At 44.8% G+C, this 144,179-nt stretch overlaps 1 protein-coding gene across 3 annotated transcripts; it reads left to right on the forward strand.

Moving 5' to 3' along the window:
- The first annotated feature begins 31,651 nt into the window (after positions 1-31,651).
- C1QTNF6 (C1q and TNF related 6) lies at positions 31,652-101,804 on the forward strand. 3 transcript variants are annotated; one of them, XM_029590061.1, is made up of 4 exons: positions 31,652-31,764; positions 76,587-76,630; positions 77,523-77,772; positions 99,818-101,804. In XM_029590061.1, the coding sequence occupies exons 3-4, from the start codon at positions 77,529-77,531 to the stop codon at positions 100,366-100,368; spliced, it is 795 nt and encodes a 264-aa protein (XP_029445921.1). In that variant the 5' UTR covers positions 31,652-31,764; positions 76,587-76,630; positions 77,523-77,528; the 3' UTR covers positions 100,369-101,804. The 3 variants fall into 3 exon arrangements, with proteins under 3 accessions (XP_029445921.1, XP_029445923.1, XP_029445922.1); XM_029590062.1 differs by having other exon boundaries at positions 31,673-31,795; XM_029590063.1 differs by lacking the exon at positions 76,587-76,630 and having other exon boundaries at positions 31,662-31,764.
- The last annotated feature ends 42,375 nt before the right edge of the window (positions 101,805-144,179 follow it).

The following is a 144,179-nucleotide window of genomic DNA, read 5'->3' on the forward strand; positions in this document are numbered from 1 at the left end:
TGAAAACCAGACGCTCAATTTTGCCAGCGGGCTCGAGAACCGATGCCGGCAAAATTGAGCATCGGCTGTCAACCCACTGACAGCCGCCGCTCCTGTCCAAAAAGAGGCACTAGGGACGCGCTAGTGTCCCTAGCGCCGCTTTTTACCGCCGGCCCTAATTTAAATATTTTAGTTTACTGAATCACGCGCACAGGGCACTGGCCTGTGCGCACGCCGGGAGAGCGGGTGAGCACCCGCTCTCCCGCGAACTTTACTGTATCGGCCTGTAAGTCTGAGCATGAGAAATTGAAGTTGGGAATTCAAGCAGCAGGGGTTTGTATCCTAATAGCTAAATCTCTGTTGTTTCATGTGTGGAGATCTTTTTCTGACCCGGACAGTAGATTTCTTATACTTGATTGCTCTCTCTCTATGATACTGTCTTTACCCAGGTCAATATTTATGGCCCTAATTTCAATCACAGGGTGTTCTTCAAAAAGTTTACTGATCAATTGGTTCAATTTGGATTTGTAAATTTTTGTATCAGGGGGAATGGAACATGTGCCCTGATCCTGGTTTAGACAAAGCTTCATGCCTCCGTAGGGAGGGTGGTGGTTTGGGAGAGATTCCAAATATCACTGAGGTGCTTATTCTGTTGGATATTTGGCGTAAGCATCACCTGGATGAGAGAGACTTCACTTTTTATTCTCCTCAACACAATATGTACAGCAGAATACATTATTTTATGTGCACACTCCATTTCTACTCGAGAGTCACGGATAGTAAAATCTTGCCCTGTACTTTATCTGATCACCATCTTGTCCAGATCTCGATAGACCTTGCCTTTCTTGGATCCCGTTTCTTCACTTGGTGTTTAAATACGTCCTTATTGGGGGATAAGCATTTCCCAGCTCTGATGAGAGATGCTAGATTAGAATTTAATGAATTTAATCCGGAGGCAGATTATTCACCTCTTTTGCGGTGGAAGGCTCTTAAGGCGTTCTTGAATGATAAAATTATTAGCTTGGCTAGTTTTATCTATCAGGAATGTAGAAAAGCAGCTGACAATCTGGAGAAGAGGATTCAGGAGTTGTAAAGACAGCATAAATGGGACGTCTCTATTCGGGTTTATAAATTGTTAGAATCAGCTCATCGGGAGATTAATAGTTTGGAGATTAGTTGGGTTTCTCGGGGTCTTAAGTATTTTTGTATGTAATTTTACGAGCATGGTGATAAACCTAGTACTTTCTTGACCAGGATGGTCAAACACTGAGCAGGTAAATCTCATTTCTTAGAGCTTAAGATGCCTATGGGTGGGAAGATCCTGCATGGATTGAAAGTCTCTTTGTCCATTTTTTTTTCTGAGCTTTATGTTTCCCCTCTGACTTTGGATGATTCTATGATTGATGATTTTTTGGGTGGTCTTGGGTTCCCAAAGTTGCAGCAGGCTCAAATGGAGAAGATGGGTTCACCCATCTGCATGTCAGAAATTCAAAGTGCCATTAAACAGCTTCCAGATGGAAACTTTTCTGGTCTGGATGGCTTCCCTGTAGAGGTCTATAAAATGTTTTTTTGAGGATCTGGGTTCTTTTTGGCTTCCTTTGTTCCAGAGGGCAGGTGAAGGAGCTACTGGTCTGGGTACCGTAGTTTGGCGGGCCCGATTATAACTCTCATTCCCAAAGAGGGCAAGAATGCTAGTAAATGTGGGACTTATAGACCCATTTCTCTGCTTACCTCTGTTCTAAAAATCTCGGACAAGGTTTTGCAGCTGTGGCTGGAGTCATTCTTGCTGGATCTCGTTCATCCTGATCAAACAGATTTTGTTAAGGGGCAAGTCTCCACTACCAATATGCGGAGATTGTTCAATCTTCTACATATGGTGAAAAAAGCAGGTAAACCAGCTTTAATACTAACTTTGGATGCCGAAAAGGCTTTTGATTGCCTCTACTGGAGCTTTCTCTTTTGGACTCTGCATTATGTGTTAATGCCAGATAAGTCAGAAACCTCAGCATTCCTTGAGGAAACTTGGATTCAGTGGGTATATGGGTTTTGGTTGGATTAGGTTGAAGAGGCTTTCATGTATCTAATGGTAAAACTAACTAATAACTTAGGTTCTCTCTAAGGGGCTAAATGTTCTTCCCTTGTTCAACTTCACTAGGACCAAATTTCATCAGTGACAACTTACTGTCAGGAGCTGATGGCCCAAGGATGTTGAAATGCCAAAGAATCCCTCTAGAGTATCAATCACCTGGAAGCCCAGGGGGTCCGGTTGGCATGCTTGCAATTCAGCCACAGGCTGCAAGATCAAGCAATCCAAGTGATGTCAGACAGTGCGATGATGGTGGCCTACATCAATCGCCAGGGAGGAACCAAGAGCCAGCAAGTGTTGCAGGAAATAGACCCTACTATGGAATGGGCGAAAAGCATCTACATATGATCTCGGCCTCTCACATTGCAGGAGAAGACAATGTAAAAACAGACTTTCTCAGCAGGGAGAGTCTGAACCCAGGAGAATGGGTGTTGTCAGCTGAGGTGTTTCAGCTAATTGTGGATCGCTAGGGGCTTCTGTTCCTAGACCTGCTGGCGACTTCTCACAATGTCTCCATGGTTTGCTATAGCATGAGGTACCCATCAGGGTTGCCCCTTATCCCCCCTGCTCTTTGATCTATTGAGCCCCTAGTGACAGCAGTTAGGCGAAGTGCTCATATTCATGGTCTTCATTTCGGTGGGAGAGAGCAGAAGATTTCTTTATATGCTGATGATGTCCTTATGTACCTAACTGCTCATTCTATCTCTATCTCTGTTATCCTTGATAGAAAGGTATGGGAGGCTGTTGGGTTATAAGATCAATTTTTCTAAATCCAAAATTTTTCCTCATGATCCTAAAATGCTTATTCCTGATTGTTTTCGAGAGTTCCACAAGGTATTAGCCAGCTTTACCTATTTAGGTATTTTTATCCCAAGAGACTTTTGTAACTTTTATTCTTCATATTACTTGGACATCTTGAGGAAAACAAAATGAAACTTTCATATGTGGGATGATCTTCCTATAATTTGAGCGGGTCACATTAATTTGATAAAAATGAACATTTTTCCTAAATTGTTATCTCTGTTTCTGCAGGTTCCCTGTGTAGTTCCGGTACAGGTTTTCATGGATTTACATAGCTTGATGGGTAAATTTATTTGCCATTCTCAGCTCGCTCATATAAATCTAAGTCAGTTGTGGCTTGATAAACAGCAACGTGACATGGCACTACCTAATCTGCAGGCTTATTATTGGGCTTCTAGGTTAGTTTGCTTGCAGATCTGGATTTGCGATACTCCTAGTTAATGGTTAGCCCTGGAGAAAGAACAGGCCAAAGTGGTAGATTTACTATTGCACAGTCATGGAGGGATGATGGTATGGATACTTATCAGACACTTGTCGAACACTTTGATCTCAACCCAGATGGACTTGCTACCTATTTGCAGGTGCATCAGGCTTTGTCTGAGCAGCTATGCATCTCTGGGCCATTACGGACACTGAATGAACTAGAAAGATTTATTAGTACTTCAGACATGCACAAGTGGGGGTCGGCTTTAGGTTCTGTTCAACATCTTCATGAGCGACATTGCAGAACGGTTAGAAGATAAATTTTGTCTATTTGCGGATGATACTAAGATCTACAACAGAGTGGACACACTGGAAGGAGTACAGAGAATGAGATGGGATTTAAGGAAGCTGGAAAAGTGGTCGAACATATGGCAGCTGGGATTCAATGCCAAGAAGTTCAGAATCATGCATCTGGGGCACGGTAATCCAAAAGAACTATATGCATTGAGGGGTGAAGGCTGATGTGCATGAGCAGGAGAGAGACCTTGGGGTGATAGTGTCTAATGACCTGAAGTTGACGAAGCAGTGTGACACCGCGATAGCCAAAGCCAGAAGAATGCTGGGCTGCATAGAGAAAGGAATATCTAGTAAGAAAAGGGAAGTGATAATCCCCTTGTACAGGTCCTTGGTGAGGCCTCACCTGGAGTACTGTGTTCAGTTCTGGAGACTGTATCTCAAAGGAGACAGAGACAGGATGGAGGCGGTTCAGAGAAGAGCAACCAAAATGGTGGGTGGTCTCCATCGAATGACTTATGAGGAGAGGTTGGAGAACCTGAATATGTATACCCTGGAGGAGAGGAGAAGCAGGGGTGATATGATACAGATCTTCAAATACTTGAAAGGTTTTAATGATCCATAATTGTCAACAAACCTTTTCCACTGGAAACAATTTAGTAGAACTTGGGGTCACAATTTGAAACTCCAGGGAAGAAGACTTAGAACCAATGTCAGGAAATATTTCTTCACTGAGAGGGTGGTGGATGCCTGGAATGTCCTTCCGGAGGAAGTGGTGAAGACTAAAACTGTGAAGGATTTCAAAGGGGCATGGGATAAACACTGTGGATGGGAATAAATATAAAAGCTAAACTGGCACTTAGCGGCAGTTACTACCCTTAAGAGAAACATGGGGTAATCTGCACAGAGTGGCAGTTACTACCTTGGGAAGCTTGCTGGGCAGACTAGATGAACCATTTTTGGTCTTTTTCTGCTGTCATTATGTTACAAGGGATTGCTTGCTAGTAAATATGGAAGTCAAACCTCACAGTCTCTTATTGATGCTTGGAATGGGGATCTAAATCTTCAATTAATGGTTAGGGACTGGAAATACATTTGGCGGGATGCATACCAGAATTCCATCTGTATCAAACAGGTAGCCTAAATGGTCAGACTTCTATAAAGAATGTTCAGAACCCTGGTGTTCTATGTCAGGATTTTTTCAGGGGTATATGTAATGATTGTTGGAGGGGTTGTGGTGAGATGGGGTCATATTTACATATGTGGTGGCACTGCCAAAGTGTACGTTATTTTTGGGATGAGGTTATGCAGGAGGTTGCTAACATCCTGGGATATGCGGTCTTTATCAGGCCTGCCTTGGGGTTACTGGGTAAATGATCGGGATAGGGTATTCCATTGAAAAATTGGAAATTAGTGGAACATCAATTAGTGGCTACCAGATTCACCATAGCTACTTTTTTGAAAACTAGTCCACTGTTGGGCTGTTGGAGGTAGCAAGTAAGAGACATTGCAGATATCAAACTGCTGAGACATGACTTGCAGAATACCTATTATAAATATTTAGCGGTGTAGAGACCCTTTCTAGATTACTATACGGCAAACTCTGTGTAATTCCAACTCTACGATGCATATGTCTTTTTTCTGTGCTTGCTTTCAATATGAATCATGTTCCTTCTGATGCTTATGCCTTTATTGGTTCCAATTGCTGTATGTTTGATTTAAAGTGTTAAATAAAGAATTAAAAAAAAAAACCCAGCTTCTCATTCCAATCACAAATCCCTTCACAGCTGCTAAACACAGTTCTTTTCACTCCAAAATAGATCATGTTCAATGGGGATTCCTCCCAGTTCAGCCCCCCCCCCAAAAAAAAAACAAAAAAACCCTCCCTGGGCCATGACTGGAAACACTGAAAGTTCCTCTCCTTCTGCCACTCTCATTCACATTCTCTGGGCTTCCCAAGATAAGCTAAATCAGGGAGAGTCAATGGTTAACCACACAATATTATCACCAAAAAAGAAGTGGAAACCAAAAATTACATATAGTATAGCCTAGAAGATGTCAGCAAGCCTGACACTGTGAAACTTATAAAGCAACCAACCAGTCTTCTAATCATCCACCTTCAAAAAAACCTTTAATGCAAAAATATATATTTTTTGGTGTATTTATAAATTTACTTAAAATGTCCTCTGTTGTCAAAACAATATACGGTGAAAACTCTATAAAGTTTTAATCCAACCAGCCCAACACGGCCAGTGTTTCGCTGTATAGCTTCTTCAGGGGCATGCAGTCATTTTATGTAAAAAGTCATAGAGATTCCACCTAGGAACAACATTATCAATATAAGTAAAACATTATTCCATTTTTTTTTTTTAATTGGAAAGGTACTTCCCAAGATAAGCCCACAATTTCCCTAGATGTCTGAGGGTTCCTCCGTCTACTTGGAAACCTTCCTTGGATTCTTCAGTTCATCAAGCTCTTAAATCCTCTCCACCCAGACACCCTCTGGGCACCAACTAGGACTGCACCCTGCGGCCACACCCTGCTGACTTCTGTCTTGAGAAAGCACCTTAAATTCACTCTAAAACCCTTATTCCCTTTGGGGGAAGGAATTCTCTTTTTTTCCTCGCTCTAAATACACTACCCAGAACCTCCCACTAACTGAAAAGTTCCCCATTATAACCATAGCCCTTAGTCTAGCAGCCTGAAGGTAACCATATAGGGTGAAACCTCATCTGGAGGCTGAACATCCAAAAGATTATAGACAGGGTAGAGACAGTCCAGAGAAGGGCTACCAAAGTGATACAGAGTTTGCACCATAAGCTCTATGAAATAAGTAAAGGACCTGCATTTGTATATGCTAGATGAAAGAGAACAAGAGCAAAGATAAAAGAGAGACATTTATGTTTTTAAAATATTTATTACTGTCTCTATCTAAAATCCTAGGTGAATTACAAACTTAAAATAAAGCAAAATGGTAACAGAATTCAAAAAAGGATGGGATAAAAATAGAACTTCCCTAGAGCAAGAAGATGGTAATAAAACACTGGAGAAACCTGCATGGACTGGCAGTGATAGGCTGCACTGTGCTTCCTAAAACGGTATTGGGGTAATCTACATGGTGTGGTGTTTACAACCCTAAACTGTGGTTACAATCTTAAACAACAATGGCATGATTACATCAAACCTCCAAGAAAGCATTGAGGTAAGGCAAACAGAAAGACAATTACAACCCTAAACAGGAGTGGTATGATTGCATCGGGGTTCCAAGAAAGCAAAGGGGTAGACCATCAGTGTAGTGTATTTTGGGTATGCTCGACAGAGAAATGGGAGAAAGGTTGAGAGGTAGGGTTGATGACATAGGTGAGAATGGAGATGGGAGGCAGTATGTGTTGTGTTGCATTTTGAAATGTGTATGCCCATCTACCAAAACTGAACAAATCTCAACTGAGAAGACTGGATGGACCATTTTGGTCTTTATCTGCCATTATTTACTGTATTACTATGTAAATAACTGAAATGTATAAATAATGCACAGGAAACAAATATTTTCCAATGGAAAAGAAGTCTAGAACAAGAACTCATGAGATAAGATTAACAGGAAATATTATTTCATTTCAGAATGGGTGGTGGATACAAGAACTAGCCTTTCCCATACAGGTGGTGGAAGACAGAATAGTAACTAAATTTAAGAGGTCATGGAAGAAGCACGGAGGTTCTTTGGATTTTAGGAAGTGAAGGGAAAGCTTTAGATTAGGTAGGATCTGCAGACTAGGTAAGTCCAGTGGTCTTTGGTCACCATAATTTTCTATGAGGACCATATTCAGCCACTGTGTGGCTCTGCTAGTTAGCCGGATAAACTTATCTGGCTAACTAGTATATTTTCAGCAGTGCAGCCGCAATTCTGAAAATACCCGGATATCCTAAACTTAGCCGGCTAATGTTAGGACAGGTGTACGGGCTGACCAGAGTTAGCTGGATAAATTATCTGGCTAACTCTGAATATCGGAGTTAGTTGGATGTTGGGAACGTGGACCCTTGAGCCGGCTCGAGGATGGAAGATCCACTGGAAGAAGGCCTCACAGTGGTACTCGAGGCCGGGAGACAGAACAGGACCAGGAGACCTGACAGGACCTTCACCTATACCAACCCTCGTTCCCCGCAGGTTGGGCCCTTGGGTGCTGGGGCTGGCAGGACTTAGGCGAAGGTCTCCTGGTGGAGGAGGTCTGAAGAGCAGTCCGGGTTGTGGCAGGCTGAAGACTAGAAGAGACGGACACGGATCCATGAGTCGAGGTGGGCAGCAGAGGTGCAAAACGAAGAAGCAGGCCAGAGGTCAGGGACTAGCGAAGTCGAGGAACAAGCCAAGGTCAGGACGGGCAGCAGACAGGAGAATCCAGGAACCAAGCCGAAGTCAAACCAAAGAATCAAGCAGAAGCTGGAGCGGAAGCAGGAGCGGAATCACAGGAACTCGGGAGCGGAGGCAGGAACACTGGAGCAGGATCAGGAATAAGCAGGAACACTGGAGCAGGAACAGGAAAAGCAGGATCAGGAACACACAGGAACAGCAACTAGTTTCTCACAAGCGACGACCTGTTGACAAGGCAAGGCAAAGGAGCAGGAAGTGGGCTTGAATAGCCCTAAGCTGTGATGTCATCGCTGGGGGCCGGGCCGAGGTTTCCCGCCGCTGCCCCTTTAAAGTGGAGCTAGGCCGTGCGTGCGCGCCTAGGGGGGCGGAGCCCAAGCGGCAGTCGGCAGCATCTCCCTCGTGGGGAGAATGCCGAGGTGGAGGCTCGGTGCGGCCTAGCCGCCAGGACTGCGGGAAGCGTCGGAGACCGGTGACTGCCGGGTAAGTGAGGGGGACCCGGCCGCGGCAGTCCGCAGCCGGGGTTTTCAACATTTGATAGCTTATCCGGCTAACTTAGCTCCTCCCTGGAACACCTCTGGACCACCCCTGACTTATCCAGACAAATTGTAGCTGGCTAAATAGTTATCCAGCTAGAATTTAGCTAGAGGAGTGGCCAAATTTTCATTTAGTCAGGTAATTTCTTAGTTATCCACCTAAATATATTTGAATATGGACCTCTATATTTGTATATGTTTCAGTGACTCTAGTAACAACATCAAGTCATTTTAAGCAGTCACCCTCCCTGCAGTTACTTGTTCTGGAACTATAAAAAGTTATAGTAACTTCACATGTATCAAACAGTATTTTTTTTTTTTTAATTTTAATTGGAAAGATTTATTAACCAGCTACCAAGTAATACTGATTCTTCACCAGTGCTATCCTTTTCCAAATAGTATTTGTTGCTATAACGGTATGTCTTAGTTAAAAGCTCAGCATTATTAGGAGCAAGATCCAGCTCAATATTTCTGCAGCAGGTTTCTCATAGCTGCGTTGGCCAGAACAAACATATGTACCATGTAATATTAATAAAGGATGCATATGACTTTGTGGTATGCTTCTTTATTTTCTTTATAATTTCTGTGCCATCTTCTGCAGTATATTAAGAATACTCATCAGCAAGTGTTTGTTTGGGCCTAGAGTTAATAGAGCTGATTTTGCAAATGGCACCCTCAGGACATGAAAATATGTTGCCTGCTTTATGTTTATTTGCCATCTCTCATTCATCAACTCACTTTGTTATTTATCATCAAATATAAAGAAATGCAAGCTGATCTATATTGGAAGGAAAGAGAATGGAAGTCATGAATCTCAGCAGTGAATCCAGTGGTTCCTTTGTGGCCATACTATTTACTGGATTCTTCCGTACTTTGGGTTCAGTTTCTGGATCCATTCTATGACTTCTTGTTAGGCCATATCACAGTAATATTTAGAGATATAGCCTAGAAAAATGGTTTTGCTATGTTTTTCCTTTAATTTTTTTATTTTATTGTTTAATTTTTTTTTTGTCTAGCCAAAACAAAATAAAACACAGAGAAAAGAAAGGAAAAACAATATCTGGTCCAGGGCCACCCATTGACAAAAAATAATTGTTTCTTCAGCTCCCCTAGACCCCTCCAACCTCCTTCTTACCCCAGCAGCAGACTTAATGGGGGCAGAAGTGATCCCCAGTCATTCCTGTCCTGTGGCTGCTATTTCTCAAAATAGCTCAGGCTGATCTGAGGCTGGCACCATTTTGTTGCACAGCAGATTCTGTCATACAACAAAATTATAGTGACCTAATGACGGCTGGTGATATTTTGAGAAACAGCACCTGTGGGACAGGAGCGACTGGGGATCTGTCCTGTCCACAATAAATCTGCTGATGGGGTACAAAGGGTTCAGGGGGTCCAGGAGAGGCCTATGAGGTGTACAGGAAAGTCCATGGAGAACCACGAGAGGCGTGGGGAATGAAAAACAAATGACATTTTATTTGTTTTTCTTTCCTTTTCTTTCATAAACAAAGCAAAATAGGAAATGTTGCAGGCATTTCCTATTTTGTTTCAAAAGAAAGCACCTCCCTTGCCTGGATACCCTGAGAGGGCTCCGCAGGGACTTAGAAAGCCACTGGCATGGGATTTAACACTTCCTAGCACAGGGCTGCCCTAGCATATAAAGCTAAGAATTTTCCTAAGAGTTATATTTCCCCCGGAGCCTCAGATTGGTGAGTGCAAGATTATTATTAGTAGTTTTTTTCTGCTCTTTCTTTGCTGGCAAGGTCTCCTGTAGACTATGTGGTAGTCACTGTACCCTCACAGAAGGAACTGATTAAAGCAAAGCTCCCGCTATAACTTTATTCTTGCCCAGTATGAGCACATGTCTGGCTCATCAGAGGTCTATTCAGCAATTGAGAGCCTATGTTCCTAGCTTGGAATTGTGGTCAAAATCTCTGAATCTAATAAGCTTCTATAAATATGCATTCTAACTTCAGCACTACTATGACGAGAGACAAAACATAACTCCAGCACAACTGCTGATGTGCATCAACTACACCAACACAATACAAAACACAACCCCTATGCAATTGCTCATGAGTGAAACACCCAACACATGAACAATGGAATGCCTACTCAACTATACCTCCAATATCACAGTGACACATTTAATACATATTACAATGAGTTTGTAGCACTAATTAAGGTTATGATATAGGTGAATAAATAAATACAGTTGGATTGTGATATGTTTAACTATGACAACATCAATTTCTCAAGCCTTTGCATAATCATTCTCAACACAGATACTCCTAAACAATATAACTACTTGCATTTTCACCCCACTCTATACTACAAAGCAGCCATCAGGACCTTGTCATATATTACCCCATAAGATGTGCTGATTGTTGTTGCGAGCGTGCAGGTGCAGTCGCTTGCTCAGAGAGATTGTGAGCCCTTGGGTATGGTGCGGCTCAGGGAAGAGCCCCAAGACACACACTGTGGGCGGTGAAAGTGTTCAGGCACGGGCTGGAGCTGGAACAAGGCTGGACCAGGATCAAGACTTGAAACATCAGGAACTGGAACAAGGCAGGCTCGTCTCTCCACTGGACGTACATGCACCGGTGAGACCCAGCAAAGCAATGCTGGTCTCAAGAGTAGCCATTCGGTAGCCCTTCCAGACCCGCCGCTTGAGAACAACGAGTGCATAAGGCCAGAAGGAGGCTGAGGGCAGGAACCAGATGAGACATAGAACTCAGAAACTCGGAAGACTCAGATGAGGATACATGAAACTTGGAAGACTCAGATGAGGTTTCAGGATACTTAGAAAACTTGGACAAGGACTCAAGGAATTTGGAAGACTCAGATGAGGCTTCAGGATACTTGGAAGACTCGGACAAGATTATGTGGAACTTGGAAGACTTTGACAAGGATCCAGGATACTTGGAAGACTCAGGCGAAGATTCAGGATTCAGGCCCTAGTACAGGGTGAGCACTGCACCGCAGAGTGCCCTACACAGCCACCCATGGCTGGTCGAGGACCACGCCAAAAGCTAAACAGACTCCAGGCAAGAAAGTGAAGACTTGGAACCAGAAACATGTTGAAGATTCAGGAGAGGCCTGCACCGAGGTGCACCCTACACAGCAGCCCGTGGCTGGTCGCAGACCATGCTGAAGCGGAGCAAGTTCTGGCTTGAGTCTTGAGCATAGATGGAAGCAGGCACAAGGTACTCTGAAGACTAGGAACAGGATTCAAGACTCAGGATTCAAGACTCAGGATTCAAAACTCGGATTCAGGATTCAGGAACAGACCTCAGCGTTAAAAGCAAGGGCCTTCCGGAGACTTGCGCTGAAGTCATGAAGACAGGCCTTGTGCCACTAAGCACCCTACACAGCCCCCATGGGCTGGTCACGGACCACCATGGTGGCACGCCAGGAAAGGTGGACAAGCAGGGAACCTGGAAGCAGGACGAAGAGCCGGAGACGAGGACATCAGGACCAGGACTGGAACACGGAACATCAGGAACTTCAGGACATGAAACATTGGAACATCAGGACATGGAATGTCAGGACGCCAAAGAGACAAGGAAGGAGCTCCAATGAAGAACAGGACCAGGAACAGGACCAGGAACATCAGGACAAAGGAGACTATGAACATCTAACAAAGCCATCAAGACAGAAGAAGACCACGGAGGGCCTTGACCGGAAGGAAGACCACAGACCACTGTGAAGTCCAATTTGAAGGCCCCGAGGAGTGAAAGCAGCCCTTTTATAGGGCTGGATGAGGAGCAGACTGATGATGTCATCATTGGGACTGTGGAACTTTTCCCACCACTGGCCCTTTAAATAGTGAGCTGAGGCATGCACGCCTTTGCAGGGCCCAGGGATGCAGGAGCAGGCAGCGGCGTCCCTGTTGCATAAAGGAGCAATGGAGCAGCACCAGGGCCGCATGAAGAGGCATCCCGGCGGCGGCACCAGGGCTGCAAAGAGGAGTGGCAGCAGTGATCCAGAGTGGCCTAGGCTGAGAAAAGGCAGCGGCGTGGGCCGAGGTGAGTAAGAGGCTGCTCGAGGGATGGGCTCAGCGAGCAGCATTGTAACAATTGTACTTGGAGAAATTTTAGCACATGATCACAGAATGCTGACAAATCAATCAGTTAGTCTCTATCAAATAAATGCAAGTCAAGGAAAAGTTCTATTTGCTGATAATCTCTACCATTAAAAGTCTGCCCGCCAGCCCATCCATCCTCCCTCCCTACCCCTCTACCAACCCACTACTGAGCTTGCTCTTCTAATATAATCTTGCTAGGATACATAAGTACAATAATTGATAACAAGGTACTTTGCAAATCTTTATTATCTTTAAGGTGTTCCATATTAGGACAAATTAACAAAACGAATTATCCTTGTGCTGGGAGACTCAGTCATTAGAGGCACTAATTTGGGGTCTCATTTTGAGGGGAACAAAATAATTAAATGCCTTCCAGGATACTCACAGTCAATGAAATTAAAGAAGAAAGAAGGACTCTAAAATCAATGCTATCATCCATCTGGAGACCAATGACCTTGCTAAAAGCAGCAGCCAAACAATACAGAGGGATTTTTTCCAGATTCTGGAGAAGCAGATTGGGCATACGGCAAAAACTACTGCCTTTTCAGAAGTGATACCTGTTCAAGGAAAGGGGAAGGAAAGGCTTAGCTTAAATTCATCTTCAATGCATGGCTCAAAACCTGGTATAAGGAAGAAAGTTTGGGATATATTGGGGACTGGGGCCATGTATGGAGAAGGAAAAGGCTTTATAATAAAGATGGCTTACATCTGTCCGTGGCAGGAGAAGAGATTCTAAGTGAGAAATTCAAATCATATGTCATAAGGAAAACTAAATTAGAGGACCGGGTTGCAGAAGGAAGTTGGAAAGTCACCTCAGACAAATACAAGAAGTGGGTGGAGAAATTAACAAAGATCAGCTCAACAGAGCAGAAAAAGTGTCCAGGAAGCACATCAGACTGAGTGAGAAAAGCTGGAAAGCTATGAGCACAAATGCTTGTAGTCTGGGCAATAAATTCCAGATCTGCAGGCCCTCATGGTGGAGGTGGATTTGGATATTGTTGTGTGGCCAGACCTTTGGTCAACCACTAATTGACCCTAGCTCCCAGCCTTAGGATGTATGTCAGTTTAAATGGAGACAGCGTTCCTGCGTGAGCCCTCCCCCAAAAGCTGCCTATGGATGATGATGTCCTAGACCACAAGAAGAGGTGAGCCCTTGGAGTAGGGGGCAGATGTAGTTTTACTTTCAGAAGGGAAGGTTGGGCTTCACATGTGCTTAGGCCCCCAGTCTGACCAAAAGGAGGAGAGTCACATGCCTTGCCAGTTCCTGTAATAGGGCTTGGAGGAAAAAGCACATTAGGAGAATTTTCCTGTTTTTCCTGATCTCCACCTTTTTGATCTGTTCTGTACCTGGCAGGCTGAATCCCCTGCCCAGGGTGGTCAGGAGGGACTAACATGAGGAGAGGTTGCGGTACCCAGAGTGGGAAGAGATCCTAATTTATATTTGTAAGTTGTATTTTTTCCATTCTTGGGGAAAGGGAGATTTTTCCTTCCCCTTCTTTTCCCCTGAGCTGGAGACTTTTAGTGACTGACTCCAGTGTAGGCCTTCCCTCATGGGAGCCAAGCTTGTCTTTTGAAGAAGAATCATCACAGGAGAAGCATCAGGAGACCCCATCCGGAGTTTGCACCCTGGGACACAGGACACTGCCAGGTGAAGTCAAGATTCCACGTGGACCTCGGGTACTGTGGAAAGGGATCCGGTCACTGTTAGGATTTCCCCAGCCTCCTTGGGATAATCATCTTTCCTTTCCATGGAGGATACCCCTGTTCCAAGCCCCTGCCTGGAGGGACATTTCCACAGACTCAGAGAGTACTCAAACAAACCCTGTCTCATGTAAATCTGGGACCACTGGAAGTAACTGGACACTTCATGTTTTGCATCCATTGATTCTATTACAAGGAATTACAGTAAACTATAATTTGAACACCCACCCAGTGAGTCCTGCCTGGTTTGTCAGTCTACCTGCCCCCAAAGAGCTATGATAACACACCCACACAGGGAAAACACTACTGCCTGGGAAAAGAAGGATAGCCTTCACCCCACAGACAAAATCCCCAGCCCCCCTCCTCGAGAAAGAAAAGTTGGGGACAAAACAGATGAGCTAGCCCACATAAAGAAATTATTTCTGGCCCTTCAGGATATGTGCCATCCATCACTAAAGAGTAACATTTGTTATTACAGAAACATGTATGCACGTCTCTTGCTTTGGAGCTGCCCAGTCTCATCCCCCTTCATCGGCCCCTTTGAAGCAAATAATATCTAAATTTAAGTAGCTCAGATGTTATGAAGCTTGTTTTCTTCTCTCGCAGCCGTGCTATGTCTGTCCACCAGAGCTGGGAAAAAGAAAAAGAAAAGGTACGGATTCGTGACCCCAAGTTGGCGACAGCTGACCTGATCACTGACTCGGCCCATTAGACCATGCAATGGTCCTTCAGCTTACAGCTGCGGTAGATCAGGCCTTTGACTCTAAATTTGATAAAATGTATAACAAACCAATGGAAGCAAAGTGTACTATGGATGGAGGTCTTTAATTGTCATATCACGGATTGTGAGCAGAGAGTATCGAGTATGCATGACAACCAATGGAGCAGTGGGGAAGCTTTATTTTTTTTTTATTTATTTATTTAACTTTTTTATATACCAACATTCAAGATGGTGGTCCCATCATGCTGGTTCACAAGAAACAGGGGTGTAATTATAATAAACTTTACCATTTAAACAATAGTGCAGAAAAGCACTTTAAATTTTTTTTTTTTAATTTGTTATTTTGCAGTTTCAGATATATTACAATCATATATCAAAGAATAGAGATCCTACAGGACATTTCTCCATAAGCATGAAAATAAACATATCTTCACATTTCAAACCAGATCTCTAATTACTTAAGGAAATAATGAAGCCAAGATGTATATATTAAAGTAAAATAAAGGAGCTCATTTTCAGACAATTCAAGTAAGAATCCACCATCACATAAGGTGCTCTTCCCCCTACACTTTCCTAGTATCACACTTCAACCCTTCCCATCCAAAACATCCCTTAGTTGTTCCGGCTCTAGAAACACATATTTTTCTTCTTGAACTTGTAATAGGCATTTACATGGATACCTTAGCACATACTAGCCCCATGATTTATCATTTCTGGTCTCATTAATAGGAACTTCTTCCTACGCTCTTGTGTAGAGCGAACTATGTCTGGATAAATCCAGATTTGTTGCCCATGGAATTGAACACATCCTACTTCTAAAAAAAAATTTAAACACAAGATTCCTATCATATTGAAATGCAAATGAGACTAGTAATGTTCCCCTTGTTTGAATTTCTGTTTGTATCGACATCTCCAGCATTTCAGAAATATTCATTGATTGTTGTTCCTGTGTTTCTCCTCCTGATGAAATCATAGATTTCCTAGTTATAAAGAATGCTTTAGTGACCACAGTTGTCATTTCCTTGGGAATTTTAAGACATTCCAACATATATATCTTAAATATATCCACCGGAGGCATTTTCTTCATTACAGGGAAATTAACAATCCAAAGATTCAGGTATCGGAGAGAGTTCTCAATATTCTCAAATTTTTTCTCCGCTATACTTTCTGATTTAATTAAATTAGTCTGAATATTTTCCATCTGGGAGCTTTAACTTCTCTGCAACCTACAATCCTGAAGTTAGAGGAGAAGATGGAGGATATAGAAAATAGATCACGGCAAAATAACTTCCGGATTGTGGGGCTGCCTGACTCTTTGCTTGACAGCAAACTCCGGTGCTTTATAGAGACCTGGATACCGCAGTAACTGAGCCTTGAAGGGGTTATTAATCGCTTCTGCACCGAGCACATGCACAGACTTGACCCATGGAGAGAGGCCACGGGAAGGCTGTGTGTGGTGGTCACCCGCATGCTGAATTTTGTTAAAAAAATCAATACTACATGTGGTTCGAGGAAGTAAGGAGCTGAAATATAATAACAAAACAGGGCTAGAATTGCAGGATTACTCTGCCAAATTGGAAGCTCAACATAGAGAATTTGTTCCTCTGTGCGCAATATTGAATGCTCTCAAGGTCTGTTGCAATCTATTTTACCCAGCAAAGTTAAGCACCACTTGGGATGGAGCAACACAGTGGTTTACCTCGGAGCCAGAAGCTGAGAAGTTCATGACTGCAATTGAAAAATCAGAGGTGAAAGCAGAGCATGCTTTGAGTTCTGACTGAACACACTCGTTTGCTCTTTTTCCTATAATTTTACAATACTGGCAGTTTCCGGAGTGCTCCCATTATTGGATCCCAACTAAGCTACCATGTTCTGGTTTTGGATATTTTATCTGATTATGTTTCATTGTTGAATTGGATGATCCTGCAAATCGTATGTTCGTGCTCCTTAAGCGATATATTGGAATCTTAACTGGACTTCTGTGATGTGCGGAGCACGCTGATATCATCTCAAAGTGGATGACATCTTTCAACAGAATGGCTTTGGTGACAGTCTGCAATGTTTGCTTTTTGAGATAACTCTTGAAAGGGGGCTAACAAACTTAATTTATGAATTGTTTGAGCCCCAGAGACAAAACTGCTTCTCTGAGTCATTGTTCTGTTATTTAACCTGCATGTTTTGTTTTCACAGAAAGCGAGATGGTCCCAGGTCATTTTCAGCTTGTTTTAGTAAGGCCCTTACACTGTGAGGGTGAGATCTAAATGACAAAAGTGGGGTCAGTGTCCACTTTGGGGGTGATGTGGAGGGAATTGGAGGGCTGGCACCCATGTGTATTGTTTGTGCCTCATTCCCTATATGAAGGGAAATAGATATAAGATAGGTGGTTGGCTAAGAGGGTGGGGGGAGGTGTAAGGGGAAATAGAAGGAGTTGTAGAGTTAATAGGGGGTGAGTGGTGGGGTTGGAGGGAGAGGGATTCTAGCGAGATGTAGTTTTATTACTATTCTTGATTACTGGGATTCTGGGTCACATACTATTTATGAATAGTGGGAGTCTAGGCTGGGGGGCTAGCACCAGGAACTGGTTTGAAATGAGTAGTATTTTTGTGCTGGTGAATACTTTTCTTGATGAAGTGGAGTGACACAAGCAAGTGTTAAGATAATCTCACAGAATATTGGAGGAATCAACTCTCCTATTAAAAAGCAAAAAATCTTAAGGAAGAGAAAGACAGGAATTCATTTTTGTAGGAAACTAACACTGAAGATATGGTGTTTGGGGGAGATCTGGTTTACCTTGGCATCCACGAAGAGAGCTGGTGTAGCCCTTCTCACACATAAGGCACTTCCATTGGAGGTGTCAAACGTGATCAGGGATCCCCTGGGTCGCTTTTTGCTTTTGGAAGCAAAAATACATGACCAGTCTATTATTTTGTGTAACATACTGTATTCCTAGAACATTGTAAATAATTGCTCTCTCTGTTAAATTCCTTTAGACTTTCCTCTTCCCAGTTTTGAACTCCCCTGTTTTAATGTAACTTCAGAATTTTCTCTTTTCACTTGTTACAGGTTTTTTAATTAATTAATTTATTTATATTTTACACCCCCTGTTAAATGTAAACCAGCATAATGTGATACTTATCTTGAATGCCGGTATAGAAAAGCGCTAAATAAATAAATAAATATGCTCTCAATATTTATGATCATTCTTTCTTTTTCAGTATCCTGAAAAAGTTAATATGATACGATCCCAATACTGTGTTTCTAGGGGGAGATTTCAGTTGTGTACACAGTCCAGCACTGGATAGATCATCTGGTCTTCAATCACAGAGATGCTTCCCGAAGAAGGGCATTTGTTTTTTATTGGACTCCCTTCAGTTGTTGGATGCTTGGAGGGTGTTGCATCCATTCAAAAAGGATTTTTCATATTTATCCTGAGCTCAATCCACTCTCTCCAGAATTGATAACCTTTTGGTACCCTCAGGATGTTTTTCTAGGATCATAGAGCAGAGGTAGAAAAGATCACAATCTCTGATCATGCCCTGATATGGATTATTGTTAATTGGGGTTGGAACCCACTACAACATATCTTCTGAGGGATAAGGGATTTTCAGAATTTCTCATGCAAAAGTGGGACCCTTTCTTGGACAATAAAAATGGCATCTTGGAGATCCTATTCTCTTCTTGAAGACAGCCAAAGTGGTCTTGAGAGGCAATATATTAACTTATTCTATTAGTAAGAGGGATTTAGATGCCACACTTCTAAGGCTGGAAAAATAGTTTGACAAGGGATAAGAGAAATCTAACACGGACAAGGTCCAAGTCTGCGTGAGAAGAATTTGTGGGTACTCAAGTAGCCATAAATTCTTTGATTTATCATATGGCTGACAAGAGCATGAGATATTTTCATTTCAAATTGTATCATTTTTGGGATAAGCCGGATAAAATGATGTCTAGTCTGATTAGGAATATTAGTGACCCTAAGCATATTGTTGCACTGAGGAACCATAAGGGATGCTTGTGCAATTTTAGTCTAGGCATGCTTCACATCTTGGAGAATATAAGGACGTTTATACTGCCCTAGGGGATGATCTGGAGTAGTGTACTTCTTTTATGACCCATGTACATTTTCCCAGATTTAGTTCTGAGAACTTGGCAAAGTTAAATGCCCCAATAACATGGAAGAAGGTTATGCTAGTGTGCTTCTCCCCCCCCCCCCCCCACTCACACACACCTTGGTTTAAACTATGAATTATCCATGCTTGGGTTGGGAAGTGCCATCTGATAAATTATAGTCACTAATATGATTTATCTTTTGAGTTAGTTGCCTGAGTGGGGGATGAGAAAGGGTTCCAGTCACCTCAAAACAATTCTGTGCCCTTCCCAAACAACCTCTCACTTTTGGTACCACAGATCAGATAAAATCATCACACCAGAATAAATAGTAATTAACCCTTTACTAGTATTGTAAGTATTGTAAATCCAACCAGAACGTTAAATGGGAAAAGTACAGTAGTAAAGTATAAAATAAACTTATAGTTTTCTTATTTTAAAACAAACAATGCAAAATTAATTCTGGGTATGGCCTGTTAGCCAGGGCAACCAACATACTCACATGGATAGTAAAAAAAACCCCTAAAAACAAAGAAGGAATACTAATAGAGAAAGGTTGGTGGGTGTGTGTGTGTGGGGGGGGGGGGGGGGAGGGGGGGAACAGTGAAGCACACAGCTTTCAAAAATTGTCTTTACCCCTGAGTACTCAAAAAATTGGGTGGGGGGAACAGATCCAACCCAATGTCACCAAACATAAAATTGTGTGGAAAAAAACAATAAAAAAAATTGTTGAAGTCCTTTTTGATGGTGGAGCTGGCTAGATGGCAAATCAAATAGTTGAGCAGTGCCATATTTGAAAGGCTTCTCTCATGGGGAGCTTCCCCAAATGGTTTACTTGATACTAAACAGAAAGCAGGCCAGATTTCAGTTTTTTTCAGAAATACCACAGTCCATCAGCTTCTCTTTTCCTCCCTATCTTGTATGGCTGAGCAAGGGTTTATGCTTGACTTCAACCAAAAGGTTGAAGTAGTTAAGATGAGATACTGAATTTGTGGCAAAAGGCAAGGAAATAAATATCCCTCCTCTGCTAAGATACTCTCTGTGCAAAGTTTAGATTACTTACCTCAGTCTCTTAGGAGGGTGATCCAGCCATGTGCTCTTGGGACTGGATATCTCTGGAAGAGAAGTATCTCAGACTCTCAGCTCTTGGCTCCTCTGTCCCTTATTCGGATTTTACATATAGCTTGAAATTTTCACCCGGTTTGAATAGTTTTCTGGTTATAAATTGAATATGGACACGTCAAAAACATCAGCATTCCTTGAGGAAACTTGGATTCAGTGGGTATATGGGTTTTGGTTGTATTGGGTTGAAGAGGATTTCATGTATCTAAAGGTAAAACTAACTAATAATATAGGGTCTCTCTAAGAGGCTAAATGTTCTTCCCTTATTCAACTTCGATAGGAACAAATTTCATCAGTGGCAACTCACTGTCAGGAGCTGATGGCCCAAGGATGTTGGAATGCCAAAGAGTCCCTCTGGAGCATCAATCACCTGGAAGCCCGGGGGATCCGGTTGGCATGCTTGAGGTTCAGTCATAGGCTACAGGATCAAGTGGTCCAAGTGATATCAGACAATGTGATGATGGTGACCTACATCAATCACCAGGGAGGAACCAAGAGCCAGCAAGTGTTGCAGGAAATAGACCTACATATGGAATGGGCGGAAGGACATCTACAGATGATCTCGGCTTCTTACATTGCAGAAGAAGACAATGTAAGATCAGACTTTCTCAGCAGAGAGAATCTGAAACCAGGAGAATGGGGGTTGTCAGCCAAAGTGTTTCAGCTAATTGTGGATCGCTAGGGCCTTCCGTTCCTAGACCTGCTGGCGACTTCTCACAATGTGAAAGTTCCTAGATTCTCCAGTCACAGGAGAGATCTATGGTCCCTGGGCATAGATGATCTAGTACAGTTCTGGCTGGAAGACAGGTTACTTTATGCCTTCCCTCCATGGATCTTGCTGGGCTGGATAATTTGCAAAATTGAAGGCTACAGGTGGCCTGGTAGCACTGCACTGGCCCAAGTGTCTGTGGTATGCAGATCTGTAAAGACTTCTGGTCGAGTCTCCTCTTCATCTTCCATCACGCATGTATCTGTTGCAGCAGAGACTAGTTCTTCACAAGGATTCGACTTGGTTCTGTCTTATGGTTTGGGCCTTGAGAGGTCTTGCCTGTTGAAGTGTGGATATTCTTCTATGGTGATTGCCACCTTACTCCATGCTCAAAAGATTTTCACTTCCTTAGCCTATGTGCGGGTTTGGACAGTATTTGAGGCCTGGTGTGAGGAGTGTGGTGTTATTCCTCTTTCAGTTAAGACACTACTCATTCTGGACATTTTGCAGGATGGGTTGAATAAACCCTCAATTCCTTGAAGGTGCAGGTTGTGGGTCTTGCCTGTTTCAGAGCCCAGTGAATGGTGATTCCTTGTTGTCTCAGCCTGATGTGGTCCATTGTTTGAAGGGAATGAAGCATTGTAGGCCTCCCTTGAGGTTACCGGTTCCATTGTAGAGTCATAACTTGGTACTGGAGTTTTTGGTGGGCCCTATATTCTGACACTTTGTGATTATTGAACTTGAAGACAGTGTTCCTGGTGGTTATATGTTCTGCATGTCAAATTTCTGAGCTGCAGGCCTTGCCTTGCCAGGACCTGTTCCTTCAGGTAACTCCAGGGGCATTACAGCTGCTTACTGTTCCATCCTTCTTGCCCAAAGTGGTCTCAGAATTTCATTTGAACCAGTCCATTACCTTGCTGTCCCTGGATAAGGTCAGGAATACAGAGGAGTATTGCCTTCTGTGCCCCTTGGATGTCAGGAGACTTGTTGTTCATTGTCTGGAGGTTTCTGAACCTTTCCAGAAGATGGATTGCCTGTTTGTCCTCCAAGGCTGAAGTAAGCAGGGCACTCCAGCTTTGTGGGCTTCAGTAGCTCACTGGATTAAGGAGATGGTCATGGCCATGTATGTAGATGCTGAAAAGCCGTTGCCTACTCAGGTTTGGGCTCATTCCACTAGGTCTCAGAAAGTATCATGGGCGGAGTTTAGATTGTTGTCTCCCGTTGATATCTGCCAAGCTGTGACGAGGTCCTCCTTACATATTTTTTCCAGGTTTTATCGTCTAGATGTTAAGGCCCAGGAGGATGCAGCCTTTGCACGTCCAGTGTTGACTGGACCATGGGCAACCTCCCACCCTGTTCAGGAGTAGTTTTGGTACATTCCACTGGTCCTGAGTCTATCTGTCTACACGCTAGGAAATGGAGAAATTACTTACCTGATAATTTCATTTTCCTTAGTGTAGACAGTTAGTCTCAGCTTCCTGCCCTCGGCTGCCAAATAAGTGTGTCAAAAGTCCTCTCCTCTTGTGGGGCTCTGGATCCAAGGGATTACTGTTAAGTGTTGATCCAGTCCCTAGACGGGATTCCTAGGTTTTTACTTGAGTTAAGTGTTTATTGTTCGTTGGGTACAATTATGTTTTTGGTTTTTTAATCAAGTTTTTTGGTAGTCTGTCCACAGTTGCTTTTAAAGAGAATACTGGTGGGCTGAATACTGAAGGAGTATACTATGATATCAGCTTGTTCTGTCTCCATCTGCTGGCAGGGGAGCATAACCCACTGGTCCTAAGTCCATCTGTCTACACTAAGGAAAACAAAATTATAAGGTAAGTAATTTCTCCATTATGTGCACTCTCTTGATCCATCTCATGCTTTTTTTAAGGAAGGCATCTCAGATTACAAAAAAAATTCTCTATGGAGTTGGAGAAGGTCACAATCTCTGCTTTATACAAAACCTTTCAAAGGGCATCTCTGCAAGATTCTTGTGCTGATTTGTTAGTTGCACGGCACAGAGTTTTGGGCAAGGTCCCACCTCTCAGGGTTTTATAATGATGCTTTAAGAGAATCAGACAACTGACAGGAAATCAAACATTGAGAAACATATAGTTTACATTTTTAAGGAGGGCCTATTTTTCCTCGGCTCTGGCATATACACTTGATTACTGCAACTCAATCTTACTTGGACTCCCCGCCAACAGCATCAAACCTCTACAGATGGTACAAAACACCGCAGCCAGAATCCTAACTAACACTAATAGAAGAGACCATATTACCCCCATCTTGAGCAACCTCCACTGGCTACCCATCAAGCAGAGAATCCTATATAAAACCTTAACTATTATTCATAAAGCAATTCATAACATCGCACCTGTATCTCTACAAACTCAACTACGTCTACACTTACCCTCCAGACCCATCAGAAGCGCCTACAAAGGCACATTAGTCGCAGCTCCAACCAAATCAACTCTAAGAAAAAGAGCACTCTCAACTGCTGGACCACACCAATGGAATGCGCTCCCACCAGTCCTACGACTCGAACCTAGTCTACCAGAGTTCAAAAAACGGTTAAAAACCTGGCTCTTCAGTCAAGCCTTTCAATTCCCAGAGGGTAAATAGGCACCTCAGCATGACTCTCAGTTCCAACCACTGCAGGTTGACATTAACACCTTGCACTTAATTACATATATGTACTTGCTTATTCGTTAAGTTTATTCAACAGTCATTATTTACATACTATATAACAGTACATTTGCAGATTATCTTCACTACTAAAGTTCCTTGTAAAAAGTTGTACACACACATTCTATTCCAAAACACTAATAATGTTAATTGCCATTTGCTAAATGTTATTTTTACCTTCAATGTTCCTTGTAATAATGTTTAATGGTTGATTGTTATTGTTCAATGTTTAATGTTCTATGTACAAAACCCCGGTCTAACCTCCCAGACCAGGGCAACCTTTTCGTTACTTGTAAACCGGAATGATTTGTATTGCATACAGGAATTCCGGTATATAAAAATTAAAAATAAATAAAATAAATAAATATAAGATGAGAATGGCTGAGTGGACCTACTGTCTAAAATGTGGGGTGGCTTTGGGTTCTTTCATGTTTTTTGGCTATGTCTTCAATTTCAGGAATTTTGGAGGAAAATCGCCAGCTTCCTTGGAGGTATTTATGTATTTATTTATTTACATCTTTTTACTATACCGACGTTCAAGACGAAGTTTCTTATCACACGGGTTTACATCGAACCAAAATTGGAAAAATTACAAATAACAAGTATCTTCAATCAAATCAATTAAAATTTAACATAGATGAGAGAACAAAGTATAACAGGTTATAACGTATGACAAGGGCTGATCAAAAAACAGTGTAGAAGAAAACCTCGAGTGAGAAAAGAACTGTATTACAGACTATCTCCGAACATAGTATGGTTCTTGAATAGATGTAGGGTAAAAAGGGGAACTGGGGGGAGGGAGAGGCCAGGGGGGTCAGGGAAAATTCTTATGCTCAGCCCTGAAGTTGTGCTTTTCAATGATGTTTCTACCTTGGGTATCAAAACAAGGGAAAGAAAAGAAATTATTGATCAGAAAAGTTTATATGTTAGTGAAGAAGATTATATTATCTGTCTGGTCAGTGGCCTCTCTGCCTTCATTCTAGCAATGGCATAATTTGTTACATAGGACCATGCAGACGGAGAATATGGCCACTGCCTCTGAGGTTTTGCAAAGGTGTTGTTGTTTTGTTTTTTTGACTATTTGAAACAGATATATTCAGAGTTTACCAGCAAGAGCCCGAAGTCTAGTACTTAATTACTTTTATGGGTTTTTTTTGTTTTGTTTCTCTATAAAGTTTGTTTTATATTTATGAAGTGTTGACCATGTGTGACCTATGTTACTTATAGAGGGGGGGGGGGGGGAGGAGAAGGGATGGGGTAGGGAGGAGGGGAAGGAGGTGTTGGATTTTTAACATTGTCAGTTTGTTTCCTGCTACAATTTCGGGGAAAGGGCTAAAAATGTAAAAAGCTTATGATTTGTATTTCTTCTTTTTGCCTGATGTGCATAAGGAACCACTGCATATTGGATTATGTTTATGATGTTGTATCTCAGCACACAATATAAACTTAAATCATAGTAGTAAAACCATACTAATAAAAAGAATACATATTTCAAAACAGCTAACAATCTGAACATGCAATACTTAAAAACTCAAATAAAACATTTTCAAATGCCAATAAAAACTTCAAAACAGCAGATACACCTAATACAACTAATAAGGATTAAAAAAAAAATCTCATGTTTTCTATACCTGGAAACTTTAAATTTCCAAACACCCTGAGATTGTCAGATTTTCAGCGAGCAGGAAGGGAGGGGTTTGTTGCTCACAAACTTTCCCCACACACTCTCCCACCCACACACACACAAATGCTCTCTCTCTCACAATGCTTTTTCTCTCACTTGCTCATACACACATATATGCTCGTTCACTCTCTCATATGCTGAATCATACACACACACACTCTCTCTCTCTCTCTCTTTCACTTGCTTCCCCCTCGGGAAGCACAAGAGGCAGCAACAGCAGCCTCTTCTTTCAGCCTCCAGGGCCCACCACACTCTTCCTCTTTCATCTCGCCTCTGGGCCATGCAGTAGTTCCTGCTCCTGACTGCAAGAATGGAGGAGGCGGGGGAGGGGAGGCCAATGCTTTTTCTTGCGGCCCTGTAGGTTGCGCTGCTGTTCATTGCTGGGGGCAGAGGGGGAAGAGGAAGAGGAGGCTGATGCATCACGCGGTCCCATGGGCCATGCTGCTCCTCACAGCTGAGGGGATGAGGGGTGGAGGGGGTGGGTGCTTTTTATTCTGGCACTGCTGCCCCGCTGCTCTTCACTGCCGAAGGGAAGAGGGAAGCAGGAGAAGATACTGCCTCTGAGCTGCGTGGACATATTGGTGCGTTTTGTCCTGATTTGACACCCCCCCCTCTCCCTTTCAAGGATGGCCCTGAGGGAAGGGGGATGGGGACACCAAGAACAGGCAGAGCAGTTCTTCTTCTCCCGCCAGCGGCAGAGCTGAAGAGGGTGGAAGGGTGATAGCTTTTCAGCCAAATTGTGAGAACTAGCAATGGTGGCCCCTGGTGGATGGCACTTATGGTCAAGGCCATACCGGCTACAGGCTTAGCTATGGCTCTGCCAGATTTATATGATCCTATAAAGTGGGAGTAGAAACATGCTTTAATTTCATTAACTAAAACGACTTGTTTACATACCGTATGAAGAAAATACATAATAGTAGCCCATTAGAAGAAGTGGGATTTATTCTCAATGTTCACTTTCCGGGGGGGGGAGGTCTCCAGAACTATTCTTCACTTTGTCATTTGTGAATTAGCAAAACCTTCTCCTCCCACTCAATGAGAGGAGAAAAACTCTACCATGCGGACCATGGTTTTGTTCTACTTTGTACTTCATGAAAATGGACTCTCCTTATGCAGACTAAATAGAAATGATCTATTATTAAGAGCTGGGAATGATTGCATAACCCAGCATACAGAGAGCCCACACAGGCTGCACAACTATCTCTAATGGACTGAAATATACATGTTTTTATTATTAATAATAATAATAATAATAATAATAATAGTGGCAATAATCAAATATATTTAAAGAATGTCTCAGGGGAGGGGGGGGTGTTCTAATAACAGTGCCTAAGAGGGACTCGGAGAGATCTCCAGTTCTGTAGCAGCTGCAGCCATGTGCTCCATGCATAAATGAAAAGCTCCATACTTTGTAAACAGAAATCTGCTTTATACTGCAGGGTTGTTGGTTTTTTTTTTATTGTAAATTGCTGCCACAGTAGAACTTATTCCTCAGCTGTATTCGATTGGAATTAGAGTCACGGTCTGGTCTATTTCTTTTAATCCTTTGGTGTGGCTGGCTGTTAGCAGGGAGGGCGGGGGGGAGGAGAGGGCAGCTAGGAAAGATGGGAGAGTGTATCTGACTGGAGATTTTATGCATTGCTCGGTCTCGGGACAAACATGGCATGCCTGCTATGACAGAGGGATGAATGTTATTTGGCCTGTGTGTGTGTATGTAAAACATTCGTGAACACTGTATGCGTTGCTCAGTGTGAAAGCATTTTTCTTTTAGAAAGTGCCACATGGAAAGGCTGCGCTGGTGCCCTGCAGGGTAGCGGTCTTCCTGTACTACATATAACTGGGGCAAAAAGAGGATAGTGAAACAGGCGAGGTGTGCCAGCCAGTCCATGCAATCTGCTTTATAGTGCAGATGATGGAGGGTATTAAAGGTTTAGTTGCATTTTTAATTTTGGAAGGCAAAAAAGTTTCATGTATCCAAATTAGGAACTATTCTCATGTTTGGTAAAGACAATAAGAAGAGCTCAAATTGAAAAGATTTCTTTTTGGGTTTTTTTTGTGAGGGGGGGAGAGCCTTGTGTTTGGAAAGTTTTATACAGTGTTGAAAGTATAAATAGGCATGGGGCAGCAGTTATAACCCTAAAAAGCAATAGTATGAGTGCATCAGACTTCCAAGAAAGTGTTTGGATAGCCTTCACAGAGCGATGGCTACGACCCTAACAGCAGTGGTACAGTTGCATCAGGCTTTCAAGAAAGCTGGGGAAACCTGCGTACAGGCACCATGATTAAAGCCCAGGCTTCTGAGAACACGGGGAGGCTGGACACTTTGTACAATAGCCTCACTAATTTTTGTGGCTGTGGGGATCATTCCAAAATGGTAAAAAAAAACATGAAAGGGAGTCTGGATGTTGGATGAAAGATTGAGCTGTGCGTAGCAAAGCTGGAGATGACAAAGTTTGACATGGCCTGCCAGTAGAGGTGTAAGCTGGCATGTCTAACAGAATCTGGGCAATGCTTGGAACAGATATGATGGGCAGAGGTTGGAAAAGGGTTGAGAGGTTAAGCAAAATGCGTGTGTGTGTGTGTGTGTGTGTGTGTGTGTGTGTGTAAATAGGGGGGAGGAGAGTGGGGGTTGTTGGGTTGCATATAAAAATGTATACGTTCATTTCTCCAAAATGGAAGAAATTCAACTGGGTAGACTGAAAGGGACAATTTGGTTTATCTGGCTTTTATAACATGGGTGCGCGCGCAGGCGCACCCATGTTATAAAATTGGGGGTCGGCGCGCGCAAGGGGATGCACACTAGTGCACCTTGCACACGCCAATGCCCGCAGCCTTCCCCCATTCCCTTCCCCCTAAACTAACCTCCCCACCCCTTCCTCTAACCCTCCCGACCCTTAGCCCTATCCTAACCCCCCCAATTCTTTTCTTACCTTTTGCGCCAAGTTGCGCGCGCCGGCAGCCTGCTGGCACGCGATCCTCCAACACAGCAGCAAATGGCCGCTGTGCCGGAGGCCTCTGGCCCCTACCTCCACCCCGCCCCCGCACCGCCTCTTTTGTAAACCCCTGGGAATTAGACGCATCCCGGGGCTTTACGCGCATCGCCGGGCCTTTATAAAATAGGCCCGGTGCGCATAACCCCCCCCCCCCCCCCCCCCCATGCCCGTAAATCCTCTGGATTTACGGGTTAGGGCTTTTAAAATCCGGCCCTAAGGGGATTAGCATGTCCAAAATGTGCTTCCAACCTCTCCACAAAACTAATAGCATTCATCACATGCAAATGCATGTGATGAGGGTATTAGCTATTCTCCCCAGATCCAAAATAATAATGTGCGCCCAACCCATACATTTTTATGCTCAAAAATTAGTGCTACCCAAAGAAGGCACTAATTTCTGAGCAGCCAAAAAAAGTGTAAAGAAAAGCAGAAAATACTGCTTTTCTGTACATCCTTCAAATTAATATCGTGGTGATGTTAAGTCAGAGCAACCAAAAGGTTTACAAAAAATGTCAGGTTAGAAAAAGGGACACTCAAATAACGAGTGTTTGTTTTCCTAACCCACTGACAGCCACCTGACAGGCACCTGTCCTGGGCACCCACTGCCAACTGGAGGTGCTAGGGGCACACATTTGTCCCTAGAGCCTCCTTGGCAGCGTGACCCCTCATCTAAATATTCTATCGCATGCCCAGGAGAGGTGGTTGGGCACGCATGTCATTAAAGCGGCGCTCAACACTGAGCACCCGTTTTCCGCGCAGCTTTGTTGTATCGGCCTATCTGTTACTATCATCAGTGAATCTTATGATGTACCCTTTACATATCCTAGCATTGCTCATGGATTAGCTGCCTTTGGAGGTTGTTTCTGAGGTACAGAGAGCCTTGGCTGTGACCAAAGTGGTGGTATTGTCTGCCAGGAAAACCCAAGAGCAGAATTAGATGAGCATTGTTGGGACCAGGGACTGGGTTAGGAGTCATGGTCTCTGTATGCATCTGTCTTGTCTGCAGGGGCCAGCAGTAGTTCCTGGTTTTATACTGGGAGCAGGTGAAGGAGTTTGGAGAGGACTGAAAGCTCCAAATAAGGGCTCCATAACGCCAAATCCATTGTCTCCTACTCTCCCCATGGCTACTTCTGAAAATGCAAGCTTTGCAATCGGGTTGCATGCAGGTCCAGTTGAGTGCAGCAGGGCGTGGGGGCTAGGACAGCGATAGGTCCAGCTAAGGGTTGGAAATCAAATCAAATGTGTAGTGGAGGATGCTGGAAAACAAGAGAAAACGCAAATCCTTTTAATAATAAAGAAACTCCCCTAAACCACAACAAGCTAGGCTGCAATCCCTGGTTTAAAAAAAAAAACAAAAAACAGGACCAGAATAATCATTCACCACACTTTTTCCAACCCCCCCCCCCCCCCCCCTTGTTTCCTTTCCTCCCTGTGCACTTTCCACCCAGAGTTCCCTGCTGGCTCGCTTGCTTTCCCTAAGAGGCACTGTCAGGTCACTCCAGTGCCAAGCGCCTGCTCTTCTGGCAAGCAGCGGGTGATGCTGGAAGGCTGTCCGGCTGCTTCCAATCTAAACAATCTGAAGCCCTGTGTCCTCTTAGAAACCTCACTTAACGCTTGTAACATTAGCCGTTTCCTCTGAGAATTCCAGGAGAGGCCAGGCTGCTGGGACCAGAGGAGCTGGCTCAGCAGTTTTACAGTTTCACAAAAAAAAAAAAATCTTAACAAAACGTAAAAGGGAATACACTTTTTCTCTGTCTTCCCTTCCTGTCGAAATGATCCTTCTGCCAGAAAGAACTACTGTATTCCCAGACATAGCAATTAAGAGGATAATGGTGCCTCAGAGACTACGAATTAAGGGATCTGTAGCGAAGTTGTGACATAAATATAAAAAGAACTGCAAAGAAATATGTCTTTAAAAGCAGGGCAGAGAATAGTAACTCAGGTGAATGTGCTCAAGGGCAGCAGTGGTTTCGGAAACCCCTAGTTAACAGCTCGATCCAGTAAAGTCCGTGGGAGAGCGGACTAACGCCCGCTCTCCCGGCGCGCGCACCGGCCCCTCGCCGGTGCGCGCGATCCAGTATTTAAATTAGGCGACGCGGTGCAAACAAGGAAAAAGAGGCGCTAGGGACACTAGCGCGTCCCTAGCGCCTCCTTTTGGCCTGGAGCGGCGGCTGTCAGCGGGTTTGACAGCCGACGCTCAATTTTGCCGGCGTCGGTTCTCGAGCCCGCTGACAGCCACGGGCTCGGAAACCGGACGCCGGCAAAATTGAGCGTCCGGTTTTCGGCCCGACAGCCGCGGGCCGAATTCAAAATTTTTTTATTTTTTTTTTTACTTTTTTTTTACTTTTGGGGACCTCCAACTTAATATCGCTATGATATTAAGTCGGAGGGTGCACAGAAAAGCAGTTTTTACTGCTTTTCTGTGCACTTCCCTGGCGCCGGAAGAAATTAGCGCCGACCTTTGGGCGGCGCTAATTTCTTAGAGTAAAATGTGCGGCTTGGCTGCACATTTTACTTACTGGATCGCTCAGGAATACCTAATAGGGCCATCAACATGCATTTGCATGTTGAGGGCGCTATTAGGTGCCGCGGGTGGGCCGCGTGTTTTCCTCCCCTTACTGAATAAGGGGTAAGGGAAAACACGCGTCCAGAGCAGGGTGACAGTGCGCTCCGACGGAGCACACTTTACTGGATCGAGCTGTAAGTAAGTTTCTGTAGACAAAGAGCGTCACCCCTGGAGGAGGAACTGGTAGCACATCCCTCACTGCACATGCCGGGATTAGCAGCTGTCCCCAGCCAGCACTGAACGTGGCACAGAAAAGGACTGATGGGTTGCAGAGAAAGAAGAGGGTAGCCCTTCCAACTTCTGATAGCTTTCTTTTAGGGTCCCTTGCTTTGAAAATGCTAGGCAGGATTCCACTCGAAGAAATGCATTGGGTTTGACAAATTGATTTTTTTTTTTTTTGGGGGGGGGAGGGGGTTTGGCTGATCACAGGGAAAGAGTTAGAGGAAAGTTGATTTTGTTTATCTGGTCTACCTTAAAAACGACATTTGGGAGCATCAGTTATTACAGTGCACTGCAGGGGACTAGGAAGAGGAGGATACATAAGGGACTGAGGAATATCTTGTCCCAGCTGTCAAAGGGAGCTACAGAGAACGGGACAGATAGCAGCAGAAGGGGAAATAAAGGGAATCTGGCTGTGCCCAGAGAATGACTTCCTTGAAAGCAAGGGAAAAGAAAAATTCAGTATGGGGTTAATCCAGTAACATAACACTTTACAGGGTTTCAGGAATAACACAGAGTAAAACAGACAGAAATGGGAGGAGAGACCGAGAACAGCCTCAATAAGAAAAAAAAAAAAAAAAAAAATTCCAGCAACTCAGATGCAGCAATCAACTAACCAGTTATTAAAGGAATGGAACGTGGGACTGACTTGTTTCAGAGAGGTTTCCGGAGGACAGTGGGGCCAACAGGATCCTAGGAAGAGGTAGGCAACCCAGGCTCTGCAGTATGTCAGGGTGAGAGAACAATTCCTTACTATTGATGGTGGGGGAGGGGGTGGCTCTCAGTTTGGGAGTGAGTGGGTTTTCTTTTTCCTATTTCTTCACAGTAATTGCATGGATTAAATGTCTGCTTGAGATCCCTGCTGGTGAATTTATAGATCAGTTCTGCTCTTCCCATAGCCACCCGTGCAGAAAACAATCACTCTGGCTCTCCTACAGACAATGTGCAGGGATTAACTGCCAGTGCCGCTACTGTAAGAGGAGTCAGCTCACCCTCTTTAGCAAGCAAATGCTGTCTTTTTGTAGCCAAAAAAAATGTTAACCATTGTTACCACTGCCTCCCTTCTGAAACTTCCAATACTGTTAAAAATGGAAACGCATTCTGTGTCCTCTTCTGCCGTTGTGGTGCCTGTTAGCTAAGAGAAGAACATGCCCAGAATTGATTTTGGCTCTGTGGTGTCCCTTTTGCTGTTCTCTCTCCCATTCAGTTGCTGCAAGAGCACCAGCTTCCAATAAAAATAGGAAGCATTTGCAAACGGACGGCGCAGGACTGGTCAGGTGGAAGCGAGCAGTGATGAGGGCTGGTTCCAATTAAAGCTCAGGAGAATAGAGGAATGAAGGCCAGGGTTAAAAAAAAGAAATCAATTAGGAGCTAGATTCATGCTTCCCCCACCTCCTCCCCCTTCCTCACAGGGAAGAAAATCTTTTCATTCTTTTGCTTTCTTATGCTCCCTTCAACTTCAGATCATAAAAAAGGGAAGGAGAAAATCTGAGCTTTTCCCAGGGAAGATTCTAAATCTGGTCTGGTACCTTTCTTCAGCAGTTTACAATAGGACTACAGTTGGGAATGCAGACTGATGTTATTTGTAGGTTGAACGCAGCAGCATTGACCCTCAATCAGACTCCCATCCCAGACTTCATTAGCCATCAATCATTACCAGCAGAACTCAACCAGTACCAGAGTTGCTGTTAGATTCTAGAACTGAATCCCATCTGGCTGCTTTGATCAACTTGGCCATGACTACGTCGGTGGAAGTGGAGCAGGGCTCCACTTCCACCGACATGTCTGTGGCATGCGAGACCGCATGCCACAGACTGAATTTTGCAATTGGTAATATCTTTAGCTCCAGTGGAAGTAGCAGTTGGTATGCCCATGACTATGCTGGCAAGAGCAGAGTGGAGATCCATTAATGTAGCTTGGGGGGAGGGGGGGGGAGGGTAACTGCTGTCATTATTCCTTTAAAATCAGCATCTCCATCCTTAGTTGGAGCCGTGACTAGTTCAGCCGTGACCTGGACTCTTGCCAAAAGCTGCTACTATAGCCCTATGGGAGATCTCTACTAACATTTTACCACAGGTAACAGGGCCCTTGGCCTCAGTGGGAGCAGTGAATGGTAGGGACTTCCATGGAAGTTCTTATTTGTGGTGTCTTCCTGAAAATGGCCTTGGTTTCTGCTGGAAAGTTAGAGGTTTCTTCTGGAAATGTTCCCAAGAAGATTACATTGAAATGCCTGTGGCAAGCAACAAATCAACTTAAGGCTGTGGTGACTTCAGTAGATCTGCAGCTCTCTTCTATTAATAGATTCGGTTCTAAGTAGACCATGAATGTTGGACCATCTAAACAAGTTATCAGAGCTGTTTCTTAAAGTTACTTCCTTTCAGACATTGTGTGATTCTTTGGTGAAAGATAATCTCTTTATAAGATATAAAAGGTAGAATTCTAACAGTACATTAAAAAATAATAGACAAAAAACATGTTATAGGTTAAATCTTTTAATTGGATTAACTCAATATATCAGTGGCTAGCTTTGAGAGCTGTCACTGAAGAAACAACACAATTACACTGGGTTTAAATAGTACAGTTTGATAGCCTTGAGGTTGTTTGTTTATGCCAGGAAGTTGCAGGTTGCATTGCAAATACAGACCAGTAAAGGGGTGGACTGGGAGGGTGGGGATTTTTACAAAGGTGACAGAAACTGGGATACTTAACAGTTCCGGGAGACCTATATAATGGATAAGAAAGCCAACATATTTATTAAGTGCTGAAGTATGAGAAGGGCACCCCGATGAGGTATCGGGGTACCCGGGGGTAATGTGGGTGCCAGGCATGAGCCGCACCGGCCCCCAGGGGGAGGGTGGGCCGCCGCGCGTGCATGCCCATGCAGGCGTGCTCATCCATTGGCCAGCGGTACCCGAGGACGAATCCAATCCTCAGAGGAGTGGGCCAGGAACTCATTGGTTCCCCTGGGGTCAGGGTAGCCAATCAGCTGGAGCCCTGCCGATTTGGTTACCCTGGAGCCACTTCAGCACCTTTTCGCCTGCCGTCATTTCCTGAACACGCTTCGGGGCTCCTGCCGATGTGCTTCAGGTCTCCTGCCGCTGCTGCCGTTGCTTAAAAAAAAAAAAAAAAATCATGTTCTTGCCGCTGCTCTAGCAGATTCAGGAGACCAGTGATTTGGTGTGACCAGATGTGGCGCCCACTACTGATCCATGAGGCCGGGTGGCGTCCCCAGCTGGAGATGGAGTCCGAGAAGGCTGCAATGGCACCAGGCGAGGCATGTGAAACAAGCTGCGATGTTCCCAAGCTGGCCAAAAGTTCCGGTTGGGTCCAGCTTGGGGGGGTCCTGGAACTTTTGGCCAGCTTGGGGGGGTCAGGAGGCCAACATAGCTATGTTGAATACGTTGGAACGTATTCAACATAGCTATGTTGAATACGTTCCAACGTATTCAACATAGCTATGTTGAATACGTTCCAATGTATTCAACATAGCTATGTTGAATACGTTGGAACTCGTGATGCGAGTTCCAACGTATTCCAAAAGTTCCGATTGGGTCCAGCTTGGGGGGGTCCCGGAACTTTTGGCCAGCTTGGGGGGGGTCAGGAGGCCCCCCCAAGCTGGCCAAAAGTTCCGGTTGGGTCCAACGGGGGTCCCGGAGCGACCTCCTGCCACATGACCTACCTGTCATGTGGTAGGAGTACAAGATGGCGCCGGTGACATGTGACAGGGGCTGACCAATGGCACGGCAGCCCCTGTGACACAGGCTATCGGCGCCATGAGGAAATCACAGACGAGTGCAGGGATGGCTTCCTAACTCCCCGCTGGACCACCAGGGAGTTTTGGTAAGTCTTGGGGGGGGGGGGATTAAGGAGGGTGAGGGGTTTAAATTTTTATTTAGGGAACCGGTGAACAGACCCTCAACTTATGGAATTCTCCATATGTCCATATTGAACGAAATCGACCCTCAGCTTCAACTTATCAACTTATCAACGGAAACTTTTTGTCTGCACATCCCTAGTTCCCAGTATGGCCCAATGTTAGTGTACGCAGATTTTGGCAGCCAGTAAGGAATACAAAGGCTGGTCCTGGTTAAATTATGACAAGCGTTTCCGAGACCATATGGAAGAGAATAAATTTATATTCTGGGGCACGAGGGATGTCGGATTGTGACTTATGCAGATGAATGCGAAGATTCCTTCCTACGCATCGGGTGGTTCAACAGGTTCAACCCCTGGGCTGGGCGGGAGTTCCTTTCACGCCGGTGCCAGGTCAGGAGGGACAGGACGAGCTGGAGCAGGTTTGTCGGATGTCTGTTGGCGGTTCAACCATTCAGCGTGCAACTTTCCCGACTGTAAATTCCACCACAGTTGTTCCAATTGTGTAGAAAGTCACCCAGCGTCCAAATGCAGAAAGCACTTGGCAAAGGGAGTGCAGGTGCCGGGTCCATCTCAGGAGGAGCACCAAAGGGTACCCAGAAATAAGGACCTCGGCTTAGCACCTACACCAGTACAAGTTGAGGCCTTGAAGCCTTGGTTGCTCAGGTACCCAAACGTAGAGATGTCCTTGTTCTTGTCACAAGGATTTTAGGAAGGTTTTATTATTCCATTTATGGACTCTTCGGGAGTTGGGGGCGGAGTGAATTGTTCCTCGGTGTGCAGCATGTCTAAGATTGTTAAGGGTAAACTAGTGTCTGAAATTGGTTTAGGTCACATCACGGGGCCGTTCAATGAGCCTCCTTTTCCTGATTTGGTCTTATCCCCCTATCAGTGATCCAAAAAAAGAGGCAGGAACGTTTAGGCTCATTCACAATTTGTCCTTTCTGGAGGGCAGATCAGTCAACAACTTCATCCCTCATGATCTCTCTGGTCCGGGGGCCTTGATGGCAAAAGTCAACATCAAATCAACATTCCATCTTATGCCGATATATCCAGAGAGTTGTCCATTATTGGGATTTCGATTTGAGGGTTGTTACTTCATGGACAAATGCCTACTAATTGGTTGCTCTATCGTGTGTGCCTTTTTCAAAGTTTTCAGCTCATTTGTTCACTGGGTAATTGAGCAGGAGTCCGGGTTATCTAATGTCATACATTATTTAGACAATTTCCTATTCATCGGTCGCCAAGACTCGAGTGCTTGCGAGGACCTCTTGCATTGTTTTCACCAGGTCACAGGCAATTTTGGTATCCCTATTGCTGAAAGCAAAATGGTAGGGCCCTCTACATGACTGGTTTTCCTGGGCATCAAATTAGATTCAGTATCGATGCAGTCGCGATTACTGGAGGAAAAAGTGAACAAGCTTAAAAGACTGGTCTGGGCGCAGGGTGCAAAGAAACTGACTTTACAACAGGTCCAATCACTGACAGTCTGAACTTTGTGTGCAGGGTTATCCCAATGGGAAGAGCTTTCTTGCGTCGTCTGTCAGCCACAATGTCCGGCATTAAAAAAAGTTCCCACCATATCCAGATATCGCGGGGAATTCGTGACAATCTGCTTATATGGAATAGGTTTTTGTCCAATTTTAATGGCAAGTTGTTGTGGCAGACAGGAGCAGTCTCAAGTTATGATCTAGAACTGTTTACTAGGGATGTGAATCGTTTTTTGACGATTTAAAATATCGTCCGATATATTTTAAATTGTCAAAAATCGTTAGGGCCACGATACAATACCAATTCCCCCGATTTATCGTTAAAAAATCGTAAATCGGGGGAAGGGGGAGGGCAGGAACTTACTTACTTGCCCTAAACCAATGGCAGGAAAACCGGCACACTAAAACCCCCTAAAACCCACCCCCGACCCTTTAAATTAAATCCCCCACCCTCCCGAACCCCCCCCCCAAATGCCTTAAATTACCTGGGGGTCCAGCGGCGGTCCGGAATGGGCTCCTGCAATTGAATTGTGTTGTCTTCAGCCGGCGCCATTTTGCAAAATGGCGGCCGCAAAATGGCGGCGGCCATAGACCAACACGATTCGACTGCAGGAGGTCGTTCCGGACCCCCGCTGGACCCCCAGGTAATTTAAGGCATTTGGGGGGGGGTTCGGGAGGGTGGGGGATTTAATTTAAAGGGTCGGGGTGGGTTTTAGGGGGTTTTAGTGTGCCGGTTTTCCTGCCATTGGTTTAGGGCAAGTAAGTACTTCCCTCCCAAAGTTGATGAAGTATTAAGGCATTTGGGGTGGGGGATTTAATTTAATGTGTCGGGGGTGGGTTTTAGGGGGTTTTAGTGTGCCGGCTCACGTTTTTAACGATTTTCACGATATTTTAAACACCCAAATGGCAACAATACGATTCCCTCCCCCTCCCAGCCGAAATCGATCGTTAAGACGATCGAGGACACGATTCACATCTCTACTGTTTACTGATACAGCGGGCTCGATTGGGTTCGGCGCTTATTGCCAGGGAGCATGATGTGCGGCTCAGTGGCCTGAGGAGTGGAGGCATTCTGGTATTACCAAGAACATTACATTCCTCGAGCTGTTTCCTATTATAGTAGCAGTTGTACTATGGGGTGAGTGGATTTGGAACAAAAAAGTGATTTTCTGGTGTGATAACCGAGAAGTAGTCAAGGTTATTAACAAGAGAGCGGCAAAAAATCTCTTAGTTTCGGAGTTGCTGCACGAGTTCATCCTGCAATGCATGAAATTAAATGTTACCGCCTGGGCGCGTCATGTGCTGGGTGCTTCTAACACATTGGCCGATTCTCTTTCTCATTCGAAGTGGGGCATGTTCCGGAAACTCGCGCCAGAGGCGGATCCACTGGGAGCTTTAGTACCGGCTTTCCTTTGGAGATTTGATTTCCAGAAGCCTGGAGATTGCTCCGAGAGTCACTAGCCTCTTCCAAATGGTCAGCTTATGTGAAAGGGGCAGAGAACGTGGTGTCCTTTCTGTCGAAATAGGGCTGGCATGGGGGACCAGTTACCAATTTTGACAAGTTGCGCTACATCGAGGTTGCTAAAACTGAAGGGGCCTCAAGGGCAGCAGTTGCTATACAGCTGATGGGTTTTTCATTTTTTATGCGGGCTCATGGTTGGGGTTTCCCTTGCGGACGTTTCCTGATACGTCGTTTATTGTTGGGTTGGGCAAAAGAAGGGGTCCGAGTCACCAAGGGGAGGTGCCTGATTACCCATGATGTTCTACAGAGATTATGGGATGTTTTACCAAGTATCTGCAGCTCAGAATACGAATCCCACTTGTTTCGCGTGGCTTTCGTTTTTGCGTTTTTGGGGGCATTTTGGGTTAATGAGCTAGTGGCAAGGGCTGGGAGTCTTCCAAGTTGCTCACCCAGAATGACACTTGGGAGGTGAATTCCATCATTTTGTTTATACCTCATTCCAAAATGGATCAGATGGGAAAAGGTGCGTCCTTAGTATTGGGAGCCATCCCCGACTGCAGGACTTGTCCTCTGGCTAATTACATAGCTTTTGTAGAGCTGCGCCCCTCAGAGGGATCCAGGTTTTTGATACACGGACTGCTGTCTGCTCACCAAATTTCAATTCGAAGCAGTGCTATGTTTGTGTTTAAGTGCCCTCGGGCTGGACCTGTCCCACTTCGGAACACATTCCTTCCGAATCGGCACAGCCACTTCCGCCGCTCGCACTGGATTGTCAGGAGGTGTAATTCAGCGGATCGGGCAATGAAAGTCGGGCGCTTTCAAGGAGTACATGCGTCTGGGTCATCAATAACCAATGGAGCATACTAACACTACTCTCGTTTCAGGTCCTGAAAGTCGTGGAAAGCGAGTCTGGATTGTGGGACACTCCTACGTCACGTGGGCTTTTAAGCATGCCCGGGAGCGTCCCTATGGGGTTCACTTGGACTTCACGCAGCATAACGCAACCATTCAATGGTTGGGACACAGGGGCAAACTTTGGGATAAATTACTTCCCTGCCTAGAAAGGAGTGTCATGCGCTTTGGGCAGCTGCATATTCTGATTATTCATCTGGGTGGAAATGATTGGGGTTTGGCGTCCGGATGCACTTGATATCTGTCTTAGTTTTGCTACCTGCTGCTGTAATTTGTTGGTCCGACATCATTCTGAGGCCTGCTGAAATGGATAGAAGGATTTGGTAGCGTTGCCAGTCTAAGGCAAACAGACAAGTTGGCTCTTGGTTAACATTGTTCGGGGGACGTCACATTCGTCACGAGTGGTCATGGGACTGCGAGAAAGGGCTCTTTTGCCCTGATGGGGTGCATCTATCATTTATAGGACTGGATTTATTCTTAAATACATTTCAGGAGGCCTTGGAGGATTTACTGCATTAAGGATCCAAGCCATATCCTTGGGGGGGTCACAGGATGGGTTCATCCTGTGCCTGTGGCGGGTTGCCCGAACCAATAGAGATGCAATGCGATGCTTAATGGTAAAATGATCCGACAGGTGTAAGGTGTCAGGTCGGAATTACGGCGGGACAATTGGGTGCAGTTGTCCTGTGTGAGGTTCCTTGCTGGAGAGTGGCGGGAGCTGGTTGTCACGACCCCTTGCTGGATGGTGGCGGGGGTCATGGGTGTGAATATTTCTAATGTTAATGGTTCAAAGTTGGGATGGCCTGGATCTGCTCACCTTGCTGGTGGATGGCAAGTGCAAAGGGAGGCCTATGTAAATTCCTGGCTCGGGCATCTGATTGTTGTACAATAAAGCTGTGGCCTGTTTGATCCCCACTTATTGCCTAAGTCTTTGTTATTGATTGTGATTGTGAGAGGATGGGTACTGGGAGATGAGTCAGTCCTGGCTACCTATATTAATGATCATCCTAATTTCAAAAGTCTTGTGCTCTTGTATAGCTCAGAAATTCCCTTTAAGTACCTTGATTGTGAGATTGTTAAGGGAATGGTCTTTCCTTGAGAATTGTTCACCTCCTAAGTGCTATTTTGTTAATTTCTGTAATGTGTTATTTTTTCTGTGTCGACTTATACTTATCTTAATTTTTGACTCGCTTCACAAATCTTTTTTGCATTGCATGAATATAAACTCTATACATTTACTCTATATACCCATCGTGTCCTGTGAAATGTACTGCCATAGTTTACATCATGGTATTTTGCAGGGTTTTGTATCATTTTCTCCTTTTTGAGTTTCTGTTTGAGTTTAGTTCTTATTTCAGGTTTAGGTGGCTGCCAAAATGCTAGAAGTAAAGGCTCAGGCAATATTTTTTCAGTTATTCATCCTCCACTAGTACCCTTGTAGGTCCTCTATGATTTTTTCTTTGGTTCTCTCTTCATGTTGTAGATTATTACAGGGGGTGCCCACTCTATTGTTCTTATTTCCTGGTACCTTGCTTTCTCTGGGTACTTTGAGTGAGGATGCAATTTTTTTTATGACTATTTTGGAGTGATTGCCTTTTTGTTTGAAGGATTCTGTTAGAATGTTCATGTGTTTATCCAGGTCTTTTGGGTCAGAGCAAATATAGTGATACAGTTTAGATATGACAATATTCAGTGCTATCCAGCTAAGTTAGCTGGAGATTTTAGAACTGCCTGAGAACAGTCCTAAAGTTAGTTGGATAAACTTCTTGGGCTAACTTTGAGATAGCCAGGTACATTGAGTGGCATACCCATGCTGCTGGATATCTGGCACAAGTTAGTGTTGTATGCTTGTCCCGCTAACTTAACTGGACATCGTGTGGCTGAACTGAGTACTGACCCTATAGCCATTCAAGCTCAATAAAACACAGACCATACATAACGCATGTTCAGAAGCAATCAGTACTTCTGCCTGCATTTTCTAGTGTGTATATAAGGACACTTGGGGAACTGATTGGTTATCATGGCCTGAAGTATCATCAATTCTTTTCCGATGCACAGATTAATATGAAAACGTATACACTTTTGTGACACTGCCTTTCTGTTCTATCGAGGAAGGTGAGATGATATCATGTACTAGAAGCATAATGGACAGTTTAAAATCTATTCATGATAAGATAGTAACATAGGAATGATGGCAGAAAAGGACCAAAATGGGACATCCAGTCTGCCCAGAAAGATTAGTATGATAGTAACTGCCTCTCTGTGCAGGTTACCCCCATGTTTCTCTTTTATTGGGTGATGAGCCTTCTTGAAAATTCAGTGTTACTTGATGTGCTTTGCTTATGGACGGCCATAGAAGCAGTCCTGTGCTTTTTCCCTTATGTCTGTGTATCAGTCTTCCCAGACCATAAAAGTCAGGGCCCGGTGTTGTTTGTTGTCGGAATCTAATATCTAGGTATTGATAGTAGACAAGGAGATATGCCTTCATAAAGTTTCCTAATCTAGAAAATCCTTTCCTTATTGGCATAGTTCATGCTAGGCTGTGGGATAATGCTGATAATCTACAGTCACTGCCGAACAGGCCTATAGCCTGGAGGCTCAGCAATGGAAAGATTACAAGGTCTTTGACCCTGTTGTACCCTCTCATGCAGGGTAAAACTACCTAGTCTATTACGATGTTTTCTTACCACATTTGTTGCTTATAATGTACTGGGTGGTGACAGATACACTAACATGTGACAGCTGAATTGCTCCATGGTGATAATCTATAATGTTCAGGCTCTGCAAACTGCATTGGCTGCCTAGCAACTAGAAGAGTAAAGTTGAAGGTTTTGATTTTGATATTTAAAGCCCTAAATAACTTGGCCTTATGAACAGATTAACCTATGACAGATTGTTTTTCTGTCCGGTTGATTGTGATGCAGGTATTTTTTAATACAGTGGTAATGTATTTAGTGTCATTTTTTTCTTTTCTTTTTTGTTAAATATATGTTTTAGAGTTGACTTTGGGCTCCTGATCAAGGCTCTGATATCACTTCAGAGCCTTTTTTTTAATGCGGAATGCATCAGTGTTTTCAGAAAATTTTATTTGTAGGTGGCAATGTCAACATGCTGAAAGTCAACTCTAAACCATAATTTTATATATATATACATACAGTACATACATATTTATCAATCAACAGAAACTTACTTCACAGTCAATGACAAAAAAAGAAAAAAGATTTTCAATTATAAACTAAATGATTTTGATTTCAAATCCTGCTTCACCCATACATGCAGAGTTGCCAAGTTACCCAGTACCAGGAGAGAGACTTTTTTGGCCAGTCCTAGTTTTGAACTTGTATCTTAATGCATTGTGGTATTTGCAGTCCCTGATTTTGTCTATGAACATCAGTGGTGCTGGTCCCATAATACATCAGGATATGGCTGTCAGAAATGCAGGACTGGTCTAAAATCTTCCTCCTGAAACTGGTTCATTTGGCAGCTCTGTGCATGCTGTATTAAAATAAGAATGACTAAATTAAGACTGGACAACTCCAGTTATCGAAAGTCAAATCCACAATGAATATGCATGAGATAAATTTGTATGCACTACCTCCATTGTATGCAAATCTATCGCATGCATATTCATTGTGGATATCCTGAAAAACAGATCTGTTTATAGCTTTAGAGCAGAGGTTCCTAAACCTGTCCTGGGGGATCCCAACCAGTCGGGTTTTCAGGATATCCACAAAAAATATGCATGAGATAGTTGAATGAATGTGCAAATCTTCCTCATGCATATCATTATGGTTATCCTGAAAACCCAACTGGCTGGAGGCCCCCAGGTCAGGCGTGGGAACTTCTGCTCTAGAGGACCGGAATTGGTCATCCCTGGTCTAAATCATATACAATTTAGGTGAGCTAAAGAGATGCCGTTACATAGGATCAATCCCATGTAATCTTAGAGCAGTGGTTCCCAACCCTCTCCTGGAGGCAGACCTATCCAGTAAGGTTTTCAGGATTGCCACAATGAATATGCATGAGATAGATTTGTATGTGTTGGAAACTCAATGTGTGCAAATCTCTCTCATGCATACTCATTGTGGATATCTTGACAACTTGACTGGTTAGGTGAGCCTTCTTGAGAGGGTTGGGAAACATTATCTTAGATAACCATATAGCTCCAGGTCCAGGGAGACAAGCTGAGCCAATCTTAATTTTATCCCACTGTACTCAGGGAGATGTAGTCCTGCATTTGTTAGGGACCTCAATAGGGAAATCAAAACTACATCTCCAGTCATACAATGGGATAAAACAAGGCCTGGCTCAGCTTTCCCCCCAAATATGGAGCTATATAGTCATTCTATGTAATCCCACAGAGCGAGAAAATTCCTAATGATTTTGTTTGGGTCACCTCCAAAATTCAATCCATGCCTTCTGAATTCACTTGGTGCAGCACCATCACTGTCATCTTTCAAAGCCTAACTTAAAATAGCTTTTTCCTCTTAGAGACTCAGTTCCTTTTACTATTTCTACTTATCTTTTCTATAGCCTACTAGACGTAGGTACTATAAAGATAAGAGAGAGCCTCTACTCTATAGGTTTTATAATCTAGTCAAGCACACAAGGCAAAAGAGACTTTATGAAATTCACTGATTCAGAGAATGGTTAAAAAAATACAATTACTGTTTTGTGTAGGGGTGGAGCAGCCTCATCTGCCCTGAATAGCACCAGCCATCTGTATTATGACAACTTGCATTCTGAGATCTTTTGAAATTTAAGAGAGGGATATTTTGAATTATTGTTCCTTCACCTAAATTGTCTTACTTTTTGCCCTGGCGTTTTCCCATTGAAAACACCAAGATACTATGATTGATGTGTAGCATCTCTTCTGATAATTATTCTTAAGGCAGGGGTCATACTTCATGTTGCGACGGGAGGTGAACCTTTGGCCTAGTGCAGGATTGGTAGGCTCCCTGATCAGACCCAGAGAGCACCTGCCACCAGAGCACAAGAGGAGACAGAGGCTAGCTGGAGCTTCACCACTAGCAACCCGGGGTTCCCTCAGGTTGAGCCCTTGGTTACCCGGGCCGCCTGGTCTTAGGTGGGCCTCGCAGGATTTCCTTGAGAGAAAGTTCAGGGGTGTGCCCACCATGATCAAGGATGTGCAGTCGATGTTCAGGCTAGAAGTCCGGGGTGCCAAAGAAGGCCAGAAAAGAGTCTCTGAATGCAAGGCAAGGATCAAGGCCAGAGTCAAGGTAGCATAGTCAGCCAAAGCAGGGGTCAATACCAGTGAGGGTAGTCAGCCAAAGCAGGGGTCAGGTTTCAGGCAGCGTTCAGATGTGGTCGAGGAAACAGGCAAAAGTCAAATCCAGGCGGCGATCAATGTAGTCAGGAACAGGCAGAGGTCAGTACCAAGAAGACAGTCCGAGAGGTACTACCTGGGGAGACGGAGGAACAGGAGGATGCTGGAACAGAAGGACACTGGAACAGGACTGGAAAGAGTCTGGAACAGGACTGGAACAAGATTGGAACAAAGACTGGAAATGAAGAGGCAAACTAGAAATCATGGTGTGATCAACCCAAACGAGGTGCCCACCGGACCTGGACCCCAACCACCGTGGAACCGGACGCCAGTCAGAATAGATGTCCCAGGGAATGCTCGACTGAGGAAGGATCCCAACGAACATCTGAACAGGAAGCTGTAGGACGACACATGGCACCAGGTAAGGACCCGAATGCCAAGGCAAGGAAGTGTAGGCAGGCACTTCCATTTCTACAGCGTTCAATCTGTGCACGCCGTGGAGCTGGGATCCGCCCCTGGCCCTTTAAGGGACCGGGCGGTCTGCGCGCACTCGCGCCTAGGAGCGGGGCCAACGCCACGGAGGATGCTGAGCCCCGCCGTGAGGCCGGGCCGGAGGTGGAAGGCCCTGCGACCGCCGCCGCAGGACACCAAGGCCTGGCTGTGCTCGCTGTTGCTGCAGGGGAGGACGACCCGGGACCCATGGAGGAGTTAGTGAGGTGAGCAGGCCCGGACGGGACACGCAACACTTCACAGTTCCAACAGCCTGGATTAGGGTTTCTCCAAAAGGAAGGATGGATAGCTCTCCAGGTCCCAAGGTGGGTGTCACTCTCAGTATTTAGTATGCATAGAGTAAATGCCAAATAACTAGACTGGACACTCTGGGTGGGTTTTCCAATTTAAACTTTACTGCTGCAGATCTTCATTAGTAATCATTTGACACTACACACCTTGTTCTTTGTTACATCCATTTCTCAAAATTCTCTTTATCCATGCAGATGTCCTTCAGTATTTGGAAATCCTAGGTGGGCCAGGGTATCCTAGGTGCGCACAGAAATCCCTTCCCAACAAATATCTGACATCCAAGGTTCTCCAACGTTTCACAGCTCCTAATCATCCTCTCTCGTCCAAGTGTGAAAACTCCAGGAAGGGGTTGCCAGATGAAAAATACTTACTTCTCTTCTGCAGATGTCACCATAAGATTTTCTCAGGAATAAACACTTCCAATTCTCCACTCAGCGAGAAACACATTCTTCCCTTCTGCACTTCTTACCAGGAAGGGAGGTAGCAAAAACTTCCTGCCAAACCAAAATGCAAAAATAAAAGTCACCATAAGGCAGTACTGGGGCTACCCCAGAGTGAGTCACAGCTGTCCATCCACAGAATGTGATATAAAGCCAGCAGAACTTCTCTACTCCTGTCCTTCCCAAGGCAGGAACTTTCCCTCCCTAAGCGAGGACTAGGAATTCACAAGAAAACTTCAAAATGAATTCCGAAAATCTCTTAACTCAAAATTTGAGGCAACCCTACTTTTCCAGGTTGATTACTGGAAAGGTGTCTGCTTGCTTCCTATTCTCTGTTTCCAGGACAGTGAGGCCTAGCACTTAGGAATAAGGAGAAACAGAATAGTTCCTATTCTTCCAAACTCTGATTCAAAATTCCACACTAATCTCAGAACCTGAGCCTACCACTGCAACCACTGCACAGTGGATGCTGTAGCAAAGTGGTAAATTCCAACTCCTACATTCTCTACCTAAGTTCTTAACAAGGGATGTCTAGTGGAGATCCCAAGGGGTTGCCACATGTGAATCTGCAGCAAAGGTTTGATAAAGTTTGCGTCCATGGAATGCTGCAGAATAAAATAATGATCTCTTTTGTTTGTCTTTGTCCCCTATTCTCTTTTTCTCCTTCTGTCTTTTCATATCTCTCTCTCTCTCACACTTTCTTTCTCCAAACCCTGGAAAATATGCTCAGTGCCCTTTTTAACCAACAGATGCAATTAGTTTCCATAATATAATTAGAGATCAGCAAACCTGGTGTGACTATGCAGATTGGTTACCCACAAAATTCCAGCCAAATCATTAATTCATGATGAGTAAGAACATGAAACTTTCACCAGATTTTCAGTCAGACTTTGTTTTACTGTTGCTTGGAGTGGCAATTAGCAGCGCCAATGATGATGAGCACATGAGAGAGTGAACAGACAATATCTAATTATGTGCATATCTTATGAAATGGGAAAACTTTATCTGATTAAAATGGATCAGAATGCCAGAAAAGCCTCTAGCTGACTACAAAATAGCATCCTTTTTTCTCTCCCTTCTTGCCCCTCCCTGGCAGTCTCTGGTACTCTACCTCTTCCGGACAGCATGCCCAGGCAGGCTGGCACAAGGGCTGGAGTGTATGGAGTTGCCATACTAGTGGCAGTCATCTTCTCTTCCCAGGCCTGAGAGGTATGCCCTGGTTCAAATGGGCCTAGCAGATAGGTAGATCTAAACATGAATCCCTTACTCTGCAGCATTACAGCCCCAAGTCACAGGATTTATGACTTTTTACTGATGAACCTTAATTTCAGAATTGTTTTAACCTGTTGAAAGGATTATAGATCCTGCAAGCAAGTCAAGAAATGTATTAAGTTGAGTCACTAATAAGGAATCACCTTATATATTTTTTAGGGATGTGCATTCGGGAGAAATGAAATAGGAAATAAAGAAAAATTTCCTATATCGTTTTGGGTCATTTTGTTTTGCAAATCAGGGGAGGTAAAAGTCACCTGTCAGGCCTAAACCTAGGCTAGGAGCAGGGGCCTTGCCTAGGGAATAGGCCGTGGACCAAAAGCAGTAGCTGCAGCCTATGCTTGAGCATTATGCTGGGCTCTTGGCCTGCTGCTGGGTCCTTGGCTGAGAGCTGAACCAAGGCCCAGGCCTCAAACATTTACCCCTTAACTGATTCGGTGTCCCGGCCCAGTCTGGAGGCCAGGTCCCGATGTTATGGCCTGACCCAGAGACCGGGTCCTGACTCCAGAGCCTCGGCCAAGACACAACATAGATGCTGGGTCCTGGCATCAGTACTAGGCCTCTGGGTTGGGCCACAGCATTGGGCCTATGCTTGGGCTGAGGCCCAGGGGTCACGACTGGACCTCCAGGTCAAGCCCCAGTATTGGGCCTGGGTCCGGGCCAAGGCCCAGGCTTTGGGACCCGGTCTCCAGACCGGGACCTGACATCACAAGTTAAGATCAACAACAAAGAATCCCAACCGATTAGTACAAGTCTAGGTGTCCCCCAAGGATCCTCCTATCTCCGACCTTATTCAACATTTACTTGCTCCCTCTCTGTAATCTACTTTCTAAGCTAAATCTAACCCACTAACTATATGCGGACGATGTCCAAATCCTCATTCCAATTACCAAATCTCTCCAAGAAACCCTTCATTTTTGGAATTCATGCTTCCTCTCCATTTCCAATCTCCTTGCTGATCTCTGCCTAATTCTAAATGCCAACAAAACAGAATTCCTCCTAATTTCCCAAGATGGCAACTACCAACTCTCCAATACTCAACTTCAGGCAGCACCCCCTCTATCTCCCCGGGTCAGAAATCTAGGAGTCTTCATGGATGACCAACTGAATTTCAAAAGCTTCATCAATAACACCGTGAAAGAATGCTTCTTCAAACTCCAAGTCTTAAAAAGACTCAGAACCTTACTCCACCCCCAAGATTTTAGATCAATTTTGCAAGCAATCATATTCTCAAAAATTGATTACTGCAATTCTCTTTTACTTGGGCTCCCAGCTATTGCCCTAAAACCTCTACAAATGCTCCAAAATGCCACCGCTAGGATTCTAACTAAAGCCAAAAAAAGGGACCACATTACGCCAATTCTAAAGAATCTCCATTGGCTCCCTATAAAATATAGAATCCTCTACAAAACACTCTCTACCATCCATAAATCTATCTACAAAACATCACACCTTGACCTCAGGATACCTTTGCAACTACACTCATCCTCCCGTCCACTGAGATCTGCACATAAAGGTTCGCTAAAAATACCTCCATTCAAAATATCTTCCAACAAAAGAGCCTTCTCCACAGCAGGTCCTAACCAATGGAACTCTCTCCCCGCAGACCTTAGGCTCGAACAATGCCCCATCACATTCAAAAAAAGACTAAAAACCTGGCTTTTCACACAAGCCTACACCTGAAATGATCTTTTATATCACTTTTCCTTCCTGGTTAATGATCTCTTTATCCCACATTGCTTAATAATCCTTGAATTAATCTGAATTTCCCTCCTGCCAATCTTCAACCACTTGTTACATGATTAACCTAATTTGTAGAAATTCTGCTAGTTAAAATTGTATATATTGTATATTGTATAAGTTATTATTTATTCAATTCAATGTTGTCCAAGTTCCATAGTTTCCCTGTTCTCTGTAAGACATTCGTGTTAAGTCATTTCTAAGTTCCATGTAAACCGAAGTGATTGGTAACATTGTTACCAGAACGTCGGTATAGAAAAAAATGTTAAATAAATAAATAAATAAATCACACTTGAGCCTAGGCCGAGTCCCAAGCTTCAGGACTTGGCCTCCTGGTTGGACCCTGGTGTCAGGCTTAAGTCCAGGCTGAGGCCCAGGCATCGGGACGTGGTGACCTACAATATCCTAGTCCTACTCAAGGCCGAGGCTTCTGCCTGAGCGTAAGCCTCCTCAGTGGATCACCCCTGTACTGGGTAAGTGGGAGCCAGTGAGAATCCTGGCCTCAGCATTTTGCAGCTGGGAGGGATATGTGGTTGGGATGGGCAACCTCGGGAGCACCCGTTTCTTTTTTTCATTACATTTTTGGTGTGTTTTTTTAATGTTTATTTTGTTTTTAAAATCTAAAGAAAATGAAATAAATATTAAACAAAACAAAATTTGTGGAAAAAGACACTCCAATAAGGAAATTAAAAATGAATTGAAATGTTTACCCTACACACCCCTAATATTTTTGTTTATTGTCCTTTATTTCAAAGAATTTAAAATAAAATCATAAAGTTGGTGTAATTTCCCTTTCAACAAATCAACATAATAGGGATGTGCAAGGTCAAAAATGTGTTTATGTTTTTGATTTTGTTTTTTGTTTGTCATGTTATTGTTTCAATTTTTAAATTTTTTTCTTCTCATCCATTTTCCATAGTGCACATTATTTGCAGTACTTCCCCAGAACTGAATGAAAATCAAAATTTTCATTTTATGGAGGTTCAAATTTGTTTTGTTTGATACAAAATGAAAATGGACTTATTCATCCCATTTTCATTTCAAATGACTGCACATCCCTATACATATTATTCTGCATTATATTAACCAACAAGTTCTCTGTTCTTCTCTAAGGGCCTCATTGAGATCCGCCTCGTTTTAGTCTAATAATCCTAGCTCTGTATCCATAGGTATGCACAGTTTTCAAATGCAATCAGAGATAGATTGTAACCATCCTGGCTACAGTGCAGCCCTCCTGCCTGCAGGGGTCATCAGTGGGCTGCAGTCTAAGCTGTGCAGGCTTGCCTCAAATGTACATGAGGCAGCCCTACCATGCCTTAAAACCATGCCTCCCTCACAGCTATCCGCCTCATCATTGAGTCTCCTTTGCTCCTTGCTGTGGCCACCTCTGTACTTTAATATACCTTGTCCTTTTGTTCATTTTAGCCTGATAAAGGCCTTGTGCTCTTGTCTTGTTCCTGTCTGCTATGTGGACTGTTAGAGGCCTTCTTACTCTGACGCACAGGCCGATACAGTACAGTGCGCTCCGTCGGAGCTCCGTCGGAGCGCACTGTTAGCCTGCAATTGGATGCGCGTTTTCTCTTACCCCTTATTCAGTAAGGGGAGGAAAACGCGCGTCCAACCCGCGGCACCTAATACCTATTAGGTATGCGCACGCAAGGGGGGGGCGATGCTCAGGCCGCAAGCTTACCCTCGCTGCCGACGTGGCGGGGTAGGTTAGGGGGGGGAGCTCCAAGCTGCTTACCATTGGGCCGCGGTGGTAAGTGAAGAACGGCGTGCGGCGGAGGTGGGGGAGTTGTTTTGGAATTATGTTAACTTAAGGCTCGGGTTAGGTTTAATCCGCACATTTTACTTTCAGAAATTAGCGCCGACCTTCCGGCACCCTCCGACTTAATATCATAGCGATATTAAGTCGGAGGTCCCGAAGAGTAAAAAAAGTAAAAAAAAATAATAATAATTTTGAATTTGGCTCGCAGCTGTCGGGCCGAAAACCAGACGCTTAATTTTGCCAGCGTTCGGTTTCCGAGCCCGTGGCTGTCAGCGGGCTCAAGAACCGACGCCGGCAAAATTGAGCGTCGGCTGTCAAACCCGCTGACAGCCGCCGCTCCTGCCCAAAAAGAGGCGCTAGGGACGTGCTAGTGTCCCTAGCGCCTCTTTTTACCGCCATGCCTAATTTAAATACATTAACTTACTGTATCGCACGCACAGGAAAGTGTCCTGTGCGCCGCGTTTTTTATTGTATCGGCCTGATTGTCTGTTTCCTTAGCTCCTGTCAGCCTTCCAGTGCCGCTCCTATCTGTGGGCCTTCCAGTGGCCCTCCTGCCTGTTCCTTCTCCTTGTTTTCTGTGAGATCTCCTGGTGGTCCTCTTGCCTGTTTTCTGTCCTTGTTTATCTGATCCTAATCTTGCCCTGCATTCTGTTTCTGTTTGTTGTGCCCTAGTCCTGCCCTGTGCCTTCTTAGCCCTATCCTTGTCCTGGCCTTGGTTTCTTGCTTACTGTGCCCTTGTTTTGCCTTCTTCCTGTCTTTGTGCCTCTAGTATCATGTCTGTATAGTCCCTGCTTTGCTTTGCACCCTCTTCCAATATTGCCCTGCCTTTGTTCTGTTCTTATTTTACATTCAAGTCTCTTTGTCTGCCCTGATTGCTGTCTGCCCTACTGTTCCTCCACCTTTGACTGAATTCTCATTCCTGATCCGTCCAGACCTTCGATGCCGTTTTACTTGCTGCCTGCCCTAACTTCGGCCCACCTTATCTCTGCTCGTACTCCCAAGGGCGCTACTAGTGAAGCCCTGCCGGCCCCCAGAACTGCAGCCTCTACCCTAGGGGGAGCTTGCCAGTCAGGCAGAAGACCCTGTATTGTCCAACTCTTGTGTTCTGTGCTGCTCCTGCCAGAGAATTACCTTCAAAGAGCCTGCATGTCCAAGCACCGATTTTGAAAATCAAATATCAGACAAACTATTTCCTTGCATTATTTTAGATCCAGATATGGCTGCTTAAGTGATATTCATAAGATAAATTGCCTGTTCAACTCGCAAATCCAACAGCAGGCAAAGACAGTTATCTCATAATAATGGTTATTGTCAAGGCATCATCACTAACAGAAGATGGAAATATATTTCTATTTCTGTTTTGCTGGAAGATAATATCACTGCCTAGCAGGTTTCTGGCATCAGTTGATGCATACCGGAGCCTGACTCTGATTGGCTGAGTCAAACACTCTGTCTTCTAACTGCAGTCAATGAGATGTCAAGTTTTACAGTATCTTTCTTCAGTTTCTGGAAGGGAACAAAAAAGTATATAAGCAAAACCCAGCACAAAAAGCACTATTGCTTTTTTTTTTTTTTTTTTTTTTACTTTATCATCTTGTAGAAGCTGCAGGAAACTAAATCCTAGGGATGTGCATTTGTTTTACCTGAATGAGTAAAAGGAGATAAATGAGGCCATTAAGATAGCCTTTCCCCACAAATTATCGGGTATTTTCAGTTGAAAACACTCACAAATGCGCGCGCGCGCACACACACACACACACACACACACAAGGCAGGCAAAATGCATCTTCACGAGGCCCTCTGACCTCCCCGCCTCCATTTCAAAGAAAGCCCTAGGGCTCAGGCTTACCCAGCTGGGCCAAACTGGGGCCAGCCCGGACCTCTCTGACTGCCTATTGCAAGGTAAAAATGGGTACACTTGTCTGGTATCCTTCCACCCGCCTGCTATGGAGTCATGTGCCAGGGCTGGGACCCTTCACTCTGGCCCCCACTTATTCTCTTCCATGACAACACTTTGGTGCCTCTCCCCATACAGTGACATTTTTAAATCTGCTATTCAGGGGGCAGGGACGAACAACATCACTCCTACCCTGTTCACGATAGGAACCCTATGGAAGGGGTAAGTGGGGGCAGGGAGGATGTCCCTGGCTCTGAAACTTGGTTGCATGGGGGGAGAACAAGAGGGACCCGGGGAGGCTCTGGCTGGGCCTCACTCATCCCAGTTAGGTAGGCCCAGACCCCTGGGATTTCTTGGGGGTGGGAGTGGGTTTGAGGGCCTCTAGGCGGTCTGCTTTGGTTTCTTTTTTTGTTTGTGGGGGGGGGGGGGGGTTTTATGTTTTTGGCTTGAAAAATGAACCAAAATACCCTCTCTCCAAAAAAAAAAAAGAAAAAAAAAGAACCAAATAGATTTTTTTTATTGCTGCACATCCCTAAGAAACCCATGGGCAGAAGATGCTCTGTTTTTAACTTGTGTAAAGAAACTGACTTGCAAGCTTTTTGCATTTTTATTTTGTCTGATCCTTAAATCTAGTGTCGGGAGCTTTTGTTCCTGCTGCAGAGTGATTTGCCTTGGTGAGGAGTACCTATATTCTCTGGTTACACAGAATGCCCCACTACTGTGAGGAAGTTGTAGTGTGTGTGTTTTGTCAGTAAGTGAAAGTGCAGAACCTCTGTAGGGAAATTTCAGTTCTGAGCCTGTCTTTGGAGAGCGTGTAAACAAGGTGGCAAACTTACCTAGTTCAGGGAGGAAGGTGGAAAAGAACTGGGAGAAGGTTATCTCGTGGGCCTCACCATTATGCCAGAAAAGTCCAGAGAAAGTTTATGAAGTGGTAAAACTTTGTTTTTTTTTCCTGCTGCAAAATCAGGATTCTCCAGTAAAGAGATCCATTAAGTGTAGGAGAACACTTCTGTGACATGAGTAGGAGTGAGGAGGACCATGTCAAGTGACCATTGTACATGGATCTACTGAAACTAAAACCAAGGTGTTTTAAGGTGGGGAAAGGTATAGACCACCTTTGAATTGGATAAATTGCCAGACAAGAGCGTGCATCCAGAACGATCTGCTGTAGCCTGGGGTGTCACCCTAGATTGACAGAGAGGTTTGTGATAGCAACAACTAGGAGGACATTTACATCTTAAGAGGGAAAAAAATGAAATGTAATTTATTTACTGAACACCCTTATGTAACATAAATTATATTGTTACCAGAACAACAAACATACATCCTTCTAAACTACCCTTGTGATAAACTGTAGACAGACTGTAAATAAGTTTCTTAGCAATTTTCTACAGTAAAGAAATGATGTTTGGGAACCACATATTTAGTGTACTGTGTCTTACCTTGGAAGGGGGCCTAACGGAGATTTCTTTTAGACCCTGTAAGAAGAACCCTGAATTAAAAAAAAAAAGAAAATGGTTTGGGTGAGCAGTGAAGAGTGAGCACTGTGTGTCTGTTGGATCAGGAAGTGGCTTCCTCTCTTGTAGTCAATGTCCCAAGAGAATTCTGGAATGTTCAGGATGGTGACACAAAGACCTTGTACGTCACATGAACCTCAGGAGGCCGCAATCTGACAGCAGGAGAGATACTGATGACTTTAAATATTATTAATGTGCAGCCCTCCTCCCCCCACCATCCCCCTGTTGTAGAATCTAGGGACACATTTGGTTGCTAGAGTGTATTGGCTAGTCTGCGGCAATCCTTGGGGTTCTTCAGTGGGGGAGAAACGATAGCTTTGGGGCCCCACTGGATTAGGAAGCAGACACTACATAGAAACAAAGCACACTGTCCACATCACGATGCGTTGTTACAAAATTACATTTTTAATGAAATATTTGACAAATGTTGGTTAGTTGACAAGAAACAATGTCCTTTTGTGTTTCATCCAGAACAGAAATCCAAACAGTCTCAAAATTCACAATTCAATCAGCAGACTGCCACCACAGCAGCAGGGGCTTCGTTTACTCCTGAACATCTGGACCACGGGCCAGCCTGTATTGGTAACCAAAAACAGCTGGTGCTTTCTTCTGAACATGCAAGGCGGAGACTCCTTACACTTGGACACTATCTTTTCTCTCTCTTGCAGTTTCTCCTCTGAGAATCCACCGGGCACACAGAGGATAATTCTGTAGCAGCCTGCACTGGTGCAAAGGGTGAAGGTTAAGTTTCATCTGCACTGGTTTTCAAATAGAAAGTCTGCGTCTGCTTTCAACTTGAAAATTTGTTCCAGAAAAATTACCTGCACAATGAAGTAGGTACAAATGTAGACAGTTTTTCTGAGAAAACTTTCACCCATGCTTTCCTGTTCATACCCCAGATCAAACGCGATGCGTGGGTTTTGCTTCCCTACCAGCAGATGGACACAGAGAAGAAAAGCTTTACTGATGCTGCACTACTTATCTAAGCATGTCACCTGCAGTCCTTCGGTATTTCTCTGTCTCCAGTAGATGATAGAGGAATAAAACCTGTAGGCTGGAGTTTGGGAGAAAAAGAAAGAAAAGATTTGAGTCTTCTGACTCCCTGGGGTATTGGGCTTTGAGAGGGTCTATCCTCCAGGTTAAGTGGCTGAGTAGGAGCCTGGGGACCCTGACTTCTCAGTTCGTCGATGGTGAAGATACTGATAGCCAGTGGTCTGACTCTTTCTTTGTCATCCCTGCAGCCTGCATTCCTCCTCCAAGATCTTCGGGCAGCAAAGTATTGCCTATTTGCTTCTGTTTTTCCCTGCCTGGGGGGACTGGAAAAAAAAAAGAGAACAAGAGGATTGTGGGGAAAAACAAATGTTGAGCACCCACGAGGAGACTTTTATTTATTTTATTTAGATTTGTTTTATATTCTGCTTTTCATACTTTTCTCAGCACTTCAAAGCGGATTAATTCAGGTACTGTAGGCTCAGGGATCCTGGCTGGGTGAGCACAAAGCTGTTGGCCCATCAGCGGGAGCATCCAGAGGCTGGCACGGGTTCATCACGGGACAGTGGTGCTGATTGGCGAGGGGCAGTGCGTGTAGTGGCAGGGCCGGACATGGCAGTGGTGGCAGAGCACGCGAAGTGTTGCCGTTTGGGAACAAGGTTTTGAGACTTTATTTTGATGGGCTTTGCGGGAGATACAAATTCAGCGGTGAAGGCAGTGTGGCAGTGACATCACTGGGTGACAGAAGGTCAGCCCAAAATGCTGGAGCGAGTAAGGCTCCTCTCCCTGGCAGCGGGAATGGCAGACATTTTGCTGTTGGCTCCCATGTTGCAGGAGGCCTTGAGGGGGGCTGGTCAGCTTCTCCCCCCATGTTGTCCCTGGTCTTTTCCAACCAGGAAGGAGCCCGTGAGGACTCAGAGAGTGATTATGAGTCCCTGGGGGAAGGGAGGAGGACTCTGATTCCGAGGAAGCCTTTTCTGCAGAGTTTGTGCTGTTAATGTACAAAGCTTTTTTAGCATGGAAAGGTTCTGCTGGGAAGCAGGCTTGATCTCCAAGTCCCCCCAAAGTGCACCAAGTGTAAGAAGTTGGCCTCTTTGGGGGGGCCAAAATGGAAATGCAGACTCTGGTACAGAGGTTGCACTCCTCGGATACAGTTGAGGAATAAGATAGTTCGGAAGAGGACAGGTCCGCTTTCGGAGTCTCCGGAAGTCAAAGATTGGGGCAAGGAACCCTTGGGGCCAGGAGAGATCCCAATGGTGGAAGGAAATGGTCCTAGAGTGGTCCGGCTCTTCAGGATGGAGGAGTTCCTGCCTTTGATTCCACAAGTTTAAAAGGAGCTGGGGATTAAGGAAGCACAGGAGGAGTCCGATTACGAGGGTATGGACCCTGTCATGGAGGGATTCCGAGATCCAGCGAAGGCTTTCCCATTCTATCAGTCAGTGAAGAAACTGGCCGCCTAGGAGTGGGATACTCCGGAAGGTGGTTTGAAGGTCGACAGGGCCATGGCAAGGCTGTGCCCACTGCTGGAGGATGCTCTGGAGCTGCTGAAGCTTACTGAGGTAGATGCTTCTGTTTCAGCAGTGACCAAAAAGACTACCAATCCCATGGCAGGATCAGCAGCACTAAAGGATACTCTGGAACAGAAGTTGGAAATTCATCTCAAGAAAGTATTCAATGTCTCGGCATTAAGCATCCGGACTGCTGTTTGCAGTAGCTTCATGGCTAGGTACAACAGCTCCATGTGGCTAAGATTGATCTGTCAGCCACTGTGAAGCAAACAGAATGCTTGGAAGCGGGGGTGACCTGTATTGTGGACCCCTTATACAATCAAATCTCCTGCCTATGTTGGCAAGAAACATGGTGTAAGCTGTTTCATCCCAGTGTCTCCTCTGGTTGCGCAATTGGTCAGTGGATGTATGTATTTTACAAATTAAAGATGCTTAGACCTTTGAAGTATATTATACCACAGATATGTTTCTAATAGTATTTCAGTCTCTTGCCTTGGGACATATTGATTATTGTAGCACTATTTGTGTGGGTTTACCTGATAAACTAATGTACGTGTTGCAGTTAATTCATCATGCTGCTGCACACTTTTTATTGGGCCTACCAAATTATGATCAAATTACTCTAGCAATGCAGTCTTTACATTGGTAGCTTGTGAAGTACAGTGCAAAATTTGACTATTGGTTACTACATTAAAGTTGTTACATGAAGATACTCCTTGTATTCTTTGAAAAATATTGATAAGATATAGTCCGGCATGTGCCCGTCTCTCCACTAATAATCATTTATTGCAGGTACCCTCAAACAGAGATTATAAATCTCAAAGAATACTGGGTAAAGCTTTTTCTTATTTGGCCCCAGTATGTTGGAATGCTCTACCATTGCATTTGAGAAAAGAGACAGATTTAAAAGTGTTTAGGAAAAGTGTGATGGCATTGCTTTTCCAAGAGGCATTTGGGGGAGTATTGCAGTTTTATTTTTATGTCTTGTTGCATATTTAACATTAGATTTTATATGTTTTATTTGTAATTTTATGTTTTTATGTAAACTGCAAGAACACGAAATTGTATGGAAGTTTTGTGGAATACATGTTTTTTAAATAAGCAAATAAATAAACAAATAAATAAGGTCCAAGTCTCAGCTGAATAATCTTCCCTTCAAAAGCAAACTGCTGTTTGGGGAAGATTTGGAGCAGCTGGTAAAGCAAGATTCCAGCAGTGTTGAGACAGCTGGAATGCACAAAAACTTTTAAAACATCTCTTAAATCTTTTCTACTGGGACTAGCATTTGTGTAATTGACAGTTTATAGAAATTTATGGAATGAAACAGCCTGCATGGTGATTGTAGTATTGGCAGTTTATGTTCTATATTTGTAATTTTAGTTCTTAAGTCTGCACTATTATGTTTAGATTTCTGTGACTATTATGTGTGTTATTTTGTATGTTGCCTAGGTCTCAGCATGGGCAATTAATACATGTTAATAAATACAAATACCTAGGCAAGTCAAAGGGCCATAAGTTGCCCGAGGACAAGCTGAAAGGAAGCAGGAAGAGTTTTCTGGATAGGCCGAGGTTCAAAGAGGCAAGGAGGTACCACTCAGGCAAAGGATCCTCCGCTCCAAGGCAGTGGCCAAACAAGTCGCAGTCCTTTCGAGGGACACGCAGACCCACTCAGGAGACCACTGGTCAGGAAACTGGAGAGGAAAAGTCACACAATGAGATGTGGCTGGTCTACTCTTCACCAGGAGGCATAGGTTAGCCCTCTTTTTTGAAGAGTAGACCAAGATAATAATGGACCAGTAAGTCCTAACTGTTATAGGAAAAGGCTACATATTTAGAATTTTCTCAGCTGATCTGGGAAGCTTTCATGCTTTCTCCCCGCACCTCCAAGGGATTCACCTAGATCTCCAGAAGGTGAATGCTGCTCTACTAGTGCCTCATTTTCGAATGGAAACCTTGAGCTCCATAATTGTGGCCATTTGCAAAGGGGAGTTCTTGGCATACCCTCACATTCCTATATGGCAAAACCATCATAGTGCTGCAGTGGGAAGGCATTTTAGTGCATCCCTATCTGGACAACTGGCTTATCTGTAGAAACTCAAGGGAGTTCTGTCAGAGCTCGGTACACTGGGTGATGCAGATGTTGCAGTCTCTTGACTGGGTGGTCAATCTGGAAAAGAGCTGCTTGGTTCCAACACAGTCGCTGGAGTACCTGGGAGCCCATTTCATTATGGCCCTAGGCAAGGCATGTCTCATGGAGGAGAGAGTGTTAAAGCTGCAGATGCAGGTCCACAGGTTGTTCCATTTGACAGTTCCCAGAGCCTGGGACTATTTGAAGGTTCTGTGTTCTATGGCATCTATGCTTGATCCGGTTTCCTGGGCATTCACACATCTACGTCGTCTACAGAGGATGCTTCTATCCTGCTGGAATCTTCAGTCAGAGGAGTTTCAGCTTTGTCTACCATTACAGGGGGAATCCAGGTCCAGTATTTCCTAGTGGCTTTCTTGAGTGCATCTGGAGATGGGAGTGGAGTTAGAAATTTTGGATTGGGTAGTGGCGCCATCTGGGGGGGCATCTGCCAGGGGCAAATGGTGCAGGATCAATGGTTGGTGGAAGAAGGATCATGGTCTATCAATCGTTTGGAAATGAGAGCAGTTTGCAATACATTGCTATTTTTTTCCACTTTTTTATGGTCAGGCAGTGACAGTTCTATCAGATAATGCAATGATGGTAGCTTACATCAACCATCAGGTGAGGATCCAGGAACCTAATGGTGTCTCGGGAGGCCCAGGAACTGTTTGGCTGGGCAGTACAACACTGGTGTCTCTGGTGGCATCTCATGTACCTGGAGCAAAGAGCTTTCAGGTGGACTTTCTCAGCAGCAATCTCCTAGATCCAGGAGAATGGGAGCTGGCAAATGAGGTGATGGTTCTCATTCATTCTAGGTGGGGCGCTCCTCAGCTGGACTTGATGGCCTTGATGCAGAATGCCAAGGTGTGCCGGAAGTAGTTGGGCACTGACGTGGGCCACAGTCTGATTCTCCCATGGCCTCCCAGGATTCTACTGTACATGTTTCCTCCATAGCCCCTCATGGGAAGAGTGCTAAAGCATATCAAGACTCACCTGGGAAAGGTGATCTTGGTAGCTTCAGAATGGCTGTGCCATCCATGGTTCATGGATCTGATAAATCTGGCGGTGGACAGTCCCTAAGACTTTGACTTCTACCACATCTGCTCCATCAATGTCCAATTTTCTTGGATCAAGTGTCTCACTTTTGTCTCATGGTTTGGCTTTTGAAAGGCAATGCCTATAATATAAGGGCTATTCGGAGAAGGTCATTATGACCTTGTTACAGGCTAGAAAACTTTCCACTTCTTTGGCTTATATCCAAGTGTGGAGGGTTTGTGAGGACTGGTGTTGTGGGGAAGAGATTCCTCCTCTTCAGGCATTGGTGTCTAGAACTTGGCCTTTCTGCAAGCTAGGCTAGCAAAAGCGTTAGCCTTCAATTCACTGTGGGTCCAGCTGACAGCCCTGGGCTGTTTTCGAGATAAAGTTCAGGGGATGCCTCTGGCTTTGCATTCAGATATAGTACATTTTCTGAAGAGAATGAAGCATTTGTATCTGCTGGTGTGGTGGATGTTTCCTTCGTGGGTTTTCTGTGGTCCTCCATTTGAGCCACTGTGGCAAGCTTCGCTGAAGGATCTTACACTGAAAGTGGTCTTTCCGGTGGTGATTTGTTCCGCGAATGGGATTTCAGAGATTCAGGCATTGTCTTATAGGGATCCTTTCCTACAAATTTCTGAGGATGGGGTATGCTTGCAGTCAGTGCCTTCATTTTTACCAAAGGTGGTATCTTCTCTCCATCTCAGTCAAACAATAGAGCTTCCTACCTTTTGAAATTTGGATGTTTCAGTGCTGCAAGCATGGTGGCTTCATTTGTTGGATGTGCGTCTGGTGCCTTTGAGATATTTGAAGGTCACCAACAGTTTTTGACAGCCTGACCACTTCTTTGTTCTATTTGGTGGGGCATCCAAAGGGAATAAAGCTTCTAAGGTGACCATTATATGATGGTTAAAGGAGGCCTTCATTTCAGGAATCAAAATGAGCAGATAAGAACCAAATTTCCTTTAGAAATTTGGAGGTCTCCACGTAAGACCACACACCTGTCCAACTCTGCCCCTGGGCATGTCTTTCATCACTATTTGCATAACTTTACCAACGCACCAGGAGAGAAATTTTCTAAAAGCCCATTTCCATGGATAAAATATCAATTTCCCTCTCCAGAAATGGACTTTTAGAAATTTTCCCTTCTTGTGTGTAGGTAAACTTAAGTGCGCAGCGCATCCCATACATAACTTTATCCACACCAGAAAGAGGTGCTCCTAGGGTTGGGGAGAAGCTTGTACTTATCCACATTCTTTGGAATTCTCTAAACTATGCACATATGTATATATTTTCTCCCATCAGGAAAAATCTGTGCATAGCTTAACAGGTAGAAATATATGCAGGTGTTTTTCCTGGGATAACTTCCAAAGAGAAAAAGACAGGAGTCGAGTGGCACCTTATAGACCAGTGGTTCTCCACTGGTGTGTCATTACACACCAGTGTTGTTGCACTGGAGGTGGACCCTTGGCCTGAGGTGGGGACCCACAGGGCAAGCCCTATGGGTCCCTCAGGACAAGCAGAGGCTGGCTGATTGATGGAGGCCGGCTGGAGCTTCACCAATACCAACCCTCGTTCCCCACAGGTTGAGCCCTTGGGTACCGGGGCCAGCTGATCTTAGGTGGGCCTCCATCCGAGGACTTCCCAGGTACAATGGTGGGATCAGCCAGAGGTCATCAGTGGTAGTTAGGATGACTGGATGAGTCCAGATGAGGCAGAGTTCCAGAGACCCAGGCGCCAATGGAGAACAGCAGGGAAGACAGGTGGCACCTAGGTAGAAGAAGGCCAAAGCCTGAGAGGCCAAGTCCAGAAATAAACTACTAGGGGTGTAGAGAAGCAGGCTCTGGTCAGGACAAGTGGCAAGCAAGGATAAACGGTAGAATAAGCACAGGTCAAACCAGGAGACAGTCCGAAAATGGTCAGGCAAAGCAGAGGTCAAACCGGAAGTCAATCTGTAGCGTAGACAGATGAAGCAGGGGTCAAGCCAGACGTCAATCAGTAGCATAGTCAACGAAGCAGGAATCAAGCCAGAAGTCAATCAGTAGCATAGACAAGCAGAGTAGACTCGGAACACAGGAGCAGGTACCAGGACGGAGAACAGGAACAAGCAGGATCAGGAACCAGGAATGTAGACAAAGTATAGGAACAAGCAACTAAGCACACGACTAGCGTGGAGAGCTGTTGCCAAGGCAAGGAAGCACTGGCTGGGCCCGGCCTTATATACCGGGACCCAGTGACATCATCATCATCTGGGACCGCGGGGTGGTTTCCTGCCACAGACTCTTTAAAGCACGAACAGATGCGCGTGTGCGCGTGCCTAGGAGGCGGCGTGGCACAGGATGGCGGTGTCTCACCACGCGTCATGCGGGGAGACCCGCCACGGAACTGGAAGGTCCGCGGAGGAGCTGGGAGTGCTGGAGGCAGCTCGGGTGCACAGGCGGCTGCCCATGGCCGCAAGGGAAGCGGAACCAGGAGCTGGAGCAGGCAAACGAGGGTAAGTGGGCCCGGCTGCTGGTCTGGCGTGGGCTGGCACATGCAACAAGTATGTCGTCAAGCACATGCAGGTATGTCCCTACACTTCCCAGTTCCCCACTGACCCAGTTGCTCCCCCTGCCCCAGCATGAAGCAAACTCTTCCTCAGCCTGGGCTTGAAATGCTGATGGTCCGGGTGGAATGAGCAGGAGAGGTGGAAGAAGCACTCAGTCACCAGCACTCGCAGCATGGTCCCTTCTTCCCACCCTCACGGCCAGGAAAAAGAATTGGTGTGCAGTGGCCGGGCGTATGGGAAGAAGAGACCATGCTAAGTTACAAGTGCATGCAGCAATATCCCACAGTGAAAAGAGGAGCAAAGTCAGGACCCGCAGCCAATGGAACACATTTCTCAAGGCCGCCAAGGTTAGTAGAAGAGGAGGAGGAGGCTGCTGCCGCCAGTTGTTCTTCGGTGGGTGGAAAGAGAGAGTGAGTGGGTGAACGAATACATGTGTTTGAGACCCTGTGTGTGTGTGTGTGTGTCTGTGACAGCATGTATGTAAATGTGTGATTGAGAGCCTGTATTTGTGAGAAAGCATGTGTATGTATGATTAAGAGCCTATGTATATAAGTGTGAGAGAGAGCATGTGTGTCTGTGATTGAGAGCCTGTGTGTGTGATTCAGAACCTTTGTGTGTGAGAGAAAGACATGAAATGTATGTAAGTATGTGATTGAGAGCCTGTATGTATGAGAGAGAGCATGTGCATGTATCATTAAGAGCCTGTGTGTATGTGTGAGAAAGAGAGCATGTGTGTCTGTTTGTGATTGAGAGCCTATTTGGGTGAGAGAGAGAAAGATGGATAGCATATGTGTAATGTGTGATTGAGAGCCTATGTAAGTGAGAAAGATAGCATGTGTATGTGTGTGACTGAGAAAAGAAAGTTGCAAGAAAATTCCCCCTCCCCTTTTTTCCCCTCCCCCTGCTAATTCACAACAATCTCAGGGCACTTGGAAATCCAATATTCCCAGGAATGGAGAGCAGAACATTTTTTTTATTGTTATTATTTTTAATTATGGGGTCTTTGTGTCTGCTGTTTTGAAATATTTTATTGGTGTCTGGAAATTTGTTATGAGTTTTTAATTATTGGATATTCCATTCATCAGCTGTTTTGAAATAATCTGTTCTTTTTATTAGTATGGTTTTACTGCTGTTGATTTTATATTTCTTGATTTGTTTTATGAGGAATGGTGATGTTTCTCTTTTTCCTTTATTGCACTGTATACAGAGTCTCTGGCTTGTTGCAGTTTCCAGTTCAGTTTTTTTCTGCATGTTTCTATTTATTCTTTATGGTCTCTTTATTCTTTGTTAGGGGAGGGTCTGCACATGAGTCTGAGGTGAGGTATTCTCTTGTATTTTGTTTTTTGTGTAGGGCTCTATAGCAGCCTGGCTTGCTCTGTTTTCCTAATAGAAGTGGTATTGGTGTTTTAAGGCCGGGTGAAATATTTTCAGCATTGCTTTTTCTTAGGTAAGTTGATTATTGTTTGAGTGCTAGAAGTTGGTGCTGTTCTGGAATGGGAGGTTTACTATTTATGTAATTTTTGTTCGGACAGAGTACTTATATTTCCCTTGTGTCATTCTTAACAATAAAAGTAATACTGGGCCTATTTTTTAATTTCTACCATGGATCGTAATGAACAGGGTGTCACACATGTGAGCGCTGTCCATCAGGTTTGTTGCAATGGGAAAAAGAGTGAGAACCATTGTTATAGATTAATTAATTTATTAAAGCATGAGCTTTTGAGGACAGAGGCTACTTCGTCAGACGCATGAAGAGATGGGTAAACTATATATATCACAACATACATAGGGAACCCTATGAGTTCATTTTTATAGCATTAACATTCACAATTTACTATAATCTCATAACAATTTTGTTATCAATATTACCATTTATCAGCAGTGCTTAACATAATACATACACATCGATTTTTTATCATTTTATTAATTATATCCACTGATGTTTACAATAATTCAAAAACATGTGCAACCCAATATACATAAATATACACATTTATTTAGCAGCAGTGTATTAACATTTAAACACATATACCCACTACATTCACTCATCCACATACACTCCCCACCCATTAAAACCCCATCTATTCCCTTTTAATAGATGCACCATACATATTTCACTTAAAGTGCTTAACACAAATTCTTAAATCCTAAATGTATTCTTTCCACGGGAGTAGTTCACAACATCCCAACAGGGATCCCCATTTCGCCGCAGCTTCCTCAGGGGACAAATCACTCCCACTTCATCCGGAGACGACGAGACCCACCGAGTGATGTTGTGTGTTTTGGGTGTGGCTGAGTGAGAGGTGTTTATAGACGGCGTCTTAACCTTGCAGTTCACTGCACTTTGAAAAGGATTGTTTGCTCTTAGGATGGTGCACTTAAGATGGTGGACGCTGTTATGCTTTCATTATTGAGAAATTCTCTCGGTGCCTGCTAAGCTGTTTGTGAGGTAAGGATGGAGGGAAGTAGTTTGGTCAACTTGAGCTTTGTTATTTGAAAAGGGTTAGTTTCATTGTGTGTTTTGTTACAGGCACACATAAAGTGGATTGTATGATAAGTGGAATAATTAGAATATACCAGGAATTGCTGAAGATGTATTTGAGGTGGGTGTAAAATCTTTCAGTAATGTGAGGATGGATATTTGAGTTAAGGGTTGGTTTTATATGGTGTTTTTTATATTATAGGTGGTGATATAACTGAGAAGGTGTGCAACGGTGCCGGTGATTGAAATTGGAGGAAGTGTATTTTAGGTGAAATATAGCAGTTGTATGGGTTGGGGGGTGATATATGGTATTGTATTGTAATGTAAGATAACATCTGTTATTAATTTGTGTGAAGGTGCAATAATCTGGAGGGTGGAAGGCCGGTGGGTCTCGTCGTCTCCGGATGAAGTGGGAGTGATTTGTCCCCTGAGGAAGCTGCGGCGAAACGGGGATCCCTGTTGGGACGTTGTGAACTACTCCCGTGGAAAGAATACATTTAGGATTTAAGAATTTGTGTTAAGCACTTTAAGTGAAATATGTATGGTGCATCTATTAAAAGGGAATAGATGGGGTTTTAATGGGTGGGGAGTGTATGTGGATGAGTGAATGTAGAGGGTATATGTGTTTTAAATGTTAATACACTGCTGCTAAATAAATGGGTATATTTATGTATATTGGGTTGCACATGTTTTTGAATTATTGTAAACATCAGTGGATGTAATTAATAAAATGATAAAAAATTGATGTGTATGTATTATGTTAAGCACTGCTGATAAATGGTAATATTGATAACAAAATTGTTATGAGATTATAGTAAATTGTGAATGTTAATGCTATAAAAATGAACTCATAGGGTTCCCTATGTATGTTGTGATGTGATGAGTAGGGAGCTTGTACTCTCTTATTTTGTGATTACCATATCAGGTTAAACTATATATAGAAAGAGAGAAGGCCTAATTATCAATTAACTCCTAAAACTCAAATTAGCTAAACAAATCCCCAAACTCCAACTTAAATAACCTTCTGACTGAAAAGCCAATGAGTAAGGAGAATGTCATAACATGAAAACACAGTCATAGTTATTGGGCCTCTTGAGCTGAATAGGGCTCTGTTGTGGACGGGAACACCCATTTCCAAATATTGTCCCCTTTTCATTCCTCTCTGACCTCTGTAATGTGTGCACTTGTCTGGCACTATACCTTTCATTTTTTGGGACCCCACTGGCTAACCTGCTAGTCGTCCTCTTTGATTCATTGCATGAGTATGTGATAGAGGCTTTCCAACCTCTCATTTCCTGACTTTTGGACTTTAGCATGACAGAGAAAAGGATGTGTCCAAATAGCCATTCAGTCATATAATTTGAGTTATCTATCTAAATGCTTCTGAATATGGACCACAAAAAGAATTTTTCTTGCATACTCCACCATTTGTGGTGAGTTACAACATACCCCCATAATTCAAAAGCCACATACAGCATATAATATTGAGATGATCATCCTTAGCACCTCATTCTGGAAAACAAATACCTTAGCTAACCTTAATCAACTGCTCCAAAACCTTGTTGGAATAGGAAGATTTTTAAATGTTTCTTAAAGAGCTTAAGACATTCTGATCTGAGCCGTAGCTAGCCTATGGCTGATGTGGCCTCGGCCATATGTACTATCTACTAAAGGCACCGTCTCGCAAAAACTATCGGCATCCAGCCTCCTCTTCCCTTCCCCCCGCCCTGGCAGTAAATAGTAGAGATGTGCTTCAGGAAAAAATGTAGTGTACGGCTTCATTTCGGGGGGCCCCCGCGGGAATTTTGTTTTTCCCACGGTTCGGGGTTCCTGATTTTCAGGTTAGCGCTCACTAATGGGGAGTTAGCGAGCACTAACTCAAAAATGAATTTTTTCCAAAATTTTGGAAAAAATTCAATCCTTTTTCGGTTCTTCTAAACCATTTTGAATTAGGCAATTTCGTTGAAATTGACTATTTCAGGAAAAACGATTGCACATTCCTAGTAAATAGCAGCACGGCCCGCAGAGCCTCGAAAACAATCATTCTCCTTCCTCCTTCCTCCTACTGGGCCAATGAAGAACAGCATGGCCCATACTCCTGACCCCTCTCTGCCCCGCCCCAGCAATGAAGAGTAGCACTGCCCATAGGGCAGCAAAAAAATCAGCCTCCTTCTCCCCCAGTTTCCCTACCCTAGTAGTGCAGAGCAGCGTGGCCCCAGGGCCGGAAAAAGCATTGGTTTCTTTCTCCTTGTCCGTGCTTGGTAATGAAATGTAACGCAGCCAGCAAGGCCTCAAGGAGCAGCAAAGAGCAGCAGCAGTGTGGCCCGCACGATGCTAAGAAGCACTAGCCTCCCTTCCCATGCTTCAGCATACTTGGAGGCTAGATAAGAGAGTCTATGAGAGAGTACGTGTATGACGGAGGATGAGAGAGAGGTATTAGCTTGTGAGAGAGAGAGAGCCTATGTGTGTGTATATGTATGATTGAGCAAGTGAGAGAGAGAGGTATGAGTGTGTGTGTGTGTGTTTGAGCATGTGAGAGAGGTATGAGCTTGTGAGAAAGAGCCTGTGTGTGTGTGTGTGTGTCTGTGTGTGTGTGTATGATTGAGCATCTGAGAGAGAGGTATGAGCGTATATGTGTGTGTGTGTATGAGCATATGAAAAAGAATGAATAAACATATGTATATTTGTGTATAGTTGAGCATGAGAGAATGAACAAGTGTGTGTGTGTATGTATATGATTGAGCATGTGTGAGAGTATATGAGCATGTGTGAATGACTGAGCCTGTGACAGAGACTATGAGCTTGTATGTGAATATGATTTATTATGTGGCAGAGGCTGAATGAGTATATGTGTGTGTGTGTATGATTGAGCATGAGAGACTGCGAACGAGCGTGTGTGTGTGTGTGTGTATATGAGAGATTAAACAAGCATATATATGTGTATATGACTGAGCATGTGTGAAAGAAAGCATGGAGAAAGTTTGTATACAGCAATCCCCTCCTCATCTGGAAATGAAAATTTCCCAAATATGGACAGCAGGGGATTTTTTTGTATCCTTATTAGTTTTTATTATTGAATGATATTTGATGTATCAGCTGTTTTGAAATATTTTATTGACTTTTGGTAATAGATAGAGATACGAGCTTTTAATTATTGAATGTTCTTTCTATCCACTGTTTTGAAATATTTAAAATTTTTAATATTATGGTTTTACTATTTATGATCTGTGTTTCTTGATTTTATTGTTTGATGTTTTATGAGGCATGGTAGTATTTCTGTTTTTCCATAGTTGCACTGTATAAAGTCTGGCTTGTTGTGGTTTCCAGTTCAGTTTTTGTCTGCACATTTCTATTTACACTTTACGGTCTCTCTATTAGGAATTTGGTGAGGGTCTATCTGTGTTCTGCATGAGTGAACAAGGTTAGGTGCTCTGCTAGCTTGTAGTTTCTGTGTGGGAATCTATAACAGCCTGGTTTGTTCTGTTTTCTTAATAGGAGGTGTTTTGATATTTAGGGCCTGGTGTAAAATTTGCAACGTCATCTTTTCAGAGGTAGGATTGAATGCCAGCAGTTAGTGCTGTTTTAGTATGGGAGGTTTAGTATATTGTAATTGTCATTCCGTTTACTTGTGGCTTTCTGAGGGCCAAGCCTACACATAACATGTGCTACCACAGGCTTAATACCATATTGGCTCCAAGTGCCTTTTTTCTTTTACTTGTTTTGCAGGGTTTTCTAGTTAGAGCCACAGCAATGCATGTAAATATTAGGGATGTGCATTCGTTTGCGATGAAATAGGAAACAGAGACGATATTTCCTATTTTGTCACGTTTCAGGGGGACGCCAAAATGATAAGAAAACCCACAATTTTTTATGTGGTTTTCTTATCGTATTTCGGGGGGGGGGGGGGGGGAGAGAAAGGGCACATTAAAAAGAAAAAACCCTCCCCAACCCTTCAAATTTAATTAATTGCAACTCCCACCCTCCTGACCCCCCAAGACTTGCCCGACCCCCCCACCCCAAGACTTACTGAAAGTCCCTTGTGGTCCAGCGGGTCCCGGAAGCGATCTCCCCCACTCGGGCCGTCGGCTGCCACTAATCAAAATGGCGCCGATGGCCCTTTCCCCTTACCGTGTGACAGGGGCTATCGGTGCCATTGGCCGGCCCCTGTCACATGGTAGAAGCAATGGATGGCCCATGCCATTTTTTAGGTAAGTCTTGGGGGGTCAGTCGGGCAAGTCTTGGGGGGTCGGGAGGGTGGGGGTTGCAATTAATTAAATTTGAAGGGTTGGGGTGGGTTTGGGTTTGTTTGTTGTTTTTTTACAACCCCCTGTCTGCCCCCCCCACCAGGTGTTGGGCTTCGTTTTGGGGGGGGGTCCAGATGAAATAAAATCGGCCCGAACTACGGGAAAACAAAATTTTCCATGGTGGGCCAATAACGAAGGCCGAACCAAAAGGTTCGGCCAAATCGCATCTCTAGTAAATATAGTATAGATGTTGTTGTAAGTGTAGCCCTTTTCTCCAAGGGGCATCTCCTCAGAGGGTACACAAAAGAATGTATTGTCTCTTGGGGCTTTCTTTCCTTGCCACTGTGCCCAGGGGTGAGTTCTTTCTATGGGGGAAGCTTCTTCTATGGCCCAGGTGGAGGAAGTGACCTCTCCTTATGTTTCTGAGGATGCGAAATCAAGGAGACTGAACCAAGGATGGGTGTTCAAATAAAAAGTTTACTGATTCTTGTTAAATGGCAAGTCAATTTCCAAGTGTGGTAATTGTCCATACAAGGATCATTCTTTTACTCTCCCTGTGAAAGTGCTGATTCTCTGGTTCTGGAGTGAGTCCTGAGTCCCTTGAACTGGGGAGTGTGGTAGCTTCCTCCTGCTGGCCCCGAATGGCATCAGCTCCCTGGGACCTTTCCCCAGTCCTACCTGGGTCCCGCAGACTTCATAGGATGCCGCAACCTGCACCTGTCTCCTGCCTGAAGATCCTGGGAAGGGTCTTCTAAAAATGCTCCTCTGAAGTGTAGTTGGGGATTTTCCCCTTCTTTGTTCTCGTAGAGAATTGTCAAGAAATGGTGATCTGGCCGCTGGACCTGGGGTAACCTTCCTCAAAGCCCAGGCTGAATTATTTCAGGCTCAGTCCAACTCTGGAGCTGCTTTACTTCCCTCTACACAGCTCCTAACCAAGCAGGATGTGCACCGGTTTGATTCTCCCAAAGGAATTTGGGAAAGACTAGGCCTCTCCAGTGAGAAAGGACCCTTCACTCTAGGGCTCCTCTCCCAAAGAACTCTCTCCTCGACGACTCCTACAAAAACTCCCCTTGACCCTCTTCTAGCCAGTTCCACCTCTTCAGCTACCTCATGGGGAGGAGCTGCCAATTCCTAGTCCTATCTATGAGGAACTAGGGACATCTAGTGGCCTTACCCATAGGGGTGGCACATAAGTGATATTTTTAGTTCAGAATGTCCTTTTTCATATAAAATCTGAATAATATTTAATTTGGTGTGGGGAGGGAGGGACTGGGAAGGGGGTGACCCCAAGTAGTTGGATTGGGGGCCCATGAAGGGAACCCTGGTGCATGGCCCCCAGCCCAGGACTGACACTGCAGTGACTGGATTAAAGAAAGTTGAGGAGAAAAAAGATCCCCAGGAGTTATGAAAAAGGCTCCTGGTGTCAGGATCTCTCTACTGGTTCCAATTGAGTTGGAAGCCCAAAGGAGTTGGAGAAATTGTTGGCAGAAAATAAAACTCAAAGCCCCCTGCATTTAACAGTCTCCCAACTCGTGGCGTCGTGTGCTGTGATCAGGATGAGGGTGCATTTTTTCATTTGGCCATAGCTGTCACATGGCCTGGCTATGGCTCTGATTCTGATTAAATGGAAATTAATCGGGAGAGAAGTCCTGCATTGATATCACCCTCTCACGAGGGTATCACCTTCAGAGATGGAGTCTTGCGCCTCGTTTGACTGCTAGACTGCAGCGCGCACATTGGACAGTAGATTCTCAGCACAGAAGAAATGCATAAATGCACCTCGTTGTTCAAAGCTTTATGCACTATTGTTGCTAACTTCTATTTTAAGCACCAGAAAACAGGTAAGCTGAAGGAGTGATTCCAATATTGGAGTTCAGTGGTCGCGAAGTTGTGTCCCAGTCAATATCCAAGCCACCATGTTGTGAACCACCTGTAGGGCCTTGATCATCTTGGAAGAAAGTCCCACATAAACAGAGTTACAGTAATCTAACCCTGAGAGCACCAAATACTAAATACAGTCCAAAAATCTGAGATGGACAGAGATGATTTATCCTGTGGCAGTCAAAAAAGCAAACAGAATGTTAGGAATTATTAGGAAGGGAATGGTGAATAAAATGGAAAATGTCATAATTCCTCTGCATTGCTCCATGGTGAGACCGCACCTTCAATACTGTGTACAATTCTGGTTGCTGCATCTCAAAAAAGATATAGTTGCACTGGAGAAAGTACAGAGAAGGTTAACCAAAATAATAAAGGAGATGGATCAGCTCCCCTATGATGAAAGACTAAAGAGGTTAGGACTTTTCAGCTTGGAGAAGAGACGGCTGAGGGGGGATATGATAGAGGTCTTTAAATCATGAGAGGTCTAGAATGGGTAAATGTGAATTGGTTATTTACTCTTTCGGATAATAGAAGGACTAGGGTGCACGCCATGAGGTTAGCAAGTTGCACATTTAAAACTAATTGGAGAAAATTATTTTTCACTCAAAGCACAATTAAGCTCTGGAATTTGTTGCTAGAGGACGTGGTTAGTGCAGTTAGTGTAGCTAGGTTTAAGAAAAGGTTTGGATAAGTTCTTGGAGAAGTCCATTAACTACTATTAATCAAGATGACTTAGGGAATAGCCACTGCTATTACTGGCATCAGTAGCATGGGATGTACTTAGTTTTTGGGTACTTGCCAGGTACTTGTTGTTGCGCTGGAGGTGGACCCTTGGCCTGGCACAGGATTGGTACGGCCCTCTGAGGGATCCTAGAGGGCGCTTGCCGCCAGTAGGTGGAGCACACAAGGAGACAGAGGCAAGCTGGAACTTCACCAATAATGGCCCGGGGGCTCCGTGGGTTAAGCCCTTGGATTCCCAGGCTGCCTGGGCTTAGGTGGGCCTCTGGGGGTCTCCTGGAGAGATGGTGGAGAGGTGAGCCCACAAGGAGTAGAGGTGCGCGGCTGATGGTGAACAGACGAGTTAGACTGGAACAGAGAGTACCAGAGTCCATGGGTACGAGGCAGGAACTGAAGGTCATCCAGGCAGGGTAGGCACTAGGCAGCACCTAGTAGTCTAGCTCGAGGAAGGCCGCAGACAGTGTCAAGGTAGGTGGGCCTGGTGGTCTCAGGAGAAGCAAAGAGAGTGTCCGAATGGAGCGCAAGGGTCAAAGCCAGGGTATCCATCCGAGGATGGTCAGCCAAAGCAAGGGTCAGTTCCAGGTATCAGTCTGAGCATGGTCAGGGGCAAGCAGAGGTTAGTTCCAGGTATCAGTCCAAGTGTGGTCAGAGGCAAGCCGAGGTCATTACCGGGTATCAGTCCGAGAAGGTACAACCTGGGTTGCAAGTCGTGGAACAAACTAGAGATGTGCATTCGTTTATCACGAATTAGGCAATTTCACATGGTAGGAGCAATGGATGGCCGGCGCCGTCTTGTGCTCCTACCATGTGACAGGGGCCGACCAATGGCACCGGTAGCCCCTGTGACATTGTAAGGGCAAAGGCTATCGGTGCTATTTTGAATACTGGCAGCCGACGGCGCGAGTGCAGGAGATCGCTCCAGGACCCCCACTGGACCACCAGGGACTTTTGGCAAGCCTTGGGGGGGAGGCCCACTGGTAGCCCCTGTGACATCGTAAGGGCAAGGGCATTGGCGCCACTTTGATTCGTAGCAGGCCCGACAGCATGACAGCCCGGAGAGAGAGATCGCTCGCTGGACCCCGCTGGACCACCAGGGCTTTTAGTAAGTCTTGGGGAGGGATCGGGATGATGGGGTGGTTTTTTTTCTGATTTGGATTTTTTTTTTAATTCGTTTTTCCGGGTACGGGTAGGGTTTCAGCTTCGTTTTTGCGCCTGAACTGAAACCGAATCCAGAAAAACGAAACTCATCTCTAGAACAAACTGAGGAATGAAGGAACACAGGAACAGGCGCTGGAACACAGGAAGGTCCAAGGGAACACAGGGGCAATGCAGGAACACAGGAACAGACACAGGAACACTGGAACAAGCACAGGAACTCAGGAACAATGGAACAAGCACAGGAACACGGGAATACTGGAACAGGCACAGGAACTCAGGAATGAGGGCGGCAACTAGCCCACACAATGTGATGACCCGTTTGCCAAGGCAAGGAATGGAGGGCTGAGCCCTGCCTTTTATGCAGGGCTCACGTGACGTCATTGCTGGGTGCCGCAGAGTGGTTTCCCACCGCAGCGCCTTTAAAGGTCGGCCCTGTGTGCGCGCACCTAGGGGCCGACTGCAGGAAGGCATGGTGCAGGCCTCTCTGTGCCGTGATGGATGCGGAGCACCGGAGCAGGAGGGAACCGGATCCAGAGTTGAGGAGGCCGAGGAGCTAGGAGCTCGAGGGCACAGACATCTAGCTATGACTGCGGGAGGGACTGGGGGAGCAGTTGAGACTGGAAGGTGAGCAGGGCCGGTCGCAACCCTAGCGCGGCCATGGTGCACAACACTTGTAGCCTGGATTGGCCACTGTTGGAAACAGGATGCTGGGATTGATAGACCCTTGGTCTGACCCAGTATGGCATGTTCTTATGTTCTCCAAAGCAATCCCAATTTAAAAAATGAGGCCTTTAAGATGCTTAGAAGGGCAACCAAAATGATAAAGGGGATGGAACAGCTCCCCTATGAGGAAAGGCTGAAGAGGTTAGTGCTGTTCAGCTTGGAGAAGAGACGGCTGAGGGGGGATATGATAGAGGTCTTTAAGATCATGAAAGGTCTTGAATGATTAGATGTGACTCGGTTATTTACACTTTCAAATAATAGAAGGACTAGGGGGCATTTCATGAAGTTAGCAAGTAGCACATTTAAGACTAATCGGAGAAAATTCTTTTTCACTCAACTGCACAATAAAGCTCTGGAATTTGTTGCCAGAGGATGTGGTTAGTGCAGTTAGTGTAGCTGGGTTCAAAAAAGGTTTGGATAAGTTCTTGGAGGAGAAGTCCATTACCTGCTATTAATCAAGCTTACTTAGGGAATAGCCACTGCTATTAATTGCATCAGTAACATGGGATCTTCTTAGTGTTTGGGTAATTGTCAGGTTCTTGTGGCCTGGTTTGGCCTCTTTTGGAAACAGGATGCTGGGCTTGATGGACCCTTGGTCTGACCCAGCATTGCAATTTCTTACGTTCTTATGTTCTTATATGTAAGTGTAATGATAGATCATGTTCGTAAATTATCCCCAAATTTCTTACTTAACTAGCAAGAGATTAGAGCTGTGTAAGCCACCCGAGATGGGCTGACAGTGTCCTACCATGAAACTCTTACCAGTTGTGTTCTACTTGGTGAGACTATCAGACCTCAGAAAGAATTGTTCTCTGCTACATGTGCATGATGCCCAAAAGTTTTAGAATAAACACTTGAAAACTGATTGATGAAACACAGTGTTGTTGTGTAATATTCTGCCTAGCATGTGATGATTTTTTTTTCCATTGATTTTCTTCTGTCTTATTTTATTTTTCAACTGGCAATTTTCTATCCTGCTCTTTTGAGCTTCCAACCCAATCAGAATGTGTCCCAGCTGGGCCTGTGGCACCATGAGCTTTCATTCATAGCTGTCCTGGAGCTTCCCCTGGTTTTTTGTTGTTGTTGTTGTTTTTTTTGTTGTTTTTTTTAAATTCTTTATTTATTAACTTTTCCAATATTTTACAAACCAATTCCAATTCATAACAGAAAATAAAGGATATGTCACTTCCAACATTTACTTATTACAACAGTTCTCCAAAATATTTTTCTATTGACAATATCCAATTAACCAGTCAATGACTCTTATCTCAGGCTATAGAATATGGGAGTTATATAATACAATCCAGTTTTAAAAGGAAAACATTAAGTAGGGATGCACAAGACGTCTGCTGTACATCTAGTTATGTTTCTGGGGATGATGTAAGATGCTTTTTAGAATCTATTAACCTAGCTAACTGGTCTGGAGCAAAAAAATATTACATTCATCTCTTTTTTACTAGACATTTACAAGGGAAACGCAATAAAAATGTATATCCTAATGAAATTACTTCTTAACGTAAAGCAAGAAAATTATTTCATCTTTGTTGCGTTATTAGCGCCAAATCTGAAAATATTTTAATATTCAAATCATGAAACTTTATAGGATATTTTCTAAAATATATTTTCATTATTTTGTTTACATCAAAACTTGTAATTAGAGAAACCAATAACGTTCCCTTAGCCATTACCACCAAATCTGAATGCTCCAAAAAATTTGTCAAGTCATCTTGGAACGGTATATTGAAATCTCTATTTACCCTTCTAGAAATAGGCAAAAAGTAACGTGTTTATAGCTGGCATATCAGAGTTTGTGAAACCCAAAATCTCACTAAGAAACATTTTAAGTGAAATAAATGGATTTTCTCCTACTATTCGTGGAAAATTCAAAATACAAATATTTAAACTTTTGGCGTTATTCTCCAAAGTTTAAATACGTCTCGCCATTGCATCTCGTCTTTAACTAGCAATGCTTTAAATTCCTGAGTTTTTTCATCTTTTTTCTCAAGTTCAGAGATCTTAGTACTTGTAGTATTCAATTTCTCCCGAATTTCAGATATTTCCTGATGTTGCTTATTGTTAGCGTGGTCTAACTTTTTATAGGCAATACTCATTTCAGATTTAAAGCCTACTACCAAATCCCAGAGCCCATCAAGGGTCACCACAGGGGGACGGCTCGAGTCACCGCCGGTCGCGCCGACTACCTCACTCTCCGCCGTACCTTCTGCATCTCGCAGACCGGGTTCCATGAGGTTCTCTCCGGGTCGCTGGTTTAAGCTCAATGTTCCTACTCCTCCAGTTTCTTCCACTCTCTCCACTAACTCCAGAATGGAGTTTTCCTCCGGAGGTGTCAGGTTTCGTGACGCCTCTCCTGCAATGCTCCCCTCTGCTTCAAGTACGTGTCCGGAAGTGAGATGATTTCCCAGACCTTCTTCGAAGACTTCGCCGTCCCCTCTCTGTGCCGGTGGCCTCCTGAGATCGGGACTCAGTGACGCCTCATCTAGGGGCATGAGAGGCTCTCCCCCGCCGCTCTGCCCAACAAGTTCCTCGGCTCCTGGATCTTCTTCAGCAGGTACAGACATAAAGCGAGTAATTTCAAGTTGGATAGGTGAGGGTAAAGGCTCCGTTGGGTATACCCTCACCTTACCCTTAAATTTAGGTGGCATATTAAAGCTTTCCAAAGAGAAAATACTTGAAATTGTAATTCTGATCTTACAGGCATCTGACTTGTGCTGCCATCTTAAACCGGAAGCCCCCTGATTGATTGCTTCTCCTGTTTTTATTCCATCTTCTCTACATGTTGAATCCAGCACAGGCCAAGTAGTTTGTGCTGGATCCTGAAATCAATGTGCTCTTGACAGAAAATAAGTGTCACCAGTGAGCAATGGTTGGGACTCCCTCCTTCCAAAAGGCAGCGATCACTGACTCTACAGCAGGGATGGTCAACATCAGTCTTCAAAGATCCACAGACAGGCCAGGTTTTCAGGATATCCACAATAAATATGCATGAGATAGATTTGCATGCACTACCTTCATTGTATGAAAATCTATCTTATGAATATTTGTCATGGATATACTGAAAACCAGATCTATTTATGGCTCTTGAAGACCGGAGTTGACCACCCGTGCTCTACAGCAGTCTAGAACAATACTCAAGTTTCCTTCTAGGTTTGGGATTCACCCTATTTATTTTCCTTTTTTCATTCATTACAAAATAATTTTCCAAAAATTTCTTAGATATTTGATTGAAATAAAAAACAAATACTTTGTTATTCATTAAATGTAATGTAAAGTTTCACAGTTAGATGTGAGCTAAAGATGGTAGAACTCATTTTGGTCATATTTAGAACTTAAAAGCCAGAGTGATGGCTACCGATGTACCATATGATACCAGCATGCTAAATATTTTTTTTATTAGTGTGATATATTGAAGATAATGGATCATATTTAGAACCTTCCAGAATTTTCTGTTTGCTTCATGGCAGAAGAGAGAAAACTTTGTGGTGTTCAGGTCTTGAGGCTTAGAGCTAGTAAACAGCACAGACCTGTTCATCCAATAGAAGAGCTTTCTTAGCTATTCCTATCCACAACCATAGAACCTTGACCTTGAATTCTTTGTTTATTTTATTTTTTTAAGGATGTTTTGAAGACGACCAGCTATTACGCACAATTCATAGTAAGGTGAGTCTTCATCCAGGGCAACCACTATTTCTTTTGCTTTCTTTTTTTTGCTCTGCTCCCCACCTACATTGTTACTTTCATTAAAATGTACATCTAGAGTGCATGAAGTTGTATTATCTGCATCTAGGCCCAGTTCCCTCTTTTAAGGGCCGCCAGATGACTGAATTGTATTGGACAGGCTGATCCAGTCCTGATTTTATCCCCACTGAGTTCATGGACTTGTAGTCCTCGGTTTTTTTTAATTGCTTGGGGAGGGGGGGAGGGGGTGGTTCGCATGAGATGTTTAGGGTCTTAAGAACTACAAGTCAATAGATAAAACTGGGTAAAACTAGGACTGCATTAGCCTATTCAGCAATAATTCAAGCAGCTGCAATTCTACCTGTGCAGTTGCTCCCTTCATTTCCTACCTAGCTACCATTTATCTATTTTGGGGGTTTCACATGTTGGGGAATATAAACTCCAGGGATTGGGGGACAGAATGAGTGCACAGGATGGGTGCAGAGGACACAGAGTGAGGAATAACAAGAGATGCGCTGGATAGTTAATACACTAGGTATAGAAAACATGGAGCGAGCAATGATTTTAGAGGGCAAACATGGGTCTTTTGTTCATGGTCAAACTTCTATCCTAGTATGCAGCAGTTTATCTTGTTTTTCTGTACAACCCTAAATTATTTTCTAAAATGTTTTCAAGGTCAGAAAATGTCTTGTAAAACATCTACAATATTTCAATAAACTCAAGTGGTTTCACTGTATCATGTTCATGAAATGTAATGAATGAGAAGCATTTCCTCAGGGAGAGGTGCATGGTCAGGTTCACTGTGATCAACCCAGAAGGACCAAGGATTCTGCTACCAGCCTTCCTCACTTTTCTCTCCCTCTCATCCCTCCAGGTCACCATGGTTACAACTACCTTTCTGGCTGTCTTGGGCCTCCTTGTTTTGCCAATACTCGTTATTGGGGCTCCCTCCAATGAGCCTTCAACTGAAGAACCCCCAATGACCTCAGGTGGTTGTCGACGGTGCTGTGACCCTATAGATCCCTCTGCTCCACCCACAGATGCTCGGGCCACCACTAGCCATCATTCCTTGCCATACCTAGTACCAGAGGTCCGTCCCTACATCAACGTCACTATTCTGAAGGGTAATTTTTTATTACACTAACTCATAATGTGGGGGCTTCTCTGTTTTTAAGGCTGATGTCATTAAGCATAGGAAGGGATAGTGGACCAAGGAATGTTAATTTAGACTTATGTGTGTTAACACTGCAATTTCTACCTCTGATGAGAGAGAGAGAGAGAGAGAGAGAGACTATCTATAAGGTCCTTGTAGTAGTTAGCTATTTATGCTACTATAGGAGGCCCACCTAGTAACTTGAGATGAGGTTTTGGTAGTAGTGTAGGGGTTAGAGGACACTTTGACATGCAGAGTGAGATAGGGAAAGGAACAGTGCACTCTTGTGAAGATTTGATATCTTTTGGAGTGGGAAAACTCACACAACGATGAGATTTGTACAATGTTCTTTCAACCTAGCTTGATGGACTCTCTACCTGGGTAACATCAAGCTAGGTGAGAGAACATTGAACAAATCTCATCGTTGTGTGAGTTTCCTCACTCCGAAAGACATCAAATCTTCACAAGAGTTCTCTTCGTACGTCTCACTCTGCTTGTCAAAGTAGCTCCTAACCCCTACAATACTACCTAAACCTCACCTCGAGTTACTAGGTGGGCCTCCTATAGTAGCATAAATAGCTGCTATTCTAGGATGCCACCTTCAGAGTCTCTGTCTCTCTCTTGCTCTCGCTCTCTCTCTCTCCCTCTCCCTTTCCCACATCTCAGGCCCTTCCCCAGCCTAAAAATGCCCAAAACAGAATTTGCAAAAAAAAAATTACAATTTGCGTTATGGGCATATCACATTACATTGTACAGCTTAACACTAATGAAAAAGGTGTAGTTATTTTTGGTGTTAAAACCATACAATATCATGTGTTATGGCTTTGCACTTTGTGAAGCCAGCCCACTTTTACAAAACTCCCGCCCCAATCCCTTCCCTTTTAAAAATTAGCATCACACCATGCATCATGGTGCTTTTTGCATGCGAAAATGCCTTTAATGCATGAGAAAACGCCATAATGCGAGTTGGAAAATGACCCTATGAGGTGGATAAATAGTGATATTGAAATTTATCCGGCTAACTTTAGACTTTCTATTCACTGTCATCCCCTATTTCTTTCTCCCAACAGGTATGAGATTTAGGGGTCACCCTAGACCATCAAATTAACCTTAAAAAAATTCATCAATTCAACATTGAAAGAAGGTTTCTTCAAGATACACACCCTAAAAAAACTAAAACCCTTGCTCCATCTCTCTGACTTTCGCACGGTCCTACAAACCACCATTCTTTGTAAAATTGATTACTGCAACTCTCTCCTCCTAGGTTTACCCAAAAACTCCATCCACCCACTTCAAATTCTGCAAAATACTGCCACCCGGATCCTTACCAATACACGGAGTAATGAGCACATTTCCCCTATCTTAAAGGATTTACACTGGCTCCCTATCGCCTCCCGTATCTAGTACAAAACCCTCTCCATCATACATAAAGCACTTCACAACACCAATATGAGATGGTTCAGTGACTCTCTGCTATTCCATTCCCCCTCTAGGCTGACCAGAAACCAATACCTTGCCACTATACGTACACCCTCCCCCAAACTCACCAATCTTGCAACATCTAAAGCACACGCGCTCTCCATTGCCGGCCCAGCCCCTATGGAACTCAATGCCTGCAAATCTACGTCTGCAACCTTGCCCAAAGATCTTCAAGCAAAAATTAAAGACATGGCTGTTCACTCAAGCTTACACCTAAGCTCCCTCTTCCTCACTATAGCCCCTCAACTACTCAGTTTCCCCTCTGTACCCGCCCATTATACCTTTCCTCCCACCATTTGTACAATATCCTCATCCCTTTAAGCACCCCCTCCCTTTCCCTTCATTGCTGCCCTCTCTAACCCATTAACCTTATTCCATGTTACTTATTCCATGAAACTTAGTCTTAGTCATGTAGCTATAATAGGTAACTTAGCTCTAGTCATCTTGTAAATTGTATATATATATATATATAGCCTCTTTTGTATTACATTTCGTTATTGTTCATATTTACAGCCTATTTAGTATTACATTTTGTTATTGATCTTTTGTTATTGTTCTTTTCATGTTTCCTGTCAAGTGCTAATTTAGCGTAGTTCTCTGTTTATTGTAAACCGATGTGATATACCATTGAACGTCGGTATATAAAAACAGTTAAATAAATAAATAAATAAATAAATAAATAAATAAAGTTAGCTGATTATCTTATCTGGCAACCTTTAAACTTATCCAGGTATATTCAGTGACACGGCTGCGCTACTGAATATCCTGTCTACATTAGCCAGATAAGTCTTTTCCAGCTAACTTATTTAGCTGGCCATGTCTGAATATGGACCTCCAAGCATTCTGAACATGTTTTATTTCAGTTTTGCTTTGCAACTGCTAGAACACTGTACACCAATAAGTTATTCATACAATTAATAAGCAAAGTCATAAGAATTCATTGTTAATAAGTAGGGTTGTCAAATCTGGTTAGTCTTGTGTAGGGCCCCGGGTTCATTATGATTCTGAAGCTGCAGGAAAGCTGGCAAATCCAGCCTTTTCTATTGCATTCTCCAGCTTGCGCAGAATTGTCATGGGAGACTGTGGGCTGAAGCATTAGCAGTGTCAGCAACAATGGAAGTGGTTCTCCTATCTTTCCCCTCCTCTCTCCTCCCCCTATGTCCTACCAATCTCAGATTGTTAGAAGGAGGAGGAAAGCCAGCAGCAGTGCAGGGATTAAGGCTACTTCCTTCCCCTTCTGCTGCACTTTGAGCTGCGCAGCACTACTGTTAGGATCCTCGGCCGTGTGAGACTGTGAACGGGTCCCCTCACCTGGACGGGCAGGAGGCCCGTGCTGGCTCCCCCCGTCGCCATCTCCCGCTGCAGACACCGACCGCCACTGCAGCAGCCTGCTCACACGGTGCCTCCACATGTTGCACTTCGTGTCTGGCCCCCCTAGGCGCACGCACGCACTCACCTCTGCAGGGAATTTAAAGGGCCAGTGGTGGGAAAGTTCCTCCTGGCCCGGGAAGATGACGTCAGGCATAGTGGGTATATATACTCTACCCTGTTACCACCACTTCGCCTCAGCAACGGGTCCTGCTCATCAATTGAGTGCGAGTTGTCTGCGTTCCTGATCCCTGCCTTGGTTCCTGAATTCCTGATTTCTGTCTTGTCTCTTGCTCCTGACTCCTGGTTCCAGCGTTCCTGCTCCTTTCCTCCGGTTCCTGCCCTGCTCCTCGACCCTCCGGATTGATCTCTTGGTTCAGACTCTGCTTCGCCTGACTTTGCTTGCCCACTTCCTGCCCTGACCTCTGGCCTGTTCCTGATTCCACTGATCCGCTGCCTGCCATGACCCCTGACCTGTCCGACACTGCCTCAGCTTCTAGTCCTCTGGTTCCACTCCTTAAGAGACTCATGCCTAAGACCTGCCAGCCCCGGTACCCAAGGGCTCAACCTGCGGAGAACTCGGGCTGGTATAGGTGAAGGTCCAGTTGGGTCATCTCCTCCTGAACCGCCTCCTGAATACAAGGGCCAACAGAGGTCCTTCCCTGGTGGCAGCAACAACCTCGTCTTGGCTCAAGGGCCCACCTTCACAACAGGTTGCTGAGGCCTTGGACTCGGCGGACCTGACTGGCCTGCAGGCTTTTCCCGGACTGGGCCAGAGACTGCAGCAGCAACAACAGTGCCTAGATATGATGGCCGCCATGGTGGAGTGGCTGATAAGCTGCCTGGATGCCACCACGGTGACCAGCGCTCACCCTCCTGCTCCAGCAACACCATCCACTTCTGCTGCAGCTCTTCATCTACCAGCACCTCCTCGCTATGCTGGAAACCCCCGGCAAAGTTGCGGGTTTTTAAACCACTGTTACATGTACTTCTCTCTGCAACCGACCTAGTTTGTTAGCAACAGTATCAAGACAACACTCATCTTGTCGTTCTTGTATGGAAGGCCCTGGCCTGGGCCTCTCCCCTGTGGGAGCTCAGAGACCCTTTGCTCCAGGGTATTCCCCATTTCGTACAAACATTTAAGCAGGTCTTCGATGAGCCTGGGCAACAGACCGCGGTGACTTCTGACCTCCTCCATCTGCGTCAGGGTTCATGCCCGCAAATAAAGCAGGGTTCAGGCCAGCAAATAAAGCACTCCTAACCATCCCTTCAGTTAAAACAGCAAGACTAACCCAAGTGAGGGAAAGGGCCTTATCATTAGCAGGACCCACAATTTGGAACACAATGCCTCCAGAGATCAGATTACAAAGTGATCTCAAGGCATTTAAGAAAAGTTTAAAATCATGGCTTTTTAAACAGGCATTTTACAAGGAGACGGGAGAATAGAAATTACTCAGGAATAAGCAGATAAGCACCGACACACAGTAATTAGGACAATACAGTAGAGTAGTCTATGAACCCCACATCACAACTAGCATATTGATAACACTATGTATGATAAATTTACCCGTAAAAGTACTTTCAGTACGCTCGGTCATGATCCACTTCTCTAAAAATTATTTTGTCTAATGATATATTGTAACCGAACCTTTGACGGCACCTGTTAGAATGTACTATAGTACACTTTTACCTACATTAAATATGTGCCTACATGTAAACCGTTGCGATGGTATATAACTTAGCGACGGTATAGAAAAGATTTTAAATAAATAAATAAAATAAAATATGCAATGGAGTTCCACTCCCTGGCCTCAGAACTGGGATGGCAAGAGGATAGTTTAAGAAGCATCTTCCTGGAGGGGCTATCCTCGAGAATTAAAGACAAACTGGCCGCTCAGGGAGTGCCTGAGGACTTGGAGGACCTTATTGATCTCTCCAATCATATTGACCGATGACTCCAGCGGCACCTTCATGAGGTCAAGCCTGATCATAAGGCAGTGCCACTGGCTCTATCCTTCTCTCGGCCTGTGATCCCATCTCCGCCTACAGAACCTGGTCTGTCTTGGGGAGAGGAGTCTATGCAGCTCGGTTGGACCTGACTTACTCCGGAAGAGAAACAGCAATGGTGGTCTTTAGGGTTGTGTCTTTACTGCGCCGGCAAGGGGCATATGCTAGCACAATGTCCCGAACGACCTGGAAACTCCAGAGCCTAGGAATCAGCGGGGAGATGACAGTAGGCTACACCAATTCAGCTCCCCAATGCACCACACCTGTGACTATCATTCATTCCCATGGTGCCTTCTTGACCCAGGCTCTAATCGACTCCGGACCCGGGGGGAACTTTATCCTCACAGACTTGGTCAGCCAACTGGGCATTTCCATGATACCTCGAACACCATCACTGGTGATTTCCTCCATCCGTTGGGATCCCTCACCCAGATGGATTACCCACATGACCACTCCGGTGAGGCTACTTACCAGTATCTTCCATGAAGAAGAGATCTCCTTCTTCATCCTGGAGAAGGCTATATATCTGGTGGTTTTGGGCCTACACTCCCCCCCCCCCCGCATCAATTGAGAGACTTTACAAATAGCCACCTGGAGGTCTCGCTGGCACACCACCTGTCTCCAAGATGTGCCTCAGTCTAGGCTCCTCTTGGCCACTACTTCGCTCACCTTGCCATCACAATACACTGATTTTGCAGACGTCTTTTCCAAGGAAAAAGCAGAGACGCTACCTGAGCATTGCCTGTTTGACTGCACCATTGACCTCCTCCCAGGCACCATGCCTCTGAGAGGGTGAATATACCCCTTGTCACTGCCAGAGACCCAAGCCATGTCCAAATATATACAGGAGAACCTTAACGGGATACATTCGTCCTTCTACCTCGCCAGCTGGCGCTGGTTTCTTCTTTGTAGCTAAGAAGGACAGGTCTTTACGGCCCTGTATTGCCTACTGCAGATTGAATGCCATCACCAGGAGGGATCGGTACCCATTACCGCTTATTCCAGAGCTGCTGGATCACTTTCAGAGGGCTAGATTGTTCACAAATTTGGACCTCTGAGGGGCTTATAACCTCATACGTATAAAACCAGGCGATGAGTGGAAGACCGCCTTTAATACCAGGGACGGCCACTATGAGTATTTAGTGATGCATTTTGGCCTTTGCAATGCCCCAGCAGTCTTCCAACACCTCATGAATGAAGTCTTCCGGGACATGCTCCACTCTAGTGTTATTGTGTACCTGGATGACGTACTAATATACTCCAGGGATCTGTCGTCAAACCGCCGAGAGGTCAGGTGTGTACTCCAGCGACTGCGAGACCATTAGTTGTTTGACAAACTGGAAAAGTGCTTGTTCGAGCAGGAGTCTCTTCCTTTCTTGGGCTTCATCGTCTCAAACACAGAATTCCATATGGATCCTGAAAAGGTCTCCAGCATCCAGGACTGGCCACAACCGACAGGACTTCAGGCTCTACAACAGTTTCTAGGTTTTGCCAATTTCTACAGGCATTTTATTCCACAATACTCACCTCTAGGTTAAAGCACTCTTAAGCCTTAACCCGTATCCTCTATTGTATATCTTAATTTATTTCCATCTTTACTTCCTTCCAGCTATATAAGCTTCCAAGTTCTTTACCCTTGTTGAATGTAACTTGCATTATTCATTTCTTTTTGTTTAATTTTCTTCAGTTATGCTACAGTTTACCCTTGTTAAATGTAAACCGATCCGATATGGTTATTACTATGAAGGTCGGTATAAAAAAGTGTTAAATAAATAAATAAATAAATACTCCTACTTGGTAGCAACCCTTACTGCACTCACCAAGAAGGGAGCCAACCCCAAACAATGGCTGTCCGAAGCAATTACGGCCTTCAACGACTTGAAGAATGCCTTCCTATAGGTTACATGTCTTTGACATCCTGACTGCCCATTTCTCAACAGACTTCGTGGTTGACTTGTCCCCGTCGAGTGGCCACCATGTCATCTGGGTGTTACGTCCCTGCCCGCGGACTTCATTCCATGGACAGGCCCTCACCTTCCTCCTCTGCTGGGCCCAGCGCTGCTGCTTTCATCGCAGCCCGGACTGCCGCCAAGCCGGGCTGCTCCTCTTCGCGGCTGGGGAAGCCGCTGGCTGCCTCTTTCCTCCTGCGCGGCTGGAGCTGCGCCGCTGAAGCTCCCTGTGGAGGAATCCCCTTGCTGGGATTCCCTCCTCCTCTGCGGCCTGAACATGGCCACTAGACTCCTTCCTCAGTGGCAGGGAGCCACCACCGCTGTTCTCTTCATCTTCGAGGCCGGACCCTGCTCAGCGCAGCTCCTCTTCAATCGCAGGAGCCACCTTCGGCCTTCTCCATGCTTCCAGGATGTGCTGCAGGCCTTAGCTCCGCTCACTTACCTTCAGGGCTCCCTCTAGGGGCTGGCCACGTGGCTTTCTCTTCTTTTTAAAGGGCCAGAGTCAGGAAACTCTCCTGTACCCTCCTAGATGACATCTTCAGGTCTCTCTCTTCTTGGTCCTGCCCTATAAATAGGCACTGATTCAGTTCCTCAGTGCCTTCGGATGGAGTTACACCAAGGAGTTACGACTGCTCCACAATCCATCCTCAGAGTTACACCATTTTCGGAGTTACGTCTGCTCCATAATCCACCTTTGGAGTTTCACCCTCCATGGAGTTCCACCACATCCATCATATGCAAAATTTACACAAATATGCTACCTAATTGCTGTAGAATTGCAGAAACTTTGCTGTACAATTTTTTAATTCTTATCGCAGAATCTACCCTTGAGCTGCCACAGGAAACTGGGGCTGTGGTCTTATTCATGACGGTTTAATCTCATGATTCTGAGGGCAATAATGAAAGTCCTGTGAGTAGATAAAATAGCTTTTTAGCTGCGGAACTTGGAGCTTTCATTATTGCTCAACCCGTCCATGGGTAAAAGAGTGCATGTTGTTCAACAACATGGCACACTTTGCCCATCTTGAAGGAGGCAGAGAGAGGGTGGAAAGGGAAACTATATACATATGTTTGATTATTCTGGCACAATCTCTGTGGGCAATTTTTCCAGGAGCAATAATCAAAGCAAAAGCCTGTGCAGACTTTTGCTTTGATGATTGCTACAAAACCGTATGTCAAAAAACCTACAGCATTTGCACCCATGTGGGAATGTTTTTATTATTGTCCTGTTAATAACATAGTAAATTAGGACAGATAAAGATCAAAATGGTCCATCCAGTCTGCTCAGAGAGTTTTTTGAAAGGTAGTGGCACTGCCACTCCAGGTAGGCTATCCCCAAGCAGAAATGTAAACTTTAGGTGCAATAGCAGTTACCCCATTTCTTCATTTATTTATTTAGTTAGTTATTTAGATATTTTATATGTCTCCAATCTCTAGCCAGCAGGGATCCTCTGTGTTTGTCCTTCTCCCTTTTGAATTTCATTACCGTTCTTGTCCTTACCACCTCTTCTGAGAGGGTGTTCCATGCATCCACCATCCCTACTGTGAAGAAATATTTCTTGAAATTGTTCCTGAATCTGACCCCTTGGAGTTTCATATCGTGACCCCTAGTTTTACAACTTAGTTTCCATCGGAAAAGATTTGATTTTTCTGCATCAATAATTTCTTTCAGCTATTTAAAAGTCTTTAATGGCTTTAAGGAATGAGCTTGTTGAAACTCTTGTATTATTGAGAAAACAGTTTTCCCATTGGAAAATCGATACCAGTGTATGTGTGTATCAGAATTTTCATATACAGAAGAGATTTGATGCATTATGTAAACAAACAATACTGAAAAATCACTAGTGTTTATTTTATTATTAACTCATGTTTTAATGGAGTATATGTGTTTGTTTAGTTAATACCAAAAAACGACTTCTTAGACATATGAGGGAAACTGTAAAATACAGTAATGAGTTATTAATTAATTTTTAAAAAATCCCGGGATTCGGTATCAGAGTAGTCAGTGGCAGTGCTACAATCTCCTGGGCTCTTGCCCACAAAGGGCTACAACCCCTCTCATTTATTTGCACTTTTGTAACGTCATTTACTACACCCCATTCATTATTTTTATCTTTGTGCCATGAATGAAATCTACTCTAAAGATTACCCTTTAAAATACCTTTCAGTGAGTGTCCTTATAATCTAAAACAACTTATCTCATTGCTCCTACTACCTGGCAAGAATGAGAAACAGCAACTGAGAAGGTGATAGCAGCAGTAAAAAATAAAAATGAGATAAGTTGTTTCAAGATATGAAGTAGGAGAAATGAGATAAGTTGTTTTAGATTATAAGGACACTCACTGAAAGGTATTTTAAAGGGTAATCTTTAGAGTAGATTTCATTCACGGCATAAAGATAAAAATAATGAACGGGGTGTAGTAAATGACGTTACAAAAGTGCAAATAAATGAGAGAGGTTGTAGCCCTTTGTGGGCAAGAGCCCAGGAGATTGTAGCACTGACTACTCTGATACCGAATCCCGGGATTTTTAAAAAATTAATTAATAACTCATTACTGTATTTTACAGTTTCCCTCATATGTCTAAGAAGTAGTTTTTTGGTATTGTAAATTGAGGGGTATTGCCATTGATTTTTGAAGGTTTGTTTAGTTAATTACATTTCTTTACATGATAAGAACATAAGTTTTGCATACTGAGTCAGACCAAAGGTCCATCAAGCCCAGCATTCTGTTTCCACCAGTGGCCAATCCAGGTCACAAGTATCTGGTAGGATCCCAAAAGGTTAATAGATTCCATGCTGATTTCCCCAAGTCCACCTCAATATTGGTTTACTGACTTCCTCCAGGTACTTGTCCAAACCTTTTTTAAACCCAACTAAATTAACAGTTTTCATCACATCCTCTGATAATGAATTCCAGAGCTTAATTATTTATTTATTATTTATTTATTTATTTATGGTTTTTATATACCGATCTTCTTACATTATATGCAAATCAAATCGGTTTACAGAGAACAGTTGAAAAAACTTGCTTGGGGGCAATTACATATAACGAAGAACTTTTTGAATAACACTTAGAAGAACTTTTTGGATAACAGTTAAACATGAGAGAAAAAAATATATACATGACCAAAACAAAGTCTTATATGTCTAAAAAATCTTAACAATTTGAATAGAGCTTTTTTAAATAGCATTTAAAAGAAGAAATAAATAAATGATCAAAAAACAATGTCTAGAATACATGGTATTATGAAATATTCCTATTCCTAATTGTATAGATGTCTTATGAGAAGTTGTTAACAGAAGTCTTAGAAAATTAACTTCTGCATGAGTAATTCGAATCGGATAGTTGATAGTGAACAGGGTGGAGTGGGAGAGGGAAGGGCAGGGGTGAGGGGGGTCAGGATGGGTGGGTGAAATTGCATTTCAAGGGGAGGTGAAAATAAAAGGTGGGGGGGAAAGGTGGAGTTATATAATTAGAACGAAGCAGATGCAAAAAGAGTTTGTTGAAAGCGGCTTGTTAGAAATCAGGGAAATGCTTGGCTGAATAGCCAGGTTTTCAGTTTTTTCTTGAATGACTGATGATATTTAAACATTTTTTATATACCGAAGTTCGTATGGACATCACATCGGTTTACAAAAAACGATAGGGAAGGTGAGGAAGAGAAATCGGAAGAAAAAAAGTTACATTATAACAAATAATGCAATCATTTGTTTTGAATGTACTACTTAGTATCTTCATTGCATGTCCCCTAGTCTTTGACCTTTTTGAAAAAGTAAACAACTGATTTGCAGTTACCCATTTCATTCTGCTCATTATTTTATAGATCTCTATCATATCTCCCCTCAGCCATCTCTTCTCCAAGCTAAAGAGCACATACATTACATAGTAATGTAGTTACATACTTCCTTGTTACAATGTAAAATAGGGCGGACTCCGCCCTATCTCTCAGTTTCCTGTAAACCGATGTGATATTTCGATCGAATGTCGGTATATAAAAGAAATAAATAAAATAAATAAATAAATAATCTCTTTAGGCTTTCCTCATAATGGAATCATCGTTCAATCCATTTTATCATTTTGGACTCCCTTATCTGTATCTTTTCTGATTCTGCTATATGTTTTTTGTGATATGGTAACCAGAATTGCACACAATACTCAAGATCTGGTGGCACCATGGAGAAATACAGAGGCATTATGATATTCTCTGTTTTATTCCCCATTCCTTTCCAAATAATTCAGAACATTCTATTTGCTTTCTTGGCTGCCCTTGTACACTAAGCAGAGGATTTCAACATATTTTCCACAATGATGCCTATATCCTGTTCCTTAGTGGTGACTCCAAATGTGGAACCTTGCATTGTATATTTATAATTTAGATTGTTCATCCCTAAAATTTCATTTAAATTTCATTTATTTCATTTAAAAATTTTCATTTAAAAAATTTATTAATCACTTAACACAAAAGGCCTAAGCGATATACAGAATAAACATACATAATATAAACAAAAAAATTTGACAAAGACCAAAACAAACAGGCATTCAAATTATATAAAATAATAAAAAATGCAGTAATATCACATCTGAATATAAAATAAACATTTTCACTTCAATACAATAATCATAAACACAGAAGCAAAATGAGAATCAATACAATGCATTATAACCTAAACGCACGGGCAAGGAGAAATTCTTTATAGGATGGTTTAAATTTCTTAACATCATCCATAGATCTGAATTCTATAGGGATTGAATTCCATTGAGAGGGTGCCGCAATTGAAAAAGAGGTCTCTCTGGTAATAAACAGACGAGCTTGACGAATAGAAGGGACTTCAAGATTATTTAATTGTGAAGATCTCAAACATCTCACTGGTTTATATATTCTCAATAAAGCATTAAACCAATGTGACGAGTTGGAGTTACATAGTTTAAAAACAATTAAACCAATTTTAAAGGAAATCCGGTCGCGAACAGGTAACCAATTAAGGTGACAGAGCACTGGTGAAATTCTCTCGAAACGTTTTAGATTGGAAACCAACCGAGCAGCTGAATTTAATAACAACTGAATAGACTGAATTTGACATTTTAGTAACCCAATGTAAAGTCCATTACAATAATCGATATGCGGAAATATGAGCGCACGAACAACAGTCAAAAAATCCCTCTCATAAAGCAAATGGCGTAATCCAACAAGTAAACGCAATTTGAAAAAAACAGTTTTAATGAGCATTCTAATTTGAGGTTTAAAGGATAGGTTGGAGTCCAACAGAAAACCCAAACTCTTAATCGGAGACAAAAGAGAATATGAAATATTATTGATAGACAAAGAATTCTGAATAGGAATGGATAATGATCGATGAATTAGCAACATAGTCGTCTTATTAATATTGAGAAGTAATTTATTATGTTTCAGCCAGTGATTGATTTTGTCTAAACATAAGGTGAGAGAGTCTACTGTTTCCTGCCAGGACTTCTTTACTTTGACATAGAATTGTATGTCATCTGCATATAACTTGAAGCCGTCAGTGATGATGGCTAAAAGTTTGGCTATTGGGGCCAGATAAATGTTAAACAACATAGCAGAAAGAGCAGAGCCTTGTGGAACCCCAACCTTCAAAGCCTGAGCGTCAGAAGCATGATTGTTAAATTTAATCATCTGGGACCGATCTGAAAGATAGTTCTGAAACCAACTAAGCACTGTTCCTGTAATACCACACTCTCTCAGACGAAACAGAATTTCATGATCTATAGAGTCAAAAGCTGAGGTGATATCCAATGAGACTAGTATAAATTGCTCACCACAGTCGAGATCTCTTTTAAAGGAGTCGACCAAAGAGATCAAGAGAAGCTCTGTATTAAGACCTCACCAAAAACCAAATTGATGGGGGTTTAAGATGTCATATTTCTCAAGAAAATTAGTAAGTTGTTGAAGCACAATCCCTTCAATAACTTTAGCTGGTAAAGGAAGCAAAGAAATTGGTCTATAATTTTCAACCTTTGATGCATCTAATGCAGGCTTTTTTAACAAAGGTTTTACAGCAGATTTCAACATTAGAGGCATTATGCCTGTGCTAAGAGAAGAATTCACAAGAGAAGTGAATGAAGATTTCAGTACCTCAAAAATCTCCTTAAATGAGATTGTTGAAATTTTTAAAAGTGGACACATAGTATTATTGAGGTTCGCTATAGTACTTACTAATTGAGTAGAGGCCACCTGTTCAAATCTCATCTGCCATTTGGATGTCCAGTTTCCCAGTCTTATTTATTTATTTAATTTATTTAAAGTTTTTTGTATACCGACATTTGTTAAGAAAACATCACATCGGTTTCCATGGAACAAAAAGTAGCCAACAGGGCTTTACAATGAAACTGATAAAAGAACTAGTAGGGGGGGAGAAGGGGGGAGAGGAAGGGGGGTAGAAGGATGGGGAAACCAAGGTTATGTTGTACAAATAGGTAAACGCAAAAACATAGTTAAATGCAAGTATAGATTATGTACAATAATATACTAGGGGAGTGAATTAAGAAGGGTGAATTGCAAAGTCAAAGGGTGAATTGCAAAGTCAATTGCAAAGGGTGAATTGAATTAAGAAGAGTGAATTGCAAAGTCCTCTTGCATTACTCACAGTTATCTTGTGATTTAACAGCTTTAAATAATTTTGTCATGTACAAATTTGATCACCTCACACATTGTTCACAGTTCTAGATCATTTATAAATTTGTTAAAAAGCAGTGATCCTAGAACTGATCCCTGGGGCACTTCACTATTCACCTTTCTCCATTGAGAAAATTGACCTTTTAGCTACTCACTGTTTTCTACTTTTTAACCAGTTCCCAATACAAAATAGGAAATTGCCTTCTATCCCATGACTTTTTTAATTTCCTCAGAAGTCTCATGAGAGACTTCATCAAATGTGTTCTGAAAATCCAAATACACTATATCAACTGGCTCACCTTTATTCACATGTTTATATATAACCTTCAAAATAATATAGCATATTGGTGAGGCAAGACTTCCCTCCACTAAATCCATGTTGGTTTTGTCCCATTAAATTATGACTATCTATATGTTCAGTAATTTTTTTAATGATAGTTTCTACTATTTTGCCTGGTACTGACAGGACAATAAAGGCAAGGCAAGACAGGGCAGGGCAACAAAGAGGCAGACAAGGAAACAGCAAGACAAGGCAAAGAGACAATGAGGCAAGGCAAGCCACAGAGAGAATGAAAAGCAACACGCACTGCAAGAGCAGGAGGGCCTGTTACTGAGGCATCAACAGAGTGGGCAGCTGGGAGTATTTATGCTGGAGTGCCAATGATGTCATCAGGTAGTGCCACGGCTCTGTTCCTGCAAGGAGTACTCTGGAAGGGGCTAACAGATTCAGTATAATAATAATAATTTAAAAAAACCCACAAGAACACGCTTTCTCTTTTCTTACTGACAAAAACAAGTCTTTGAGTCCACTTGATGTTCAAAATACAATTTGAATTCAGTTTGTAAATTAGCATCCAAGCCAAGATGGTGAATATGAAAAATAACATGAGGAAAATAAGTGTCAAAAATGCCATAGTCCCTTTATCCATGCCTCTCCTCCTTGTAGATCTTGGCTCTCTTGCACCATCATTCATATCCAGTAGTCCTACCCCTCAGCATGGAGAAGAGATGGCTGAGGGGGGATATGATAGAGGGGTTTAAAATCATGAGAGGTCTAGAATGGGTAGATGTGAATTGGTTATTTACACTTTCGGATAATAGAAGGAATAGGGGGCACTCCATGAAGTTAGCATGTGGCGCATTTGAAACTAATCGGAGAATTTTCTTTTTCACTCAACGAACAATTAAACTCTGGAATTTGTTGCCAGGGGATGTGGTTAGTGCAGTTAGTGTAGCTGGGTTGAAAAAGGTTTGGATACGTTCTTGGAGAAATCCATTACCTGCTATTAATCAAGTTGCCTTAGAAAATAGCCACTGCTATTACTAGGAACAGTAACATGGGATAGACTTAGGCCTGGATTCACCATTCTTTCACTACTCCGCACTACTGCGGTGCACAGGCTGCCGGCTTTTGCACAGAATAGCAGCACCATAAAAGGTGTAGTTATTCGGTGCGCTACTGCCGATGATAATGTTAGTAACATTATCGCTGGCAGCGAAAACACTGCTGACTCCTCCCCTCCCCCTAATTTGCATCATACCGCATGCGATATGATGGATGATGATGATGATGCCAGGGGTGAGAAGGCGAGAGAAGGGGATGATAATTCCAGGGGGTGAGGTGAGGGAGGAGTGGAAGGAGAGGACAGGTAATGGTAATGCAAGGGGAGAGGAAGAATTGGTGGGAGAGGGAAGGTGGTGATAATGATAATGCCAGTGGATGGGGGGAGAGAATTAGGGTTAGAGAAAGTGATGATGATGCCAAGGGGTGGTGGAGAGGGAAGGGAAGAAGATGTGGATGACAGGGGAGAGGGGTGGTTATGATGGTGGGAAAAGCAGGAAGGGAGAAGGTGATGGTGCCAAGGGATAGGAGAAGGGAGAAGGTGATGATGATGCCAATGGGATGAGGGGGGCAAGGGAAGAGAAGAGGAGTGCCACAACAAAGTGAACCCTGTGCTAGGTGTGCTGCGAAACAAAAAAGGTTGGGAAACACTGATCTAGGGCGCCCTTGCTACAGCTTGAGAGGCAGTCCTATGAGTTATGAACAGTGTTCAGAGGCAGAGAGTTTCGTTTTTTGTTATTTTGCAGGCTCAGCCAGAGGAGCCAAGCAAGCCCTGTTTGGTGGTCCTGGCCAGGGTCGGGAGGGTTTCTGCCCACCCAGTACATAACCTGTCTGGTGGGAGTTATCCCTCTGAGTGCACTTTTTGGAATTTAAGCTATTTAGTGATAGGGGCCTTGCTGGAGCCTGTTCAGCTTTTGGGCCCAGGGAACTGGGAACCCTGGGACTGGGCCTGGGCAGGTTAGGGAAAATCTGCCCTCTATAACCCTCAATGAAGAAGGGGGTGACAGTGGTTTGCTGTAAGGAACAACCCCAGTGTTATCTTCAGTTTTTAAGAAGATTAAATTCAACATCCGGGAGGAAGTTTTGATTGCCCTTCCTGCCTGATTTGGAGCACAGAAAGTCCTGCTCCAAGGGATCCTTCCCATCAGGGATTCGAGGAAAAGATCTAAGGACTGCAGTAATAGCAAACAAGGGTTTAATCAACTAACTGTGAGTAAAAGGCAAAGCCTAACATCAGGGAAGCCACCCATCCAGTGCTTCAATCAGACATACCGGTAGTTGTTTTGCAGGGCGAGCTGACACACTCCCTGTGCTGGCTCAACTGTCCCTTCTTTCCCTCTGTTGAGGTGGAAAGCAGCCGAAGGCATTGGGTCCCAGAAAACCAGGGTTTAAACTGCCTGCTCTGCACAGAAGGGCAGTCTTGTAACTGAATGCAAGTGTAATCAATAATTCTGCCTGCCACACAGGCAGGGCCGGGCTATCTCAGCTGTGAAGACACAGGGGAATAAGAGAGAGAGAGAGAGAAAGAAAACCCCTCCTATCCCCCTTGTAATGAAGGGTTTAACTTGGATGTGAAACTGAGGGTTTACTTAGCTTTAGTTCTGCAACTTGCAGATCACTCCAGCTAGCCCGGGCGCTGGGGATTTGCAGTGAAAGACTTCCTTCTCAGGCTGCAGTCTCTCCTGTTTTCCCTCCACAGCTCTGGCCTCTGTCTCTTCTCTTCAGCTCTCTCCTCAGCCAGATCTGTCTCCCAAGGGTCCACAAAGTTCCACCCAGCCAGGGAGAGAGACAAATTGTGCCTTTTTTCTGGCTGCACATTGAATTTACTTTTCAAAATCTTGCTTCCTGAATCAGTCAGAGTTCTGATTTGCTGTATCCAATCATCTCTTTCTTTTTCTATACCGCCTATCATCAATCTAGGTGGTTTACAAATTTTACATACATAAAATTTTAAAATAAATAAAATACAATACCAATACAAAATAGTAAAAAACACACAACATGAATAAGCGACTCTTGACCTTCCCCTCTAAACCCTCTTCCTGCTTAACTCTTCAGCCCTGTCTCTACCATTAGATATTAGAAGCCTCTGTTATCAACTTCAGTATATCACTCTGAATGAGGAGGGAGGGGGAATATCTCTCTCTGTTGAAGTTTAAATCCTGTAAGTCCTGGGGCTAAAGAGATACCAGTTGTCATGCCGATGCAATACCGTGCACTGGCTGCATCACATGGCTCAACCTGCGATTGGATGCGCGTTTTGAATGCGTGTCCATATCCCCCAATGCAAAACGGGGCTTAGCGCGACCAAAACGTGCATCCAATCACGCAGTAGGTAATAGTGCTCATCACATGCAAATACATGTTGATGAGGCTATTATCTATTCCCCCCAAGGAGCACATTTTTAGTCACCAAAATTAACGCCTGCCCGGAGCAGGCGCTAATTTTGGAGGAGCCCAAAAAGTGTACAGTAAAGCAGAAAATAGTGCTTTTCTGCACTTCCTCCGACTTAATATCGTGGTGATATTAAGTCGGAGGAACTAAAAAATTAGAAATATCCCCACCAAAAAAAAAAGTGTGCCGGTGGTGAGGTTAGGAAAATGGACGCTCCAAAATTGAGCATCCATTTTCCTAACTGGCTGACAGCCACCTCTCCCGAGCGCCCACTGCTGAGGAGGCACTTGGGGCGCACAATTTCCCCTAGTGCCTCCTTTTTGCCGTGGCAGACCATTTGCATTGGGCACCCCGGAGAGGCGGATCGGTGCGCATTAAGGGAGTGGGCGCTCAATCATGAGTGTCCCTTTAATGTGCACCGATATTGCATATCAGCAGTAACAAGTCTTTATCTTCTCTCAGACGGTTCCTTTCAGTTTACCGTATCCTTTGCTTACAGCAGGGGTCTGCCAGCAGATTGTGAGTGCATTCCTTTATCAAATCCATGAGGCTCATTCACCATGCACTGCTCAGTCCCCTTACCAATATAAGCTCATCGGGAAGGGATGTGAAATATAATACCCTGCCACAAAAGAATGAATTCAGTGGAAAACCCCATATCTTGCACTACCTCTCTTTGTTTTCCGGTACCACTAGAGCATACCGGTACCTCTGCTGCATCCCCCCATGCCGAGCACTCTGCTCGAACAGCCGGATCCTGCAGCTCCTGCTGAACTGCTGTCGGCGGCGCATCTGCCAGTGGAACTGTCCATTCCCTCCTCTCCTCCCCACCGCAGCGGTCTCCATTCTGGGGGTAGAATAAGCCCGCATTGGAGCTCTGTCTTCTTACCCCACCCTGAGCGCACTTCCAGCCTCTTTCAGCTATGCGTAGAGCCACTAAAAGGGGGAGTTGTACTGGACTGGTTTCTTTTGGCTTTCTCTTTTCGCTCCCTTTGAGTGTGGCTCTTCCCTTTCCAGCTTGTCTCTCCATTTCCCTCTTTTATTTTTAACTGACCTTTTCTGCAGCACCTTTTTCTCCGAAGGAGAAATGAGGAAGGGATATTCTCCTGGCTCCAAAATTTGCCACTTTATTTATTTATTTATTTTGTTAATTTCCCAGCTATTCCGAGCCTACCACCACTTAGGTGGAGGCAGAGAGCTACTGAAGAACCATCCAGCTATCCCAGAATAAGTAGCAAGAGTGAAGTAAGAAATCGTGAAGACGTTCTCTGCCTTCCTCTACTGGCACCCAGGGGAAACCCACTGGTGTGGACTGATCCACAGAATGAAGAGGAACAGATGGATACATCAAAACACTTCTCAAAACTCTCAAAAATCCAATCTCTCTGCCACCCTGCTGTTAAAGGAGCACAGGGTGCAAAAATATTGACCCAGTCCTTCCTTCCAGGGGAATCCTCTCAGTCAGGAACTGACCCAAAATATCAACAATTACTTCTCCATTCTTCTCAAAACTCTTAATCTCAAAAAACTTTTCAAATGACTAGGCCTTAAGAATCTACTCAAAAATCTTCTCCTCACAACACGTCTCTGCACTGTGAGGTCCAGGATTCACCTCTTCACTGCACCACTAACCCACTTCACTAACCCTACTCCATCAACTCTCTGACTCTCTCTACGTGTTCAGTGGCAATTTATACCCCAGGTGACCCATCCCAAAAAGAAGACAGCCCAAAAACTAGGGAGGCTCAGGAAATGCAAAAAGCTCTCATAAAAAAAATACCCACAATGAACCCTGGGAAAAATATTTGTGTGGGTTCTAATCTCCACTACATAAGGATATTAGTAACATAGCAACTTGGCCATTTGTAGGATATTGCTCCTTACCCAAGGCAGGTTTTGCTGTAGTCCTCCTTCGTGTTCTTGTAATTGACTTTGCTGATTATTATCTTTAAACCTTGATATGTTGCTTCATAGTACTTGATATTTCAAGTACTATGAAGCAACATATCTCCTCACTTACCAAAAAATCATTCTACAAAATACGGCTCCTAAAACATCTTCGACCACTACTCTTTTATCGTGACTATCGAACTATTCTTCAATCCCTAGTTTTCTCCGGTCTCGATTATTGTAATGCTCTTTACCTAGGGCTACCAGATTCTTCACTATACCCCCTTCAACTAATTCAAAACAGTGCAGCTCGAATTCTAACAAGAACACCTTTACATCATCATATCACTCCCATCCTTCAATCTTTACATTGGCTCCCCATAAAATTCAGGATAAAATATAAAATTCTTTCCACTATTCATAGCCTAATTCATAACCCAACTTCCACCTGGCTCTGCTCATTACTACGGATTTACAAACCAACAAGACACTTAAGATCACTTACCCAAAATCTTTTAGACATTCCCTCACCAAAACAAGCTAGATTAGACGTCACCAGAAAGAGAGCTTTCTCGGTAGCTGGCCCCATCCTTTGGAACTCACTCCCAAATCCTCTCCGATCTATATCAAATCCATCTCATTTCAAAAAATCACTCAAAACACATTTGTTCCAACTCGCATTTCAAACATCCACTCAAGAACAAGTTTAATGCTCACTCATTTTCATTTCCACATCCATCAGATTCATCTCACTCCTTCCCTTTTACCATTTCCCTATTCCCCTCTTATTAGCTACACTTCCATTTTTTCATACCCCTCCCCCTTCCCTACCTTCCCCTGATAAGTAGTCCAAGGCAACATATTTTATTTTGTTTTTGAGTAATTAATTTGATTTATCTTTAAGCTAAATTTTAGCTATTAACTAATTTTTGTATATTTTAACTTATTTTAATTTGATTTTCTTTGAATAATTTTATTTTAATCATGTAAACCATTTTGACAAAAACTCATTTTATAAAATGGTATATAAATTTTTTAAATAAATAAATAAATAAATACTGGCTCCAGCTTATAAATAGCCTCTAGCACTTTATGAAACAAATGAGAAGATCATACAAATGTTTATTTCAATTTTTATATCTCATCTTGAACAAAATACATCTGTTTCACTGTTCAATTCTTTCTCTCTCTCTATTTGGAATTCCCTTGGAGTATTCTCCAGGGTTGCTCACAGCAGTGCTCTGGAAATGAACCTTTACATTTGGCAGACTCTAGGACAATCATGAAGGGCTACTACTTGTAAATTCATTGGTTCTCAATAAAAGTCTTCCTGCCACACAGACAAGTCTGGTTATTCATTGTGGATATCCTGAAAACCCAACTTGTTTAGGGGTCACAAGGAATGAAGTTAAGAACCCTCCTGCAATGGGTGGAAAGGTGCCAAATGGCATGAATCATTGCTTGCAAGGTGGTGAATGCAGGGATTGGAAACTTTATAACTTGGTACTTTATATCTCTTGATGGAGGCAACCTTGATGAATAAAATGTGCCTATGTGTGATAGGGATGTGAATCGTTTTAGGACGATTAAAATTATCGTCCGATAATTTTAATATCGTCTTAAACCGTTATGGAACACAATACAATAGAGATTCTAACGATTTATCGTTATAAATCGTTAGAATCGTGAGCCGGCACACTAAAACCCGCTAAAACCCACCCCCGATCCTTTAAATTAAATCCCCCACCCTCCCGAACCCCCCCCAAATAACTTAAACATTTCCTTGCCAAATCCTACCTCCTTCAATCCCCCACCCTCCCAAACCCCCCCCCCCCAAATGACTTAAATTACCTGGGGGTCCGGAACGGCAGCGGTCCGGAACGGGCTCCTGCTACTGAATCTTGTTGTCTTCGGCCGGCGCCATTTTTCAAAATGGCGCCGAAAAATGGCGGCGGCCATAGACCAACAGGATTCCACGGCAGGAGGTCCTTCCGGACCCCCGCTGGACTTTTGGCAAGTCTTGTGGGGGTCAGGAGGCCCCCCCCAAGCTGGCCAAAAGTTCCTGGAGGTCCAGCGGGGGTCAGGGAGCGATTTCCCGCCGCAAATCGTTTTCCGTACGGAAAATGGCGCCGGCAGGAGATCGACTGCAGGAGGTCGTTCAGCGAGGCGCCGGAACCCTCGCTGAACGACCTCCTGCAGTCGATCTCCTGCCTGCGCCATGTTCCGTACGGAAAACGATTCGCGGCGGGAAATCGCTCCCTGACCCCCGCTGGACCTCCAGGAACTTTTGGCCAGCTTGGGGGGGCCTCCTGACCCCCACAAGACTTGCCAAAAGTCCAGCGGGGGTCCGGAAGGACCTCCTGCCGTGGAATCCTGTTGGTCTATGGCCGCCGCCATTTTTCGGCGCTATTTTGGAAAATGGCGCCGGCCGAAGACAACAAGATTCAGTAGCAGGAGCCCGTTCCGGACCGCTGCCTTTCCGGACCGCCGCTGGACCACCAGGTAATTTAAGTCATTTGGGGGGGTTCGGGAGGGTGGGGGATTTAATTTAAAGGGTCGGGGGTGGGTTTTAGCGGGTTTTAACGATTTTAACGATATATCACGATATTTTACCCCCCCAAACGGCAACAATACGATTCCCTCCCCCTCCCAGCCGAAATCGATCGTTAAGACGATCGAGGACATGATTCACAACTCTAATGTGTGACTGTATATGGGAAACAAGAGAAGAAAATGAAGGTGAGCATTTGGGGTAAACTACTGGAATTCTTCCCCACAGAAACGGGGCAAGAAAATGATGGTGAGTTCAGTTTACAGAGGAATAAACTAAGAACAGTGAAAGTCTTATTTGATGTGATGATCAGCAGCTAATCGAACTGTGGTTTTTACAGTTGGGTTTTCAATAATGGAGCTATTTCTTCTTGTTACGCAGGGGATAAAGGGGACAGAGGAGACAGAGGAATTCCTGGGAAACTGGGCAAAGAAGGTCCTCCAGGCCAGCGAGGCCCTCAGGGACCTAAAGGAAGCAAGGGTCAGATGGGAATCCCAGGAGACCCTTGTAAGCAGCATTATGGTGCGTTTTCTGTTGGACGAAAGAAGGCTCTTCACAGCAGCGAATACTACCAGGTCCTTATCTTTGACACAGTCTTTGTGAATCTGTATGACCATTTCAACATGTTCAAGGGAAAATTCTACTGCTATGTACCTGGAATCTACTTCTTCAGCCTCAATATCCACACTTGGAACTTCAAGGAGACCTACATGCATATCATGTGTAATGACAAGGAGAAGGTGATCCTTTATGCCCAGCCCAGTGACAGAAGTATCATGCAGAGCCAGAGCCTGATGCTGGAGTTGCAGGAGAACGATGAGATTTGGGTGCGCCTTTTCAAGCATGAGCGTGAGAATGCCATATATAGCGATGATGTGGATACTTACATCACCTTCAGTGGTTACCTAATCAAACCCAACATAGATCCTTAACACTGCCATCTCCCATCTCCCCTTGCCCCTTTGCTTTCTTTATTTCTTTTCCTCATTGTCTTCCCTAGCCCTTGTCTGCTCAAAATTAACTACATGGTGCAATAATGGACAAAGATCAGGGTAAAACACAGGTGCAGGTTAGGGTTCCCTTGGAAGTTGGCATGTATGTTGAGGGTGGTTCTGTGAAATATGGTTCTACAGAGTGATGTCAGTTGGGATATAGATTTTGACTCTGTTGCAGATTGACAATGATTTGAGTGTAGGTTTTGGTTCATTCACGGATATTTGACACATCACCCAGCTCAGTCCTGACAGACTGCTCCTATTCTGGTTTTCTTCCTTTGGATCTAGAACCACAGATGCATGGAGGCAAACCCAGAATTGGGTCAAACTGTCAAGCCTACAGTAGTAGGCTTTGGCTCATATGAAGGTTGGTATATGGATGTTTTTTGCAGTGGAGTTTGGGATTGAATTTCATGTATGGATTAAGTTTCTGTTATGTATGCACACTGGGTTATAGGTTAGATTTCTTCTGTGAACCATTATTGCTTAATTGAATGCTGTTAAATGAACATGCAGTCCGAATTCAATTCTCACATCGCAAGAAATGATGTGGTACATTGGTTGAGCAGAACTGTTGGTGGGACTGGGTTCTGAAGCCCATAACTGAAATAACATGATGCAGGTATTCTTTCTCACAGAATATTCATCACAAAAATGAAACAGCACAGCCCTTGTCTACTTAAAATATATTCAGATATTCCAAATCCTTTGGTGAGAAAGAGAGGAGCTGATGTATGTCTGGCATTAAATGCTTTCCAGCGGATTCATGGTTTTCAGATGGAATCCCCATAAAAAAGCCTATTACTACAGCCAGTGGTCAGTACAGAAGAACACCCCCAGTCTCACAGCCAACAGCTAGTGGTGTCGCATTATCACAGCCAGTGGGCAGTGCTAATGACCCCATGACTACAACCAATAGTCAGTGCTGAAAACCACATGAGTACATCCAATGGCCAGTGTTGAACACCCAGTGTCTACCCCACACTTATAGCTAACACTCAGTGCTGAGCATATCATGACTGTAGCCAAGGGTCAGTACAAAAATGCCCTACCAGTTTACTTTTATCCTTTCTTACAGAGCCTTTTTAGGTCATTGGTGCTAAATTCTAATGTTACCCCCTTTAACAACTGATGTGGTCAGAGTCTGCTCCTCAGGTACACACAAGCCATGGATCATCTTATACATATGGTAGGTGGGGGTCATGTGTGAATGTGGTCTATCAGCCACCAGTGTGCTCTGCTCCACAGGTACTCACAATTCAGGTAGTAATGGGGGAACTTACTTGGTGCTTTTATGAAACAAAAAAAAAAAGAAAAGAAACAGTACTTTTGTATATTTTTCTGCAAGTTTCTTTAATAAAATATGTTGTGCACTTTGGTATGAATTCTTATATTGCAATTTTTCTGTGCTTTTTTTCCTTCAACTGATACACTTCAAAGCAGATTATGTTCTATACATTTGTGACTTTCTTATTAAACAATAACTTGCCAACCAAGCATAAACAGGTCTGGTGCTAGGATGACAACCGGGAGGAGTAGGGGAAGAGAAGAGGGATTTGGAGCTGTCACTGAGTATTTCTAACATATTTAGTTGGTCTAATACAAACCTGATTCCAACAGTCAAATAATCACGGACTTTTTGAATATATGTAATCGGTTTACTAGCAGGCCCCAGGACCTTGGGACAGGTGAATCCAGTCCTGGTTATCTTGAAAAACCCAACTGGTTTGCAGCCCTTGAGGAACAGAGGTTCCCTGATTCTGCCATAGACGAAATGGGGATAAAGCCAAGACTGGCTTAGTCTGTTCCTGATGACATGAAGCCATCTGGGAACCTTCTTGCTCAGAAGAACTTGTATAGGCTTTTTTTCCCGTAGATAAGCAGCATGAATTATAGGGATGTGAATCGTGTCCTCGATCGTCTTAACGATCGATTTCGGCTGGGAGGGGGAGGGAATCGTATTGTTGCCGTTTGGGGGGGTAAAATATCGTGAAAAATCGTGAAAAATCGTGAAAAATCGAAAAATCGAAAAATCGCAAAACCGGCACATTAAACCCCCTAAAACCCACCCCCGACCCTTTAAATTAAATCCCCCACCCTCCCGAACCCCCCCCAAATGACTTAAATAACCTGCGGGTCCAGCGGCGGTCCGGAACGGCAGCGGTCCGGAACGGGCTCCTGCTCCTCAATCTTGTTGTCTTCAGCCGGCGCCATTTTCCAAAATGGCGGCGAAAAATGGCGGCGGCCATAGACGAACACGATTGGACGGCAGGAGGTCCTTCCGGACCCCCGCTGGACTTTTGGCAAGTCTCGTGGGGGTCAGGAGGCCCCCCACAAGCTGGCCAAAAGTTCCTGGAGGTCCAGCGGGGGTCAGGGAGCGATTTCCCGCCGCGAATCGTTTTCGTACGGAAAATGGCGCCGGCAGGAGATCGACTGCAGGAGGTCGTTCAGCGAGGCGCCGGAACCCTCGCTGAACGACCTCCTGCAGTCGATCTCCTGCCTGCGCCATTTTCCGTACGGAAACGATTCGCGGTGGGAAATCGCTCCCTGACCCCCGCTGGACCTCCAGGAACTTTTGGCCAGCTTGTGGGGGGCCTCCTGACCCCCACGAGACTTGCCAAAAGTCCAGCGGGGGTCCGGAAGGACCTCCTGCCGTCCAATCGTGTTCGTCTATGGCCGCCGCCATTTTTCGCCGCCATTTTGGAAAATGGCGCCGGCTGAAGACAACAAGATTGAGGAGCAGGAGCCCGTTCCGGACCGCTGCCGTTCCGGACCGCCGCTGGACCCGCAGGTTATTTAACTCATTTGGGGGGGGTTCGGGAGGGTGGGGGATTTAATTTAAAGGGTCGGGGGTGGGTTTTAGGGGGTTTTAGTGTGCCGGCTCACGATTCTAACGATTTATAACGATAAATCGTTAGAATCTCTATTGTATTGTGTTCCATAACGGTTTAAGACGATATTAAAATTATCGGACGATAATTTTAATCGTCCTAAAACGATTCACATCCCTAATGAATTAGCCATGCTGTCTGGGACGTCCTCCGGGCGGCTAGATGGCGGAGTTCTCTTAGAACACTGTGTCTTTTAGTGCACTGTGCCTGCTTGGATCCTCCCCTGCTTCCCCCATCCTCCTCAGTCCATTTTTTTTCCGCATGCGGAGCTCTTCACTCTCCTCAGCGGAACACTTCATTGAAGTAAAAAAAAAAAAAAAAAAAGTTTAAAAACAGAAAATCTGTGGGAAAAGGTGTAATTTCATCTCCGCCTTGTACTTTCTTCCCGCTTTACTTGACATGCCGTGGCCACCAGGCTTCAAATTTTGCCAGTGCAGCAAAATCATGTCTGTCACCGACAGCCACACTAGATATTACCTGTGCCTTGGACCTGACCATGACCAGGTGGCCTATAGGGACTGCAGATGCATGTCCGTCCGTCCCCCCCCCCCCCCCCCCCCCCCCCCCCCCGTGCCCAGAGGCAGAGGGCTGCCAAGATATCAGAATTGAGAGAAGAGGCATCGGTCTCGTATGGCCCTTCAGAGGAGTCGATGTGGTCCTCCCCAGGCCCCCTCCTGGGCTTCCAAGAAGTCAACTCATCCCTGGGCCACTTTGGTGGGGTCTCCTGGATCATCCAGTCCAGCACCGAAGCGAGGAACAACGGCGCCGACACACGATGCAGGAGACGTTTCAATGGCGCTGAAGACCACACCTGCGCCAAGTGGCGTCAGGGCTCCGATGCATCACCGACACATCCGACACAGGAAGCCAGCCCCATGCTTCGGGCTCGAAGCATAGAACACCCATGCACCGAAGCAAGTTGGCGCCAACGCCAATGCCATTGATGCACTCACTGGCAAAGACACCCAAGAAGCACATTTCAGGACACAAAAGGCCCAGAGAACCTTCCCCTCTCCTGGTCATGGATTCGGACATGGCACCCTCCTCACCAGCCGCCTCACATGCTTCCTCGACTTCAAGGAGATCAGGCCTTCAAGAGTCTTCACAAAAGAGGCACAAGAGGCCCCTCACACCTTTACCCAGAGGTCCGAACATGAACATACTGCTGGCTGCGATACCCCCTAGGTCTCCTTCCAGGGATCCAGCACTGCCACTCACTGAGCCACATGGACAGCCTCTGCCAGCCCCTCAATTCGCCTTGGCTTTGCAGGTGATGTCCCAAATTTCTCTCATCTTGTCTCAGTTTCTCACCATGGTGAAGCAGCAAAGGGGACATCCAGCAGAAACACCGCTGGAAACCCCCCCCCCCCCCCCCCCCCCCCATCCCCGCAGGATAGCCTCAGCTCAGTACTTTCCCTGGCCAACCTCTACCATCTCCTCCTCCTGGGGATCTATCCCCCAACCGTCCATGTCACCGGGATCCTCCACTGGGTACTCCTCCAATCTGATGGAGAAACAACCTAAGCCGGTCTCTGCTCTGGAAGACTTGTCTTATTCAAAGTTTCTGAGAAGGTGGGGGCAATGCCTCAACGTCGAGACAAGGAAAGTCCCTGACACAAGAGCAGATGTCTGGCCATCCTCAAGATTTTTGAGTCTCCTGCGGAGCCCATGCCCTTGCCCTCTCATGAGGTATTAGATGTGGTCATGACTAGGGCCTGGGAAACTCCCTTTGCGGGCCCATCAACCTCATGAAAGATGGACCTCAAATTACGTATGAGGCAATCCCCGTACTACTCTGCAGTACAGCTTCCTCATGCCTCTGTAGTCATGAAGTCTGCCTTGCAGAGAGCTAAAAATTCTCACCTTCACTCAAACACTCCTCCAGGGAAGGATTCGAAATATTTAGATGACTTTGGAAAGAAGGCCTTTCAGTCCGCGATGCTTAATGCAAAAATCCAGCATCACCAATTCTACATTACACAATATTTATATGAGTGTCTACAATCGTTGAAGCCTTTACTTCAGGAGACGTTCCCGGACCATCAACCCCCAGAACAAATTACAGTTTGGAGGAGGGCTTGAGGCATCTCTTGCAAACTGTGTATAAGGGATTTGAGACTTCGGCTAAGTCTACGGCCAATGCCATCACAGCCCGACATCTCACATGGCTGCGAGCCAGCACCATCCATGTGGATGTTCATGAGAAGCTTGCAGACCTACCCTGTCTCCCAGATAACCTTTGCAGGGACAAATTTAGGGAAACAGTAGCCCAGCTCAAAGAGCAGAAGATAGCAGTAATGTCCCTGGCTTCTGCCTTAAATACCTTAAGGCGGTACTTCACATCATACTGCAAACCATATTACCAGCGACGACCGTACAGACTATACCCGGCCTTCTGGCCTCCACAATATACTCCATCTTGCCCTCACTCTTCCCAGCAACAGGGGGCTCAGCAATGCCAGCACGCTCCCAGACAACCTCGTCAATCTTAGGATCCCAACCCCCCTAAGCCCTCCCAGGGTTTTTAGGGCGAATAAACCCACCGCTACCGCTCCCAGTGGGGGACAGGCTCTCCCATTTTCTTCAGGCATGGAAGGCCATCACATCCGATTTCTGGGTTCTGCGTATCATACAGGAGGGCTCCTCCCTCAATTTTCACTCCACTCCTTCCACTCCACACCTGGTGCACCAGAAACACCTGTCGGCGCATTGCATTCAACTAAACCTGGAGATCAACAGCTTACTTCAGCAACAGTGCATCCACGAACTGCCTGCAACGCAGTTCCACCAGGGCTTCTATTCCTAATACTTCCTCATACCCAAGAAGTCGGGAGGGTTATGTCCCATCCTAGACCTTTGAGCTCTCAACAGATAACTTGACGAAGGAAAAATTCAAAATGACATCACTCAATTCCATCCTGCCCTTCCTTCGACCCAGCGATTTCATGTGTTCACTGGACCTCAAAGATGCCTATTAACACATACCAATGCGGTTCCTATGCTTTACGGCCACTGGCCACCATTTTCAATAGAAGGAACTCCCATTTGGCCTCTCCTCAGCCCCCAGAGTTTTTACCAAATGCCTTGCGGTTGTTGCGTTCGTGCCTGTTCTCACTTTTACTCCACCCTCTCTACCTTGGTGGTGACTCCCTTCGGGTCTGACGGACAGATGCTGCCGTGGCTTCTGCTCGCTGCTTCTCTCCAGAATCCCCGGGCTGGCTTGACGCTGCGGATTCGCCATGTTCCTGATGACGTAAGGGCACGCATGCGCTCCAGAGTTTGTACCGGCAAGGATGCGAACCTCGGGGCGTCCCCCCATAGTGACATCATCCGCTTCCAACTTAAAAGGTCTTTGTTGGCAACTACAAATTGAGTTAGCAAGGGGAATACTTTCTCTGCTGCTCTACCTCCACAAACTTACTTAGGGGTACCCGCTCCTCGGTGGCCTCGCTCTCTCTTCTTGATTTCAGATTGCTAAGACAGGATCCAGTACTCACTCCACGAGGGCCTACGTCCCTGAATGCTCAGAAGACTCCTTACTGCCTGGAAGCGATCGCAGACGTGAACACTGTGAGTTCTATTACAGATAGGAACCGGTACTCGCTCCACGAGGGCCTATGTTCCTAATCTCTGAAGACTCCTTTCTGTCTAAGACGTTATCGCAGGTACGGAGATCGTGAGTTATTATTGCAGATTGCAGATAGGAACCGGTACTCGCTCCACGAGGGCCCATGTTCTAAAACCCTTCACAGACTCTCTTCTATTTCAGAAGCTATCACATACCTATATCTTGTGAATTACTATTACAGATTACAGATAGGAACCGGTACTTGCTCCATGAGGGCCTATGTTCCTAAAACCCTCCAAAGACTCTCTTCTATTCCAGAAGCCATCTCATTCACAGATATTGTGAGTTCTTATTCCAGACTGCATATAGGAATCAGTACTTGCCTATGGCTCCTGTTCCTGAATATACTGAAGACTCTCTGTTGCATAAAGAAGCCATTACAGATATCTACAATTGTGATTGTACCATCTACCACTGGTTATGTATCCAGCATACCCTGTGTACTCATACCTATAGTCTCTGCTCAACATCGCAGAAATCACAGTTCCAGTATCTGAAGGACTTCAGCCCTGCCAGGCACCTCAGCTCACTACTGCCAACTCTAGTGGTTCTACTTCCTGTCTAATAAAGAACTATCTGTGTTTGTCTCCATACTCCAGCCTAGCCGGTGGTCCCTCTCAGGATATCCCCCTGGGGAGCGCTGCCATCTGCCATCGGCTCAGGGATTCACCAATTTCCATTAAGTGTTTATTCTTTACACTACTAGAGTGGTATCATACAGACTGCCACTCTGTAGGAGCCAGCCCACAACAGATCATTAACTCTCCCTACGGAGTATTACATATTGTTAGCTCCTCCCCTTAGCGGAACAGCATTATAACAGATTACTAACTCCTAGCATCAGATCGCTAAGAGATTGTTAACTCCGCCTCCCTGGCGTGGTGCTCCATAACAGATTGCTAACTCCTCCCTTCTGGAGGAGTAGATCTACGACAGATTGTTACTCCTCCCCCCTGGAGGAGCAGATCCTTAACAGATTTCTAACAGTAGTAGCGGTGGCTCACCTCCAATGATGGGGGATTCAAATATTCCCCTATCTGGACGATTGACTACTGGTGGCGTCCAACCCTTCCCTCCTACAGACCAATCTATTCACAATCATACACTGCCTAGACAACCTAGGGCTGCTAGTGAACTACGAAAAGTCAAATCTACAGCCTACTCAAGTCTTACAGTTCATTGGAGCTCATATCAACACCACTCGGGACAGAGCCTTCCTTCCAGAAACCTGGGCTCTTGCCCTGACATCGCTCACCAGCCATCTCCAGAAGGCCACCACTGCTCCTGCTCGTCAAGTCCTGACAATCCTCGGCCACATGGCAGCAGCTATCTATGTTGTTCCCCACACATGCTTCTACATACGGCATCTGCAATGGAGCCTGAAGACCCAATGGAACCAGTTTTCCCACCAACTCTCCACTCTTGTCACCCTCACGCCCAGCACGAAGAAGGATTTGGAGTGGTGGCTGACACCGGCAGCTCTCATGATGGGAGCCTCCCTGCAAACTCCAGCACATCACACCATCCTTACTACAGACGCTTCCACCAAGGGATGGGGCACTCACCTAGTCCACCTTCAAACTCAAGGGCTGTGGTCAGCCTGGGAGCGTTCACAACAGATCAACCTATTAGTACTACGAGCCATTCGAAATGCTCTTCGAGCCTTCGAAGCAGCACTCTGAGGAAAGACAGTCATGGTCCACACGGACAACCAAGTGGCCATGTTCTACATCAACAAGGAAAGAGGGTCTGGTTCCTGGAACCTCTGCAAGGAGGCAGTGAGGATCCTGGAATGGGCAGAGAGCAAATCAATTACCCTGCAGGCAATGTACCTGCCCAGCATCAACAACGCCAGGGCGGACAGATTGAGCAGAATATTTCACCCTCATGAGTGGGAATTCCATCAGGATGTGGCAGACAGACTTTTTCAGACCTGGGGACTGCCACGCATCGATCTCTTTGCTACGGAACTCAATCACAAAGTGCAAACCTTCTGCTCAGTGTGCCCCAGCTCCCAGATACTAGCGCAGGATGCATTCCTCATCGACTAGGCAGAGGGTCTGCTGTATGCCTTCCCCCCTATACCTCTGATCTCTTGCACGTCCAAAAATGCATCATGGACAACACAGATCTCATTTTCATTGCTCCAGCGTGGCCCAGACAATCGTGATATTTTATTTTTATTTTTTATTTAACTTCTTTTACTATACCGACACTCAAGACCAGGTCTTATCGTACCGGTTTACATTAGAACAAGGGGAAAAATCAATTAACGTATAAGTGGAAAAGAGAAGTTACATTAAAACAGGGAGAGTAAAAACATGGATGTCGGAAGATAGGACAGAATTAAGTAATTGAACAATAAGTTAACAAAATTACAAACTATAAATTAACATAAAACAATAAATTAATAATACAGAAAACATGGATTATAATCAGCGGAAATATACATGGAAATATATATATATGGAATATATACAGCTGGAATATACATGTTATGTCAGATGGGAGGAGTGATATGTGTATCTAGTTTGACTATCAGTGGACCAACCGATCCCCCTGGGTAACAGCTCACACCTCCTCACCCAAGGAGGAGGCTCCCTACTCCATCTGCTCCACTCATCTCTCAATCTCACTGCATGGAGATTGAAAGGCTGGTTCTCTACCTCCTGAACCTTTCACCCCAGCTTCAGGATATCTTAGTTTCCTCTAGGAAGCACTCCACAAGGATGAATTATCAGAGGAAATGGGCACGTTATGCCTCCTGGTGCTCTGAAATCAAGTCGAACCTGCTTACCTGTCCACCTGACCAATTACTAGATTATCTCCATCTACTATATCGGAAAGGACTGGCTACGGCCTCAGTCAGAGTTCACCTCAGTGCCATAGCAGCTTATTACTCTCTGCATGACAAAACCCCAATCTCTTGTCACCCGCTCATCTCCAGATTCATGAAGGGGATGTTACGTCTCCGGCCTCCGATCCGGAAGCCTCCAGTCCCATGGGATATGAATGTGGTACTAGAGCAACTAATGCTACCCCCCTTTGAACCACTGGACACTTGCCATTCCAAGTTCCTCTCCTGGAAGGTGCTGTTTCTGGTCACACTCACCTCCGCAAGACGTGTCAGCGAGCTGCAGGCCCTAGTGCACTACTCACCGTATCTAGAATTCTATCATGACAAAGTTAAGCTGTGTACACATCCTGCCTTCTTTCCTAAAGTGGTATCAGTTTTCCACCTGAAGCAAATCATTACCCTTCCAACCTTTTACCCAAAGCCACATAATAATGAGGCAGAGCATAAGCTACACACATTGGACTGCAAGCAGGCACGCACTTACTACAAACGCCGCACACACGCTGAACACAAAGCCTCCCAAATCTTTGTCTCAATCAACCCCAACGCGCCAGGACTTCCGATTTCCAAAAGAACCCTTTCCTTTTGGATATCAAACTGCATACAATTCTGCTATCAAAAACTAGAGGAGACCTTGCCAGCCTCCCCTAAGGCTCACCAGGTCCGTGCCATGGCTGCTTCTATAGCTCACCTGCATGAGGTGCCCATTCCAAACATCAGTTGGGGACTCCCAGACAGCATGGCTAATTCATGCTGCTTATTAGAGATGTGCAATCGTTTTTCCTGAATTAGGCAATTTTGACTAAATTTCCTAATTCGGAATGGTTCAGGAGAACTAAAAAACAATTTAATTTTTAAATTCATTTTTGAGTTAGTGCATGCTAAACTCCCTTTAGCGCGCACTAACTCTGCCAGATTAGTGGGCACTATTGGGAGTCGTGGCCCCCGAAATAAAAACCCCGAACAATGGGAAAAATGAAATTCCCACAGGGGGAGGCCCCGAAACAAAGCCTGACACAAAATTTTTACCGGAAGCAATCTCTACTGCTTATCTACAGGAAAAGAGCAAGTTTGCTTACCGTAAACAGTGTTTTCCTAGATAGCAGATGAATTAGCCATGCTGACCCTCCCTTCTCCCCTGACAGTTATTACTACCTTTCAGTTGCTTGGATACAGACTGAGGAGGTTGGGGGAAGCGGAGGAGGATCCAAGCAGGCACACTGCACTAAAAGACTCTGTGTTCTAAGAGAGCTCCACCACCTAGCTCCCGGAGGACGTCCCAGACAGCATGGTTAATTCATCTGCTATCTTTGGAAAACACTGTTTACCGTAAGCAAACTTGCTCTTCCTTTCATTCCCAAGAGCCATGTGTGACCCCCTTTCAGGACTGCTAACCTAAGTTTTATTCAACATCCCCTGCTACTACTTCCTGTAAGATAGTTTACAGTGGAGCACTGCTGCTTCTTTTTTGGAAGGAGATCTAATAATTGTTACTGCAAGGCAGAACATACCTTAAATGAATGGAATCCATTGGTCAAGACTGTATTCTTAAGGTGCTTAATCACCAAAAGAAAAGGGCTATTTACTTTGTGCTCTGACGTCCTTATCTGAATGTAAAAAATCAAGGTTTTGGGACATAGGCACTCTAGCTCCAGGTGATTAAAAAACAGATTACCCAGTTCTTGTTTTTATACTTCTGTTTGCAAAAGCCTTAGGGAATTTCCACAGTATCAGAAACTTTGAAAGAGGTCTTGTCAAAAAGAAAATAAAAACAGAGGATGATAACCTGCTCCTAGAGGCCTGGAAACAAGTGCACACACTATCAGCTAGGGATGTGTATTTATTTATTTATTTATTTATTTCAGGCTTTTATATACCGGTGTTTAGCAATTAGCCTTCACCCCGGTTTACAGTTGAACAACTTGTTACATCGAAATGACATTGGAACAGAATAGAACAGATATTTTACAATTGAACGATATATGCTTATTGATGAACGATATATGTTTATTGATCAACTATAACATTTTAACAGAGTGATAATAATGTTGTCAGTCTGATTTCTTTGCCAACAGATCCTGGTTACTCTCTGACCTCACAAATGACTCATAGGCACAAAGGCTGGTTGCTATGAAAACTCCCAGCCTCAGACAGGGTCCATTCTTTACAATCCAACATTTTGCAGTACGGCAATATGGCCATACGGCCGGCGCCATTTTGCAATACTCGTTGCAAAATGGCGCCGCCCGTATGGCCATTTTGCATTACAGCAACACGATTCAGTGCAGGAGGTCGTTCCCGGACCCCCGCTGGACTTTTGGCAAGTCTTGTGGGGGTCAGGAGGCCCCCCCAAGCTGGCCAAAAGTCCCTGGGGGTCCAGCGGGGGTCCGGGAGCGATCGCCTACGCTCGTGACGTCGGGGGACAGGAACTATCAATGCACCCGTGGCCCAAGAGTGGAACATCACACCGGGACCCCCCCCACTGGACCCCAGGTAATTTAAGACATTTTGGGGGGGTTCGGGAGGGTGGGGGATTTATTTTAAAGGGTCGGGGTGGGTTTTAGGGTTGTTTTAGTGTGCCGGTTTCCCGCCCTCCCCCTTCCCCTCCCCCTTCCCCCGATTTACAATTTTTGATGATAAATCGGGGGAATTCCTATTATATATCGCCTTTAACAATTTTTGACGATTTAAAATATATCGGACGATATTTTAAATCGTCAAAAAATGATTCACATCCCTAGATATCAGGGTGTATGATGCTTCGCTCACATCCCGCACTTAGCAGTGAAAGAGGCCCAGGGGCAGGGGTCCAGGGAACTACAGAATGTCTACCTGCATAGTTAATAGAGAAGTGTGGGAAAATGGCTGGGCACTTCCACTGAAGCGTGAAGGCGGGGAACCTTCTCCATGAAAAGGAGGAGGAATTAGAGGTGCCTCACAAGCATCTCATTCAAGATGTGGGCATCTGCTGGAATTCTACATGCATGATGCTGCAAAGGCTAATGGAGCAGCAGAAACCCCTGCATGATCTGTCTAGGGAAAAGGAGATAGGTGTGCAAGCTCCCCTAGGACATCATGATTGGTCAGTCATGAGAAAGTTTGTGACAATCCTGCAGCCCTTTAAGAATGCCACAGAGTTGCTGAGTGCCTCAAGCGCCACCTTGGGAGATGTCATTCCCATAGTAAACATCCTGGTAGAGAAGTTGGAGGACTTTCAACAGGAAGAGGGAATGAGAGCTGAGGTGCTGCACTGTCTGGCGTCCTTAGAAAAGCAGGAGATCAGAGTCTAGGACCTCTTTTAACACAAACCCCACAAACATGCTCACTACATTATGTGATCCACGTGTGAAAGTAAGATTCGAATTGGAGGCCAGCAATCTGACACATATGAAGAGCATGCTGACAGGGGAGGTCTGTCAACTAGAGCGCCAGAGGTTGAGGCAGAGGAGGGATGTAGCACAGGAGGAAACACAATTATTGGTCAGGTCAGATAGAAGTGCAAGTCAGAGCAGCACCCTGTCATCACCACCTAGTACTCCCTCCTCAACTGTAAAACAGAAACAATCCTCTCTTCTGCCCCAGGTGATCGCAAAAGCAGCTGGGAAGAAAGACATACGTCTGATAACAGTGTAACCCTTGGTGGGGTGTTTTAAGTCCCAGGGCACACAAACTCATTTATTTCTCTTCAGGGCTGATCCGGCTAGCACTCCTCCCAGGTCCTGAGCTCTATGCCACAAGTGGATTCTTTATTTTTTTTGGGGGGGGGAGACTTTTGTCCATGGCCCAGACTGTAGGAAAAAAACTCCTGTGTGTGTCGATTAGCTGTGGCAACCCTGGGAGGGTGTTGCTGTAACAAAACAGGCACTGGATGTTAAATAATAATTTGGTGATTAGTTAAAGGCAAATTAAAATCCATTTTTAAATAAGTGTGCAGTTACAGATTATTCTTTGCACATCGGGGCAGTTTCCCAACCTTTTCAAGCCCAAGGTACATCTACATGAATAAAAAATATTAAGTGGCTCACCAACTTCCACTGAACAGGCAATGTGAACATGGAAAGGATTCTTATGGTCAAAAGAAGAGAAAGCACTGAAAGCTTCAACAGTCTCTCTTCCAAATTTTAAGAGAGACAGGGGGCAGAGACCAGCTCCCTCTATATACACACTAGTGCAAGATAAGGGAGAAGTCAGTGTAGTGTAGGTAGCTGGCTCGGTTAGTTAACTTGGCTGCAGCATGTGGCTGCAAGAACTCTTTCACTACTGCTACACTCGGCACTCACAGCAAAGCACATCCAGAGCTCAGTGTACACTCCCCCCATCTCATTCAGCCTGGGGACAGGACAGAGGCTGGAAGGATTCAAAAGAGGAGGTTCAGGAGAGGGAAAATGAGGTGGAGCTGTGTTCCATATGTGATGCATTAAATGGGTTCCAGCTATCCATACAGTGCATGCTACCCATTAATTACTAGAGAGGTGAATCGGAACCGGAATCGGTTCGGTTCCGATTCAAATCGTGCATTTTTTTTCGTCCGGCCCGATCGTTTTTTTTTTTATCGGCTGCACCTGATCCGATAAACAAAAAACCCACCCCGACCCTTTAAAACCGCTCTCTTAGCCTCCACCATCCTCCTGATCCCCCCAAAAACGTTTTAAAATTACCTGGTGGTCCAGCGGGGGTCCCGGGAGCGTCCTCTCGTGCTCGGGCTGTCAGCCGATAAACAAAAAACCCACCCCGACCCTTTAAAACTGCTCCCTTAGCCTCCACCACCCTCCCAACCCCACCAAAAATGTTTTAAAATTACCTGGTGGTCCAGTGGGCCCTGGGAGCGATCTCCCGCTCTTGGGCCATCGGCTGCCACTAATAAAAATGGCGCCGATGGCCCTTTGCCCTTACCATGTGACAGGGTAACCGTGCCATTGGCCGGCCCTTGTCACATGGTAGGAGCACTGGACGGCCGGCGCCTTGCCTCCTGGCTTGTCCCCATCAACAAAACTGGGGCCTGTCATATCCTGCTGCCTCCTGACTTGTCCACATCAACAAAATTGAGGCTTGTCACATCCTGCTGCCTCCTGTCACATCCTGAACAACAGTAGGGACTGACTAATCCTGCTGCCTCCTCTCATATCCCCAATGACAGCAATGGGGTCTGAACAATCATGCTGTCTCTTGTCATGTCCCCAACAACAACACTGAAGTCTGACTCAGCCTATTTCCTCATGACTTGTCCCCATCAAGAAACTTGGGGCCTGTCATACCCTGCTGCCTCCTAACGTCTCCCCTTTGAAACAACTGGGGCCTGTCACACCCTGCTTAGTCCTTACCCATTCTCAACAACAACACTGGGGATTCACTCCTCCTGCTTTCTCCTTACATGTTCCCAACAACAACAGTGGGACCTAACAGCCTGCTTCCTCCTTTCACGTCCCCTACAACACTGGGGCTTCACATCTCCTGCTTCCTCCTTACGTATCCCCAACAACAACACTGGGTCCTGACATTAAAGGGCTCTGGTAGTACATCCAGCAGCAGCCTTCCCTTGCCATATACAAACAGCACCACAGGGTTTTTGTCACATCCTGGGGTCTATTTTCAGCTGCTGAGTGGCTAGGTAAGTTAGCTGGAGTCAAGTACTCATCTAACTTAACTGGGATATACTGCAATGCACAGCGCCGCTGAATATACCCGGCTATCTTAAAACTTAGCCGTATAGGAATATTGGCTAACTTTAGACCTGCCTACAGCTCAGCCAGGGGCCTTACTGTTGTGTCCGTCGCTGTCCAATGTCTCTGCTCCACCCACCTTACCTTGTTGGCGACTCCCTTTGAGGTTGATGGAAGGCTAGCTGCTCCGGCTCTCCAGGCCATCCTCCTCCGGCGTTCCCGGACCGGCTCGACATTGCAAGCCGCCATATTGACCAGATGCCTAAGGGCGCGCGCGTGCGCGACCCGACTGATGTACCAGCGCGAACCTTAGGGGCGTCCCCCTGAGATGACGTCACCAGCTCCAGATATTTAAGGTCTCAGTTTTCGCTAACAATTCGAGTTAGCAAGGGATTGGATTACCTAACTTCCTCCTGGTTGCTGCGGATGGGATTCGCTCTCTGCAACCCTAGCTACTCTGCCTCCTTGGACTTTACTAGAGGTACCCACTCCTTGGAGGCCTCGCTCTCTCTTTCTCTTTTCAGGTCACAGTCCGTAACCGGTACTCGCCCCTCGAGGGCCCACGTCCCGTACTTGCTCCTGAATACCACTTCTGCTAAGAAGTCATCGCTGCTTACAACATCAGTGAGTTTCCATCTATCTCTCAGAGCTTTCCCTTGGATCAGGTACTCGCTCCTCGAGGGCCTGGTGCATACCATCTCCTGGGCTGCCTGAAGAGACTTTTGTGTGAGTGTTACCATCAAGGACTTGTTCCAGAACTCTGCATATCCTGCCTACTCACTATATTTCAGTTTCTCTACAGCTCAGCCACCCTGGGATCGCTGTTCCAGTACTGAGGGACTACAGCCCAGCCTGGCGCTCCCAGCTCACTACTGCCACCTCTGGTGGTTTAATGTATTGCTTCTAAGAAGTCTTGTTGCTTAACATCAGTGAGTCTTAACTATCTCTCAGAGCTTTCCCTGGAACCAGGTACTCGCTCCTCGAGGGCCTAATGCATACCAACTCCTGGGCTGCCTTAAGAGACTATTGTGTGAGTGTTACCATCAAGGACTTGTTCCAGAACTCTACATATACTGCCTACTCACTTTCTATAGTTTCTCTACAGCTCAGCCACCTGGGGATCGCTGTTCCAGTACCTGAGGGACTACAGCTCAGCCAGACGCCTCCAGCTCACTACTGCCACCTCTGGTGGTTTACTATATTGTCTAATAAAAGAACTAGTGTGTGTCTGTCTACTACACTAAGCCTGACCAGTGGTCCCTCTCAGGATTTCCCCCGAGGGCGTGGTCATCTGCCACTGGTCCAAGGATCCACCCACAACTATTCTAAATAACATCATATTGCTAACACTCAGCAGAGCTTTAATAACAGATTGCTACTCCCAGCTTTCACCATAGAGCTCTTTGTATCAGATTGCTAACTCCCAGCAGAGCTGTTAGTAACACTTGCCTAGGGAATAGAACAAGGCCCAAAGCAGGGGCCTCGGCCTATGCCTATGCCTGAGTATGACACTGAGGCTAGGGCTGGCCTGGACATAGGCCATAGCCCAACACAGGAACCATGGCCTAGGCCCAATAACAACGCTGAGGTCTCAATTGATGCCCAGGCCAAATGCCAGGGCCTCGACCAACATGCCAAAAATTTAAAAAAACTGCTGTATCAGTGATCCAGCGTCATGGTCCTGGCCCAGGCCCAATGTCTCTGCCCAGTGCAGAGACTGAATCCCAATCCTGGGGCTTCAGCCTGAACCCAGGCCCAATGCTGGGAACCATCCTAGAGGCAAGGTCCCAATTCCTGCACTGACACCTGGGCTTCAGCCCAGGCCATGACCCAGGCCAAGGCCCGAAGCCCTGTCTGGAGACAGAGTTCCAATACTGGATCCTTGGCCCAGATCCAGATCTGGCACCGATCCCGACCCAAAACCCAGGTCCCTACACTTGGGCTCTAGTCTAGGCAGGGGCATGAGCCCAGGTCCAGGCCGGGTCCCAATTCCTAGGCTGATGCCTGGGCCGAGGCCCAGGCTGTGACCTGACATGACAGCCCTATCTGGAGACCGGGTCCTGATGTCAGAGCCTCGGCCAAGATCCAGGTTCGACGCTGGGACTCAACCTAAAACCCAGGTTCCTATACCTGGGCTTTGAGGCCCGAACCCAGGCCCAACACTGGAAACCAGGTCCTGATGCTGGGGTTTCAGCCTGCACCCAGGCCTGAGGCTGGGGTCTAGTCCAGAGGACAGGTCCCAACACCGGGGCCTTGGCCCACGCCTCAGAGGTCTTCTTTGATGAAATGACACCATCTGCTTGGGAGGCGCCAGAGTTAATTAACTCTGCCACATCCTCCTCAGCGAATGGCATTATTTTGATGTATGGCAGCACAATTAATTAACTCTGGCGCCTCTCAAGCAGACAATGTCATTTTGTCAAAGAAGAAATAAGACAGAATACATAAGACCTCTGAGGCCTGCGCACCAGGTCTGGGCCTACTCTGGGCCAAGGCCCTGGGGTCAGGCTCAGGCATCGGTACCCTATCTCCGGACTGGGCTGTAGTTTCGGGCCTCAGTCCGGGCCCTGGCATAGGCCAAGGCTGAGGCCCAGGCATCAGGATCCTGATCCCGGCATTTTTTTGGATGGGACAGATGGGTGGGGGGCCTGGATGGCCCCGTTTATTTCATTTTTTAGTTGAAATTTTGGGAAACCAAACCTCCAAAAACTAAATGAAAAAACTACATTTTTTCTTCTTCCCACTCCTAGCCCTTGACATATCAAGCTAAAATCTAGCTGGAAAAATAGTTATCCGGTAAGAATTTAGCCAGATAAGTCACTGAATATCCTGACTAACCCATTTAGACGGTTGTTGAGGAGAAGTAGGCAGGAGAAATCAATGGAGTAATGCCTCAGTTGTGGCATTTCCCAAACCCCACCTCTGGGCATGAGTCCACTGAGATCCTCTGCCTTCTTTGCTCCGAAAACCACACTGTGGCCAAATGTATCCTGCATACGCCTGTATTGCTGCAGCCATGACTTCTATGGCCTGACATTTCCAGCTGCAGCATCCCATGCTCGACCATATGCACTCAGGCCTGACATATCCTGCATGAGACTGTTTTGCTCTAACTGCAATCCATAGGACCTGTGCCTTCCAGCTTCAGCAGGCCATGCTCCAACTATATGAAAACAGTCTTAGCAAGGCTCAGGATCCTTAATAATTTCCAATCAACTTTGCAATCCCTAAAAATGCTATATTTTCTGCCTGCAAAGGTATTTTTTAAATGCTACATGCACCTGATACTGACAACACCCACAGCTTTGGGGGTGTTACAACTATACTACTCGCTGCATTGCTCTGCTCCATTCTAATTTTTAAAAATGATTAACCGATACCACTTCTGCTGCCGCTGCTCCAAGCCATTCTTGCCACATTACGGTATTCACTCGCTCCACTGCTCTGTGTATGTGCAAGAACTGGCAAATGCCTTTGGGGGTATTGGGGATACCCTTTCCGCTGCGTTGCTCTGCTCCTACCATGCCAATTCTTAAGATATACCAGCACCACAGCTGCCTCCTACTCCAGCTGTGTTCAAGGTTCTTGCCAAATCCCCTTCCCTACAGTACCTGCCCACTTTTCGACAAGCCCTAGCCATACATTGCTTTGCAAACATTGAAACACTACTCAGGATTTTAGTACCATTCTTCATCTAGGGTACTTATCTTCTTGCCATCTCTTGCTCTTGACAATAGTTATCCATTCTTTTTCACACTTGCTGTACCGCTCCATGAACCATAACTGATGATGTCATGGCCCACTTACATTTCCACTGCATACCTGGGTAACTACATACCTAGGATGTACATGGCCGACTCTCTGACACAAATATTTCCTATTGGACTGGTGGATAAGTCAGGCGCAGCCATACTTCGACAGGGAGAGGCATCCCCCTCTACGGTTGCCTGTATGTTCCAACGGAATGACTGGCATCTCCTATACTAGGGATATGAATCGTTTTTGAACGATTAAAATTATCATCAGATAATTTTAAAATCGTCCAAAATCGTTAGAGTGCACGATACAATTCAAATGCCCCTGATTTATCGTCAGGGGCATTTGTATTGTATCGTTAAATTTTTTGGGGGGAGGGCAGGAAAACCGGCACCCCAAAACAACCCCTAAACCCACCCCGATCCTTTAAAACAAATTCCTTACCCTCCCCCACCCTCCCGAACCCCCCCAAAATGTTAAGTTACATGGTGGTCCAGTGGGGGGGGGGGGTTGTCCCGGCGCGATCTCCCGCTCTCGGGCCATCGGCGCCATTTTGGCTGCCACTAATTAAAATGGCGCCGATGGCCCGATTAAAAAAAACCCACCCGACCCTTTAAATCGACCCCCCACCCTCCCGACCCTTTTTTTTAAGGGAGGCCCACGCCGCAAAAAAAAAAACCCAAAAACCACCCGACCCTTTAAATTGACCCCCCCCTCCCGACCCCCCCAAAACCTTTTAAAAATAGGGGCTGATGAGTAAAGTGGATGGCGCCGGCCATCCAGTGCTCCTACCATGTGACAGGGGGTAGCCAATGGCACAGATACCCTGTCACATGGTAAGGGCAAAGGAGCATCGGCGCCATTTTTTATTTTTTTTTTAGAACAGCTGATGCCGAGAAATCTCTCCCCGAGGCCCCCCTGGATCTCTCCTCTCCCCGAGGCCCCCCTGGATCTCTCCCTGAGGCCCCCCAAGATCCCCCTGGACCACCAGGTAATTTTAAAAGGTTTGGGGGGGTCGTTTTAACGGGTCAGGTGTTTTTTTTTTAGCGGCGCGGGCCTCCCTAGCGATGTGAATTGGAATCGGAAATGATTCCAATTTACATATCTTAACGATCAGATTCCCCCACCCCCCCAGCCGAATCTGATCGTTAACACGATCTGGCACACGATTCACATCTCTGTCCTATACCACGTTGCTTTAATGCTATGCCCCTCATCCTACACCTTCAGATCCTTGTGCCACTCGGCCTTCCTACTATGCGTAGATTTTACACCTTGGGGTTCTTAACTTCCTTCTGCCAGACTGCCACTGTATCTTCCTGGCATACTCCAGCTCTTACACCTTGAGGTCTTCTTGCCATTCTGGGGTGCTGCTGTGCTTTTTTAAATCTTGATACCACTCTTGTCCCTTTATCTGTACCTTGGGATTTTTCTTGCCAATTTTCTGCTTCATTCCCCCTTCATGGTGCCTTAGGGTACTGATGCCACGTTTTGTGCCACTTTGCCTCCCGTGATGCCATCAGGTGTTCATGACCCTATTGCTGGGCTGGCATCTAGGGATGTGAATCGTGTCCTCGATCGTCTTAACGATCGATTTCGGCTGGGAGGGGGAGGGAATCGTATTGTTGCCGTTTGGGGGGGTAAAATATCGTGAAAAATCGTGAAAAATCGTTAAAAAATCGAAAAATCGAAAAACCGGCACATTAAAACCCCCTAAAACCCACCCCCGACCCTTTAAATTAAATCCCCCACCCTCCCGAATCCCCCCCCAAATAACTTAAATAACCTGCGGGTCCAGCGGCGGTCCGGAACGGCAGCGGTCCGGAACGGGCTCCTGCTCCTGCATCTTGTCGTCTTCGGCCGGCGCCATTTTCCAAAATGGCGCCGAAAAATGGCGGCGGCCATAGACGAAAAGATTGGACGGCAGGAGGTCCTTCCGGACCCCCGCTGGACTTTTGGCAAGTCTCGTGGGGGTCAGGAGGCCCCCCACAAGCTGGCCAAAAGTTCCTGGAGGTCCAGCAGGGGTCAGGGAGCGATTTCCCGCCGCGAATCGTTTTCGTACGGAAAATGGCGCCGGCAGGAGATCGACTGCAGGAGGTCGTTCAGCGAGGCGCCGGAACCCTCGCTGAATGACCTCCTGCAGTCGATCTCCTGCCGGCGCCATTTTCCGTACGAAAACGATTCGCGGCGGGAAATCGCTCCCTGACCCCCGCTGGACCTCCAGGAACTTTTGGCCAGCTTGTGGGGGGCCTCCTGACCCCCACGAGACTTGCCAAAAGTCCAGCGGGGGTCCGGAAGGACCTCCTGCCGTCCAATCTTTTTCGTCTATGGCCGCCGCCATTTTTCGGCGCCATTTTGGAAAATGGCGCCGGCCGAAGACGACAAGATGCAGGAGCAGGAGCCCGTTCCGGACCGCTGCCGTTCCGGACCGCCGCTGGACCCGCAGGTTATTTAAGTTATTTGGGGGGGGTTCGGGAGGGTGGGGGATTTAATTTAAAGGGTCGGGGGTGGGTTTTAGGGGGTTTTAGTGTGCCGGCTCACGATTCTAACGATTTATAACGATAAATCGTTAGAATCTGTATTGTATTGTGTTCCATAACGGTTTAAGACGATATTAAAATTATCGGACGATAATTTTAATCGTCCTAAAACGATTCACATCCCTACTGGCATCCTCTTTTTGCACCTTGGGGTGTTCTTCCTCCTCTTCCTTCTTCTTTGCTACACTCACGTTGCTTTAGAGAACTCCTGCCAATCCTGTAAGCCTGGCACTCCTTTGTCCCTTTGCGGAGCCTTGTGCTACTATTTATGCTACTTTTGATGTTGCTTTGCTACACTCTAAATACCTTGCAGTTATTTCTCCCTTCTGATGATTTCTTCTCCAAAGTGTCATTAGAATTGATTGAAAAATCACTTTTCTGGAGCCCAGAATAGACTGTAATGCTTCCCTGATAGGTTTTAATGGAAAACAATATTTAAATGAAACAAATAAACACAAATTTATGTTGTATTCAAACTAATGAAACAAATATGGGTCCCAAAGAACATAGCATTTCACTGTCTCTTTATCCTGGCTAAATGTATAAATGTTAAAATAAAATATTTGAATATACTGTCTGCTGATTAAGCTTAGTATAAAGATCTAATTTAAGTGATGCCAATAAAAGCAATTTGAAATGCAAATAGTGGGAAACATATTGTGTTGAAGGTCAAAATAATCTCCTAACTAAATTAACAAGATTGGATCTTCCAATTTTGTGTCTCCAGTTGTGAAACCATTCTCTCAAGTTCTCCCAGCTACCTTCCCAAATAATTTAATATATTCAAATGTGAACTATTTCTGCATAGTGTCTGGTCTATCCCTTTTCTATTTTCACAAATGTCCTGGCATCTCCTTATTTTCATACATTGGACATTACAGCCCAATGTACTGCACGCAGTACAACCATCAGGTAGCACACATTTTGCTGCCTGCTAGTTCAGAGATCACCTAGGGACTTGTGTTTGATAGTTCTTTTTTCCCCCTTATTTCACTTCATTTTCTTTCTTGTAGCTTTCACTTATAACATTTGGTCTATGATTATATAACTCTAATGGCGCAGATTACTGTCTTCACTCTGCCACTGTGTATTTTTTGTAAGATGATAGCCCCTAGCTTACATGTTTGTTGACTCATTCAAGCAGTTGTTGATTAAGTAATTGCTAGCTTTTAATGCTAAACAGTCTTTTATAAAATTACAGTTAAGGTTAAAGATAACAATTCTAACAGCTACATCCTGCCTAGGCAGTTAGTCTATCCGAACTAGCTCATGCACAGCTTCTTCAAGCTTTAAACATGTTGCCTTATTTACAAACAGCAACTTATACTCATGTAGAGACCCCACTGGCAGGCCGATTCAAAAAATCCCAAAGGAGAGCCGGTGCTCCATGTTGAGTGCCCGTTCTCCTGCCGTGCGCCCAGGCACCTCTCCTGGGGGCGCGATTCTCTATTTAAATTAGGGCCCGTGCTAATAAGGAGGCGCTAGGGACACTAGCGCGTCCCTAGCGCCTCCTTATTAGTGGAAGCGGTGGCTGTCAGCGGATCCGACAATTGATGCTTAATTTTACCGACGTCGGTTCTCAAACCCGCTGACAGCCACAGGTTCGGAAAATGGACACCGGCAAAATTGAGCATCCGGTTTTGAACCCGCTGACCAGAAGACAGATTTTTTTTTTTAAAGAACCTTTTGAGTTTTTTTTATTTTTGGGGTCTCCGACTTAATATCGCTATGATATTAAGATTAAGTCAGAGGGTGTACAGAAAAGCAGTTTAAGTGGTTATAATAGTGCATCTAAAATGCGCGGCCAAATGGGGGCTAAACAGTGTGCTCTGCTGAGCACACTGTTCTGTATCGGCCTGTGGGTTCCTTAGTAAATTAATGTCCTCAGTAAAGGGCCTGCAATGGTTGATCCCAATTCTAAATCCACCCCTTTGTTTTAAGAGGAAAATGGAGTGCTCTTAGAAGGGGATAAAGACACCACTAGTGAGTTTCCAGAGAGTACCAGGAGAAGCTGCAGACTCGGAGGCAGGAATCTGTGAGCAAAGGTTTCTACTAGGGAGTTTACAGGGAGGAAATGAAAGCAAGGGCTCTGTTCCCTGAGAGACAGAACTTCTTGGTTCAATAGGAGGAACAGGAAGAGAATTCTTTGTTATTAGAGGGGCTTACCACAAGATTTCCAGAAATTGTCTAGAATCCCAGATAACAGCTCACTGTGTGCAAGGAGGAGAAGGAGATGGAAGATTGTGACTAACCTGTGTCCTGCTCTCAAGGACAGAGGAGTGTACCTTGCAGTTAGCGGTGCAATAATCAAACTGGAACCTGGATCACCAGATATTCAGGTCTGGTAGATGGACAATGGCATATAATTTACTAACAGGCCGATACAGTAATGAGTGGTAGGAAGAGTTGCGTTAATGCCGGGCGCACCCGCGGTTGCCGCACGCACAGTGCAGCTCACCTACCACTCGATACTGTATTTAAATTGCTTGCAAATGCAAGCTGCGTCTAAGAAGCGTCCGTGAAGCGTTAGGCCCGCGCAACCCATTTTACTGTATAGAGCGCTATACAGTATCCTGGGTGCGCTGGCCTAACGCTTCACGGACACGCTGGTATCTGTCATTTCAAATGACATTTGAAATGACAGGTACCAGGAAGTGGACGGTTCTCCTACGCTCGAGATTGCCAGTCCTCTCTCCCCTCCTCCTGAAGCAAGGCGCGAAAAGCAGCCTTGCTCCGGGAGGAGGGGAGATAGGACTGGCAGTGTAAAGCAACGACTTACTTTTTTCACAGCCCTCCTCCGGAGACGGACATCGGCGGAGATGAATCGCGGCTCCCCTGCCTCCCCGAGGCGAAGATGGATGCCTGCACGGGCGAAAGTGGCCCCTGTGCGTGCAATTGGGCTGCTCAAGGCATGACATCACGATGTTTGGCACCTTGCTTTGGGAGGAGGGGAGAGAGGACTGGCAATCCTGAGCGTAGGAGAACCGTCCACTTCGTTGCTACTTTTTTTTTTTTTGCTTTTTCGATTTTTTCCGCTTTCGTTGCTTCGGGAGGAGGGGAGAGAGGACTGGGGCTGCCCCGGAGACCAGCACCCATTGACGCGGCCAGGGCAGGTGAGCGGGGCTGGGGGTAAGTTTGCCGCCTACCCTTACCCCTGCCTCTAACACAGGGGTAAGGGTAGGCGGTAAGTTAGCAGGTTAAATGCGTGGCAAAACAGCAGGGTAAAAAAGCGAAAGTCGGGGCGCGCATTACTGTATGGGAGGGAATAGCTAATTTGATCGTTTACATCTAATATACATGCCGCGGGTGGAAGGGGTTACCCGGTGATTTAAAGAGGCGGTAAGAATCGGTTAAAAGGGATTGTGTATCGCAGGAAGGGCTAACGCGGCTGGAAAGTGAGTAGAAAGCGGGTTAGGAGCGGGGTAACCGCGGCCGCACTTTACTGTATTGACCTGTATGTGATTAATCCATTCAGGTAAAAAACTTTGTGGTAAATAGTCACTGAGAGTCTCTGTAATGACCAAATTTGCAGATTTATTTATGTATTTATTTAAGGCTTTTCTATACGGCATTCATGATACAATCATATCATGCCGGTTTACAAATAACAGGGGTGTGTAATAACTTTGTTCTTTTAACCAGTGCAGAAGAGGCAAAAAGTTACAATATAACAAGGTTGTTGAAACTTGGAGATGAAGGAGACAAGAATAGCAAGGAATAAATATAAACTTTACAGAGGTAGATTATTTACATTTTGTAGTAATGTCTCTTTGTAGTAATTATTTACATAGTACCGAAGGTCTTTCAATGGATGGTACAAAATTGATGATACAAAATTGTTCAGAGTAGTTAAATCACAAGCAGATCGTGATAAATGCAGGAAGTGGCCCCTAACCCCCTTAGTGTAGGGGGTTAGGGGCCACTTTGACATTCAACGTGAGACGTACAAACAGAACAGTGGTCTCTTGTGAAGATTTGATGACCTTCGGAGTGAGGAAACTCACTCAAAGATGAGATTGGTGCAATGTTCTCTCCACCTAGCTTGATGTTACCCGGGTAGAGAGTCCATCAAGCTAGGTGGAGAGAACATTGCACCAATCTCATCTTTGGGTGAGTTTCCTAATACACTAATACGTAAACCTCACCTCGAGTTACTAGGTGGGCCTCCCATAGGGATACAAATACCTATCTAGGGAGAGGACATTATGGCTAGGTGCTCGCTCTCTCTCTCTCTCTCTCTCCCCCCCCCCCCCTAAAACAGGCCTTTTAGAAGACATCACAAAATGCGCTATCACACAGCTTAACACTACTGAAAAAGGTGTAACTAAAATTGGTGTTAAGTCCATGTGATAGGACTTCATAAAGCCCACCCCTAACTCCTTCTCTTTTTCCGATTTGCATCGCACCATACAATATGGTGCTATCACATGCATTAAAGGCATTTTTGCATGCGGTAAGGGCTTATTGCATGCATTAACGGGGCTTTTCGCATGTGATAAGCCCTTAATGCATGCGAAAACACCTTAGCGCATTTTGATAAATGACCCCCTTAGATTTTAAGCCCTCTGGGGATAGGGAAATGCCTATAGTACCTGAATGTAATCCACTTTGAAGCACTGTAAAAAGTGTGAAAAGTGGAATATAAATCTAAATACGTACCGGTAAAAATAAAAAAACTGTTGCCCCAGGAGTTTCCCAGTTTCTTCTCTTTCCTGCTTTCTTCTGCTGTACCAGACTCCTACCATCTGCTGGATGCAGAGAACAACTAATGCCTCCCCTACTGTACCAAGTTATATAGGAAAGAGAGATGCCAAGTCAAAGTTTGCACTCTGCCTCCATTTGCTGGTAAGGGGGACAAATCTCATATGTTTGTACTGGTCTGAACAAGATGATGAGGAAACAAACAAACAGTTCTTCAAAGTATTCAATAGACAAAAATCATGCCAACCAAATCCACAAGGCACTTGAGAAAGATTGCAGTGGTTTGGTATCCCACAGACCTCTGTAGGTCTCTGTTCCTCTCAAAGGACCTTTCTAGGAACACACAGGAATCCTGCACTCCCTCTTACACTTGGCCATGCATTACCTTGCTGAGGCAGCTTCCTGGATAGATCCCCTGTCCCCTAGACTGGGATGATTCTCCTTTCTTGGATAATTGTTGCAGGTTCTACTCCTTGAACCATCCCAGCAACACTTCAATATGCCAACAAGGAGGACCTCTTAAAGTTCTCCTAATCTGACGAGAAAGGAATCTTTCCTTCTCTCTCTAGCTCAGGGGACAGCAGCCCAGTAGTGTGCTGCCTCTCCCAATTCCTCTACTTCTCCAAAGTGATACTTTCAGCATTTATAATATTTGGAAGAAAGGACCTTCCATGTAAGGATGGGCCATGCACACATATTCATTCCCACTGTTACTCCCACTGATAGAAAATTCAAAGTTCATATTCAGTCACTGTCCAGATAGCAGGATAAACTTCTGCAGCTAACTTTGGAGGTATATTCAATAGTGCAGCTGTACTTTTGAATGTAGCCAATTATCTTAAAGTTAGCGGGATAACTTTATCTGGCTAAGGGGGTCATTTTGAAACACTTATCACAATAAGGTAAGCCACGTTATCGTCGCCAGTAGTGCACTCAATAGCACCACCTTTCACGATGGTGCTATTGGGTGTGAAAGCCAGCAGCGATAACACTGCGGTGGTGTGATGGCTGCCGGCTTTCGCAGGCCCACCCCTACCCTGCGATAGAATGGTGAATACAGGCCTAAGTTAGTCAGCTCTTTGGTGCAACCAGATTTAGCTAGATAAGTTGTCTATTTCTGAATATTGATGTTAGCCAGATAACTTATCCAACTAATTTAACTTCTCCCCAAAACAGCCCCAGAACACCCCTAAATTATCTGACTAAATTTTAGATGGATAATAAGATATCCAGCTAAAATTTAACAAGATAAGTGCCCAAATATTCATTTAACTAAATGCCTCTGAATAGAGACTTCTTCCACTTTAATAAAACCCTGGTAGGCCTTACATATGTGTCAATTAATTATATTTGATGAAATGTCCGTTGACAAGGCCACTATCTGCTCAGTTTTTACTTGCATCACCGATTCACACAGTTGCTAATGGAAAGGTGTTCTCTTATCTTGGTGTCAAATAATTCATGTAAAAAAAAAAAAAAATCACAGCACACCGTCTCAAGCAGTCATTCTGACTGTGGAAAGTTACGAAATTTTTTACAACAATGTGGTTGTCTTGCTCTCATCATCAGTCTAGTGGTGGAAAGTTTTTGAAAGCCATTAGAGGATGTTAGTACATTGGAACTGTTGTTCTTCCAAGTGCTCTGTATGGCAGAGAATAGGAAGAAGAGGTGTACTTAAACTCAGGCAAAAAGTTCCCAAAGCAACAATTGTACCAGACCCACACCAGATCATAGATTAGTTGAAGAAGAAATGGCTGTGTGTAGCAAGCAATTCAGTATCACATTCATTGTGTGAACTTCAAAGAAGGCAGTGAGATAAAATCCACTGTAGTGTTTGTGGTAGACACGCCCTGGTGCGTTACCAGATGGCCCTAGATCCTTGATCAAGAAACGCAGCTTAGTGAGATTCCCATTCCTTTACAGCCCTTCCCAATCCTAGCTTACTGTGATTGGTTGTCTCAGGGTACTTAGTGAGGTAATCAGTAAGCTCAGTGAGATCATTTAGCCTTTGATGAGGCAAGAGCTCTTTTGGTTCCCCTTTTAAGTTGGGCCCTCTGCCCAACTGAAGGATTCCTCTCCCCAGGAGATTCCCCTCAGTACACTCCCTGTCTGAGATTTCTTGCCTAAATTTAGAAGAAAGAGAGACTTTTGCCGGATTCCTTTTTGAATTTTCATTTTGGGGAAAACCTTGGTCTCCTTTCAAGGGCCCAGAGGCTGAAAACCTATGAGCCATCCCTCTACTCCCTAGAGGAGGCAAGCACCAGTGACAGAATGAGATTTTTGATGGCTAGAACTATTCCTTTTGGAGAAGGCAACCATTCGGACCTAAAGGGTAACGGCTGGAGACCTGTGAGCCTTTTTCTACTCCTTAGATGAGGCAAGCACCAGTGAGAGTATAACATCAGCCACAGAGAGATTTCTGAGAAAGAGAAGACATTCCCATTTTGTTTTGTGGGGAGTTTTTTTGATCCACCCCGCCTCTCTGGGAAACAGGCCGGGGACAGTCAGTTTCCTGTCCACCACAGATTTTTCCTTCAGAGAAGTCACAGACCACAGAACTTCATGAAATAAAGACCAAGATCATGGAGACCCCCCCCCCCCACAGGATCTCTGCCGAAAGGGACCAGGACACAGGCTGGGTGATAGGGAATTAACACCTGGACTCAGGTAGGATTTTTCTGGATTGAATAGGGATCCCCACAAGTAGGTTTTCCCTGGCTCCCTGTGGCAGTTTATGCACAGAGAACAGAAATGTAAGTTTAACTCCAGGACCCTGAGAGAAGTGCACATACTCAAATAAAAATAAATAACTGTAAACCAGATAACTGTAATACCAACCGTTTTGAATAAATTGGACTTTGGTTTACTTTTAAAGAATCTGTAAACTTTTATTTTGAACACTGAGTATCTTGTCCTGCCTATTTGTCCCAGGAACAACATTAAAGTTATTAAGAAGGAGCTAGAAATGCACTTGAGAAGCAGAATTCCCCAACAAAGGGTTACATGTTTAATGCTGAAACCCTCCTTGTGTTTTATCAGTGGAATGTGGAAGCCAGTCATGAACTATTGACTACATTTGCAAACCAGAGACCAGGCACTCTCTTTGCTTTTGAGAAAATGGAGAAAGAGCTGTTTTAACCGGAGATGTATGCTCAGTTTTCAGAGGAAAGCACTCAAAGGTTTCTCAGGGTGGAAGATGTCAGTCATGAAACAACTGAGCAAAACAGCAAGTTGGTGCACCTGTTCCATTTAGTTGTTGACATGTCAGCTAAAAAAACTGCATCAGTGATGACGCTGAGAGTGGGCAGCCTGTAATTACATTTCTGAGATAAACCCCAGAAAATGTCTTATAATCTCTGATTAGAAGGACTAGGCTTTGATTCCTGGCTTTAATGACATTTCAGCAGAGGAATTTGCTTTGTGTACTGGGAAGGTAGCCCCCCGTGTATTCCAGAGCACTCTACAAGGGGAAATTGACATTGCCATGTTTTGGTTATCAGCAGTTGACTATCTTATTTTTTTTTTTATCTATTTATTTATTTTAAAACATTTGTTACCCACCCTTCCTGCATTTAAGGCGGGGTACAAGAACATACAAAATAATTTTAAAAAACTGTAATGAATTAAAAACAAAAGCAGGGTAACGACATAACTTTACAATAAAACAGTTAATTCAAGACAAAAATATTTGCTTTCATGATGACAGATACCACATAATCTTCCAAACATGTTTCAGATACTGAAATACTGTAACAACACAACTGAGAAAGAGCTCAGCATGCAGTACAACTTCATCCTGCAGTCTTTTCGCTTTGATGGGGGGTGGGGAAAGATTCTTATGTGAAGGGCCTACGCCAATCCCCAACTAAGGGCCTTGTTTACTAAGCATTTTTCCCACAGACATAGTATGGGAGAAAAGCCTTAGTAAATCAGACCCATAATCCCTATGTGATAAGTTCTATCTAGAGATAGTGGAAAGGATTTTTCAGATTTTTAAAGCCCGCTCTTGCCAAAATCCCGCCTTTTTGGGGGGTGTACAGCACATTGGAGCATGTCCAGTGTGCTTCAGTGGTTCAGGAGCTAAGGAGAAGGCAGGAGGCTAGAGATTCCCCCAGGATCTCAAAGCAAGAGGGTTTGGAGAGCAGCTAGAGATCACCCCTGGATCTCAGGTGACAGAGCGAGGAGCTGAAACCTCTCCAAGGTTTCAAGAAAGAGAAAGGAATGAAGAGCAAGAATTTTTCCCCAGGATCTCAAAGCAAGGTGACTGGAGAGCTGGAGATTCCAGCTGGATCTCACAGAAGGCAACTCAAGCATTTGGCAAAGAGGTGTTGAGGAAGAAGTTTTGATAAGATTTTTGGATTTTGACTGATCAGTGCCTGAGAGAAGGGCACATCCCCAGTATCCCAAAGGGCTGGGACAGCGATCTGTTTGCCCATTCGACCAGGTAACATATGGGGTAAAGAGAAAGAAGCTGTCTTTGGGCCATTAACTCAAAAGATTTGTATTTTTTATAGTTGAATTACAGTTAAAGAATTTGACTTTTTTGAACCCTTGTTGGATATTTTGTTTGGGGATATTTTTCCAGCCCAGTTCATGCCAGAACTGGAACTACTCTCTAGTTATCCCACTCTCGCTATTGAGGACATTTTCAATCAGGATGATGGTGCAAGTACAAGAAAGAAAGTGAGCAGAAGGATGGACAGAGAAACCATTTGTTTTTTATTGATCATTGGATGCATGTTGATTCTTATTTTTGCCATCTTGATCTGGATCCTCTTCTTTATAAGTTACAGTAAAAACTGTCTTTTATTTGAGCACCAACTATGAACTCAAGGGTTTTCTTTACGTGTTCTCTGTGTGGGCTTAATAGGGGATGGATGGACCCTTTTTGTGATGACTGGTTTCTTCCTGTGGTGGTAATTTTGGCCTCCCTGATCTTATTTTTCACTATCTGGCACCTTCTGGAACTCTTTGATAATGAGTGTGAAGTGGTCACTAAGATAGTGATTGATAGATCCAGGGGCCTGGAAAAGGAGTCTTCCTTCCTGTCCGGACCTGAACCCGGACCCATAGAACCCTAGTCTAGATTAAAGCACCAACATGGGGACTGGATACACTTTCTACTAGTTATCATTTACTATTTGTCATGTAACAGCTTACATAATTAACAGAAGCCATTAGAAATACTAGGGGAATATCGTTCTTTGCCTCGTGGTCTAGAATTTGAAGTAATTGCTGTCACTCTTGCTATTTAATCTGTATGTAAGATCTTTAACTGATTTAGTTGGAAAACAAGAGTTGGTTTAATACCAACAAGGTTCAACTCATTATGGACCTGATTTTCAAAGCCATTTACATGCACAAAATCCGGTTTTATGTGTGTAAATGACTCTTACAAAATAGACCAAGGCTCTGTGCAGATAAAAGTTATGTGCACACTTTTACATGAACTGCAGAGAGGCATTTCAGGGGGCAAAGTCAGGGCAGAATCAGAACTTATGTGCATAATATTTTTTATTTTAAAAAGCATGAACATAAGTTGACTCACATAAGTTACACCCTTCAAAGAGGAAGCGTTACTTTACATGAATTATGCGCTTGCTGGATGACATTGCCAAGGAAAGATCTTGTAGAACTGAGATCCTCTGTGGAATCCTTGAAGGGCTTCAGGACTTTTATGTTCTTCCTCATGTATTACCAATCATGATGCCCCAGGGGGTGATCCTCATCTATCTCTGTTCCAAGAGAGAAGTTATGAAGGATAGTCTGTTGCTCCAATAATCTTTGCAGCATCAGATAGGTAGAATTCCACCTGGTCCGATTAATCTTAAATGTGCTACTTGCTAACTTCATGGAGTGCCCCCTAGTCATTCTATTATCCAAAAGTGTAAATAACCGATTCATATCTACTCGTTCAAGACCTCTCAGGATTTTAAAGACCTCTATCATATCCCCCCTCAGCCGTCTCTTCTCCAAGCTGAACAGCCCTAACCTCTTCAGCCTTTCCCCATAGGTCGATAAAACACAGCAGTACTTATCTTCGTTGAAAGGCTACTATTTTTGTCTGGACTTGGCATCTCAACCGTCTCTCATCATGAACGGAGGAAACGAGGCTGATGTTAGCGTCTCTTTAAATATCCAGCAGATGCTTAGCACGAGACCTGGACGTCACTATATGCAAATAAGGGATACCGAAACGTGAGTCTTTGACGATACTGCAAGTAGATGAAGGAAAAAAGACCATCTCCTCACAGTATAAAATTGATATATAATATACATCTAAATTATAAGTAGAAATATCTTCACAGAAATGGCGCCGGCCATCCAGTGCTCCCTCCATGTGACAGGGGCCGGCCAATGGCACGGATACCCTGTCACATGGTAAGGGCAAAGGCCATTGGCGCCATTTTTATTAGTGGCAGTCGACAGCCCGGGAGCGGGAGATCGCTCCCGGGATCCCCACTGGACCACCAGGTACCTGTAAAATGTTTTTTGGGGGGTCGGGAGGGTGGGGGAAGCAAAGGGATTAGTTTTAAAGAGTCAGGGTGGGTTTTTTGTTTATCGGCTCGGGCGCAGCCGATAAACAAAACCGCGATCGGGCCCGATGGAAAAACACCCACATGTGAATCGGAACCAGAATCCGAACCAATTCCGGTTCCGATTCACATCTCTACTATCTACACGTATACCTCTCTCCTTTTAAAGCTGCTGCCAGTCCCTGCCTCAGCCAGGTCCCACCAGTGTGCCATCAGGGAGAGGTAATAGTGCATATCATTCATTCTGGTCCAGATATCGCTGGTGAAATGCATGCTACTCCCCTCTGCTTTAACCAGCTGTGCCTGCCTGTGACTACAACACTGTTTGTACAAGGTTGGGATGATCTTCCTACTAAATATGATCCTGGAGGCACTTTGTAATTGAGTTGCTACTTTGAACGCATGGTTGGGGAAAGCTGGCCTGCCACCTGACTGTTGGCTAGTACTACCACTCTTTCCCAATACCAGTGCTAGCGGGTGCTACTTCTGCAGGTGATACTGCATACTAGAGATGTGCATGTGTTTGAAACAAAACAGACAATCATATTGAAATTGTCTATTTTGTCTCGTTTCATAGGGCCAGTGAAACAAAAGAAAAATTGCCAAAATTTCATGAAAATTGATATTTCGTGATACTGAGCAGTAACAGTGCCATACATCAAAATGGTGCTGTCCACTAGGGTGAATTCATAAGAGTTAATTCACTCCAGCATGACCCTAGTGCACGGCATCAGTTTAAAGAAGAAAGAAGAGGATGGCATCAACGGAGCTGCGAGGCTTAGGCTCTGGGCCTGGGCCTGACCCTAGGCGAGGCCCAGGCATAGGGACCCAGTTTACAGGTTAGGCCCTGGCATCAGGATGCAACCTCCAGGCTGGGCCACGATGTTGCGCCTGGGTCCTGGCTCTGGCCTAGGCCGAGGCCCAGACATTGGAACCCGGTCTCCAGGCCAGGACCCAGTGTTGGGCCTGGGTCTGGGCTGAGGCCCCAGGACTGCTTCCAGTCTAGTTCCAGGTCTGGGTCCAGGCTCTAGCCTAGGCTGAGTCCCAGGTGTTTGGACCCAGCCTAGACTGAGGCCCAAACATCAGGATCTGGCCTGGCCCTTGCATAGCCAATGGATCTGGTAAGTGACTGATCAGGGGGCTCAGATCTGCACTAGGTGAGGCCCCAGCTTCGGGCCTGGTCCTAGGCTTAGGCTGAAGTGCCAGCATTGCACTCAGGCATCTGCCGCAACCTCCTTCTTTGGGCCTGGTCCTAGGCTTAGGCTGAAGTGCCAGCATTGCACTCAGGCATCTGCCGCAACCTCCTTCTTTGGGCCACCTTTTTTGTTTATCCGCTAACTCTTGTCAGGCCACAGGGCTCTCCTAAAGTTAGCTGGATACACTTCTCCGGCTAACTTTAAGATAGCCAGGCATATTCAGCAGTGCTGCTATGCCACTGAATATCCTGGATATCTTGCCAAGCTGCACAGCAGCTCAATATGGACAGACAGACATAGAGACCTCATATACCTTCTTCCCTTTGAAAAGCAGTTGTACTGTTTTGCTTTTTCTAAAATCTAAATTATTTTGTGACAATCATTTTCTCTATGTATTTGCAAGAATCTTAAAAGAAAATAATAAAGTATAAAAGCAAAGCAGGTTAAAAGAGGGTCAGTTTTCAGGGTGGAAAATATTCAAAACTTTGCATGTGTGTAAACATCTGTATATAACCCATGTAAAAAGACCTTCTGAAAATGGTTACACCCGCCCCCCCCCCCCCCCCCCACCTCCACTCAAAGGAGGAAGTACCTACACTGCAGGGTAGAAAAGGAGCAGGGCTAGGTTGGGGGAAGGAAAGTACATGCAGGGAATCAGTTTTGAAATCCACGTGCATTCTTTTACAAGTATATTTGCACCTGCTTCAAAGCAGATAAAAAATATGCAGGAACAAAAATGATGGCATGGGCAAACTGGACTGCAGATCTGCAGGTACTGTGCAGTTTTTCTGCAAGGTCATGCCAAGTAGCCAACTGGAACTTTTTTTTTTAATTGTTTCCTATTTCCCTTTGCAGCTCGAGTGGGAAGTGGAGGCCACTGCTGGCCTCAACCTTTACTTTTAAATAGCTTTGGAAATTGCCTTCCCTATTTATTCAGTTTAGATTAGTAAGCATTATTCAATATTAGGTTTTAGACATTATGAATGATTCTGGAGTGCATCATTATTTCTTTTGCTATGGCATGCAAAAATTAAAGAGGAGTGTATGGGAGTCTGCAAAACATTTTGAGGCTGAAAAGGGGTCAGTGTTCCCTGAAAGGGTGTGTGGGAGCCCCTCTTCTAAAATATCAAGAAATCACATATGAAGACACAAGTCTTACACTGCTGAAGTTCAGTTCCACAACACTAAAAACCCAAGAACTCTCATCAAACGGGCCGATACAGTAAAAACATGGGACAGCGGGCGAGGCGCGCGCACAGGCCACTCTCCTGTGCGTGCGATTCTGCATTTAAATGAGGCCCGGCAGTAAAAACAGGCAAAAGGAGGCGCTAGGGACACTAGCGCACCCTAGCGCTTCCTTTTGGACCGGAGCGGCGGCTGTCAGTGGGTTTGACAGCCGACGCTCAATTTTGCCGGCGTCGGTTCTCAAACCCGCTGACAGCCACGGGCTCGGAAACCGGACGCCGGCAAAATTGAGCGTCCGGTTTTCAACCCGACAGCCACGGGCCGACTTCAAATTTATTTTTTACTTTTTTTACCCTTCGGGACCTCTGACTTAATATCGCCATGATATTAAGTCGGAGGGTGCACAGAAAAGCAGTTTTTACTGCTTTTCTGTGCACTTTCCCGGTGCCCGAAGAAATTAGCGCCTACCTTTGGGTAGGCGCTAATTTCTGAAAGCAAAATGTGCGGCTTGGCTGCACATTTTGTTTTGTGAATCGCATGGGAATACCTAATAGGGCCATCAACATGCATTTGCATGTTGCGGGCGCTATTAGGTTTGGGGGATTAGACGCATGTTTTCGGCTCCTTACTGAATAAGGGGTAACGCTAACACATCGAAAGCGTGCGTCCAATGGCGGGTTAACTGTGCTCCGTCGGAGCGCACTGTACTGAATCGGCCTGAAAGTTTTTTTCTTTTCGACCCCATGCAGTAAAAACTACTGAATAAGAGGTAACGCTAGCTCGTCGAAAACGCGCGTCCAATGGCGGGTTAACAGTGCGCTCCGTCGGAGCTCTGGTCAGGAGCTCTGGTCCATTGGAGCGCACTCTATATTGGCCTGAAAGTTTATTTCTTTTCGACCCCAAGCAGGAAAAAATACAGAATCCCCTTGTTTCACTCTCACTTATGCACACTTGGCTGGCTTGCCCAGGACTAATCCTCCCACTGCTTTCTGGTGGTAAGATCTTCTTGAGTTTGCTCTTGCCACTTTCAGAAGAGAACCCCTCTTTTCCATGGATCACACTGGAACTGCAAGAGACGATACTGGCCTCCCTGGTTCTCAATAAAAAACATATGCAAATGAACTAAGAACCCTTCTGGCTCCAGGCTATGACACTCCCAGTACCTTGTGAAAGCAGCATATATACTCCCAGATTGCATATCCTCTTTGGGAGAAGAGCCCTCATATCACTCACAATACTACTCACAATGATAACACCCCTTTGAATCTCACATACAGGCCAATTCAATAAAGTCCGTGGGAGAGCCAGCGTTCCAAGACGAGCACCCGCTCTCCCGATGTGCGCCCAGGCACCTCTCCTGGGTGTGCGATTCTTTATTTAAATTAGGGCCTGCGCTAATAAGAGGCTCTAGGGACACTAGCGCGTCCCTAGCGCCTCATTGGCGGAAATGGCGGCTGGCAGCGGGTCTGACTGCCGACACTTAATTTTACCAGCATTTGTTGTCGAAACCGCTGACAGCCACAGGTTCGGAAAATGGACGCCGGCAAAGTTGAGAGTCTGTTTTGCAACCCACGGGCCGCAGGCAGATTTTATTTTTTTAATTTTGGGGGCCTCCGACTTAATATCGCTATGATATTAAGTCGGAGGGTGTACAGAAAAGCAGTTTTTTCTGTTTTTCTGTACACTTGCCCAGTGCCATCTGAAATTAACGCCTGCCTTTGGCAGGCGTTAATTTCTGAGAGTAAAATGTGCAGCTTTGCCGCACATTTTACTTTCTGGATTGTGGGTGACTAACTAATAGGCTCATCAACATACATTTGTATGTGATGTGCGCTATTAGTTTCGGGTGGGTTGGCCATGCGTTTTCCATGTACAGTATAAGGGATAATAATAGTGCGTCAAAAATGTGCAGCCAGGGGCTAAACGGTGCGCTCGGCCGAGCACACAGTTCTGTATGGGGCTGATTGCTAGAAAATCCTTCATATTAGCAAATAGGACATGTTACTGAATTCAGACGGGGTCGCATCAGTGAAAGAAGAAAGCACAGAGGTAGGACTGTGAAACTTAGAAGTTCAAAGTAGAAATATAAGGAAGCAGAACTGCCGTTCTCCAAAAGAATGGTGTAGGAGAAACTGGCTATATCTGAGTCTTAAGCAGGGTTTTCCTTGAATCGGTATGGAAGCAGTCTGCCCATCTATTTCACACTGTTCAAGCAAGAAGTAACAGAAAAAATATAACAGTCAAAATAACTCCTATCCCTAACCAGGTTACCTCAATTCATTGCATCCCTTCCTGGATTCAGTAGCTAGTCCTCGAAGGACTTCCAGTGGTCAGGCCTTTTTCTGAACTTTGGTGAATTTCGTACTACATATCTCAGCAGCTTGTCCTCCAGGCTTTGTCTCCCTATGCTCTGACTTGAATTCTTTTTACAGCCATGTAGGTGACACCCTATGAAACTTACAACAACCAGCTGTGTTCTCAAATGAGGCTGTTGGGGAGATACCAGTTCCAGAGACGGTTTTCAACGGTGAAGTTTCAGATGAACTGGAACGAAATCACTGTGAACATAGAAGATGTAGTAGGCCAGATTGACAAACAAAAGAGTAGCAAATCACCTGGACCGAATGGTATACACCCCAGGATTCTGAAGGAACTAAAAAACTAAATTTCAGATCTGTCAGTTCAAATTTGTAATCTATCATTAAAATCATCCATTGCACCTGAAGACTGGAGGGTGACCAATGTAATCCTAATATTTAAAAAAGGCTCCAGGGGCAATTCGGGAAACTATAGACCAGTAAGCCTGACTTCAGTGCTGGGAAAAGTAGTGGAGACTATTCTAAAGATCAAAATCACAGAGCATATAGAAAGACATGGTTTAATGGAACACAGTCAACATGGATTTGCCCAAGGGAAGTCTTGCCTCACAAATCTGTTTCATTTTTTGAAGGGGTTAACAAACATGTGTAGAAAGTGAACCAGGTAATTTTCAGAAGATATTCAACAAAGACACTCATGAGAGGCTTCTAAGAAACTAAAAACTCAAGGGATAGGAGGTGATGTCCTTTCATGGATTACAAACTGGTTAAAAGACAAGAAACAGAGAGTAGGATTAAATGGTCAATTTTCTCAGTGGATAAGGATAAACAGTGGAGTGCCTCAGAGATCTCAACTTCGACTGGTGCTTTTCAATATATTTATAAATGATCTGGAAAGGAATATGATGAGTGAGGTAATCAAATTTGCAGCTGATTCAAAATTATTCAGAGTAGCTAAATCACAAGCGGAATTCAGAGTAGTTAAATCACAAGCAGATTGTGAAAAATTGCAGGAGGACCTTGCGAGACTGGAAGATTGGGCATCCAAATGGCAGATGAAATTTATTGTGGACAAGTGCAAGGTGATGCATATAGGGAAAAATAACCCTTGCTGTAGTTATACGATGTTAGGTTCCATATTAGGAGCTACCACCCAGGAAAAAGATCTAGGCGTCATAGTGATAATATATTGAAATTGTCTGCTCAGTGTGCAGCAGCAGTTAAAAAAGCAAACAGAATGTTAGGCATTATTAGGAAGGGAATGGTGAATAAACCAGAAAATGTCATAATGCCTCTGTATAGTTCCATGGTGAGACCATACCTTGAGTCGCCGCATCTCAAAAAAGATATAATTGCCCTGGGGAAGGTACAGAGAAGGGCGACTAAAATGATAAAGGGGGTGGAACAGCTCCCTTGTGAGGAAAGGCTAAAGAGGTTAGGGCTGTTCTGCTTGGAGAAGAGACGGCTGAGGGGGGATATGATAGAGGTCTTTAAGATCATGAGAGGTCTAGAAAGGGTAAATATAAATCAGTTATTTACTCTTTCAGATAGTAGAAGGACCAGGGTGCACTTCATGATGATAGCAAGTAAGACATTGAAAACAAATCCGAAAAAATTATTTTTATTTATTTAGATTTATTTATTTAGATTTTTATATTCTGCTTTTCTGCACTTCAGAGTGCATTACATTCAGGTACTATATTTTTCACTCAATGCACAATTAAGCTCTGGAATTTGTTGCCAGAGGATGTGGTTAGTGCAGTTAGTATAACTGGGTTTAAAAAAGGTTTGGATAAGTTCTTGGAGGAGACGTCCATTAACTGCTATTAGTCAAATAGACTTAGAGAACAACCACTGCTATTACTGGCATCAGTAGCATGGGATCTACTTAATGTTTGGTTATTTGCCAGGTAATTGTAGCCTGGATTGGCCACTGTTGGAGACAGGAAGCTGGGCTTGATGGACTCTTGGTCTTACCCAGTATGGCAACTTCTTATGTTCTTAGGTGATTTAGAACAAATTATAAAAGGTAGTTTTTCACTCAATGTACAATCTGGCTGTGGAATCTGTTGCAGCAAGACATGGTCAAGGTGATTAGCATAATGGGTTTTGAGGGAGACTTGGATGCAGGGTCAATGTGATGCCTGAGGCGAGGGACAAGATATTGCCGCCTCTCGTCCCACCCCCTGCCCTCCTTTCACCCCACCCCCTGCACCCCGCACCCCGCCCCCTACCCCCCTCTTTAGCCATGTGCCTGGCCTCTGGTGGTGGCAGCCCACAGCAGCATCCCTCCTGTCCGGCCCACAGCATCCCTTAGCCTCAGTAGGGGCAGGCAGTGTGAGGTGGACACCACAACAGTGTTCTGAGAGAGGCATTTTTTGCCGTCTCAAATTTCTGCGGCCTGAAGCAGCCGCCTCACCCTGCCTCATTAAAGAACCGCCCCTGCTTGGATTGGTTCCTGCAGGAAAAGTCCAGAACGCATTATTGGCCAGGTGGAGTGCAGAATGCTGTTGCTATCCTTGGGAGTGAGTAACAAGAAATCAATTTGCTTGTCGGGGTCTGGCGGGTGCATGCAACTTGGAATGGCCACTGTCAGAGAGAAGATATTGGGCTCACTGTATCTTGATCTGACCCAGCATGGCACATGTTCTTATCTGGACCTTAATGTTCATTTCCCTGCGGTTTCCTGATTTGCATCACCACCTTTTCTATTTCTGGGAACAGAGCCTACTGTAGCCTTTGGCTGACACATCTGTTATGCAGGATTCTTCCACAATATAGAAATGCAGAGAGATGATTTTCAATATCTTAGATCAGTTGAGGGGGGAGGAGGGAGGTCCTGTGGTAACGTGGGTGAAAGCAGCTTGGGAAACAGCCAGGAGGACTAAGGATTCAGACTCTGGCTGTTTCCTTTTGTGTAGTTTATTCACAGCAAAAGCAAATGCAAAGCAAAGAAAACAGGCAAAATGATGCTCAGGTAGCACAGAGATGGTCTTCTCATAGTGCGGGTTCCTGGCTGCTCCCTTAACCCTTCTGAGCCTTGACTTTTTATAGTATGGTGAGGGGAGCCTCCCTTCACCCAGAATCCCTTGCAAGATTGATCCTTAAATATGAGAGAGAGAGAGAGAGAGAGAGAGAGAGAGAGAGAGAGAGAGAGAGAGAGAGAGAGAGAGAGAGAGAGAGCGCGCACTGTAAGAGGGAGAACATGACTATAGATATAATCTACCAATGTAATAGGGGCACTTTCAACTCAGGGTGGGTTGGTCTGCCTAGAGCGCTATAGACCCTTGCACCGGCCATGTGCATGAGGTTTGCAGGGGCCTGTGGTTAAGGTTTTCAAGGCCAGAGACAGAGAAGTGCCTGCAGTCCTGAAACTCAGACAGTTGTGCTCCCCATGCTTTACATACCACTTAGACTCAGTGACAGTCAGAGAGGAGAGGCAGAGCTCACTCAGTACTCAATAATTAATTTTAAATGACGACCGAATAATAATCAATACCTGCTCTCTTCCCCCCCTCCCCCACGCTGATCTTGAGAAACCTCAGGGTGAGCAGAACTCAAAGGTTCCCAGGTATGCTACAGGGTCTTTGAACTTTATGTATCAGGATCCCAACAATCATTAATTTGGATTTATGTGAAGGGCCAGGAAGGAAGTACAACTGATGACCTGTGCAAGGCCTGGCCAGCAGCAGGCCCTGCTTGACCAAACACAAACTGAGTCCTTAAGTAGATGCAAACTCAGTGGCTCATGAGGGAGAGGAGGCCAAGTTGCAAAGTGGCACACTGATAGTGGTCCAAGCGGTTTAACCATATCTGGGGGAACAAAGAGTAAGAGCAGCAAAGCAGTGGAGAAGAAGAGTTGGAAAGATTAAGGGGGAAGGAAAAACGAAAAGGTGACAAGAGGAGAAAGTGAAGAAGGTCAGATGAGACACACAGAGCGAGAGGAGTAGACCAGAAGGATCAGGAGAAAAAAAAATGGCAAAGGGTTACGAGAGGGAGGGGAGAATCAATGAAGAAGGAGGGGAGAGGTAAAGAGGGGGCATGAAAATGTCCTGTACCACCTGCACCTCCTTTTCAAAATCCTAGATCCATCCAGGGGGGCAAGAGTGTTAAAAAGAGGCAACGCATGCCAGGAAGGGCTTTTGCTTACTTGAAGATTCATACTAGTTAGTTTAATTTGTATTGCAATATTGAAACCACAGTGGAAATAAACAAGGGGAGAGACTTGCAAAAACTCAAAATGTGTGAAAAAAAAAAAATTACAACTGCAGCCGTTATAACATGAAACAGGAAATGCAGAGAACTGGTGAAATGAAAACTACAGATAGACTCAATCAGCTTCTCTCTTGGAACAGAAAACGGACTCCACCCTCCCCCCTCAACACACACACATTCTTTCCTTTTCCTTTTCCTTTTTTCCACCACTGCCCCAGTCGATAAAAAGATAAACCAGAAAGGACACAATTTCTTTGAAAACAAATCTGACGACCAAAGGCTTAGTGAGAACAAAGTGCAGTTCTCTCAAACCACGTCACCAAATGCAAACCACAAAGGTGCAGCCACTGCACTTCACTCAGATATGGTCCCAGAGCCACTTTTACTTAAGCGAGTGCTGAAACTCCCAGCGCTCCTGGAGCACTGGATTCTGCAAAGTAGCTTTCAGTTGTGTCCCACTGCACAAATTAGTCAACATTTTGCAGCAAGCATTTTTCCCCACTGAAAATAATATAATATTTGCATTTAAGGCCTCTCAGGTATCAAGAACTCACATGCCACAGCATTCTTTTTGCTGTTTTTTTTTTTTTAAAACAAATTTCAGCTGTAACCCTTATTCCATTCTCTTTGAGAAAACACAGATACAGCTAGGAGGTAAGGAGCAAAGGTACACCCCATAGCCAGGGCCGGTCAAGGGTCTGTAGGCGCCCTACACAGACCAATGTGACACCTCCCCCACCCCAAGTTTTGAGGGTGGGGGAGGTGTTATTTGCTATTTCCCATGGGTGGGGGAGGGTTATTTGCTATTTCCCATGTAGTTGCCCTAATTCTTCCTCACAGATGCCAGTAAAAGGTCAACACGACAAAGAAATAAACAGTATCCATTAGAAAAACAAAAAACAGATTTTCCACGTGTGCCATTCATGCATAAAACCAGATACTGCATATGCGTATCGAGCAGTTGCACAGGAACTTCGCCACTGGAAACCCATGGTTCCCCCAGGAGGAGCCTGTAGGAATCCGGGCCGCCTGGGCTTGTCCAAGGGCTTGGACTTAGGTGATTAGAAGAGGACAGAAGATAGTCTGGATGCAGGAGCCTCCTGCAGGTCGAAGAATCCAGATGGCTGGTGCCTCCAGCAGGTCGGTAGTCCAGTCCAGTAGTCCAAGCCAGGAGAATGGTCGGAAGTCAGTTCAGGGGTGAATCCAGGAGAATGGTCAGAAGCCAGTCCAAAGGTAAATCCAGGAGAATGGTCAGAAGATGGTCCAAAGTCAATCCAGGGAATGTTCGGAAGCCGGTCCAAGAATCAAACCAAATAATCTGTCCACTGAGAGAGGAGAAGCAAACCCAGAAGAACCAGAACTGGAACTAGAAATCCAACAACGAGGATCAGGAACACCGGAGCCAATCAGACCAGAAGACAACGATACCAAGGCAAGGTCTGAGGAGCAGACCTTGCCTTAAATACTAAAATCATGGGAGGAGTTCCCGGGAGGAGCCATGACAACTTCCTGTCGTGGCCCCTTTAAATTTGCTTTTCAGCCATGCACTTGGCTCTAAGCAGGGCCAGAGAGGGAGGAGTCAGCGCAGCCGAGAAGGAGCCAAGCGACCGGGCCCAGCAGTGGCAGCGGCAGCGAAGATAGCTTTAATGAGGACTGCCTGCCTCTACAGGAGCCTCAGAGGCAGCCCAATGCCTCGGGTAAGCTCTGGACCCCGGTCACGGACCGCCGTGGCCGGCAGCCATGACACCCAGTTCTGGTTGCGGACCGCCGCAGCCAGCGGCCATAACAGTATGTGATGCCCATCAATGGATCCTGAAAGTAGTTTCAAGGTTTCTGGGGAGCTGTCTTAATTCCTTCATCCTTGCTCTTTCCTCACTTACAACTGATTTTCCCGAATGGAAATATGGTGATGGCCGTTTGCTCAGTAAGTAACAGTAAGTAAACGTAGTCTTGATAGAGAACCAGGTGGCAAGGAGGAATGCACAAGCAGAAGTTAATTGTTTATCCTAAAGTATTTTGGTACTATTGTGTATATATATATGTGTTTCCTGGTATTTGTTTTGTCAGTGTCAAAGATGCAATATTTATTACCTCTTTTATAGGTGATGCTGGCTACAGCTGTAAGCCGTGGTTGCTGATTCTGCTCTAGGCCCCGCACACTGAGGCAGAAAGACGGTACAACGAGGCACATACAAGCACTAGGTCTGACATCGAATGGACATTTGGTGTGCTGAAAGGATGATTCAGATGCTTGGCTGGTCAGGT

The sequence above is a fragment of the Rhinatrema bivittatum genome, chromosome 2, assembly GCF_901001135.1.
Source record: "Rhinatrema bivittatum chromosome 2, aRhiBiv1.1, whole genome shotgun sequence".
NCBI classification, from domain to species: domain Eukaryota; kingdom Metazoa; phylum Chordata; class Amphibia; order Gymnophiona; family Rhinatrematidae; genus Rhinatrema; species Rhinatrema bivittatum.

Bases quoted from the DNA above. Each gene is read 5' to 3' on its own strand.
- C1QTNF6 (XM_029590061.1), top strand. From the start codon at position 77,529: ATGGTTACAACTACCTTTCTGGCTGTCTTGGGCCTCCTTGTTTTGCCA. The intron at 77,773-99,817 runs GTAATTTTTTAT...CTTGTTACGCAG, and splicing joins CAACGTCACTATTCTGAAGG to GGGATAAAGGGGACAGAGGA.